A 144,179-nucleotide genomic window follows, 5' to 3' on the forward strand; every position below is an offset into this window, starting at 1 on the left:
GGAGATAGAATTACTGAGGAGCTGGACTGGATGCCAGGAGATAGAGAACCAGGACTTTTTTGAAGGGGTTCTGAGTGACCGGCACCTTTCCATTGTCTGCTAAAATTGCCCATGGACCCCAAGTTTTAATGAAGAGCTCAGGCTCTACATACCAAGTCTGCCTTGTCTATGATTCTGTGACTGGTTGCAAGGGCCTGGCTCATATGGGGTGGGTCCCTCAGTGATCACCCCACCCCTGAGGATGGCCTGCATTTGAGTACCGGCACCTTTTTTGCTAGAATAACACACTGTAGAGAACCCACTCCGTTTTCAGTTCTCTATCTCCACCTGCTGGTTGATGGACATGACTATCCCACAGGTTCTGGAATAGTGGGAAGCTACATAATGAAATGCAAGTTATTTATTGCACATTTTAAGCAGTGGGATTTATTTACTAACAATGCGCATTGACATGGTAGCCGAAGTAAATCTGGACTTATGATTGCTGCATGTTTTACATTGCTGAAGCATGATAGTTGATCATGTTTACCAATTTTATTTCATTCTTCTTTGAATGACTCCTGCTTATGCCCAAAAACATACACTGAAACACACATTGTCTTAGCAGAAGCTAAATTATATCTATTTTTTTTCTTCCAGTGGATGCCACCTTGACAATACAAATCTTTCCTGGTGTGATAAGGTGGCATTAACACCTATTCAGAATCAGTAAGATCAAAATATACAAAAAAAAAAAAAAAAAAAACCCACTACAGAAAAACATTAAAGCACTCCAAATTGCAGACCACTTACACTGTCCTCTTAAGAAAATATGAGAATAGGGATATGGCCTATACACTCATCTGCTGCTTAAATGAACTACACGTACAAAGCCCTGGGGAGTAACTTGTCATAAGGCAGTGTCTGACTACTGCAATACAACATTTGGAAGGGCCATTTTGAAGAGAGTCTCATTGTAAAAGATGCTAACAGCAAAATCAACCAAGAAAAATGACACCATTTTACAAGGATAAAATAAGTTTTTATTTATAGTCTTATAGTAAAGGTAAGCCTTAACTTGCAAGACAATTCTTGGGCAGTATGTACAACATACCTTTTACTTCCATGGAATGGAATCAAACATTAACAGAGACGAATCTATATTGTGTACACTTTTTTCGCAAATGTCAGTAACTGGAAAGGAGAACAAAAAAAAAACCAGAAGTACATACAATCCTCCCCACCCTCCCCTTCAAAAAAAATGGTGGACAATTTCAGGGCCATGTGACTTTATTTCAATTTTGTTTAGCCAAAAATTAGAAATATCAAATACATTGTATATGAGGGGGGGATCAGAGCTACCAGTATCAGGTACAATGTTTGTGGTATATGCACATAAAATAATCAGCCTGCTACATTTGTACACAAACAAAATAAAAAAATAATTTGATCGTTACTTTATGAATCTGTAGAATTCTGCATGCGAACTTCATCAGCTGAGTGAGAATTTGGTTATGTTTCAACATCAGCATTAGGACATAAATATTATCAACACATCATCACACAAGATACAAAATGCACTTCACCCAGTGGGTGCCCCAATTCTCCAGAAATGAAGGAAATAAAGTATCCCTAAAAAAAAATAACACAGCTCCACCTGGTCTGTGATTGGCAATGAAACAAACTTCATTTACTTCCTTAGCTATTTCATTTTTTTTTTTGTTCATTTAAACAATTGGATCTTCCTCATCTTGAAATATGTAGTGTCATATGTAAATGGGAAGGAAAGGATATAAATTGGCTTGAATCAATTGTATCCATCATCTCTAAACCAGCCCTACCCACCACCCTATGTGTATAGCTTAAAAAAAAAAAACCCACAACAGGGAAAGCTTAATTTAATTAAAACTTTGCCTAAAAATCTGTTCACAGATTCACAAAGTCTATCAAATGACTTTAGCGCTGAAGTTATATTTAGTAAAAACTGATGCAGCACCAGAATATTTGTTCTCGATATGGTCTATGAGCCTAGATGGCAACGTGTTTACCTGCTGCACAAGCTCAAATGCAACAAGGTTAGTCTTCAATATGAAAGCTGCCAAAACAGAGACTGTTTTGCTTTAAAAACACGAGTTGGTTCGAGGAAGAGGAGGGAGGGAGGGGATCAAAGAAGAAGTCCAGGAGGCTCTACTGAAAGGAGAAAAAATATTAAGTCTTTAAAACAGCTTTTGTTTTTTTGGGGGGGTGGGGGGGAGAAGAGAGAGCTATTGAACTTAAAAGGTGACAAGAGGTTGGGCCAAACAGCCAGTTTATTGCCACATAATATTTAGCTTGCTTCCATCCGTATTTTCTTTCTGCTTTGGGGTTCATCAGCGTCGGACCCAGAGCTGGAATCTGAGCCACCATCGAAAGCAGAGATAGTGCTGCCCTTGGCGTTGGTATATAGGCTGCTGTCCGAGGATGAAAAGTTGGCCTGCAATTGGGCACTTGATTTTGCTTTCTCCAGTGCACGTACTGTAACTCAAGCAAGAAAAGGGATGTATTAGACATGTTGCAGAACTCAATGTTAACACTGCTTCACTTAAAGTTATGCTCATTCTAATAGCAGAACCACGGACAGTTGCAATTTCTAGTTTTGACAGAAACATTGCTCAAACATTCCTTACTTCTGTTTCTGGCCCTCATAATCCATGTTTACCAGTCGCATAACCCTGTGGTGCCTAGTCATTGTTTGAGGGGTTGAGTCAGTGCTAGGAATTCAAAACTGCCTGCATCAAGCTCATTTGTAATTCTAAACACCAAAAACTAAAGACAATTATAATGCTACTTCTGAAAGCATACAATCAAACATGAAATAAGAAATATTACATACTGGATTGATTTTATTATTCCTTATTTTTTAAATGTGTTTTTCAGGTAAGTAATCCCATGAAACAGGAATCCAGAAAAAACAAGGCCATGCTAAGTTGATTTGCACTATATATTTTTCAGATGTTTTATATTTAAAATATACTTTAATGTAGTCTACTATTTATGTCTAATGACACATTTCATAATTTATGTTGATTTTCAAACTGCCAGTATAATGGCTAAGTCCTTGAGTTTTTTTTTTTTTTTTTTTAATTATTATTTCCTACGATTACTTTGCTACACTATTCCTTACAGTGGTGAAATTCTTTTCCTGTTCGCCCTGAGTCTATGAATTGTCCATGTACACATACATCTGGCTCAGCTGATATAGCTTACTATCATAAGCAAAGTACACCCAAAGAATCTTTTGCAACCAGAACAGTCCCATTTACAACAAAAACCAAAAAGCTAAGGCCTAAATGTTGGCTTGTGATACCTGTCTTTGGGGCCCTTTTACTAAGCTGCAATAAGCACTAATACTTGCTCACCGCTGAGTAAAAAGCACTCAGGCATCCTATGGTAGTTGGGCCTCAGTGCATGCGTCCCACATGCTACAAAATAGAATTTATTTTTTAGTGTTAGAGGTGTGTCTGGGAGCAGAGAGTAGGCATGTTCTGCACTAATCAGAACAGCTTTATTGCCGCACAGTAACCAATTAGTGCGTCAGCTCTTACTGCCTAAAAAGGAGAAGTAGGTCTTACCAGATAATTTTCCTTCCATTAGTCCTTCCCACTAGGCCAGAACCTGTTGGATAGCTGTGTTCATCAACCAACAGGTGGAGATAGACAACTGAAAACTGAGCTGAGGCATCTCTCTTGGCATCCATTTCCAGCTCCTCAGTATTTATGTAAGGATAATACTCAGAATAAGCACAACAACCTTAAACAACTCGCTAATCTAACACTAACCTGATGAGCAAACAGATGTGGACCTCTCATCTCTTGACATGTAGAGAACAAGAGATATGCAGGAAGCACCATGCAAGGTAACAGTTATTTGGCCCATGACTTTGTACTGACTAAACATATCAGAAACATCGGGAGGACATCTCGAACAGTGGGAAGGATTAATGGAAAGAAAATTTATCAGGCAAGACCTAATTTCTCCTTCTATTATGTAAACCTGCGGGATGCATAAAAACAATCCCTAGAGCGGGTGAGATCCTGGTGCCGCCACCCTGAGGACCGAAACCCCAAGACTGGCTTCCATGTGCCACATCATCTACCCTGTAGTGCTTGGCAAAGGTATGCAGCATTGACCACATTGTCACCTTGTATATATCTGCTAGAGACAGTAAGGTAGTCTCCGCCAAGGATGTCGCTGAACGCCTCGTAGAATAAGCCTGCATAGCCTGAGGATCCTGCTTCCCCACAAGCAAATAATGTGATGCAATAAGTTTCTTTCAGCCATCTAGCAATTGTGGGCTTGGAAGCTATGAGGTCAAGCCTCTGTTTACCAAATAGCACAGTCTGTCCGATTTGCAAAACTCATGAGAAGCTTCAAGGAAGACTACTGAGCCTCCTCGTCCTCTTTGCAAAAGGACAGAAGCTCCACAGATTGGTTGAGATGAAATGCCGATACCACTTTCGGAAGAAAAGAAAGAGCCTTGCGCAGAGAGACCCCTGCCTCCAAAAAGCAGAGAAAGGGATTACGACAACAAAACCTGAAGCTCCAAAACCCTAAGTGCTGACGCAAAAGCCACCAAGAATGCTCTCTTGAGCATAAGATCTTTCAATGAGGCCTTCCAGAGTGGCTCAAAGAGAGACTTCTGAAGAGCCCAAAAGACTAAATTAAAAGGTTCCACTCTGGCCAATGCATACGAAAGAGATGCTGCAAGTGGCCTGCTCCCCCCGCAAGAATTAAATATATGGGAGAACTACAAGAGATGTCTTCTGTAGTCAGACTCTGAAACAGGTCAAAGCCACAACCTGATCTTTTAGATAACCCAATGCCAATCCTTCCTGAAGGCCTGCCTGGAGAAACGCTAGGATGTGCACGATCTGTGCACAGAGGAGAGAAAGTTCACGCTCGGAACACCAACTCTTGAATGTTCTCCACACTTTACATACACCATGGATGTTGAACATTTCTGAGCCTGATGCAAGGTAACAATGACCAAATCAGCAGAACCTTTTTGTCTCAACCAAGTCGTTTCAATGGCCTCCATGATCACCGGATCTTGCTTCAGTAGGCTGTGTTCCTGTGGAAGATGGAGAAGATCCCCGTCCAGCAGTTGAATCAGGTCCGCACACCACGGCCTTCACAGCTATAAGCACTGTTCAATCATGGTGCAATGCGATTATTATTAAACTTTTTCAAGACAGTTCTAGCTGCTGTGGCAGAGCAGAGCGGTGTATAATCTAAAATTTGTTTAGAAAAGAAAGGAACTCCAATAATCACACCAGATCATAAGAGAAATAGAACACACAGTAGAGAGAACAAAATAATACAAAATAAATCACCTCAAAATGGAGAGTTCCATCAGGCTGACTCACCATAAGCTTGTTTAAAACCAGGTTTTCAGGTTTGATTTAAAACTCTTTAGGGAGATCTAACTACGAAGGGAAAGAGGTAAACTGTTCCAGGTGTGGGGAGATAGAGAGAAGAAAGCACGAAGCATGGTGTCATGTGGATTCTAGTTCACTGTATTTAGGGCTTGGGAGAACTAGTCGATGATCATTAATTGAACGAAGGACTGGAGGAAGAGTAAGAAATAGTGAGACAAGCAAGGTAGTCTGGGACATCGATTCTAAGGGCTTTAAAAGTCAGTAATGCTATTTTATAACTGATTTAGCACTAGACGGGGAGTCAATGGTGATATTTCAGAAGAGGGGTAGTATGCTCAAAACGACTGGTGTAACAGAGCAGGTGGATGGCTGTATTTTGTAGGGTTTGTAACTTTTTAATTGAGGAGCGATCCTTTTCAACACGCGGCCTACCATGTGCCAAAGAGAGAAGATATACAGTAGAAGTGTCTCTGGCTAGGGCTGCAGTAAGGCATCAATCCCCATCAAGCCTGGCTCTTTCCAGCGCCTGAAGAACTTGGGCACTTTGGCATTCTGTTTCGTTGCCCATCAAGTCCAGAAGCAGAGAACCCCATCGGTCCATCATCAGCTAAAAACCTTGACTGGATAGTTCCAATTCTCCCAGGTCAAAGGAGTGCCTGCTGAGAAAGTCTGCCTCTACATTCAGGGACCCAGCGATATGAGCTGCCAACAAGCACAGATTTTTCTCCGCCCAACTCATGAGGGAGGCTGCCTTTACTGCCACTGGATAGTTGCAGATTCCACCTTGCTTGTTGATACAAACCACCACCATTGCATTGTCAGAGAGAACTCAGGCCGGGGCCCCTGCCAGAAAGGGAGCAAAGTGATTTATCGACCACTGAGACTTCTGTTCTGTCCATGTGTCCTGTGCCAGATGGAAGCTGTAATAAGCTATTCAACTGACTTGCTGGCGTACGTTATCTAAGCTTCCAATTGTGGTATCAGAAAGGAAGCTCCAGCGGTCAAATTCCTAGATGACACCCACCATTGCATACTCCATCTGGCAACCAGTGTCCAAGGAAGATGAAGGTCGTACTTCTGCAACACCGGAGACCAGTGGCTGAGACTCCCCTGCTGTGTGCTATCACACACTGAGAAGTTCTGAGAGAAGAGGACATTTCTCTAGATGAGTGAAGATTATTTGCTCTGTGTTTTGGTAATGTAAAGATTGGGGTTTAAGTAGGACTTGTAGGCTACTGATAAAGACAGAAATTAAAAAAAAAAAAAACTAGTCTCTCTCTATCCCTTTTCCCCATAGCTTTAAAACTTGAACTTTCTGACACAGCATTAACAGATAGCCTGTAGAAGTCACAGCATGGTCTAGTTCAGTCTTCATTCTCACCCCCCCCCCCCTCCCCAGCTCCCACCCACCCCTAGCACAACTCTTCATTTATACTAATTCTAATTAGGACAACAAGTACATAAGTACATAAGCACTGCCACGCTGGGAAAAGACCAAAGGTCCATCAAGCCCAGCACTCTGTCTCCGACAGCGGCCAATCCAGGCCCCAAGAACCCGGCAAAAACCCAAAATTTAATAACGATCAATGGACTTTTCCTTCAGGAATCTGTCCAGACCCCCTTTAAACTCAGCAAGGCCAGCTGCTGTCACTACCTTCTCCGGCAATGAGTTCCAGAGTCTAACCACACGCTGAGTAAAGAAAAACTTTCTCCAATTTGTTTTAAACCTACCACATTCTAATTTCATCTTGTGTCCCCTAGTTCTATTATTGTTAGAAAGCGTAAACAAACGCTTCACATCTGTCCGCTCTACCCCACTCATTATTTTGTAGACCTCTATCATATCACCCCTCAGCCGCCTTTTCTCCAGCTAAAGAGTCCTAGCCGTCTTAACCTCTCCTCATAAGGTAGTCGTCCCATCCCTTTTATCATTTTCGTCGCCCTTCCCTGCACCTTCTCCAATTCCTTTATATCTTTTTTGAGATGAGGCGACCAGAACTGAACACAATACTCCAGGTGCGGTCGCACCATGGAGCGATAGAACGGCATTATAACATCCTCATGCTTGTTTTCCATCCCTTTTCTAATAATACTCAACATTCTGTTCGCCTTCTTAGCCGCCGCAGCACATTGAGCGGAAGATTTCAAAGTTCTATCCACGATGACTCCCAGATCCCTTTCTCGGTCCGTAACTCCTAAAGCTGAACCTTGCGGATTATTTGAGTTTTAATTACATTTAATTAGTTTCCGGGAAGCAAACAAATAAATTACACATTATAGCATATAATTTTAAGGCTCTTTATATTCATCTAATATCCCTTAAACAACTCTATAATACTAAGATGCAGACAGTAGTCCAGCAGCGGGAGGGGTGCTATCCAGTCTTTTGCACCGAGTGTCACATGTATGATTACCTCCCAGTTGGTGAGAGGTTATCTGTGTGCGCTTGATGCAAATAGCTCCTAGCTCTCACAGAATGAGTCCGTTCTCTTCAGGCAAAAGTGTCACACTTGGAGGAGCTGAGGGAGACAGAGAGGTACATAGAGGAGGCCTACAAACACTGTAGAGAAGTCCCACCTCCAGTCTGGCAGCCCCTGTGCTGCCTTGGAGGAGGGAGGTCTCCTAAAAGGAGAGCATCATCCTGGTGAAGTTGGAAGTAATCCTGTCACCAGGACCAGCCTACCAGGGGATGCAATATCCTCTTGCACTGAGGATATGTCTCCAGGAGCTTCTGCCCAGGAGGGTAGGGTTAGGACAGCTGTTGTTGGTGATTCAATTATTAGGCATGTAGATAGCGGGTGGCTGGTGGATGTGTGGATCGCTTGGTCACTTGCCTGCTTGGTGCGAAACTGGTGGACCTGTCACCTAGATAGGATTTTAGATAATGCGGGGGAGGAGCCGACTGTCTTGGTACATGTGGGTACCAATGACATAGGAAAATGTGGGAGGGAGGTTCTGGAAGCCAAATTGAGGCTCCCAGGTAGAAAGCTGAAATCCAGATCCTCCAGGGTAGCATTTTCAGAAATGCTACCCTGTGCACAGGGCCCAAGAGACAGGCAGAGCTCTGGAGTCTCAATGTGCTGATGAAGCAATGGTGCAGGGAGGAGGATTTTAGATCTGTTAGGAACTGGCAACCACCTGGGGAAGGGGGGGCCTATTCCGAAAGGATGGGCAACAACATAACCAGGGTGGGACCAGGCTGCTGGCATCGACATTTAAAAGGTAGATCAAACTAGAAGCTGGAAGAAGGCAGTTGCTCAAAAGCACATGGTTTGGATTAAGGTATCTTTCAAAGACATCACTAAGACAGGGAATCCCAACAGTGAGGTGGCAGTAGAGACCATAGTAGACCAGGTGTCCTTAAATAAAAAGCAGACAGATTTTCAATATTAAACATTATCACTGTCAACCGCTGAAAAAGATGTAAACAGGAACAACAAACAGTTTGAAATGTCTATATGCAAATGCCAGAAGCCTAAGAATATATTGCACTAAATGAAGAAAAAAAAAAAGAAGAAGATATAATAGGCATCTCTGAGACTTGGTGGAAAGAGGATAACTAGTGGGAAACTGTCATACCAGGGTACAAATTATATCGCAGTGATAGGGAGGATTGAATTGATGGAGAGGTAGCATTGTATGTTAAGGAGGGCCTTGAGTAGAACAGACTAAGTATTCTGCAGGACACGAAACACATCTTGGAATCCATGTGTAAAAGGGAAGGATAGTGATAGGAGTGGCCAGGAATAACAGACATATGTAGAAATGTTATCAGAAATTAGGGAGGCTAACAAACTGGGGAACACAATAATAATGGGTGATTTCAATTACCCCAATATTGACTGGGTAAATGTAAAATCAGGGCATGCTAGAGGTAAAATTCTTGATAAAATCAAGGATTGCTTTATGGAGCAGCTGGTTCAGGAGCCAACAAGAGGAGAAACAATTCTACACCTAGTCCTTAGTGGAATGCATGATCTGGTACAGGAGGTAATGGTGCTGAGGCCTCTTGATAACAGTGATAATAACATGATCAGATTTGATATAAGCTCTGGAGTAAATACACACAGGAAATCCATTACATTAGCACTTAACTTCAAAAGGAGGACTATGATAAAATGAGAACAGTGAAAAAAAAAAAAAAGAAAAAAAACAACAACAAAACTTAGAGGAGCAGCTGCAAAGGTCAAAAATATACATCATGCGTGGATGCTGTTCAAAAATACCATCCTGGAAGCCCATGTCAAATATATTCCGTGTTTTAAAAAAGGTGGAAGGAAGACCAAACAACAGCCAGCATAGTTAAAAAGTGAGGTGAAAGAAGCTATTAGATATAAAAGAAAATCCTTCAGAATATGGTAGAAGGATTCGACTGAAAAATATAGGAAACACATAAGAAATGGCAAATCAAATGCAAAGAACTATAAGGACGGCAAAGAGACTTTGAAAACAAGATTGTGTTGGACTCAAACACACATAGTAAAAACTTTTTTAGGTATATTAAAAGCAAGAAGTCAGCAAAAGAATCAATTGGACCACTAGATGACCAAGGGATAAAGGAGCAAGGCCATAGCGGAGAGATTAAATTAATTCTTTGGTCTTCACCAAGGAAGATTTGGGAGAGATACCGGTGCCAGAAATGGTATTCAATGCTGGCAAGTCAGAGAAACTGAATCAAATCTCTGTAAACCTGGAAGATGTAATGGGACAATTTGACAAATTGAAGAGTTGCAAATCACCTGGACCGGATGGCATACATCCCAGAGTACTGATAGAATTGAAAAGTGAACTTGAGAACTACTGTTAGTAATATGTAATTTATCTTTCAATCAAGCATGGTACCAGAAGACTGGAGGGTGGCCAATGTAACACCGATTTTTAAAAAAGGTTCCAGAGGAGATCTGGGACATTATAGAACAGCAAGTCTGATGTCGGTGCCGGGCAAAATGGTAGAGACTATTACAAAGAACAAAACTACACAGCATATACATAAGCATGGATTAATGAGACAAAGCCAACATGGATTTAATGAAGGGAAATCTTGCCTCACCAATCTATTACATTTCTTTGAAGGGGTGAACAAACATGTGGACAAGGTGAGAAAGTCGATATTGTGTATCTGGATTTTCAAATGGCATTTGACAAAGTACCACATGAAAGACTCCACAGGAAATTGGAAAGTCATGGGATAGAAGGTAGTGTTCTACTGTGGATTAAAAACTGGTTAAAAGATAGAAAACAGAAAGTAGGCTTAAATGGTCGGTATTCTCAATGGAGGAGGATAGGTAGTTGGGTTCCGCAGGGGTCTGCGCTGGGACCACTGCTTTCTTACATATTTATAACACCCTTATTCTCCCCGTCTCATCTGCCTGCAACCTTGGACTCATCTTCGACTCCTCCCTCTCCTTCTCTGAGTATATCCAGCAGATAGTCAAGACCTGTCGCTTCTTCCTCTATAACATTAGCAAAATTCGCCCTTTCCTTTCTGAGCACACCACCCAAACTCTCATCCACTCTCTCATTACCTCTCACCTTGACTACTGCAACCTTCTCCTCACTGGCCTCCCACTTAGCCATCTATCCCCCCCTTCAGTCCATTCAGAACTCTGCTGCACGTCTATCTTCCGCCTGGACCGATATACTCATATCACCCCTCTCCTCAAGTCACTTCACTGGCTTCCGATAGGTACCGCATACAGTTCAAGCTTCTCCTACTAACCTACAAATACACTCGATCTGCAACCCCTCCCTACCTCTCTACCTTCCTCTCCCCCTACGTTCCTACCCGTAACCTCCGCTCTCAAGACAAATCCTCCTTTCAGTACCCTTCTCCACCACCGCCAACTCCAGGATACAAAATATCCCTGTGACAGTATGAGACTTTCCCCGTAAAGCACATTAGTTGTACATTCAAGGAGGATCTGTCTACTATTTTGTGTTGAAGTTATTTCTAGGATAAGCAGCATAAAATATATTGTACTCTTTTGGGATCTTGTCGGGTACTCGTGACCTAGATTGGCCACTGGGCTTGATGGACCTTCGGTCTGTCTCAGTATGACAACGCTTATGTTCTTAATGTAACTGAGGTTGCATGACAGCATGTGCTAATTTTGCACGTTAACTGCGTATTGAGCTAGGGGGTGGAAACTGGGTGGGTTATAGGTAAAAAATGGGTCTGGACTGCACATTGCATTTAGCACAGTACTTACCACGCACTGTCACTTGTGCAGTTTGCATGGATGCACTCACCACCCCCTTGAAGTTACACGCTAGCATTTATACATGCTTAACTGCAGGATCCTCCCCAAGTAGAACTTGCATCCCTCCAATTGGTTCTGAATCTAACTTTAGTCGGACTTACTACTGCCGGCTGCTCCCCCCAAGCTTATTATTATTATTACATTTGTACCCCGCGCTTTCCCACATAATGCAGGCTCAATGTGGCTTACATAGTAATTTGAAATACAAAGTTAATAGAATTTTAATAAAACAGTAGAAAACAATGTAAAGTTGGGCTTAGTGTATGATAAGTTGAGCTAGATAATATATGACTAGGATAAAAGAGGGTAGACAGGATAGGATAGTGTAATTAGTCTCCACAAGTACGAAAACATCTCATCGGTGTTATTACAATTTGATGTACCAGGAGCTTTTGATACAGTTGACCATACTCTATTGGTAATAAATTGAATAAGTTTGGGTTTTATGTAGTAGTTTTGAATTGGTTTACACAGTTCTTTAAAAAAAAAAAAAAAAAAAAAAAATAGGCGGGTACTTAAGAAGAATGGAGAATTTTCTAAAAGCTGGAGCCCAGCTTATGGAGCTCCTCAGGGCTCAGCTTTAGCCCCTATTTTGCTTAACATCTTCATGAGTTCTTTGGGGGATTGTCTAATTGATCTTTGTATTATGTTTCCTCATATGCTGATATTTTTATTTTGGTATCGTTATGGCAAAGGACACTGTAGAGAGAATTTAATTATAGACTGTAAAGAAAAAACACATTTATGGGCGTCACAAAATTTGCTAAAACTTAATACTGCTACAACTAAATTATATTTTAACAATTCTTTAGCAAACCATACCTGATACTATTACACTCAGGTCAGAGAATTTTTTGAGATTTAAAACTTCTTTACAGTTCTTGGTTTCATTTTAGATTCACAGTTGATGATGTAATGCCAAGTTAAAGTTTGAGCAGAAGAATCTTTTTCAAATGTGACAGCTTAGGGCATTTTTTTGCCTGACCAGTTTAGGGTACTGTTAGAAGTAAGATGTTCCCCAGAGGTCAGATGTCAGCCTATGCCTGGTCTGAATTCGTTTACTTGGTCCCAGATTCGCTTCTTAGGGACAGGAGGGTTTTGTAGCACAATAATACAAAACACAAAGGTGGGCTGGCAAAAGATATTTTATCTAGAAATAGCTTAGGGCAGAAAGATAATACAGCACTGCTTCAGCACACCTGAGTAAATGAATGTGCTGTGCAGAGCAGGAGTGTGTTGAATGGATGCAGGGAGGAGGGATTGTAGGGATGTGTCTGAACATGTGTGTGTGAGTGTGGGTATGTATGCTTGTGTCCCTTTCTGGGAGCTTAAATACTGAATTCTTTCCCCACACACCGGCCTATGATATAATTTGTTTTGATTGATCCCAGGTCTCCTGATTCGCCATAGAAGTGTGAATTCCTGTGAACTAGCACGTCTATATAGAGACAGTGGTTTTATTTCCATTGTTTTCCTGTGCAGTCTGGTGTTTTATTGCTCAGAAGCACAGGTGTTAGGAGCCATCCTGTCTTTCCCTGACATTCCCAGGGATCAGACTATGAAAAGAAGAAGGAATGTCAGAGCTGCGCTCTCAGAGGTGTTGGACAAAGTAGGCCCTGAAGCCTCTGTTAAGCTAACTCTTAGGGCTTTGCAGTGCCCTATATTGTGGCATTCAATAGACTCTTCAAGCTAGGCTGCAATTTCTGCAGAACTGTGCTGCCAGATTAATTTTTTGCCCTAAGTTTGATCGTGCTATTCCATTATTGAAAGATCTATATATGGGCTACCTATTAGGAATCGAATCGATTTAAGATGGTTTGACATTTAAAAACTTTTATGGTTATTATCCTTTGGACCAAGTTTCATAGTTGTGCGCTTATGTAGGAGAAGTTGGATGCGTAGGTTGTTTTGTATTTTAGTCTTTTACAGTTTGGATAATGTAGGTTTAGGTACGATATTGTTGATGATCTGATTCTGTTTCTGGTTGGTAAATCTATTAGGTCTATCTTATTGTTCTGTTACCTGTCTTATCTAGATTGTAAGCTCTTTGAGCAGGGACTGTCTTTTGTGTATGTTGTACAGCGCTGCGTATGCCTTGTAGCGCTATAGAAATGATAAGTAGTACTAGTAGTAGTATCATGTAACCTGGTGCTAACACCATAGATGATTTTGTGTACCAAGGTGCAGATTTTGAAGATGGTCTGTTCTTTGATTGGGAGCCAGTGCAGCTTTTCTCGTAGGGGTTTGGCACTTTCGAATCGTGTTTTTCCGTATATCAGTCTGGCTGCTGTATTTTGGGTGGTCTGGAGTTTTTTTGTGAGTTGTGCTTTGCATCCCGCATACATTCCATTACAGTAGTCTGCATGGCTCAGGACAATTGATTGTATTAGGTTTCAAAAAGTTTCCCTCGGGAAGAAAGGTTTTATTCGTTTGAGTTTCCACTTTGCATGGAACATATCTATATGGAATATAGATACATATTTGGAATTTAGAAAAGCACTGAAAACATTTTTGTTTGATAAATATTTCTTATTTTATAGCTTCTAGTCTATATTTAATTTCAGTGTTAACTGCTTTGATTCCATTTGGATATAAGCAGGATATAAATACTGGGAATGGAATGGTCTTACCACAGTAGAGAAAGACTCAGGACTGATACTCTGTCCCATGCTCTCTTTGCTGGAAAAGTAGAGCACCACAGGAAACTGGGGAGAGGTGAAGGGAGGGAAGAAGTAAATTTGGGGGGGTACCACAGACAGACAGTGATCTGAAGACCTCCAAATATGACTCTGCAGACTCAAGCCAACTGCAAAGCTCAACTGGGGACCAGTTGACCAACTGGACTAGGAGTAAATCACCAGAACCAGAGGCTGAAAAGCATGTCCATCCACCTGCTGGAGATAGAAAATACTGAGGAGCTGGACTGGATGCCAGGAGAGAGATGTCTTGCTTAGTTTTCAGTTCTCTATCTCCACCTGCTAGGTGGACACAACTATCACAGGTTCTGGAACAGTGGGAAGATATGCAACTGCTCACGTGTCAATGGGCATGAGCTAATGGGGAAATTAGCATATGGCCATTAATAAGAACAAAAGAAAAATGAGACCATTTTAATGCCGTGCTAAAAGTGACCTCAGTGTGCGGGAAAGACCCGCGCTGGGCATAGTGCTGGCCACTTTTAGCATAGCTTAGTAAAAGGGCCCCTTTTTGAGACTTATGTTTAAGACAGCAATATTCTATATCCAACGGTGCTACATGATTCCAGAGGAGAAATGAACAGTGATGGAAAAACCATCAGGTACTTTACTGCCTGGTGATTGAGCATGTCACATACAATACAGAGAAGCTGTTGCCAGGAACAGCTCTCTGTGACCTGACATAGTCCATTGCACTCAGTCATCAAGAAGTATTGATATAACTAGGAGAGAAATAATTACCAAAGCAGGTGTGTGTGTGTGTGGGGGGGGGGGGGGGGGGGGGTTAAGAAACCCCCAGAAAATAAAAAGGTAGCAAAACAAAAAATAACCCAAAATGGTTCTGGCTCCTAATTTTTCCCCCACTATATTTATTAGGATTTATTCACCACCTTTTTGAAGGAATTCACTCAAGGCGGTGTACAGTAAGAATAGATCAAACATGAGCAGTAGGCAATTAAGAGCAGTACAATATTCAAACAACAATACAAAGTATGGCATGGTATACTAGCAATGTCAACACAATACGTAATAGAACATTATAATTGGTAGTGGAGGGGTAAGGCAAAGTAACATATAGATGAGTAAGAAAGTAGGAAGAATTAGAAAGTAAGGTGATTGATTTGAATATAGAATTTGATTTGAATATATAGAGTTATGCTATGAAACAACTCAACCTATTTAATATTCAAATACTGTTATTAGAATCATTTCATGTTTTTAAGTTCGTAGAGCAAAAAATGCTTAACGGAATCCTTGTTAGATAAGACATTTTCAGTAAAATTCACATGTCTCTATCTCTTTCTGCCGTGACCTATGAAATGTGAATGTGATTATTTAGAAAAAGATCCCTTTCTAAAATTAACTAAGAACCTTTCCTAAAGGTGTACGCTCTCAAAAGTTAATATGCTGAGATGTTGGCCAGTGGAACAATTTTCTTCCTTTTTATGTTTTTTTTTTTTTTAATATTGGTAGCAAACGAGTTGTGCGGGGTGGGGGGGGGGGGGCTGCCACCTTCAAAATTCCCTCTGCTCTCACATGTGGACTGTCACACTGATGCTGGACAAGACAGAAAATCAGGAATGCCAAAGTCCACCAAGTCTTACTGTGCAGGACGATCACATTTCCAACCGTAGCTGACCCTGAATCAAACAAATCAAGCCTCAATAGTTTGGCTCACTGCTTGAGGCTTTCCTTCCTTCAAGCATTAAGTGCACATATGACATTCCCTACACCAGTGTTCTAAAATGCAAGACCCTGGGGCCAATAGCGACCTCTGGAGCAGCTCCCATCATTCTGTTTTTGCTTCACTACTCTTTGTCTCAATTCTTGAACTCATGATAGAAAGCAGGAAGTAAATATTGGGGGGTGGGGGGGAGGGGGATGCTGCATGCTTGAAGGACAAGGCATTTCTCAATAGAAGAAGAGAATGCATTTAGAAATGCTCACATACTCGAAGATACCCCAAATGAAAAGTTTAAAAGTGGACTAGGCATGATTTCATTTTCACATGCTGGTAAGTAATTTCAGGCCCATACAGTTCATTTGGATCAAAAGTGGCCCTGACTTAAAAAATTAGTGAAGACTACTGCCCTATACTGTATATTGTGAAGCTAATTTATGCTGTACGTTTCCAATAAAAAAAAAACTGAGGGGCCGATGCAGTAAAATGTACAAGGCTTTAGGCAGGGCTAGCAGAGAACGAGTGTGGCTTTATCGCACAATTTTGTTGGTGTACAGATGCAGAAAAGGGATCTGCGCAGAAGCTAGCACTGCGAAAAACCTTGCATTAGACACCAGCACACAAAATTCATGGTAACGAGGTTATTAGTTATTCTATGCAAATGAGAAGTGGGCAGAAGGCTGAGCACAATGCTGGGGCTTTAACTCCAAGTCTGGGGAGGCTTAAAAGAGTTAGCTTGTTCTGCAGCCACATTAGTACGGATTTCATGCCCGTTTCTTCTTTTTTTACTACCAGCATAGAAAACAAGCAACTTTTTTCAGGGGGTTCCCGAAAGAGCATGGCAAGAAAAGAAAAGAAACTGAAGGGGGAAGTGTGCTCATTCTTCTGTGGTCAGACAGTTCTGCTCTAACAGAGGTTGAGCTGTATATACACACACACACAACACAACTGTACTGCCATTCTGGGTTGCAAATATTGCGCATGTGATGGAATGATAATCTATGCATAAATGTTGATATTGCAATAATTTCATGCACAGGATAGCACTCCACATGCACAGATATATATGTGCTTGTTCCGGCCTGTGCACAAGCTCTAGCTGCTGTTCGTGCAGAGCTGTGTGCATGTGCATCCTGTGTGCCCTTTCGGGTTAAGTTCTTCACGTCATATATGCCCACAATTTTAGGACAAGAAAAAAAAAGTGTATACAATTAAAGCAAGCACCAGATCACGCCACAACTGCCATTTTCGCTGTTTTGCTTCATTGGGTAAAAATTGTAAACAATGAAACACATAGCAAATACAATTATAATCAAGGATAAGGGCAAAATTCACAAACAATTATTTGCTCTTTTCTTGATTTAAAAGTGATTATAATTGTGTGTTATATTTGAGTTTTCAGCGTTGCTTCCGATATTTACCTCTGATGCAGCCTGACAGTGAAGCATCCACTCTATGATCCCTCATACCTCTCCTCTCTCCCTACATTCCTCCCGTGAACTCCACTCTCTGAACAAATCTCTCGTCGTCCCCCTTCTCCACCACCGCTAACTCCAGACTTCGTTCCTTTTATCTTGCGGCACCTTATGCCTGGAACAGTCTTCCCGAACCGATACGTCTAGCTCCATCTCTACCTGTTTTTAAATCTATGCTGAAAGCTCACCTTTTCACTACTGCCTTTGGCTCCTAACCGCTACTCATTTGCCCTCCTCCTCCCCTGTGCCTCTTTACCCTGTAATTCCTTGCCCGTAATGTCTTGTCTGTCTGTTTTATGTAGATGTAAGCTCTTGAGCAGGGACTGTCTCTCTATGTCAGGTGTTCAGAGCTGCGTGCGTCTGGTAGCGCTATATAAATGCTATTAGTAGTAGTAGTAGTAGCAGTGTGACATGAACTTTGGATACAATTAAAATTTTAGCACAGAATTCTTGCGTGTGTTTTATTGTGTGTGCTTTTTTCTTTTGTCTTTTATATAGTGTGTTGCACCAGTCTCTCTCTTTTTGTACAATTTGTTTACTGCAGCAGCGCACACAAATTTGACTAGGAAGCAGTGTGCTAAACCATCAGTAGATGGCTCTAACGCAAAATTACTGCATCAATCACCGAGACATGAGATATCTTTTCCCCAAAATTTGCTTCTCTGAGGCCAGGACCTATAGGAGTCTCACAGAGATTCACTACGTGCTTGAAAAAATATCCTTAACAGGTGAAGACAAGTGAAAAGAGCCCAACTGGGGAAAAATGTATTCAAAGTATTTTATGTATACACAGGGTTAATATACTTAATCCAAAAAAAAGAATGGCTGAAATTGTTCACACACTAATACACAATAGTAAGCACTAGTGAACAAGTCAAACCTCACTCAACTTCGTGATAGGAGGAAAAGACCCCAGATGTCCTGCAGTGACACTTATCTGAACGAGTAGATCCTGACAGGCACCCGTTTCACCTTAGCTTCATCAGGGGATCTTCATGTAGGTCACCTAAAACACAAAGCAATGTGAAAATCACCTGCCAAAATGTAGTGGATTCAACTTGTAGATATTTGTATTCTTGCATCATTAGCCATACCTGCAGTGCTTACTGCCCATACGCTGCTCTGCTGCTGAATGAGAAAACTAATACGGTGGCAGCATTTTTTAAACGATACCTCTGGCTGCAAAGTGTCAATCACAAACAGGACACGTCTGGTTTGTGATTGACAATGCAGGTAGAGGTAGCATTTTAAAAAAACACCACCACCACATTCGTTGTCTCATTCTGCAGCAGAGCAGCGTATGGGCAGTAAGTACTGCAGGTATGGCTAATGATGCAAGAATATAAATATCTACAAGTTGAATCCACTACATTTTGCAGGTGGATTCTCATGTTGCTTTGTGTTTTAGGTGACCTACATGAAGATCCCCTGATGAAGCTAAGGTGAAATGGGTGTCTGTCGGGATCTACTAGTTCAGATAAGTGTCACTGCAGCATGTTTGGATAGAGCTGCTAAAAGTTTCAAGAATTAAATGATGATGATGATTTAAGACAACGTAAAGCATCTGCTTTTAAGTTTTTAAAAGTTAAAAATTTGATTATAGAAAAAACATTTTGAAAAACCATGGTGGAGGAGGAGGTTTTTGACCAATGATTATAATAGTCACTGAAAGATCATTATCCCTGACTCATCGACAGGGCAGCTAAGAATACTTTGCAACATCTGAGGTCTTTTCCTCCTATAACAACGTTGAGTGGGGTTCGACTTGTTGTTCCACTAGTGGTTACTACGGGTTAATATAACCATAGGCATTTAAATAAGGCTCTCTTTTAGAAATCAGAACCACAAGTCCTTACGTACAATCAAACAAAACCAGGCTGTTGATATACCAAATTTGAAAAGTTATCGAGCAAGACAATGTACAGGTATGAAGACTTGCTGGCTTTCCCCATCCCGTATGCAGAAAGTATGGCATTCACCTTGCTGCTCTAGTAAGGTGTTCTGCCGCTTCAGATCATCGATATCTTGCTGGTGTGTGTGGTTTTTCCTTCGCATATACTGGATGTACTCTGTGGCTTTATCTAAGATTTGGGCTCGGGATGCCTATTGGAATGAAAACAAACACACACAACAAACAAGTAGTTTAAAAAAAAATATTCCAAGTAACACAAAGTTTGCATCTACACTAAGTACAAATTGCTCCGCAAAGCAAATAGTATAGGGAGGAAAAGGGAAAAGTAAAAGTTTCTGGGAGTAAACTGTTGTCAGAGTGGCTTTGGCCTTCTTCCATCCCACAAACAGTTCACAACTACCATCAAGCACTGAGCAGTACATAAAAAAATCAAGTGGTCAGCACTTGCATGAACACCCCGCCCCCCCCCCCCCCCCCCCCGAATCTCTACCTCAGTTCATTTCCAGTGACAATGAAAACGCTTTGACGCTAATTCAAGAAGTTAGTGCAGAATTCTGCTGCTTGACTCTTGCCCATCTATAGGATATGGGGACTGATTCACACCAGAGTTGTTTTTGCTGCACTGGTGGCCTGTAAGATTTTGAATACAGTTTAAAGTGTGTTTAGTATTCAAGGTCCTGAATGATGATGGTCCCTGTTATTTAAGGGAGTTATTGAGTCCTTATGGTACCAGCACTCTTTGCTATCAGGAATGGGTTTGAGATATATATTGAGAAAAAAAAAAAGGATTACTAGATTATTGAAAGCCTGGCTTAAAAAGGTTTGGACAAGTTCTGGAGGAAAAGTCCATAAACTGTTATTCCATAAACTGTAAGGTAGACCAAGGGAAAGCCACTGCTTAACCTTGGGGATAAGCAGAATGGGAACTATATACTTTTGGGAACTTTCCTGGTATTTATGCTGTGGATTGGCCACTGTTTGAAACAGCATACTGGGCTTGATGAATTTTTGGTTTGACCCAGTATGGCAAATATGTTCTTACTGTGTAGTGCTTGGGTGAATGTTATAAATAAGGGAGGAGAGTAGAGCTGTGGTCTGGCCACAAACACTGGAGACAACTCTACTCGCCTCCCTTATTCATAACATTCACTCAAGCACTGCACAGTAAAACACTGGAGACACCAGGAATGGGTGTTAGTTCCAGGGATAGTCCGAATGCACCGAGCACAGTGCTTGAAGCCATTGGGAACTTTTGATGACATGGAAAGAAAAACAGCTGTGGCCAAATCAAACGACTCAATGATGACAGAAAAACAAAAAAGGGTCAAAGCACCTAGAAAAAAGGTAGGGGAAACCCCAACCGACGCTCAGGCCTAAGAAGGCCTAGTGAGCCAGAGAAAAAGAAAACTTAAAAGTGGGAAAAAACTGACAAACTTTTAAGGGTAAGGAGGAAAAAAGTTCTGAAAAGGTAAACCCACACAAAATGAGGCAGGAAAAAACCTGCAGGGAAGGCACAAAATGAGCTCAAAAAGTAATCATACACTAGATGCTATGAGGAGCCGCAAGCAGCGCGTTCTCTCCTCACTGCGGATGAAGAGAGACTGATGGTCCTGCGTTCTCTCAGCAGGCGGGAAGGCACTCGCGCATGCGCAGTGGGAACACTGTGACATACTCAAAGTTATAGTATGTTGTAAAAGTGTTCCGCACCGGACGATGTGAATGACGTCACCCACATGTGAGAGCAACATGGCCTGCTTGTCCTTGGAGAACAATAATCACATACAATTTTTCAGTATGGAAAAAAGGGCTAGCATTCAAACTACAGAAAGAGGAAGATGGGTAACAATTCCTGAAAAATCTGGAAAAATAGGACAGCCAAAATGCAAATGGAAGAAAAAAATAGCTAATGTAGTCAATCTAGAGGGAAACCTTTTATTTGGCTGGAGCACATGGTAAAAGCAATTAGGTAGCTGTGTTAAAAAAAAAAAGGTTTGGGTAAAAAAAGGGAGTGGGGTTGGGTAAGCATTTCGCCTATGAAAATTAAAATCTACTCTTATGATATGCTATTTTATTATGTCTGAAAGTACACACTAAGAGGTTGATATTCAAAGTGATTTAACTGGCCAGAAACAGCTCCTTGCTGGTTAAATCACCTGTTCAGTGCTAACCATTAATTTTCAGTGCACCGTAAGTTCCTGTTTTAAGGTGCTGTTGGAGTTCCATCTGAACCAGTTAGTGCCACTTAAAATAGCTGGTTAGAACCAAACTGAAAAGCAGGTATTTTGGAGGTGTTCTCCTGGCATAACTACCTTCCCTTCCTCCCACAGATCCCTGGCACAGCTACATTTTTCTCCTTCCATTACCCCCCCCCCCCCCCCAAACTTTCACCTTTGGCATAATCATCCCTCCCACCAATCCTCCACCCTTGGCATAATCATCCCTCCCTCTCATCAGCATAGCCCCTTCTGCAACCCCTCTTCCCTTAAGATCACCTTGGACCGCCAGAAGGAATAGTCTCTTATTCAGTTGCCAAGTCTCTGCACCCCACTCGTATTCCATCAACTCCCTCCAGTGTGACAAGGCGGTGGCCATAGCTAGAAGGTTGTTAGGCTGTATAGAGAGAGGTGTGACCAGCAGAAGAAAGGGGGTGTTGATGCCCCTGTATAAATCGTTGGTGAGGCCCCACCTAGAGTATTGTGTTCAGTTTTGGAGGCGTATCTTGCTAAGAATGTAAAAGAATTGAAGCGGTGCAAAGAAAAGCTACGAGAATGGTATGGGATTTGCGTTGCAAGACGTATGAGGACAGACTTGCTGACCTGAACATGTATACTCTGGAGGAAAGGAGAGACAGGGGTGATATGATACAGACGTTCAAAGGGGTGATATGATACAGACGTTCAAATATTTGAAAGGTATAATCTGCAAATGAACCTTTTCCGGAGATTGCGGAGGTAGAACGAGAGGACATGAAATGAGATTGAGGGGGGCAGACTCAAGAAAAATGTCAGGAAGTATTTTTTCACAGAGAGAGTAGTGGATGCTTGGAATGCCATCCCACGGGAGGTGGTGGAAATGAAAACGGTAACGGAATTCAAACATGCGTGGGATAAGCAAAGGAATCCTTTCAGAAGGAATGGGTCCTAAGGAGCTTAGCCGAGATTGGGTGGCAGAGCGGTGTGCGGGAGGCGGGGAGGGTGCTGGGCAGACTTATACGGTCTGTGCCAGAACCGGTGGTGGGAGGCGGGGCTGGTGGTTGGGAGGCGGGGATAGTGCTGGGCAGACTTATACGGTCTGTGCCCTGAAAAGGACAGGTACAAATCAAGGTAAGGTATACACAAAAAGTAGCACATATGAGTTTATCTTGTTGGGCAGACTGGATGGACCGTGATGGTCTTTTTCTGCTGTCATCTACTATGTTACTATGTAATCCCCCCCCCCCCCCCCCCCCCCCCCCATTTCAACATACTCTCCTTTCGCTGTCCCATCACCCACAGGCCGTCATCCTTCACCTTGAGCCTCCCCCTTCCATTGCCTCTTCCCCAGTTCCACTACCCTTGGGACTAGCTTGCCTTGTAAGAAGCAAAAACATTAAAGACCGTGTACTTACACTCTGGCAGGAGAAAAAGTGAAGATACTTACCTGTAGCAGGTATTCTCCTAGGACTGCAGGCCATTCATTCTCACATGTGAGTGACATCATCCATGTCACCTGGTGCGGAGCTTAAACAGTTAAAAATAGGTTTTTTGAGCACGTGCAGTGTCCCCCACTGTGCATATGCGAGTGGCTTCCTACCCGTGGAGAGCGCACAAGACCACCAGTACAATATTATAGCATATCAAAAAAGGAGACAACTCCAAGGGGAGGGTATTTGAGAATGAATGGCCTTCTGTCCTCAGAGAATACCTGCTATAGGTTAAGTATCTTTGCTTTCTTCGAGGACAGCAGGCCAAATTCTCACATGTGGGAATCCCCTAGCTACCAGACTCACTGAAAACTACCACCATAGGACAATTGAACATTGCAACAATGAGGGCAAAATAGTAATTAACCCAAAACTATATACAACTGTGGGAGAATGCAGCCTGAACAGAACAGGTCGGGGGGGGGGGGGGGGGGGGGGAAGAGTTGGATTCTACATCCCAAACAACTTCTGCAGAGCTGTCTGCCCAAACCAACTATCGTGTCGGGTATCCTGCTCAAGGCAGATAAGTAGTCCAATGTGAATGTGGGCTGAAGACCATATTGCAGCCTTGCAAATTTCTTCAATGAAGGCTGACCTCAAGTGGGCTATCGACGTACCCATGGCTCTGACATTATAAGCCTTGACATGTCACTCAAGAATCAGCCTAGCCTAAAGCGAAGGAAACAAAAAGCTGAGTGGACCGTTTGTAGGGCCTAGTCTGCTCCAGATAAAAGGCCAATGCTCACTTGCAGTTCAAGGTGTGCAGTGCACTCTCGTCAGATGGGCATGAGGTCGGGAAAAAAATGTTGGAAGGACAATTGATTGGTTCAGGTGCAACTCCGACACCACCTTAAAGCAGAAACTTAGGGTGCATGCACAGAACTACTTTATTATGATTAAACTTTGTGTAAGGTGCATCCGCCACTAGGGCCTGGAGCTCACTAACCGTGTGAGTTGAAGTAACAGCGACCAAAATCAAGACCTTCCAGGTCATTTACTTCAGAGAACAGGAATTGAGTGGCTCAAAAGGAGAATTCATCAGCTGGGTGAGGACAATATTGAGGTCCCATGACACAGGCAGATGCTTGACAGGGGGGTTTGTCAAAAGCAAACCTCTCAAAGCTGTTCAGAAATAGGCTTACCCCTCTATACACTGATAAGCACTAATTGTGCTAAGGTGAACCCTTACAGAGATGGTCTTGACACCAGAGGTGTAGAAGGTATTCAAGCAGGGTCTATGTAGGGCAACAAAGGGGATAGGGCCAGAGGGCAAACCTCCTCCATTTGAAAGAGTAACACCTCTTAGTGGAATCTTCCCTGGAAGCCAGCAAGACTCTTGAGACACCCTCAGAAAGATGCAAGGAAACAAATTCTAAGCTCTCAACATCCAGGTTGTGAGGGAAAGAGACTGGAGGTTGGGATGTAGAAGAAATCCCTCGTTCTGCGTTATGAGGGTCAGAAAACACTCCAATCTCCAAGGTTCTGTTCTTCAGAGGATAACTCCAGAAGAAGAGGGAACCAGATCTGTCTGGGCCAGTATGCTGCAGTGAGGATCATGGTTCCTCAGTTGCTTGAGTTTCAGCAAAGTCTTTCCCACAAGAGAGATGGAAAGATACTCATATGGAAGGCCGGTCCCCAAATGGAGGAAGGCATCAGATGCTTGCAGGGTGTGAAGCCTAAAACAGAACTGAGGAATTTTGTGACTGGATTGAGTGGCAAAGAGATCCACCGAGGGGATGCCCCACACTTGGAAGATATCGCAGGCAACACCCATGCTGAGTGACCATTCGTGCGTTTGCATGACCCTGCTCAGTCAGCCAGGCTGTTGGATTTGCCCACCAGATACATGGCTCTGAGGAGCATCCCATGCCGGGTTGCCCAGTGCCATATCTGGATGGTATCCTGACATAGAGGGCATGATCTGGTGCCTCCCTGCTTGTTGGTGTAGTGCACTGCAGCCTGATTGTCCATTTGAATGAGCACAATTTGGTGGAATAGTTGATCTTTGAAAGCCTTTAGAGCATTCCAGATTGCCCGAAGCTCCAGAAGGTTGATGTGGAGATCTGTCTCCTGGGCTGACCATGCATCTTGGGTATGAAGCCCATCCAAGTGAGCTCCCCAATCCAGGTTGGGACGCATCCGTCATCAGCACCTTTTGGGGCTAAGGAATTTGAAATGGAAATCAATTTGTTCACCAAAGAAGGGACTGAACAAGTTCTGGTGGTACTCAAGAAGACATCCGCTAGGTTCCCCGAGGCTTGGTCCTAGCACACCATAGAGCCAGGGACACTGCTTCAAAACAGGAACAAATCTAAGAAAAAACAAGGACGTCAGGCCACCTTAATCTGGGGCCTGCCCACAGGAGAGACAATACCAGCAGAATATCATTTTACCTTGGAGGCAAACAAAGCAGATCAGTAGTACAGATCAGTCTTTATTATTGGGTAAAAACCCCAATAAAATGCTCGACACAGGCACATATGGTCACAATTTCTGTTGATGAAGACCTTATTTTAGAGCCCCTGACGCTTGGGGGCCGTACAGAATTCAATGGCGGGATGTATGTGGTCCGCATGTTGGCCACCTCTGCTTTAGGCTAAGGCCACATTCCTTTAGCTCAGTTCTTAGTCCATAACATTTTCAAATTTTGGTTCAAGTTATTATACTTCCTAAACTAGATTATTGTAATTCTTTGTATTCAGGAATTACCATTAAATTACAACATAAATTCAAAGTGTTACAGCAAAACTGATGAATGGTTCTTGTAAACTGAGTCACTCCTTTGTTAATGGATCTGCTTTGTTTACCTATAAAGGCACATGTTAATTTTAAAACAGGCTGTTTGATTTATAAAGATACTAAATGGTACAATCTCGTTTCATCTTATCCCAACTATTGTTCATTTGGCTATATGACATCAAACTCGTTCTTCAGCTCTTAACTTTGTGCTACCCAACTAATAAGGATGTTAGTTTTAAGGGTATGTTCTATAATTCTTTTAAGTTTCAAGGGATAAAAGTTCGAAACTCTTCCAGGCCTTTTTATATTCTTTTTCATACGTGTTAAAATCTTATTTTTCCAAGTATTTTAAGGTTTATTTTTAACCACGACACTGGCATCGTACTACTCCTGCAGCTCTCAACTAATGTGTAGACCTCTTAATTGTAATCCGCTCAGCCTCCTAGTGGGAGGGGGAATAGAAACTATATTCTTCCTAGGGGATTGAATGAGAGGCAGAGGATCCACTGTTAAAGTACTTATAAACCACATTCTATCTCCGGGCACGGTTCTGACAATTGATGCCTGCATTCAGGAACACAATCACAAAAGACTTTCAGGAACAAGCCTTTAAATGCAGAAAACAGTTCCCCAAATCAGTTCATGTCCAATAACTACTTTTAGGACACCAGCAATAAACAGAGGTTTGCATGCACACTCATACATATTCATTGTAGATATCACGAAAACCAGAATGGCTTAGGGGTATTCTCAGACCAAGATGAGAATCACTACTGTGAATGCATCGATCACTGTTTGAGACTTGAAGCTGTGTAAAGCAATTGACAGTAGACCACTACGGAGCTTTTTGAGCCCCCCCCCTCCACCATCCCATACAACTCAAAAGGTTCTGTGGTAGTCTAGTGACCCCCCTCTCCCTGCTTCCAGAAAACCTCCCTGGTTGTCCAGTGGACCCCCCCCCCCCCCCCCCCGCTACCAAAAATCTCCATGGTGGTCTAGTGACCCCCTTCCCCTCCCCCCAGTCATCCACATACCTCCTCTACAGCTGGAGGCAGGAGCAACACCTCCTCTCTCCTACCCCGCCTTCTCAAAATGGTGGCGCCCACCCCCTGTATTCTGGGATGCACTGGGAGGGGCTAACCACCATATAAGGAAAATCCTTATATGGTACTTAGCCCCTCCCAGTGCATCCCAGGATGCATCAGGCAGAGGCTGGGCACCACCATTTTGAGAAGGTGGGCCCAGAGGATGAAGGGAGGAGGCATTGCCCCTGCCCTCCAGCTTCCAGCTCTAGAGGTATGTCAAAGACTTGGGCGGGGGTCAACTGACCATTTTGGTAGTGGGGGGACTCGAGGGGGGGGGGGGTCCACTGGACCACCAGGTTTTTTTTTTGTTTGAGTGTGGGGGGGGGGGGGGGGCTAGAAGGTGTGGGATTGGGATCTAGCCCACCAAGAAGGCTTTTATTTATTTGTTACATTTGTACCCCACATTTTCCCACCTCTTTGTAGGTTCAATGTGGCTTACATAGTGCCGGAGAGCAGTTGCAGACTCCGGTGTATAGAAATACAAGGTGAAGTTGTGATAGGGTAAGGTTCATGTGGTAGGATCACATAGTGGAACCGTTCGACGGGAGAGTTTGGTGATGGCCATTACGGCCTTTAGTGTTGTTGTGTTGCAGAGATCAGACATTTACGTTGGATCTGTAGGGTATGCCTTTTTAAACAGGTGGGTCTTGAGTGTCTTTCTGAAGTGTAGATGGCCGTATATGGTTTTCAAGTCTTTTGGTAGTGCGTTCCACAGTTGTGTGCTGATGTAGGAAAAATTGGATGCGCAAGTTGATTTGTATTTGAGTCCTTTGCAGCTTGGGTAGTGTAGATTTAGGTACATTCATGTTGATACGGATGAATTTCTGGCTGGTAGGTCGATTAAGTCTGTCATGTAATCCAGTGCTTCACTGTAATATAATTTTGTGAACCATACTACAGATTTTGAAGGCAATGCGTTCTTTGATTGGGAGCCAGTGTAGTTTTTCGCGCAGGGGTTTTGCACTTTCAAATTGTGTTTTTCCGAAGATGAGTCTTGCAGCCGTGTTTTGTGAAGTCTGAAGTTTCTTTAGGATTTGTTCTTTGCATCCTGCATAGATTCCATTGCAGTAGTCAGCATGGCTCAGTACCATCGATTGTATCAGGTTGCAAAATGTTTCCCTTGGGAAGTATTGTTTCACGCGTTTGAGTTTCCACATTGAGTAGAACATTTTCTTTGTTGTGGATTTTACTTGGCTTTCTAGTGTTATGTTGCGGTCCAGTGTAATGCCAAGGATTTTCAGGCTGTCTGAGACAGGGAGGGTGTGGTCTGGGGTGTTGATAGTTGCGGGATTGTCTGTGGTGTGTTGGGATGAAAGGATAAGACAGTGGGGTTTTTTCTTTATTGAGTTTTAGTTGAAATGCATTTGCCCAAGAGTCCACGGTGTTCAAGCCAGTCTTGATTTCGTTAATGATTTCTGTCATTGTGGATCTGTAAAGGATGTATATAGTGACATCGTCTGCATAGGTCTGAGGGGGGGGGGGGGGGGGGGAGTCAGGTCAGTGGGGTCCATGCTTTGAGCATCTACCATGGGGAGCAGTCTACTTGCAAATATAGTGCAAACAGATTGCTCCCCATAAGGATATGTCCAGAGCTACCATAAAATTCTGCATGTAAAGGTAGGCACTCAGGTCTGTGTGTTGCTCAGAATGGTAATTTTAACACAGAGCTCATTGTAATGCATTTGTATAGGGAAGTCAGTAGCTGCTACGGGGAACAGTAAAAGGGAGCACAGAACCCCTTTGTGCATTACACACTAACATTTGCTTTTGACAGGCTACAACCTGTTTAAAGCAAACGTTCCAAGCACGGTAAGCTTTGTGCATAGGGCCCCAAAATATATCTACTTTTGGGATCCTGCTAAAGACTTGTGACCTGGATTGGCCACTGCTGGAAAACAGGACATTGAGCTTGATAGACCTTTGGTCTGAGCCACTATGGCAATTCTTATATTCTAAATAATCAAACTGTAAGCGTGTTGGCAACCTCCTTGGACAGAGTGAGAGGCAGGGTGGCGACCTTTTTGGTACTACACACAGTACCTGACAGAGTAGACACGTGCTCACAGTACCAGTTAGTCAGTTCAAAACATCTAAAATATTTCATGCATTGAGAAACAGCTGCACAGTATCTCATGTGGAGCTCCAAGCTACAGTAAAAAAATTAAATTCTGAGCAGCTTTATATAGTTTGTGTTTTTTAAAAGTCTCATCCCAATATAGTTACATATACACTGTAAGAAGTAGCTTTGAAGGAAAAGTCTTCAGGGCCCTTCATGTTTTAACCTTTTTTCAGCTGCTTCATATTCTATACCATAGCACCCCAGTTAACTAAAATATCTGTAGAACTAATTAATTCTAACAGGCTTTTTTCCCCTCAATATCACTCAGTGCATTCCTGCAGGGGTAGCTTAGGACAAGACCCAACTAAGCTGTCTCTAATTAGTCAAGGTGTTGTACAGAGAGCAAACGCAGGCACAGAAAACAGGAAGGAACCTCTAGACAAGCAGCACAAACAGAAGAGAGTAGAGGCTGGCCAAAGGATGAATCACCACAGGAGTTGTTGCTAAATCACACTTTTATTGTGTTTTAAGCACAAGGACAGCACAAAAGCCCTAAACAAACACAGAATCCAAAGCAGTAACAGAAGCCTGGGGTTTTGGCATGGCCCTGGTTATGCTGTACCACTGAACAAAATGCTCAATATTTTAAGGCCTGTATCATCCATTTACAGTGATGTGAAAAAGTTTTTTCTCCCTTCTGATTTTCTTGCAGAACTGCTTTAATTCAGACGCACTAATAGTTTCCTGTGCATGAACTGCTAGTTTTAGATCCTGCCACAGCATCTCTATTGGTTTCCTGTCAGAACTTTGACTAGGCCAGTCCAAAACTAATTTTTCTTCTCAGCCATTCAGATGCAGAAGGGTAGGCTAATGGCTAGTGCAGTGGGGTTAGAACCAGGGAACTGGATTCAATTCCCACTGTAGCTCCTTGTGACCTTGGACAAGTCACTTAATCTTCCACTACCCCATGTATAAAAAACAAAACAAAAAAACCTTAGATTGTGAGCCCACTAGGGACAGAGAAAGTACTTGAATATAATAACTGCTTTGGTTGTACCCCACTAGGGACAGAGAAAGTACCTGAATAAGTAACTGCTTTGGTTGTACCACAGAAAGGGAGATATATCAAATGCATGGCCCATGCTTTGTTTTTGAACTCTAGATCATTGTTTTGCTGTATAACCCAATTATGCTTCAGCTTATGTATAGATGACAGGACATTCTCAAGAATGTTCTGGTACAGTTCAGAATTCATGGTTCCTTCAATAACTGCAAATTCTCCAGGTCCTGAGGCAACAAAGCATCCCCACACCACCACACTACCACCATATTTGACTGCTGGTATGATGATTTTACCATGGAAGCTGTATTTGCTCTATGCCAGACAAGATGAGACCTGTGTTGTCCAAAGAGTTCCACTTCTGGAATCCACAGAACAATATCCCAAAAGGTTTGGGTATCATCCAGGTGTGTTTTGGCAAATGTGGGATGAGTATTGATGTTACTCTGCCTTGCCCTTCAATGAATCCCAGTTTTGCCCAGTCTTTCTTTTTTACTGCCTTAGCTGAGGCTAAAGAGGCCTGCAGTTCTCTGGATGTTCTGTGACTTTTTGGATGAGTGGTTGCTGCACCCTTGGAGTAATTATGGTAGGCTGGCCACTCTTTGAAAGATTCCCCACTGTACCAAGTCTCTTTCACGTGGAGATAAAGGCTCGTGCTGTGGTTTGGTGGAGTCTTGGAGCTTTAGAAATAGCTCTGTAATCCTTTCCAGGATTTCAACAGCTTTCTTTCTCATCTCTTCTGCAACTTCCTCTGATTGTGGCATAGCGTTCTTAACTACTTCACTCTCATGGTAAGGTTGAATATGTACATACTGAGGTTTAGATTCAACAGGGCTGGCTGTAATCAAGCCTGGCTATGTTCAATCAGCTGAAGCTAAATATGAATTAAATTTGGTCAATTGGTGAACTGTAACTAAGAGGGCAGTTACTTGGTGATATGGGTGTTTGATAACTTTGTTCCTTAAATAAATGAAGTAATAATTTAAAAGCTGTGTTATGTGTTTATTCAGGTTCCCTTTGTCTAATATTACATTTTGTTTAAAGATCAGAAATCAGTGTGACCTATGCAATAATACGGGAAATCAGGAGAGGGAGGAAAGCTTTTTCGCATCACCTTTATTATAACCATCCAGGATTCAACACGAGTCGTGTTTCGGCCCATAAGGGCCTTCTTCGGGAGTCTTAATTTGGATGTATGTTGCTCGAGTGGAGCAGTTTGCAGAGATTAGAAGAGGTTTTCAAGTGGAGCAGTTTGCAAAGATTAAAAGAGTTTTCGAATGGAGCAGTTTGCAGAGAATAGAAGGGAGTGTATTGTCATTCAGTGATCTATGTGACTCTACGTCTAGAAGCCGTTTTTTTGCTGCTGTAGAAACGAATTGATATTGAACACCACCTGTATCATATTGAACTTAGTTCAACATCAACATACATACAAATTAAGACTCCTGAAGAAGGCCCTTAAGGGCCGAAACATGACTCACGTCGAGTCCTGGATGGTTATAATAAAAGTGTTTGTTTGGCCATCGTCTGCTGCCCCTTTCTTTGTCACCCTTGTTGTGATTGCTTCGTTTGTGTGTCTACAAGGGCCACTGCTCTTCTGTTTTCCTGCCGTATCCTTAGTAAAATGGTCTACATTTTTTTTTTTTTTAGAAGTCAAAGTCATCTGCTTTAGAGATGGGGCTCATTTTCGAAATGAAAAACATCCAAAAAATGGCATAACAGACAGATATTTTTCTAGCATATAATCAAAGAGAAAAAAAACACGCCCCGAGTCGTTTACAAGAAAACATTCCCAGAGGGGGCACTTCCTGGGCTTAACATGGGCGGTGTTACGTGATTAACGTTTCCAACCCATAACGGATAGTAAAATGACTTCCTAGAGGCGAGAAGAAAAATGTCCAGAATTAGATCTGCTTTAAAAGCATTTAGGGTAAGACCAAACCTGTCTTTAGGCTCATTTGTAATTTTGCTTAGTTGGAGAATGAAGAGGTGGAAGTGGCTGTTTGTGAGAAAGAGTGGAGAATTGCTGAGTGCTTTGTTACCTTTGTCTATTTGCCCCAGTCTGAACCTTTACATTTCCTGACTTGCTCCCTCTATGTTTCACCTCAAGTCCTTGCCCACACCTGCCAACCCCCCCACCCCACCCCCAGCCACACCTATCCCTTCCTCCATATCTTGCTCCCTTCCCTCAACAAATTCTCACTGTCCTCAAACCCCCATACCTCCCGTTCTACATCCCTACCTGCTTGTCCTCTGTCTCTCTGTTTCTCAAGGCACCCTGGTGGTCTACTGGCTTCTTCAGGGCAGTAAAGATCTCGTGAGGCCTCTCGTGAGGCAACAATCTTTAAAAAGCAGTGAGGAGAGGATCAGCGCTATGGCAGCGGGCAGGAAAGAGTGGGGATCTTTCCTGACTGAAAAAGCCACTAGACCACCACCTTGATGTATGTGCCAGGAGGGTTCCCTGCACTCGGGGGAGAAAAGGCATTTCCCCAGGGATCCAACAGGATCTGGGTTCACCCCCACAGGATTCATGCGGACCTGGGTCCATCCCCGCTCCCGTGCAGCTCTCTAGTGGAAGGTTGAAAATTCCGAGATGCACGTTTTTATACAGCACTGGAGAAGTTTCAGCTACGGCCACTTTGATGTTTGAGAGATGGACTTCTTTTTTTGATTATGGTCCAAGCATGAAAATGTTCTTTTTGACTATCGAGCACACATGAAAACGTTTTGGTAAGAGTGATGTTTAAATCTTGCGTTATTAACGTTCCTAAAGGGGAGGTGGCTTCTCATCTGCCTAGAATCTTCCACACCTTGGAAACTGACTCGTTTGCTCTCCATTCTGTCTCTGCAGCATCAGGCAGCTGTACCCTGGAAGTCATAAGCCAGCTCCTTTGGCCACTGTCTGCAGGTAAGCATAAACCTCTAATCCTACCCTTCCCTTTCTAGTAGAGAGCTGACCCGAGACCTGATCTGCCCTATATATATCTGCTAACAAAGGACTCCTTCCTTTTTGCAGGACTTGTCTGCAGGACAGAGCACAGGCACTGGTCAGCAGGAACACAAGGGTCAGAAGGACTATGACACAAACTGTTTTCATGCTCTTTAACTATATACTGGTTTAAAACAGACACTATGGGACTGTGGGGGTATGTGCAGCTGTGAATGCCATGGAGTCACCCATTTGTGGCTGCCTAACCTGCGGGGTGGGGTGGGAGTGAGGGTTGAGAATGTGCGTGTGCACCATGCTCTCCACAGACCACATCTGGTGGCTTTTCTCCAGCTTTGTTCTTCATGTCCCTCTTCAGCTGGATCCTATTGTTTAGCAGCAGTCCTCCACATCTCCATTTGTGTGACAAAACCACATTCAACTTTGCCCATGTGCCCACCCATGCCCAAGGTTGAGGGGGGACCATTTTATGTAATGACTGTCATTCCCTAAAAGTAAACTCAGCCCCATAATCCTTCAAATTCCAGCATCTTTTAAACTTATCCCTGTCCTGCCCTTCATGTTCGGTAGGGCCCCTCTGCATATTCGGGAGGGGGGGGGGGTGGCTCCTTCAGTAACAGTTCCAGTTCTTCATCTCCTGCAGGCGGCTTCTGCCTGATGCCTATATTATTCCCTGCCCTCTGGCCTGAGGAATACAGAATAAAGTCTAGTCTAGAGACCTGCACAGAAACAGGGTTTGCAGTCTCCCTCCAGTGCCCCAGGACTGCCCTCTGGGTTTGTAGGACTCCCGCAGGGACAAAAGCAGTTCCTGCAGGGTTCCCGTGGAAGCGTATCTCACCTACCACAAGTTCTTTGAGTGCTGCCACCTCCTCCTCCTCCTTGCTTGTATCAGTGCAGGCTCAATGGGAAAGTCTCCCATTTACCCTCTCTGCTCCTGGCCTGGGCTGATGCAGGCCTCTCTATGCACGAGCCAGCAGCATCATTGGTCAACTGACCTGATCTACTGGCACGTGCATGTGGCAATCTCAGCAATACAGTACCAGCAAATCAGAGAGGCTTCATGTATGCACCTGTGAAACTTCCAGATTCCAGTTTTTCAGCGTGCCAGTGAATCTTCCAGAGTTTTCCATCCATCAGTCACAGTGACTTCATGTCCACGACTTGTGCGTGTGAGCGAGAGTATCTTCCAGAAAGACAGTCTTCCACGTGCAGCAGCACTCCATGAATCAGCGACAGCCAGCTTCAGTCCAAGCCTCCAACTTCCTTGCATGCTAGTGCTAGCCCGCCTCCTCGCACCGTCCCAGGGACAGCTGACCGGAATTTCTCTAGGTACCAACTCTGTATGTGGTTGTGGTATTTGTTGGACTTTCAGTTAACAGTAAGATTAAGTGCATAGTAATTAGGCAGCATATTTTTTTATTGACCTTTTGCATATCATATAGATGTTCCTTCTTGTTTCCAATCCTTATAATAATCATAAGTAGACATGTGGCTAAACCTCATTGTTGTTTAAGTAGAAATGTTATCAGTTTCATTAATTGTGACATGAAACTAATCAGATGATTTCAGTGATTTTGGGGATTAAGTATATATAATGGAAAAGGGTTTTAGGTATAAAGATTAAACATAAAGCTTTAAAAATGAAGTTAGAGCAAGCAATCCCCTCCCCCTCCTCCCCTAGAGAAAGGTTGGGTTTTATTACATACAGTAAAAATAGCTGAAATTTATAGAGAGGAATACATTTCAATGACTAATTAGTTGCCTCTTACTTTCACTAGGAAAGATTATGTAACAATTCCCACATTTTATACTTAGGAGCTGAATGATACTTAATTATGATCCTACATGCAAAAATATTCATTAAGATAACCAATCAGTTTTTCTTGTTTTGTTTTGTATTTTTCCCCATTTAGAAAAACACTAAATTTCAATGACATTTCTCTCTCTTTATTTATTTCTTTGTTAAAAGCTGTTTGATAAAATATGACATTTGCCAGGCACCTGAGATGTATATCTTTTTTCTCAGGATAGACCCTGCAATGTGATTTTTTTTTTCCATTTTGCAAATTCAGATTTCATTGGCAAGAAGGTTCACATTCCTAATATGTTCAGATAGAAAACTTTCAAGTCGGTAAACCAGATTTTTTAAATTCTTTTGGAGTGAAAGAAGAACTGTAATTATAATTTCAAGGACAGCAAAAAAAAAAAAAAAAAAAAAAAAAAAAAAAACAGACAAAAAAAACAACTTGTAAGGAACATGAGGGAGCCTCTTTTTCACTTTGCCACGTGCCTTTCACCATTAGCTTGGCAGAGTTTAAAAGGCGTTAGACGGTTTCCTAAAGGACAAGTCCATAAACCACTACTAAATGGACTTGGGAAAAAATCCACAATTCCAGGAATAACATGTATAGAATGTCTGTACATTTGGGAAGCTTGCCAGGTGCCCTTGGCCTGGATTGGCTGCTGTTGTGGACAGGATGCTGGGCTCGATGGACCCTTGGTCTTTTCCCAGTGTGGCATTACTTATGTACTTATGAATGGGTTGAGTTATGGGGATATATATATATATATATATATATATATATATATATACCTCCCGCCCTCAAAAATCCCTTCCACTACTACTACTACTTATCATTTCTATAGCGCTACTAGACACCCCAGCATTCCAAAAAATATTGAACTAAGGCTGCTCATGTCAGCTCTTATGCTTGGATTTAAAACGGTCGAAACTAAATCTCTTCAGCTTCATCCCACAGAGAGAAATCGGGTACAGCAGGAAAATCTCTGCTTGCAAAAACTTTGAAATGGCGTTGGGGCCCCAACAATAGGAGACCACAGACCACCAAAATCAAAAATCAAAAAATATCCGAAATATATCGTAAGAGCAGCTATGGTCTTGATATCCAGCCAATGGCTGTCAGCATTTGCTGACTACTACCGGTGTTATCCCTGGAAATTCAATGACCAGTGATATCTGGGCTCCAGCATTGAATTTCCAGGTATACTGAGGTGGTGACAACATAGCTAGTTAAGGGGCCCTTTTACTAAGCCACTGTAGGGCTACCGCGTGGGTAGCGCTCACCAAATTGGATCTACTGCCAGGGTAGTGCAGGAACCCGGTGGTAGTTCTGAAGTTGGTGTGCGCAGTTTTCTACGGTAGAAAATAATTTTCTACCGACGGTGTGTGTTTCTCAGTGATAATCAGCAGTGTGCTGCCGTTACCACATGAGTCGCATACGAGTCCTTACCGCCTTCTAAATAGGTAGCGGTAAGGGCTCAGGCAGTAAATAGCCGTATACTAGTTTTAATATTAGTGCACAGTCATTTACTGCCCCACTTTAAAAAGAGACCTTTTTCCCCGTCATGGTAAAGAGTGGTCCAGCCCACGCCAATTTCATGCACCAAAACTAACACAGGCCACTTTTTACAGTGGCTTAGTAAAAGGGTCCCTAAGTGCGATATTCAACCGGCAATGAAGAACTGCATAAAGACAGGATTGCATTTTGAATATAGGATCCTATATTAATAAAGATAGATCAACTTTAAACAAAGAAAATAGGTAAAGAAAAAGATTTCAGTTAAAAAAAAAAATAAAAGGAGCCTTTCATGCACAATCAAAACTGACAAACAGCAGCTCACAATCATGGGTCATAAAAAAACAACATAATCTTCACCAACCCCTTTCTCAACATACTAACCTTTTCTCCCTGGAGTGATGGAACAGAGTCCCGTAAACTGTGAAAACTGTCTTTGATGTGGTCCCTACGTTTGCGCTCCAGTGCATTATGGTGAGCTCGTTTGTCTGCCTACAAAACAGAAAGAAAGGCATTTTAAAATGTGAGTATAACTTACGTAAGGTGCAAAAGTCTCTTGCTCCTGGATTGCCTTCATCAGCACTCTTCAGATCCAGAAACAGGACAATCCTGCATGATCACTTCAATGCAAAACATGATAACTGCAAACGGATATGTAAATTTCTTGGAAATTTGTAACTGAGGGAAATAGGGAAAGAAGTGAAAATACTAGCAAATAAAAATTATAATTCAGTAGAATGATACTGAATTCTGAATACACACAATTACCAAGGGTTGCTTAAAAAAAAATTACAGACAAATATGATTCAGGAGGAAGAAGGGGGAACCACTTCTCCTGCCAGTCCCGACCCAGGTTGCGGAAAGACACCATCACTCCTATTACTGTAAGCGTGGTTCAATCAAAATGTTATTGAAAACCTTATTTTACCCTGTATGTTCTCAGAAAAATTTTCCACCACCCCAAATGTGATTTTGTTTGTACAACTTAACACCAACACCCCTTCCCCATGACATTTCAACAACACATTTGACCTCACTGCTGCCAGGTGAGACACTCTCTCACTGTTCACAAATGTTCCTTCTAAGCTGCATGTGCTGCACGTGGTCGTCCACAACTTAAATTCCTTCCACACATGGCTTCTGATTATCCAGACAGTGCAGGATTTTCAAAACTTACCACCTGGCATTTTCTGGATGCTGATGATTAATGCATGCAAGATCGGCAGCAGAAAAATGCTGGCCTGCGAGCTTTCAAAATGCTCATAAAACCAGCATGACCAACAGATATCCCTCTAAAATCCAAGTCCTGATTTCTTTGATGCTCCACTCCACCCACCTGAACTGCATCCTCATTTCTCCTTTTTCCTTCCTGTCTCCCTATGCTTTAGTCCTGACCTTTGCTTTGTTCTTTCTCCTTCACTTGCTGGCAAGGCAGAAGAGTGGTACTTTGCTGCTTGTAGCCTCTGCAGATTGCCCAATTGGTCTTGTAGTTTTTGAACCACACAAGGCTCCTCAGATTAACATGAAACATTAAAGGTCCCTGTGCCGGTCTAAGCCTGCAAGGCTGCTATAAATGTTGGTCAGTTGGCAGAGGCTACACACAGTAAAGTACCAAGAGAAGATCTGCAACTAGGGCCCAGCAGGACAAGAACCTAGAAATGGGAAGAAGGGCCAAGAGAGGTACAGTAATAGCCATGAGGGAAGGGTTACCTCTTGAGCAGGGGAAAGGAAGGGAAATGTTAAAGGAGGCCCTAGGGATGGGATAAACAGAGAGAAGTGAGGAGGAAGTAAGAGGACTAGAGATAAGGGGAAGTTGGGAGAAAATGGAGGTGGCGGAAAAACTGGGATAAGCGAGGAGGAAGTAAGAGGACCAGAGATAAAGGAAGAAGGGGGAGAAAATGGAGGTGGTGGGAAAGCTGGGATAACCGAGACAGAAGAGGCAAGGTGAGGAGCACTAGAAAGGATAAACAGATGTGGAAACAGAGAAAGATTTGGATAAGGGGCAGAAGATGAATGGATTGAAAAACAATAAAGAAAAAAATTGATGGAACAGTTGAAAAGGGAGAGAGAAATTGGGTTGGAAAGAAGAAGAGAATGAAAAGTTTAAAGATGAATAAGGAAAAAATGAAACATGTGGATAAGGGAGAGGGGGAGTGAAAACATCCTGGAATACAATAAAGAATTAGATAGGAAGATTAAGGACTGGAAGGGGAAATAGCAAATAGAGGGGTAAAATAGAAGGGACAGAGAGGTCGACACAAATAACTGGGAAGGAGGACAAAAAGAGGATAGTAAAGGTTGGAGGGAGGGGAAGAGAAGCTTGAGGTTGAAACCTGAGAGAAGAGAGCTAGATGAGGTAGAGAAAATGGGAAAATAAAATGGGGAGGAAAGATGGATGAAAAATACATACAAAAATGTGATGAGAGAGAGAGAGAAAAAAAATATGAAAAAAAAGAACATTTCAAAAGACAGATAAGAACAAAGGAGAACACACTTTAGGAGAGTCATGGAAATTAGAACTAGGAAAAGAGGTATGAGATTTATTTTTAAATGGCGGTTTTAAATTTGCAATTTTTGGTGTGGCATCGCAATACTGTGTATCAAAAAAACAAAAACAAAAAACACCATACAACCCATCACTAAATTGTAGTGTCCCCTAAACAATACACCCCCCCATAATATGTTTATGGGAATATTAAAGGTGGGTGTATTTTTTGATAAAAATACATGTTCTTGTATAGGTAGCCAAAACAATTTTCAATGAACGAGTGCATCACAATTCTCATCCTCCCCTCCCCAAATTTTGTTTTCCCCTTCTTTATATCTCTAGCTGCAAGGCACAATGAAACTGATTTTATAGAGAAAAGATAATAAGTAAAGGGGTTAGCTAACATAATGCCTACTTCTATGTACAACCTGCATTCAAGTGGATTAAGGCAACTGACTTTTCCTAGCTTTTCTCATTTACACTAGATGAGACACCTGTTCTACAAGCTACAAGCTCTCGCCAGCTGTGAGCATAAAAGACTGAAAAGTAAAATCTGGAAGCAGTTTCATAGATTTTACCATTTTACTACTACTACTTAACATTTCTAAAGCGCTACTAGGGTTACGCAGCGCTGTACAATTTAACATGGAAGGAAAGTCCCTGCTCAAGGAGCTTACAATCTAAAAAGACAGGTGTACAATCTAAAGACAAGTGTAGAGTCCGTCTGGTAGGTAATACTATATTTCATGAGAGGTTAGGTGCCGAACGCGGCATTGAAGAGGTGAGTTTTAAGCAGAGATTTGAAAATGGGTAGGGAGGGAGCTTGGCGTAGGGGTTGAGGAAGATTGTTCCAGGCAAAGGGTGAGGCAAGGCAGAATGAGCGGAGCCTGGAGTTGGCAGTGGTGGAGAAGGGAACTGACAGGAGGGATTTGTCCTGTGAGCGGAGGTTACGGGCGGGGACATAGGGGGAGATGAGGGTAGAGAGGTAGTGAGGAGCCGCAGACCGGGTGCATTTGTAGGTAAGGAGGAGAAGCTTGAATTGTATGCGGTATCTGATCGGAAGCCAGTGAAGTGACTTGAGGAGAGGAGTGATGTGAGTATATCGGTTCTGGCGGAATATAAGACGTGCGGCAGCGTTCTGAACGGATTGAAAGGGGGATAGATGGCTACGTGGGAGGCCGGTGAGGAGTAGGTTGCAGTAGTCAAGGCGAGAGGTAATGAGAGCATGGACGAGAGTTCGTGTGGTTTGCTCAGATAGGAAAGGGCGAATTTTGCTGATGTTGAAGAGGAAGAAGCGACAGGTCTTGGCAGTCTGTTGGATATGCGCAGAGAAGGAGAGGGAGGAGTCGAAGATGACTCCGAGGTTGCGGGCAGATGGGACGGGGAGGATGAGGGTGTTGTCAACTGAGATGGAGAGTGGAGGAAGAGGAGAGGTGGGTTTAGGTGGAAAGACGAGGAGCTCGGTTTTGGACATGTTCAGCTTCAGGTAGACAAACTGCAAAACATCTACTCACTGGATATGAAAAAGGTTTGGAGGTCATTTTAATGCAACAAGGACAAAAATATTTTAATTTCTATTTTGCAAAGCAATTCTTTGAATTAACTTTAGAAATCTCTACAACTGCAATGTCTTCTTATGGAAAAAAACAAGTCAAACTTTGGATGGTTTCTGCCTGGTATTTGGCTAGTTGGCATCCTGCATGATTACTATTTTCTCATTCCATTTCTCAGTTCACTGTTTCCTATGCTTTACAATCTGAAGATAAGTCTTGAGTTAAGGACAGTATTTATGTCAGCACCTGTCCAAATTTTCACCTTCATGCTTACATTTTCAGATGCAAAATTGAAATGACATGAGTGGTTGAAGCACTGAAGAATCTAAAATAATGGTTTTGCAAGAGCAGACTCTCAGTATATAACCTGCTCATTTCTTGTACCAAAGCATTTTTTATATAGTATATGCATGTAGTTTTTATAATGAAAAATTGTCTTACCTGCTAATTTTCTTTCCTTTATACGCAGCAGATGAATCCAGAGACCAGTGGGATGTGACCATCTACCAGCAGGTGGAGATAGAGAGTGCGGAACTGAAGTGCCTCATGGGATGGAATGCTCCCTGGCCAGTCAGTATTTCTTATAACAAAGCAGAAGGAAACAGCACACAGGGAATAGCAGCAGATTGAAACCAAACTGATAACATGATTGCAGAAAGTGCACTAAAAGTAGAAACAGGCAACAACAACAAGGCCCAACAGAGAGAACAACAGATAACACGCTGACAGAATCCTAGTCTCTGGATTCATTTGCTGCATCTAAAGGAAAGAAAATTATCAGGTAAGACACAATTTTTCATTCCTTCACGCCAGCAGCAGATGAATCCAGAAACAAGTGGGATGTAGAGTCCTAAACAGAGTGGGAAACAGAAGCTCCTGCCAACAGAACAGATGCCCAAGTGTTCACATGGGCAGAGAGACATCTAGACAGTAATGCCTGGAGAAGGTATGGACGGACGACCATGTCGCTGCCCTGCAAGTTTCATCCAAAGAAAATAAATGCACGTCCAACTACTAAATGGGGACCACCCAAGTAGAATGCACACACAAATGGCCCGGAAGCAATTTACCCTCTAATAGGCTGAAACAATAGCGTCTGCAACCCAGCGAGCAATAGTTGCTTTAAAAGACACCTCCCCTTTACAAGGTCTGGTGTGAAAAATGAACAAATGATCAGATCGACAAAACTCACTGGTCACCTCCAGGTAACAAAAAACACGATAGATATCAAGAAGGCACAGGGAGCTATAGTTCCAAGGGTACAGGTGTGCCCAAAAGGCGGGGAGAAACAACGACTGATTAAGGTGAAAGGCAGACAACACCTTAAGAAGAAAAGAGGGAACTATGTGAAGTCACCCCTCTGGGTGAGAAACATAGAAAAGGATCCTGACACAACAAAGCTTGAAGCTCCGAGACCCAGCGTGCCGACAACATGGCAACAAGACAAACCGTTTTGAGCATCAGATCTTTCAGAGAAGAGAGAAACAACAGCTCAAAAGGAGCCTTCTGAAGGGCACAAACCACTGGATTAAGGTTCTGCTCCGGACACAGAGGGCGTAAAGGCAGCTTAAAACAATTCACTCCCTTCAAAAAAACGAATACTAACTGGATGCGACACTAAAGACAAATGAAGCAGCCTGCCTCTGTAAAAGGCTAAGGCTGTCACCTGCACCAAAGAGGTGTAAGCCAGACCTTTGCCCAAGCCGTTTTGCAAAAAGGCCAAAATCTGGGGAAGAGAAGACTGGAAGGGAGAAATTGCCCATTCTGTACAACACGTCTCGAAGAGCCATCATGCTCACTCATAAGCTGCAGAGGTAAATCATTTCTTTGCCTGAAGAGGCATAGTAATGACCTCTGGAAAATACTCTTCCTTCCTCAATTTTGCCCGCTCTAGAGCCAAGCCATAAGATAAAAGTGGGAGGGATCCTCTATCTGAATTGGGCCCTGAACCAGAAGATCGGGACAAAGGGACAACTGAAGGGGCATGTCCACTTGCAACCAGACCAGGTCTGCATACCACGGACAACATGGCCAATCTGGTGCGACGAGAATCATGCACCCCCATATAGTGCAGAATCCTCTGGAGCACCCTGCCTAATATGGGTCATGGAGTAAAAACAGAGAAGAACGATGCCCAGTTATGGCTGAAGAAGGGCACTGAGCCCTTCTACACCATATTCTCACCTCCTACTGAAAAAACACGGGGCTTTGGCATTGCGGTGAGTTGCCATGAAATCCATGAGTAGCATATCCCATTTGTCCATGATCAGCTGAAACACCAACTTCGCTAGCTCCCATTCTCCTGGGTCCAAAACATGTCTTCTCAGTATTCCGCATGCAAGTTCTGAACCCCCACAATGTGCACCACCGAGAGCTGCTGTAAAAGAGTTTCTGCCTAACTGATGAGTAGGTGGGCTTTGAGAGCTAGGGCCACACTGCATGTGCCCCCTTGCCAGCTGATATAAGCCACCGCCATCAAGTAGTCGGAGAGGACACGAACCAGCTTACCTTCACCAGGGCTTGAAACTAACAGAGCAAAGCATACCGTCCGAAGAACCAACCAATTGATCAGCCACCGGGTCTCCTCCGCGGACCGTAGACCACTGACCTTGAGCCACATGGCTGAGAATGAGCACCCTACCCTGTCAGGCTCGCATCCATGATTACCACTGTCCACGTTGGAGTCACTACAGGAAGGCCCTCTGCACAAATTAAAATCCAGCAGCCACCAATCCATGCTATGCTGCTCTCGTCCAGCATACTGCCAGATTGTAATTCTGCGATACTGGGGACCAGTGACTGAGGAGAGATTGCTGCAACTGTCACAAGTGTGCTCGGGCCCATGGCACTATGTCCAAGGTCGCCACCATCGACTCAAGAACCTGAACGTAGTCCCAAACATGAGGGACAGGGGAGAAAAGAAGGCAACGAATCTGCCCTTTCAACTTGGTGTACCATTGTTCCAGCAAAAAGACCCTGGCCTGAGCTGTGTCAAGCCGAACCCCCAGTTACTCCAGCATCTGAATGGGAACTAGCTGATTCTTGGGTATATTGATGATTCAACTCAATGACTGCAAGAGAGGACCTGAGCTGTGGCCTGTCTGCTCTCCTGAACTGAAGATGCCCTGATCAGCCAATCATCAAGATAAGGATGGCATCTCAGAAAGGTCATCACCACAACCGTGACCTTGAAGAATGTCTGGGGTGCTGTGGCTAGACAAAAGGCAGCTCCTGAAACTGGAAATGCTGTCCTAGCACAGCGAAACAAAGAAACTTCTGATGAGGCCAAATGGGAATGTGTAAATATGCCCTCCTTGAGATCCAAGGCCGTAAGGAACTTGCCAGGCTGCACAGCAGCCAGCACCAATCACAGGGTCTCTATGCAAAAGTGATGGACTTTCAGAAATCAGTTGACTTTTGAGGTCAAGGACTGGAAGGAAGGCGTTCCCTTCTTGGGAACAACAAAATAAATGGAATAACGACCTGCCCGCCGTTCTCCGGGAAGAACTGGAATTACAGCTCCCGATGCAAGTAATAACCCGAGAGTAGAACAAATTGCTGCCCTCTTGCCCAAATTCCAACACAGGGACTCCAAGAAAAAAAAAATAAAATCTGCGATAGGCGAGCAAATTCTAATTTGTAGCCTTCTGTAACAATGTCGAAGACCCACTGGTTGGAGGTTATGCGGGCACACTCCTTAAAGAACAGCGACAGTCATCCGCCAATCAGAGCCGAGGAGTTACTCAGTGCCCCATCATTGTGCAGGATGAGCCAAGGGAGGGGCACGAGTCGTAGAGAAAGCAGATCGCTTGTCAGAGCAAAATGGCTACTGGTGCTGACAGCGAGAGCACTGGGAATGTCTTGACCGTCCCGGTCGATAGCGGCACGTATCCTTGAAATGAGGATAAGACTGACCAGGCCGCGTAGAAGGTTTAGCTTTATCTTCTGACACATGCAGAGTCTTAGAATCGACCAGGTCTTTGACTAACTTCTCTAAATCCTCCCCAAACAGCAAATGCCCTTTAAAGGGGAATTTCTCCAAACGCTGTTTAGAAGTGGTGTCCACCGCCCAGTGGCACAACCACAATAAACAGTGAGCCTTAAAAACATCTGCTTCACCGATGCGCAAATGAAGTCATATAGGGATCCGCCAAATAGGCCAACCCTGTCGTAATTCTAAGTGTATCTGTCCATCAGATTCCTGGAAGGAATCCACAAATTGCTGTACCCAGCTAAGACAGGCTCTAGCTGCATAAGAACTACAGATAGCTGTCTGCAGCAAGAGAGCCGACACACTGAACGAAAGCTTCAGAGGACTCCAGCTTTCGATCCTGAACATCCTTTAAAGCAATGCCACCCTCTACAGATAAGATGGACTTTTTGGTGACTGCCATCACCAAAGCATCCACTCCAGGCAGACGGAGCTTGTCCAGCTCCAAAAGCGCCAGCAGGAACAGATGGGACATTGTTTTGGCCACCCTCAGCAGAGCATCTGGTGTAAGCCACTGTGCAGAAATGATTTCATGCATGGCCTCACGCACAGGAAAGGATCGAGGGGGCCAATGGGTGCTAGCCATCGTTGGATTTGGAGTAGCTTTATATGGCGCCAAAATATTGAGGGAGAGCCTTAGTAATGAAGGAACCTAATTCCTCTTTATGAAAAACACGGACTAAAGAAAGATCATCATCATCTCCTGAATAATGTCTCCCTCCTCCAATTCAAAGCACTCCTGAATGGAAGGAGAAGGACCTGGGAGAACCCCTTCAGAAACAGAGGGGGAAAGGGGAGCCAGAGAACCCCCTCTGAAATAGAGTCACAGCGGTGCCTCTTGGGTGCAGGATCCACAACCATGAACCCTGTGTGCTCCGAAGATGGGATTACAGCTGTCCCCAAAATTTTTAACAAATAAGCGCAATACAACAGCAGGACAAATTCCATGGAGAAAGGCTCAAACACCTCTCCCCCGGAAAGAACCCCCGAGGTCTCCAAACACGAGAAGAGAAGCACAGCTGGACCCTTCAAAACAAGCAGAGCGGTCCTTGACTAGCACTGCAAAATGCCTGCTATCGGGTAGACAAGCATAGGAGAAACTGCGTGCATGTCAGCCTTGTGGGAAACCACCGCAGCCTCAAAAGTCCAGGCCCCCTCCGACATCAGGGGGCAAAGCCCCTAGACACTGACCCAATGCTGCTGTCCGCTTACCACAGCAGAAGCAGCACTTAACAAGCTCTGCTGCCATCCAATCAAGGAGAAAGAAGAAAACGGAGCCCCAATGTGAAAGCTTTTAAAAACACACTCACCCAAATGGAGTGCTGTGACCCACAGAGATGCTGCAATGGTGCCAACCGAACTCTCCAGTGCCCAATTCCACGAAAAAAAAAAAAAAAAAAAAAGAATTCCTCCACTGACCACCGGGCTACAGTGAGAGAAAAACTCAACACTGCAAGGAATTAGCTTGGTTTGGGTTTTTTTTTTTTTTTTTTTTGTGAGGAAAGAGAAAGTAGGACAGGAGAGTGGCACAGGGAGGGGAGGGAACCTGGGTGACCAGGTGTACCCCTAAAGGCGGTGGTGCTTAGATGCACACCCCCAAAGCTACACTGAACCTAAAGAAGGCCAGGAGCTAGCAGCAAATAAAGCCAGGAGCACATAGAGAAACCATCCATTTACCTGCTGGAGATAGAGAATACCGACTGGCCAGGGAGCATTCCATCCCATAAGGCACTTCAGTTCAGCACTATCTCCACAACCCACTAGTCTCTGGATTCATATGCTGCTGGCGCTAAGGAAGAACACTTTTAGCTGTTCAGATCTCTGGATTGTCTGCATAACAACACTTAAAAAGGCAGTTTCACTATACTCACTGAAGGGCAAGATTGTTTACGAGGAACCCCCCTCCTACCAAACACACACAAATGAATTATAAGATGGTCTGATGAACTCTTTCGGTAAAAGGAATAGGATGGAAAAGTGAAGCTGGGCTCTTTTATTTTAGAAAAGCAAACACCTGAAAGAAACAGAAGTCACCAAGATGATTTCCGAATAAAAAATGTATTATCTATACAGCCAAATAAAAAGCCGTTTTAGAAAGAGCTAGCAGCAGAATTTATCCAAGACCTGAATGTTCATCAAGAGCCCTATAACTTTAAGAGAACCTTACATTCTATAAACATATAAAATTTTCATGACTATTTATCATTTAACTTGAATTTTTTTCTTGAACAATTAGCTTCTCTTACTGGCAGAGAAACTAGAACAATCCCATTAGCAGAGTTATTCTAACACAACAGCACTTCATAAGAAGGAAGCATTCAGCCACCGAACTTCAGAAAAAGTTATTACATTTATAAGGCACAAAAAGTACAATGTGCACATTGAGCAATACAATACGTAATGAAACTAACATCTCTCTCAGTAGGATAGCATAGCTTTATTAATGAGACCAACCAGGAAGATTCCACATCAAACAATTCCATCAAAATAAAATGTTAAACATTAACCAGATATTTCAGAATCATCACCCACTGCAGTCAAGAATGTAAGTATACAACTATCACATTGGTAAACAAAGTGCCTGTAATTATCTGTTAATGTTGGTGGTAACTGCTAATTGTTACTGCTGTCCCCTCAAATTCTAACAACATGGATCAAAAACAAAAGGGGGCAATATTCAGTCAATGGCTATCAATGTTTTTTTTTTTGAAACACTAGTTGTTGCTGGCTAAATTAGACCAGGATATGCTGTGCTGGGCCCTATCCAAGGTACCAAAACTTAATATTCATCCAACAGTAGTATCCACAGAGCAACCTAGTTAACCTAGGATAACCTTTTTTGCCCTAAATTAACTGGATAGTTATGAAAAAAAAAACCAAATACAAATTAAACAGTGAAGAGATGGGGGACCATAGCACAGCATAATTTAAAACATGGCACGACGATGACAGTTCATAACCGGAGAGTGCCACTGAATATTTCAGTGCCTGGCCCAGTCATCAATATTTAAACTGGATAGCAGAGGCTCCTACCCGAGTGCTTCATAGAGAAGCATGCACAACATGACTTGTGGTAATATTTCTAATCTCTCTGCATATGTTTTATCTGTCGGTGGGTATATGTGTATCTGTGCTGGCTGTGTGTCTATGACAGGGAAGATGCAGTGTGTAAAGGAAAGATACTCTAAATATTACGTACCAGGGTATCAAAGCTCCTATGCTGCAAAAGCTGAACTTCCTTTCCCAAAGAAATGCATTGGGTCATTTTTGGAGGGGATATTTTTTTCCCCTCTAGAACCCTCAGTCTAGTCTAGTTTTCACCCATGCCAAATTTGGTTCCATTCCTGTTAAATTTATGGAGCGTTATTTTGTCCCCAGAATTCTTAATTTCCAATCCGTTGAGTTGGAAATAAAAGGCTCACATAGCTAGAACCACTTGCTTAAAAGCCAAAAATTCTCTTATTTTCAACTGGGTTTCCCAAATAATGCTAGGGTATATGCTTTCTAACTGGCCTCAAAATTTAACATGCTTAGGAAGAAAATCCAAAAAAATAATCTGACTGAAAAAGAAATGAAATCCAATAAACTGACTTTTCCCACTGACCTCAACTAAAGCAAGCACTCTGTGAACCTTGTAACTATAGGGTATGATATGTTAGTTTGAACCCAGACTTAGATATGTAGAACACATTAAAGCAGACTGTGTGTGTGAAGAAAAGGACCTAGAATATTGCAGTCACACCGGATAGAAGGTTGTATGATTATAAATAGAGAAGGTTTGCTATTAGATTCCTCAATAGAAGCCACATGTATGTGAAACACTGAATGAGAGAGAATGTAATACCTCCTGAAAAACCAGACCATGAGAGAGTTGACAGGAAGCTATGTTCAACTGTTAAGAGCTGAAAAATCTCAAAGGATCAGAAACCAAACATATTGACCAAGAAGAAACTATGAAAATAAGTGTCCTTGTCTCAATTTTTAACAAGGTTTTGGCCAATAGAGGTAGTGCAAAGTATGTGTACAGACATTTTTCCCGGACAAAGAGAAAGCGAATGCTACATACCTGTAGAAGGTATTCTCCGAGGACAGCAGGCTGATTGTTCTCACTGATGGGTGACGTCCACGGCAGCCCCTCCAATCGGAATCTTCACTAGCAAAAGCCTTTGCTAGCACATGCGCGGCCGTCTTCCCGCCCGAAACCGGCTCGTGCCGGCCAGTCTCATATGTAGCAAGACAAAGAGAAGGGAAGACACAACTCCAAAGGTGAGGCGAGCAGGTTTGTGAGAACAATCAGCCTGCTGTCCTCGGAGAATACCTTCTACAGGTATGTAGCATTCGCTTTCTCCGAGGACAAGCAGGCTGCTTGTTCTCACTGATGGGGTATCCCTAGCCCCCAGGCTCACTCAAAACAACAAACATGGTCAATTGGACCTCGCAACGGCGAGGACATAACTGAGATTGACCTAACAACTTTACCAACTAACTGAGAGTGCAGCCTGGAACAGAATAAACATGGGCCTAGGGGGGTGGAGTTGGATTCTAAACCCCGAACAGATTCTGAAGCACTGACTGCCCGAACCGACTGTCGCGTCGGGTATCCTGCTGCAGGCAGTAATGAGATGTGAATGTGTGGACAGATGACCATGTCGCAGCTTTGCAGATCTCTTCAATAGTGGCTGACCAAGTGGGCCACTGACTCAGCCATGGCTCTAACATTATGAGCCGTGACATGACCCTCAAGAGCCAGCCCAGCCTGGGCGTAAGTGAAGGAAATGCAATCTGCTAGCCAATTGGATATGGTGCGTTTCCCCACAGCCACTCCCCTCCTGTTGGGATCAAAAGAAACAAACAATTGGGCGGACTGTCTGTTGGGCTGTGTCCGCTCCAGATAGAAGGCCAATGCTGTCTTGCAGTCCAATGTGTGCAGCTGACGTTCAGCAGGGCAGGAATGAGGACGGGGAAAGAATGTTGGCAAGACAATTGACTGGTTCAGAAGGAACTCCGACACAACCTTTGGTGAGTGCGGAGGACTACTCTGTTATGATGAAATTTGGTGTAAGGGGCCTGGGCTACCAGGGCCTGAAGCTCACTGACTCTACGAGCTGAAGTAACTGCCACCAAGAAAATGACCTTCCAGGTCAAGTACTTCAGATGGTAGGAGTTCAGTGGCTCAAAAGGAGGTTTCATCAGCTGGGTGAGAACGACATTGAGATCCCATGACACTGTAGGAGGTTTGACAGGGGGCTTTGACAAAAGCAAACCTCTCATGAAGCGAACAACTAAAGGCTATCCTGAGATCGGCTTACCTTCCACACGGTAATGGTATGCACTAATTGCGCTAAGGTGAACCCTTACAGAGTTGGTCTTGAGACCAGACTCAGACAAGTGCAGAAGGTATTCAAGCAGGGTCTGTGTAGGACAAGAGCGAGGATCTAGGGCCTTGCTGTCACACCAGACAGCAAACCTCCTCCATAGAAAGAAGTAACTCCTCTTAGTGGAATCTTTCCTGGAAGCAAGCAAGATGCGGGAGACACCCTCTGACAGACCCAATGAGGCAAAGTCTACGCTCTCAACATCCAGGCCGTGAGAGCCAGAGACTGGAGGTTGGGATGCAGAAGCGCCTCTTCGTCCTGTGTGATGAGGGTCGGAAAACACTCCAATCTCCACGGTTCTTCGGAGAACAACTCCAGAAGAAGAGGGAACCAGATCTGGCGTGGCCAAAAAGGAGCAATCAGAATCATGGTGCCTCAGTCTTGCTTGAGTTTCAACAAAGTCTTCCCCACCAGAGGTATGGGAGGATAAGCATACAGCAGACCCTCCCCCCAGTCCAGGAGGAAGGCATCCGATGCCAGTCTGCCGTGGGCCTGAAGCCTGGAACAGAACTGAGGGACTTTGTGGTTGGCTCGAGATTCAAAGAGATCTACCAAGGGGGTGCCCCACACCTGGAAGATCTGTCGCACTACACGGGAATTGAGCGACCACTCGTGAGGTTGCATAATCCTGCTCAACCTGTCAGCCAGACTGTTGTTTACGCCTGCCAGATAAGTGGCTTGGAGCACCATGCCGTGACGGCGAGCCCAGAGCCACATGCTGACGGCTTCCTGACACAGGGGGCGAGATCCGGTGCCCCCCTGCTTGTTGATGTAATACATGGCAACCTGGTTGTCTGTCTGAATTTGGATAATTTGGTGGGACAGCCGATCTCTGAAAGCCTTCAGAGCGTTCCAGACCGCTCGTAACTCCAGAAGATTGATCTGCAGATCGCGTTCCTGGAGGGACCAGCTTCCCTGGGTGTGAAGCCCATCGACATGAGCTCCCCACCCCAGGAGAGACGCATCCGTGGTCAGCACTTTTTGTGGCTGAGGAATTTGGAAAGGACGTCCCAGAGTCAAATTGGACCAACTCGTCCACCAATACAGGGATTTGAGAAAACTCGTGGACAGGTGGATCACGTCTTCTAGATCCCCAGCAGCCTGAAACCACTGGGAAGCTAGGGTCCATTGAGCAGATCTCATGTGAAGGCGGGCCATGGCAGTCACATGAACTGTGGAGGCCATGTGGCCCAGCAATCTCAACATCTGCTGAGCTGTGATCTGCTGGGACGCTCGCACCCGCGAGACGAGGGACAACAAGTTGTTGGCTCTCGCCTCTGGGAGATAGGCACGAGCCGCCCGAGAATCCATCAGAACTCCTATGAATTCTAGTCTCTGCACTGGGAGAAGATGGGACTTTGGATAATTTATCACAAACCCCAGTAGCTCCAGGAGGCGAATAGTCATCTGCATGGACTGTAGAGCTCCTGCCTCGGATGTGTTCTTCACCAGCCAATCGTCGAGATATGGGAACACGTGCACCCCCAGCCTGCGAAGTGCCGCTGCTACTACAGCCAAGCACTTCGTGAACACTCTGGGCGCAGAGGCGAGCCCAAAGGGTAGCACACAGTACTGGAAGTGACGTGTGCCCAGCTGAAATCGCAGATACTGTCTGTGAGCTGGCAGTATCGGGATGTGCGTGTAGGCGTCCTTCAAGTCCAGAGAGCATAGCCAATCGTTTTCCTGAATCATGGGAAGAAGGGTGCCCAGGGAAAGCATCCTGAACTTTTCCTTGACCAGATATTTGTTCAGGGCCCTTAGGTCTAGGATGGGACGCATCCCCCCTGTTTTCTTTTCCACAAGGAAGTACCTGGAATAGAATCCCAGCCCTTCCTGCCCGGATGGCACGGGCTCGACCGCATTGGCGCTGAGAAGGGCGAAAGAGTTCCTCTGCAAGTACCTGCTTGTGTTGGAAGCTGTAGACTGAGCTCCCGGTGGACAATTTGGAGGTTTGGAGGCCAAATTGAGGGTGTATCCTTGCCGGACTATTTGAAGAACCCACTGATCGGAGGTTATGAGAGGCCACCTTTGGTGAAAAACTTTCAAACCTCCCTCGACTGGCAGGTCGCCCGGCACTGACACTTGGATGTCGGCTATGCTCTGCTGGAGCCAGTCAAAAGCTCGTCCCTTGCTTTTGCTGGGGAGCCGAGGAGCCTTGCTGAGGCGCACGCTGCTGACGAAAGCGAGCGCGCTGGGGCTTAGCTTGGGCCGCAGGCTGTAGAGAAGGAGGATTGTACCTACGCTTACCAGAAGAGTAGGGGAACAGTCTTCTTCCCCCATAAAAACGTTCTACCTGTAGAGGTAGAAGCTGAAGGCTGCCGGCGGAGAACTTGTCGAAAGCGGTATCCCGCTGGTGGAGCTGGCTCTACCACCTGCTCGACTTTCTCTCCAAAAATGTTATCCGCACGGCAAGGCGAGTCCGCAATCCGCTGCTGGATCCTATTCTCCAAGTCGGAGGCACGCAGCCATGAGAGTATGCGCATCACCACACCTTGAGCAGCGGCCCTGGACACAACATCAAAGGTGTTGTACACCCCTCTGGCCAGGAATTTTCTGCACGCCTTCAGCTGCCTGACCACCTCCTGAAATGGCTTGGCTTGCTCAGGGGGGAGCTTGTCCACCAAGCCCGCCAACTGCCGCACATTGTTCCGCATGTGTATGCTCATGTAGAGCTGGTAAGACTGGATTTTGGCCACGAGCATAGAAGAATGGTAGGCCTTCCTCCCAAAGGAGTCCAAGGTTCTAGAGTCCTTGCCCGGGGGCGCCAAAGCATGCTCCCTAGAACTCTTAGCCTTCTTTAGGGCCAAATCCACAACTCCAGAGTCGTGAGGCAACTGAGTGCGCATCAGCTCTGGGTCCCCATGGATCCGGTACTGGGACTCGATCTTCTTGGGAATGTGGGGATTACTTAATGGCTTGGTCTAGTTCGCCAGCAATGTCTTTTTTAGGACATGATGAATGGGTACTGTGGACGCTTCCTTAGGTGGAGAAGGATAGTCCAGGAGCTCAAACATTTCAGCCCTGGGCTCGTCCTCCACAACCACCGGGAAGGGGATGGCCGTAGACATCTCCCGGACAAAGGCCGCAAAAGACAGACTCTCGGGAGGAGAAAGCTACCTTTCACGAGAGGGAGTGGGATCAGAAGGCAGGCCATCAGACTCCTCGTCAAGAGAAATATCTGATGTCCTCCTCTTCCTCCCACGAGGCCTCACCATCGGTATCAGACACAAGTTCACGGACCTGTGTCTGAAGCCGTGCCCGGCTCGACAGTGGGAGCGTCGAGAGGTAGACTCCCTCGCCTGCACCGGCGAAGCTCCCTCCGCCGACATCGTCGGGGAGCCTTCCTGGGAGGCGACCGCAATCGGTACCGCAAGCGGCACCGATGTCGGAGACCTCACCCCGGGCAAGGGGCCAGCCGGCGCCTCACTCGATGGTACCGGTGGCGCAAGCACCCCCGGTACCGGAGGGGAAGGGCGCAACAGCTCTCCCAGGATCTCTGGGAGGACGGCCCGGAGGCTCTCGTGCAGAGCGGCTGTGGAGAAAGACATGGAAGCCGATGCAGGAGTCAATGTCAGAGTCTGTTCCGGGCGTGGAGGCTGTTCCGGGCTGTTCATAGTGGAGCGCATCGACACCTCCTCAACAGAGGGTGAGCGGTCCTCTCGGTGCCGATGCCTACTGGGTGCCGACTCCCTCGGCGACCCAGAGCTCTCGGTGCCGATACGGGAAGGAGACCGGTCTCAATGCTTCTTCGACTTTTTGAAACGAAGCATGTCACCGGAGCTTCCCGGCACTGACGAGGAGGACGTAGAATCCAACCGTCGCTTCCTCGGGGCCGAGGCAGGTCGGTCTCGGGGGGGCTGTACCGCAGGAGCCCTCAGGGTAGGGGGAGACCCACCCGAAGGCTCACCGCCACCAGCAGGGGAATGGACAGCCCTCACCTGCACTCCAGACAAAGCACCACCGTCCGACGACATCAGCAGACGTGGAGGTCCCGGTACCACCGACGCCGACGCAGCCTTCCGATGTCTCAGCCCCGATGCAGAGGGTCGATGCCTCGATGCACTCGATGCAGTCGCGGCCGAGGACGAAGGTCTGGACGCTGGCAACGTCGATGCACTCGATACTCCCGGTGCCGATGCCGACGAAGAGCCCGAGATCAAAACGTTCCACTGGGCCAATCTCGCTACCTGAGTCGGCTTTGTAAAAGAACGCACAGACTACAGGCCTGCGGGTGGTGCCCAGCCCCCAGACACTGAAGACACGACGCGTGTCTATCAGTGAGCGAGATTACCCCGGGCGCACTGGGTGCACTTCTTGAAGCCGCTGGGAGACTTCGATGTCATGGGCGGAAAAATCGCGCCGGCGAGATCAAAACTCGTAATGGCGAAGGTGGCACCAAAAAAGAGGGGAAGAAAAAACTTCGACCCGAGGCCTCAAAAGGGCCTACCCCGACAACGAAAGAAAACTTGACGGGGCAAAAACTAGAAATATAGGAAGGGAAAAAAAACCGAAAAGGTCTCCTTCCGAAATGCTTTTTTTTTTTTTTTTTTAGTAGCGAAAGTCAAAAAAGACGCGCGAGGTCGACTTAAGGGGCGCGAACGGCGTAAACACGACCGTACCGAGCGCGGAGAAAAGAAGACTGGCCGACACGAGCCGGTTTCAGGCGGGAAGACGGCCGCCCATGCGCGGTGCGCATCGGCGCGCGAGGGCTAGCAAAGGCTTTTGCTAGTGAAGATTCCGATTGGAGGGGCTGCCGTGGACGTCACCTATCAGTGAGAACAAGCAGCCTGCTTGTCCTCGGAGAAGATGTCCAACATGCAAGCATTCAGTCTTCAAGTTCACACAAGTTTGGGGAATGATATCTGCTTCGTCTCTTGGGCCTTTTCTTTGACTTTAGCAAGGACCGAGACAATACTTTAAACACTCACTAGCTTCCAGAGGTCTCTGCGGATTCATTGTCTACCTACTTCAATGCTGGTTCACTAGACCTGGACATTTTTTTCCGTTTCACATGATGGCGTCAATCTTGATGACCCTCTGACATTCTGGAGTAATGGGGCCAAATAAGATACTTCAGAGGAAACTGTAGAAACTTAGGGAAGTTCTTGAGGAAGTGCAAAAAAAAAAAAAAAAAAAAAAAAAAAAGAGGCACTGAGACTCAAAGGTGAAGGGGAGGAATATGTAGCAGATGATACAGGTAAGGTGGAATTGCTTAACAAATATTTATGCTCTGTGTTCACATCTGAAGGGCTGGGAGCAGGACCACAGAAGAAATCACAAATAGGAATGGAGGGAGTGATTGTCCCTGAATGATTCTCAGATGACTGTGTTCAAGAGGAATGGAGGGAGTGGTAGTCCCTGAACAATTTTCAGATGACTGTGTTCAAGAGGAACTTTTACTAATTTGTGTTGAATAAATTTTGTTTTATTTCTTCACCTGGATTAGCGCTTCTTTTTGCTGTTCTGGATCTTGCAGACCATCTGCCTATGTGTTTTTTGGGAACTGCTCACATTTACCCACATGTTTATTTACCCCTTGAAAGAAATGTAGTAGACTGGTGAGGCAAAAGCAAAAGAAGAGGTTGGGAACTACAGGCCAGTTAAGTCCGACTTCTGTGGTAAGTAAGCCTTGGACATTGTTCCGCACAGACGACTAACAAATAAACTGAGTGCCCTTGGTATGGGCCCTAAAGTGACTGACTGGGTTAGGAACTTGTTGAGCGGAAGGCGACAGAGGGTAGTGGTAAATGGAGCTCATTCTGAGGAAAAGGATGTTATCAGTGATATGCTGTAAGGTTTGGTTCTTGGACGGTTCTTTAACATTTTTGTAAACGATACTGCTGAAGGGCTGTCTTAACGTTTGCCTCTTTGAGGACTTAGCAAAGCTAGAAGAATGGTCTGGAATTTGGCAGCTTAGGTTTAATGCTTAAAAAAATGCAGGATCATGCATTTGGGATGCAAAGCACCAAAGGAACGGTACAGTTTAGGAGGGAGGGGGAGTGAAGAACTTTTGTGCACAAAAGAGGAGCGGGACTTGGGGTGATCGTATGTGATGATCTTAGGGTGGTCAAACAGGCAGAAAAGGTGACGACGAAAGCTAGAAGGATGCTGGGTGCACAGGGAGAAGAATGGCCAGTAGGAAGAGGGTCATGATGCCCTTATACAAGAATCTGGTGAGACCTCATTTAAATATTGTTTACAATTCTGGAGACCACACCTTCAAAAAGATATAAACAGGATGGAGTCATCTAAAGGGTGACTACTAAAATGGTCTTTGTCATAAAGCGAATGGGGATAAAGATCTCAATATGTATACTTTGGACGAAAGGCAGGAGAGGGGAGGTAAGATAGAGACATTTAAATAGGTACATGGCATAAATGCACAGGACACAAGTCTCTTTCAAATGAAAGGAGGTTCTAGAACAAGGGGGCATAGGACAAAGGTGAAAGGGGATAGACTCGAAAGTAACCTGAGGAAATACTTCTTCACAGAAAGGGTGATGAATTTGTGGAACGGCCTCCCGGTGGAAGTGGTGGAGATAAAACAGTATCTGAATTCAAGACAACTTAGGATAAGTACATAGAATCTCTAGGGGAACGATAGGGAGAATAGATGGCATGGATGGGTAGACTGGATAGGCCATATGGTCTTTATCTGCCTACATTTTTCTATGTTTCACTGTCTGATTTTCGGTGCTTCTTAACAGTAAAGAATGGACCCAGAGGATTGGAGCCAGGCAGATTTAATTTACTATTTATAACCTACACCATAGCATACAAAGATCTAGGCAGGTATGGTTCCGTCTCTACAAAAGTGTAAGTAAGGAAGAGGTTGGGAACCACAGGCAGGTTAGTTTGACCTCAGTGGTGAGTAAATGAATGGAAACACAGTTAAAAGAGGATTGTGCAGCTTCTGGAATCCAGTGGCTTAGTACAACCATACTGCCTTGGACCTTGTAGAAGTAGGCCTTGTAAGATAAATCTGATCAATTTCTTTAAGTGGGGGATCAGAAGAGAGTGCTAGCTGTGATGTGCTTACATTTTAGCAGTTTCCAAGCTCAAGGCAAATTACATGTTCAGGAACATGAGTTATTTCCCTACCCAAATGGCTTACCATCTAATTGTACTTGAAGAACTGAAGAGTGAAGTGAATTGTCCAAGGTCACAAAGCAACAGTGGGATAATCAGGATTTAAGATCTGTCTACCATGGTTCGCAACCTTCTTCTCTAATCACAAAGTGCTCCTTTTACTAAATTGTGCTAGCGATTCCTGCATGGCAAACGCAACAAAGCCCATTCAAATTGAATGGGACGAGTTGCATTTGCCGCACCAGGAAACACTAGCACAGTTTAGTAAAGAGGGCCCTAAGCTACTCCTCCACTTCAGTAATTGATTTTTACAATTTCTACAGTTTTGCACAGAAGGGAAAATTAGGTTCTTACCTTGGTAATTTTCTTTCCTTTAGTCACAGCAGATGAATCCATTAACTGATGGGTTATGTCTGCCTACCAGCATGTGGAGGTAGAGAACACTGAAAAACCAAAGTGCTCTATGGACGGCTAGCTCCATCTGCCTTCAGTATTTGAAACTTCCAAAGCAGAGTGTATCCTCAAAGTATAACAACATGATCTTTCCTCAAAGCGAACGAATGCCCCAGAACAGGAGCCATAATCACACAAAGGAGGGACGATCTCAACCTCCTGTAACAGAACAGAAATCCTGAAGACTGTTTTCCAACTTCTCCCAATGAGAAGGAAACAACTGAACAAATAAACAGAGTCAGACAGGGAGGGATCATGGATTCATCTGCTGTGACTAAAGGAAAGAAAATTACCAAGGTAAGAACCTAATTTTCCCTTCCTTGTCATCAGCAGCAGATGAATCCATTAACTGATGGGATGTACAAAAGCACTCCCTAGTTAGGGCGGGAATATGTCACTCCCCGAGCAAGCACTTGCACTCCAAACTGCGCGCCCCACTTCGCTGCAACATCCAGCCTGTAATGCCGGACAAAGGAGAGCTTAGAAGCCCAAGTAGCCGCACTACAGATCTCCTGAAAAGACAGTGCTCTTGTTTTGGCCCACGAAGAGGAAATCGCTCTCGTGGAATGCGCTTTAAATGCGTCAGGCGGAGACCACCCTGACAGCAGATACACAGAAAAAAATGACTTCCTTGAGCCAACGGGCTATAGTGGCCTTAGACGCCGGAGACCCTCTTCGAGGACCTAACAAGACAAAAAGGTGATCAGAGGTCCTGAAGTCATTTGATATTTGCAAATACTGCAAGAGAGCCCTGCGAACATCCAGAAGATGTAACTGCACAAAAGATTCCGGAAACTCCTCCCTAGTAAAGGAGGGCAGATAAATGGGCTGGTTTAGGTGAAACGCTGAAACCACCTTAGGTAGGAAGGAAGGCACAGTACGTATCGTAACTCCGGACTCTGAGAATTGCAGAAAGGGGTCTCGACAGGACAGAGCCTGGAGCTCAGACACACGTCTCGCTGAGGTTATGGCCACCAAAAAGACTGTCTTTAGAGTCACATCCTTCTCTGACGCTCGCCTCAGCAGCTCGAAGGGCGAACACTGGAGAGCCTTCAAAACCAGCCCCAAGGTCCAAGCCGGACACGGCAGCCGCACTGGCGGGCGGAGCCGGAGCGCCCCTCTTAGAAACCGGGCAACGTCCGGATGAGCGGCCAGGGAAAGGCCAGAGACCTTCCCTCGAAAGCATGCCAATGCTGTCACTTGCACTCGCAGGGAATTGTAGGCCAAGCCTTTTTGTAAACCATCCTGCAAAAACTCCAGAATCGGCGAGACTGTAGCCCTCGTGGGTGTGATCGCCTTTGAAACACACCACACCTCAAACTGGCACCAGATCCAAGCACAAGCAATGGAAGTGGACCGCTTGCGGGCCTGCAAGAGAGTGGAGATCACTTTGTTAGAATAGCCTTTATCTCTCAATTGCGCCCTCTCAATAGCCATGCCGTAAGACCAAAGCGGCAGGGATCCTCCATGGTCACCGGACCCTGCATCAACAGGTTTGGTACCACAGGCAAAGGAAGAGGGACCTCCACCAGCATCCGCTGGAGGTCCGCATACCACGGCCGCTTGGGCCAATCCGGGGCAATGAGAATCACCACTCCTTGATGTAGCCAAATTCGCAGGACGACTTGCCCTATCAAGGGCCAAGGAGGGAACACATACAGGAGGCCCGGAGGCCAGGGTTGAGGAAAAAAATCCAACCCCGCCGAGCAAGGATCTCGCCGTCTGCTGAAAAAGCACTGGACTTTGGTATTTGCACTTGACCCCATTAGATCCCTATTTGGCACAGATCTGAAGAAACACTTCGTCTGCCAGTTCCCACTCTGCTGGGTCAATTTGATGCCTGCTTAGAAAATCGGCTTGCACGTTGCTCTGACCTGCTATGTGAGCTGCTGACAGAATCTGCAGGTGTAGCTCGGCCCAGTGGCAAATCTGAACAGCCTCCACGGTCAGTGCTCTGCACTGAGTGCCGCCCTGTCGATTCATGTAGGCCACAGCTGTCGTATTGCCCGACATAACTCTGACAGCCAGCCCCTCCAGAGTCTTGTGAAAGGCTAGAAGAGCCTGGAAAATCGCTCTCAGTTCCAAGCGATTGATGGACCACCCCAATTCCACGGGTGACCACAGACCCTGGGCATAGCTTCCCTTGCAATGTGCTCCCCAGCCGACCAGACTGCCATCGGTTTATCACCAGGCACCAAGAGGGAAGCGCCAGCGGCATTCCTCACCGCAGCATGCTGTCGGAGAGCCACCACTCCATACTGAGCCGGGCCACAGGGAGCCATGTTAGTCTGCATTGATAAACCTGGGACATTAGAGACCATCATTGAAGCAGGGCAATCTGCAGAGGTCTCAAGTGCGCTCTTGCCCATGGCACTACCTCCAAAGTGGCCGTCATCGATCCCAGCAGCTGAACAAAGTCCCAAGCTCACGGGTGAAGCATCCGCAGGAGCAGACAGACCTGATTCTGAAGCTTGCACCGCCTTTCGTCGGGTAGAAAGACAAACCCCGAGGCCGTGTCGAACCGGACCTCCAAATATTCGAGAGACTGAGAGGGGGTCAGGAGACTTTTGGGTATATTGATGACCCAGACCAGAGATTGCAGTACTGAGACCACTCTGGCTGTGGCCAGACGACTTTCATCTGCCAAATCCGCTCTGATGAGCCAGTCGTCGAGGTACGGGTGAACCCGGATACCCTATCGCCTGAGAAAGGAAACTACTACCACCATAACCTTGGAAAAGGTGCGGGGAGCTGTGGCGAGGCCAAAAGGCAAGGCCTGAAACTGGAAATGTTTTCCCAACACCGCAAACCGGAAAAACCGTTGATGTGGGGGCCAAATAGGAATGTGCAAGTAAGCTTCTTTTAGGTCCAGAGACGTGAGATTTTCTCCTGGCTGTACCGCCGCAATGATGGAGAGCAGGGTTTCCATGCGAAAATGTCGCACTCTTAGTGCCTCGTTGACTGACCTTAAGTCGAGGATCGGTCGGAAAGACCCGCCTTTTCGAGGCACCACAAAGTAAATGGAGTAGCGACCGCAGACACGTTCAGCGCGAGGCACAGGGATCACCGCTCCAAGGTGCAACAAGACTTGTAAGGTCTCCTCTACCGCCGCCCACTTGACAGCAGTACCACATCGGGACTCCACAAACACGTCTCTCACCGGGGCGCTGAATTCCAATCTGTATCCTTCAGAGAAAGGTCCAGGACCCACTGATCGGAGGAAATCTTGGTCCATTCCTCGAGAAAGAGAGAAAGGCGTCCTCCTACTGCAGGAATCAAGAAATGGACCGGTGCCCCGTCATTGAGGGGGCTGCCCCTGAACGCCTGGTCTTGAACCGGCCGCTGCGGAACGCTTGTCCGAGCAAAAGGAGTTCCTCTGCTGAAAACGGACACGTTGAGAAACCCCAGCAGAGCGCCCGGGGCGAAACCTCTGAGCTGCACGGAAGCGAGGTCTGGAAGAGGAGGGCCACACAGAACCCTTGGAAGAAGGCCTCGGCCTATCCTCGGGTAAGCGCTGGGGCTTAGTGTCCCCCAGGTCTTTCACAATCTTCTCCAGCTCCTCTCCAAATAACAGGTGGCCCCGAAAGGGAAGCTTCACCAGCCTGTGCTTAGAGGCCATGTCAGCCGCCCAATGTCGTAGCCATAGAAGACGGCGGGCCGCAACCGCCACAGACATCTGTTTAGCCGAAGCTCTGACCAGATCATAGAGGGCATCAGCCAAAAATGACAGGGCTGACTCCATCCGCGGTGCAACCTCAACGAAGGACTCCACACCATTCGCTGGCTGTTCCACTGCCTGTTGTAACCAAGAAAGGCAGGCCCAGGCAGCACAGGAACTGCATATAGACGCCCTTAAGGTGAGGCCCGAGATTTCAAAAGACCGTTTCAACACGGATTGCGTCCGAAATGAGCGCTGGCAGCTCATCGCGGTGGAAAATCCTCACCGCATTGGGATCATCCAGATCCAGTGGCAAACCGGCACTTTCCTCTGGCTCTTCAGACCATAAGGCCCTGCCAGAACCCTCAGAATCCACACCGCCCGACCACCGGGGGGGGGGGGGGAGAGGAGGGAAGTGCGCCACTCTCCGACGGGGAATTTACCCGTCTGTGTTTTGCGTCCTTCCAACGCTCAGGGGAATCAGCCAGCCCCGGGCCATCAAAACTCGGGGGGGAAACCAGGTAGCAGCACAGTGTCAGACACGTGCAGCAGAGCTCTTTTCAGCATGAAAGCTTTATGCATTAAAAGCACAAACTCCGGGGAGAAAAACTCACCCTGACCCTCCATCTCCGAATCAGGAGAAACAGAAACAGGAGCTCCTCTGGTAGCCTCTAACCGAAGCGTCCCCCTGCAGTCAGACTCCTCTGCAACAGCGAGGGTCGAGGCGTGCGGCGCTTCCAAAATGGCACCCGCTGCCAGCTCCATTGAGCGGGAAAAATCATCGCTCGCCATGCTCGTACCAGCTCTAGCGTCTAAAGAGCACGTCTTACAGAGCCCCGCTGCTGATCTACGTTTACCACAATGGGAGCAGCGTTAACTGCTTCAGCAGCCATCGTCTGACCGGACGGAATTATACAAGTGAGGAAAGTTGGAGGCAGGCAACAGAGTAGGCAGGGGGGGTGGGTAAGGCAGGGAAAGGTCAAACCTATATGCCTTCAAAGTGGGCAACACCAGCCACAACACCCCCAGCTTCAACTGGCAAAAGCACAGGAGCCACCCCAGGCAGAATTTTTCCAGGAGCTGATCAAGCTACGTCCACACCTTCTGGGAGATAGAGAAATACTGAAGGCAGATGGAGCTAGCCGTCCGTAGAGCACTATGGTTTTTCAGTGTTCTCCTCTATCTCCACCTGCTGGTAGGCGGACATAACCCATCAGTTAATGGATTCATCTGCTGCTGATGACAAGGAATAGATGTCGGGCCCACCAGTCTATAGTTTCACGAATCCCATCTGGAGTAATTTTTAAAAATTATTGTTACACCTTGGCTACCCTCCAAGTTACAGATTACTACTAGGTTATCATTTTCATGTTCAAGTCCTGGTGATATGCTACTCTTTAGTCTGTCAATTTACTGAATTACACCTTCTAGATTTATAGTGACTTGAAATGGTTCTCCATAAGTGATTCAAACAATATGAGTGCCTTTGTACGGCCCTAAGTAACTGACTGGGTCAGAAACTATTTGTGTGGGAGATGACGAAGTGTAGCAGTAAATGGAGTTCACTGTGAGAACAGGGGTGTTACCAGTAGTGTGCTGCAAGCATTGGTACTCCGTTTCTTTTCAGCATTTTTGTATGCAATAATGCATAAGAGTACTAGGAAAGATAATCTGCCACAGGGTAGATATACTGAATAATATGAGGAAGGACCTACAAAGTGAGAAACAGTGTAGCAGCTAAGATTTAATGCTAAAACAACGGTGGGCTATCTGGCCTGTAAAAGCCCCAAGACAAAGAGTTCAGTATTGGGGGTGAAGTACTTCTATGCACAAAGGAGAAGCAGGACCTAGGGGTGATCAGATCTGATGATCTTAAAGATGGCCAAACAGGCAGAAAAGGCAATGGCAAAATCCAGAAGGATGCTTGAATACACAATGAAGAACAGCCAGCTGGAAAAAGGAGGTGACTGAACTACAGAAATTGCCATGCATGCCTACAGGAACAATAGGGCTTTCCTAAAACTTTTTTGGAACTCGGTTAATGTCATACAATTGTATAATGCCAGCATTAGTGTGACTGATGGGCCGATGCTCAAAACTCTCACGCTATAGGGAACGGCGCCAAAACTTAGCTCCCCAATGCTCAACACTAAATGGTATGCAAATGGCATGCACGCTGTGAGACCGAAAGTAAGGGGGAGGAACATGCCTGGCACATGCGAAGAGGAGTTTTGTGGTAAGCATAGCTCATGTGCACATGCCCAGGCAAACTAGGAAGTGAAGCACACAAACAGGCGCCGATGTGTGCTTTAACTTTCGGGGTTTGCTCAGACACACACACATATTTGTTTTTCATTCCCAGTACTAGAGGCTTGCATGGGCTTCCTTCCACTTCTGAAATAAATCAAAACCCGCAGAAACAAATTCGAAATCCTCTCTTCAGACACCCCAATACCAGCTCTAAACAGGACTTAGTGGTAAACACCATGAGAACAACATATGACCACCTGAACTTCCGGAAACTACTAAAAACTACCTTGTTCAAAAAGGCGTACCCCAACGATCCAACGTAAATGCCTTAACCCAGCAGCACAACAAAACCAAAGCTCATACTGGACATAACTTGATTCTCACTCCTTATGACTCACATAAGAACTAACTTTACCAAAACCTCACTTTGTATTTGTTCAAACCGATATTGGCGATCGCCTCTACGGTAGTATGTAAGCCACATTGAGCCTGCAAATAGGTGGGAAAATGTGGGATACAAATGTAACAAATAAAAAATAAATAAATTTGTTTATGCTCCGAGCATTGGGAGTGAATAGTAAATGACTTCATTTACATCCGCTTGGCTACATTTAAATACAATTTGCGCTAATCTTTGACTTGCATGTTATTTCCTGCACTGCAGTCTTCTTCACATTCTGCGCGGATTAACGCCGGCGCTAGTCCATTGCAATCAGCTCTAGCGCTGGCATTAGGCTCTGAGCATCAGCTCACGAGTGATTCACCTTTGTTTTCACAGAATCAATTAACCAAGTACTTCAGGGCCCACCAAGATCTCTGCATTGCTATTGTAAACCTCTATCAGGCAAAAATGTGTGTACAGCACAGAAAGAGTCCTTAAATGACCTATGTATCAATACGCTAGTTGAAAAGCGTGTTTACATCATGGCCCATATTCCCATCTGTTTGTTGCAAAACTTGTCCCACAGCAAGCTGAGCACACCATTAATCCGCCTCTAGCTGTAATGATATGGCTTTCTGCCAACATACTCCTTTGCCACCTCAATGATGCTTTTTTGTTTTTTTTGCAATAGTCAAAGTGTTTAAGCCATGGTTTTGAAACCTTATTACCCTACAACCAACCAGGTTTTCAAGACAGCTATAAAGAATGTCTGAGAAATCTGCATACATCCAAGATCCAGTATATGCAGTTTTATCTCATGCGTATTTATTCTTCTAATCCTGAAAACTTGACTGATGTGTGGTCACTAGGGCAGTTTTGGAAAACCCTGGTATAAGTAACACTGTCAAACAATACACTTTTACATCTAAGTTGACAATTCTCTACATAGCATACATGGAAGCCTAACATATTTTTAAATTATATTTCTTTTTATTTGCTATTCTCTGTACAAAATCTTAGAATAATTTCTGAAAACTAAATATATATAAAGCTGTCAATTATGAGTCTAATATCTGATAACATAAAACGACATTCAGTCTTCTGCTTAAGTGCCATATTTCATATGACTTTAGCTATATAAAAAGAGAAGTTCATTTTCAAAATTGTGGGATGCTTGGGTTAGCTGGCCTGAACCATTATGCAGAACTCTCTTAAACCTCATTTGAGAAATGTAAAAAGAAAAAAAAAAAATCATTTTTCAGGCTTAGTCTTCTGTGCAGATTCTGTCCCCTTTCTTCCACATAACTACTTTCACACTGTACTGCAGCAATTAGTTCTTTCAACAAATGACTACTATTGTACTGCTTGCCTCTATTTTGAGTCTACAAAAGTTTTGACGAAAATTTCAGTTGGTGATTACACCAGTGTTAAAATTACTTTGGGGCCCTTTTACAAAGGCGAACTGAAAAATGACCTGCGGTAGTGTAGACATGTGTTTTGGGCGTGCGCAAAATAATTTTTCAGCGCAACTGTAAAAAAAATGCCTTTTAAAAATTTTTGCCGAAAATGGATGTGCGGCAAAATGAAAATCGCCGCGCGTCCATTATGGGTCTCAGACCTTACCGCCAGCCATTGACCTAGCGGTAATGGTCTACGTGCGTAGAATGTCAATAACCGCCCGTGCACCAGTAAAGCGAAGATACATACCTGTAGCAGGTATTCTCCGAGGAAAGCAGGCTGACTGTTCTCACATGTGGGTTGACGTCCGCGTCGGCCCAGAAACCGGTATTTTGCAAGCAAAATATAAAAAAATCTTGCCAGCATCTTCTGGCGTGCGTGCTGCGCACATGCGCGGACCGATTTCCCGCCTGTCATGTGAACGCGTTCCTCAGTTAAATCAAAAGCATTAAAAGAAACAATAACAACTCCAAAGGGGAGGTGGGCAAGTTTGTGAGAACAATCAGCCTGCTGTCCTCGGAGAATACCTGCTACAGGTATGTATCTTTGCTTTCTCCGAGGACAAGCAGGTTGCTTGTTCTCACATGTGGGGTATCCCTAGCAACTAGGCTCACTCAAAACAATGAACATTGGTCAATTAGGCCTCGCAACCGCGAGGACATAACAGAGACTGACCTGAAACCATAAACAACTGAGAGTGCAGCCTGGAACAGAACAAAATGGTTCTAGGGGGGTGGAGTTGGACTCTAAACCCCGAACAGATTCTGCAGCACTAACTGCCCAAACTGACTGTCGCATTGGGTATCCTGCTGAAGGCAGTAGTGAGATGTGAATGTGTAGACTGATGACCATGTTGCAGCCTTGCAAATCTCCTCAATGGAGGCTGACTTTAAGTGAGCCCACTGACGCAGCCATGGCTCTAACATTATGAGCCGTGACATGGCCCTCTAAAGACAGCCCAGCTTGGGCATAAGTGAAGGAAATGTAATCTGCTAGCCAACTGGAGATGGTGCGTTTTCCGATGGCGACTCCCCTCTTGTTGGGATCGAAAGAAACAAACAACTGGGCAGACTGTCTAAAGGGCTTTGTCCGCTCCACATAAAAGGACAATGATCTCGTGAAGTCCAAGGTGTGCAAACTGCTTTCGCTAGGGTGGGTATGAGGACGGGGAAAGAAAGTTGCCAAGACAATTGACTGGTTCAGATGGAACTCCGACACCACCTTTGGCAGGAACTTAGGGTGCGTGTGGAGGACTACTCTCTTGTGATGGAACTGGATATAAGGTGCATGCACTACCAAGGCCTGAAGCTCACTGACACTACGAGCTGAAGTAGCCACCAAAAAAACAGCCTTCCAGGTCAAGTACTTCAGATGGCAGTAATTCAGCGGCTCAAAAGGAGCTTTCATCAGCTGGGTGAGAACGAGTTGAGATCCCATGACACTGGTGAAGGTTTGACAGGGGCTTTGACAAAAGCAAACCTCTAATGAAGGGAACAACGAAAGGCTGTCCAGAGATAGACTTACCCTCTACACGGCGATAAGCACTAATCGCACTAAGGTGAACTCTTATGGAGTTGGTCTTGAGACCAGACTCTGACAAGTGTAGAAGGTATTCAAGCAGGGTCTGTGTAGGACAAGAAAGAGGATCTAGGGCCTTGCTGTCACACCAGATTGCAAACCTCCTCCATTTGAAAGAGTAACACCTCTTTGTGGAATCTTTCCTGGAAGCAAGTCTTGGGAGACACCCTCTGAAAGACCCAAGGAGGTGAATTCTAAGCTCTCAACATCCAGGCCGTGAGAGCCAGAGACTGGAGGCTGGGATGTAGAAGTGACCCCTCGTTCTGAGTGTTGAAAAACAGTCCAATCTCCACGGTTCCTCGGAGGACAACTCCAGAAGAAGAGGGAACCAAATCTGACATGGCCAGAAGGGTGCAATCAGGATCATGGTTCCGCAGTCTTGCTTGAGTTTCAGTAAAGTCTTCCTTACTAGAGGTATGGGAGGATACGCATACAGAAGGCCTGTCCCCCAATGTAGGAGAAAGGCATCTGACGCTAGACTGTCGTGGGCCTGAAGTCTGGAACAGAACTGAGGAACCTTGTGACTGATCTGAGTGGCAAAAAGATCCACCGAGGGGGTGCCCCACGCTCGGAAGATTTTGCGGACTACGCCCATGTTCAGTGACCACTCGTGAGGTTGCATTATCCTGCTCAACCTATCGGCCACACTGTTGTTTACGCCTGCCAGATAAGCGGCTTAGAGAAACCTGCCGCAACGGTGAGCTCAAAGCCACATCTGGACAGCTTCCTTACACAGAGGGCAAGATCCGGTGCCTCCCTGCTTGCTGGTGTAATACATGGCAAACTGATTGTCTGTATGAATTAAAATGATTTGATTGGATAGCGAATGTCTGAAAGACTTTAAAGATTTCCAGGTCGCTCTTAATTCCAGGAGGTTGATCTGCAGACCTCTTTCCTGAAAGGACCAGGCTCCCTGAGTGTGGAGCCCATCTACATGAGCTCCCCAACCCAGGAGAGATGCATCCGTCGTCAGCACTTTTCGTGGCTGAGGAACTTGGGGAATGGTCGTCCCATGGTCAAATTGGATCGAATTGTCCACCAGTGGAGAGAATTCCGAAAGCCGGTGGACAGTTGGATGACATCCTCTACATCCCCCGCAGCTTGAAACCACTGGGAAGCTAAAGTCCATTGAGCTGATTTCATATGTAGACGTGCCATGGGTGTGACATGAACCGTGGAGGCCATGTGCCCCAGAAGTCTCAACATCTGCTGAGCCGTGACCTGGTGAGACGCTCGAACCATGGACACCAGGGACAGAAGATTGTCCGCCCTTGCCTCGGGAAGATAAGCTCAAGCTGTCTGAGTGTTCAACAGGGCTCCAATGAATTCCAATGCTTGGACTGGGGTGAGATTGGACTTGGGATAATTTTTGACGAATCCCAGTAGCTCTAGCACCCGAATAGTCATTTGCAAGGACTCCAGAGCACCCTCCTTCGAGGTGCTCTTCACCAGCCAATCATCGAGATAAGGAAACACATGCACTCCCAGTCTGCGCAGCAACGCTGCGACTACAGCTAGGCATTTGGTAAACACTCTGGGCGCAGACACCAGGCCAAAAGGCAGTACACGGTACTGGAAGTGCTGTGTTCCCAGCCGAAATCGAAAATACTTCCTGTGAGCTGGAAGTATCGAGATGTGTGTGTAAGCATCCTTTAAGTCCAGAGAGCATAGCCAATTGTTTTCTTGAATCATGAGAAGAAGGGTGCCTAGGGAAACCATTCTGAACTTTTCTCGGACAAGAAACTTGTTCAGGGTCTTTAGGTCTATGATGGGACGCATCCCCCCTGTTTTCTTTTGCACAAGCAAGTACCTGGAATAGAATCCCAGCCCTTCTTCCCCTGGTGGAATGGGTTTGACCGCTTGGGCCTTCAGAAGGGCGGAGAGTTCCTCTGCAAGTACCTGTTTGTGCTGGGAACTGTAAGAATGAGCTCCCGGTGGACAATTTGGAGGCTTCGATTCCAGATTGAGGGTGTATCCTGACCAGACTATTTGAAGAACCCACTGGTTGGAGGTTATGAGAGGCCACCTTTGGTGAAAAAATATCAACCTCCCCCCAACCGGCAAGTCGTCTGGCACGGACACTTTTACTGAGGCTAAGCTGAACTGGAGCCAGTCAAAAACCCGTCCCTTGCTTTTGCTGGGGAGTTGCAAAGGCCTTAGGCGCACGCTGTTGACGAGGACGAGCACGCTGGGACTGAGCCTGGACAGGCTGCCAAGAAGCAGGAGTGTACCTACACCTAGCATAGGAATAGGGAGCACTCCTCTTCCCTCCAAAAAACCTCCTAGATGAGGAGGTAGTAGCAGAAGACGCCCAGCGGGAGAGAGAATCCATAGCATCATTGTACTTCTTGAGCTGGTCAACCAGATCCTCTACTTTCTCACCAAAAAGGTTATCCCCCTGGCAAGGAACATCCGCCATCCGCTGCTGGAATGATCCTGGTCAGAGAGAGACGCAGCCATGAAAGTCTGCGCATCACTATACCTTGAGCAGCGATCCTGGATGCTATATCAAACGTGTCGAATGTACCCCTGGCCAGGAATTTTCGACACGCCTTCTGCTGCCTGACCACCTGGCGAAAAGGCTCGACTTGCTCCGGAGGGAGTGCAGCAACCAAGCTAGACAATTGCCTCACCGAGTTCCGCAAGTGGACGCTCATGAAGAGCTGGTATGTTTGGATCTTGGCAGCGAGCATAGCGGCCTGATACGCCTTCCTCCCAAAAGAGTCCAAGGTTCTAGATTCTCTGCCTGGGGGTGCAGAGGCATAGTCCCTAGTACTCTTGGCTCTTTTGAGAGCGGAGTCCACCACCATGGAATTGTGAGGTAGCTGAGACCAACAATCCAGGCTGCCCGTGGATCAGATATTGGGATTCAGTCCTTTTCGGGATCACATGATTAGACAGAGGGAATGACCAGGGGCGGACTGACCATTCAGGCAACCGGGCAGTACCCGAGGGCCCAGAGGCTCTAGGGGGCCCAGGGGCTCTGCCTGGTTGCTTCCTGCCACACACTGCAACCCCCATGGGGCCATGGTAGTCTAGTGGCTGCTGCTGCTATTCTCCTTGGTTGCACTGCTATGTTTACAAAATGGCTGCAGAGACTACCTCAGCAGCCATTTTGTAAACACAGCACCCCACACCGAGCAGTAGTAGAGGCAGCTGGTGGGCAGGAAAGAGGGGATTTATTTCCTGCCTCTGACAAAGCCATAGCCATTGAAATCACCAGGGCCCTTCAAGGTAAAGGGGGGGGGGGGGGGACAGCAACAACATGGTGGGAGGGCCTAGAGTAGTCTCAGTGCCCAGGGGCCCAGAGTACTCTGTCCGCCCCTGAATAATATGTAAAAAGATGTTGGGCCTCCCTTAACTGAAGAGAAGACAAACCTGTTGAACCAGCTTTGACCCCTTTCGCTCCATGAGGAAGATCCTCTCCTGTGCTGTGTTGAATAGAATGCCCAGATACTCCAGTGCCTGCGATTGAGTTAGTCTGCTCTTCTTGAAATCTGGTACCTAATCCAAAGACTGTACAAGATGGACAACTGTCTGTCACCACCACACTGTCCGAATAGGACGACACATGAACAAGCCAGTCGATGAGATACAGGTGAACTTCTATTCCCTGGCACCAAAGGAAGGCTGCCACAACCATAACCTTGGTGGATGTTCTTGGTGCCCTGGTGAGACCGAAGGGCAAAGTGCAGAACTGGAAATGACAGTCCAGCACTGCAAAAACATAGAAACCTTTGATGCAGCAGCCACATGGGTTTATGCAAGTACACTTTCTTGAGAAGGGTGGAGGAAAATTCTCCCACCTAAAACAAGGCTATGACTGCTCTTGGTGTCTCCACGTGAAAGCAGGATGCTCAGAGGCCGCAGTTTAGACCTTTGAGATCTAAGACTGGAAGAAAGGTGCCTTCCTTCTTTGGGGCAGTGAAGTAGATAGAATATCTGCTTTGTCCTTGTTTGGCTTGGGGAACTGGAACAATGGCTTAAATGGCTTAGAGAATGTATAGTGACCTGAACTTCGACTGTCTTAGCTTTAGTTCACTTTCAACAAGGAGACTACAAGAAGAGAGGAACGACAGAGCAGAAGGACTCCACCTTGTAACCTTCTGTAAGAATATCCAGAACCCACTGGTCTTATGTGATTTTGGCTCACTTCTTCCAAAACTCCTGAAGACATCCTCCCACCACCGGCACAGAACAGTGGACCAGCCTCTCATCATTGCAAAGCTTTGGAGGCATTGGGTGCTCTAGCTGAAAAACTTCCTGTCTGCACAAAAGGAAGACTGGCATGCCTGAAAGCAGGACTTCTGACCATATTGCTGACCAACAGGCTGGTACCGTCTGCCATCTCAAAAATTGAGATTGGGAGCCCCTAAAGACTGACAACCAGGGGCTTTCGGCTTATCCCCCAGCAACCTCTGCGGCTTAGTTTCCCCCAGTTCTTTCACCAAGATACTGAGATCTTGTCCAAATAGCTACTTGCCCCAAAAGGCCAGTTTAACTAGATGTGACTAATGCTGCATCCACTGTCCAATCCAGAGATGTGCTGTGACGGCCAAAAACACACTACGGGCTGTAACCCCTAACATGTCATAAATAGCTTCCGCCAAATAGGCGGACCCCGCTTCCAGCTGGGCGTTATGGTGCCCATCTTGTGTTACCATCTGCTGAAGCCACTTCAGGCATGCTCATGTCATGAACAAGCTGCACACTGTCGCTTGAAGGCCCAAAGAGGCCACTTCAAAGGTTTGTTTCAGCAAGCCTTCTAGCTTCCTACCCTGTAGTTTACAGCAATGCCCCCTTCCACCAGCAAGGTGGTCTTCTTAATTACTGCTGTAACCAAGGAGCCCAACCTGGGAAGCTGCAATTTCTTTCTCCTCCAGAACCAACTGGTAGAGGCGAGTTATGGCTCTTCACACTCTCAGCCCCGCGTCCAGCGAGACCCATTCTGCTGTAATCAAGGCCTCTAAGCCCCCTCATGATCAACGAAATGGAACTCCACACGCCAAAGAAGTAGACTCCTCAATAGAAAGAGCTGTCAGTGACTCAAAAATGAGCTCCTCTTTATGCAACAATCTCAGTACTTTCAGATCATCTCCCTCCTCTAACGGCTCCTTCAATGATGGCTCCTCTGAATAGGCCAAGGCCACAATCAGATAAGGAGGGAGAAGAAGATAACTGCTCATCTCACCACTCCAGGAGGTCTAAACAAAATCTCTTTGGAGCCGGAGGGGCAGAGGGCGAGAAACTGAAGTACTCTGCAGCAACTTCAACTGTCCCTGCTTCAGTAAATAGGCCCAATATAAACTCCTGAGAAAAAGATCACATAAGTACATAAGTAATGCCACACTGGGAAAAGACCAAGGGTCCATCGAGCCCAGCATCCTGTCAATGACAGCGGCCAATCCAGGCCAAGGCCCCTGGCGAGCTTTCCAAACGTACAAACATTCTATACATGTTATTCCTGGAATTGTGGATTTTTCCCAAGTCCATTTAAGTAGTGGTTTATGGACGTCCTTTAGGAAACTGTCTAACCCCTTTTTAAACTCTGCTAAGCTAACCGCCTTCACCACGTTCTCCGGCAATGAATTCCAGAGTTTAATTACGCGTTGGGTGAAGAAACATTTTCTCCGATTTGTTTTAAATTTACTACACTGTAGTTTCATCGCATGCCCCCTAGTCCTAAGCGTGAACAGACGCTTCACATCCACCTGTTCCACTCCACTCATTATTTTATATACCTCTATCATGTCTCCCCTCAGCCGTCTCTTCTCCAAGCTGAAAAGCTGGATACTCTGTCCGGCCCTGTGGTTGTAAAATGGCATCCATGCTCCGCCCATGATTAGCCAGAGGCTGTTCCTCACTGCCAGTCGGCCCAAACAAATGGCGCCTGTTCCCATGCTCTCCTGCAAACTGCACACCAGCCCAGCTGGAGAGCCTGAAAATGCCAGCATATTCAGATGCTATTCTGACTCCGAAATTGTGCTGCAGCTGACAGTTTCCTTCATGTCCCCCAGAATTCCTGGCTTGCATGCACTGAAACACCCCAAAACTGGGAACATTGCTTAACTGCCTCCACAGGAATCACCTTCACCCCAACAGTCACCAGTGCAGCAAGCAACGAGTCAGGATCTCTTTACTACACCAAGTAGAACTTTCAGCTCTCCAAGCAGTTCTGAGTCAAACTTAGTTGGACTTACCATTGCCAGCAGCTCCCCTCAAGATCACAGTCTCAACAAATGAGAAAGGCTCAGGACTGATACTCTGTCCTACACTCTCCAGCAAACTTTTTTTTTTTTAAGTTTGTGCTAGAAAAGGGGAGCTCCACAGGAAACAGGAGAGGTGAAGGGAAGGAAGAAGTAAATTCATGGGACACCACAGACATGGATCTGAAGATCTACAAATGATTCTGCAGACTCAAAGTCACCCACAAAGCTCAACTGGTTGACCAACTGGACCATGAGCAAATCACTCAGAACCAGAGGTTGAAAAGTACGTCCATCTATCTGCTGGAGATAGAAAATACTAAGCAGTAGGACTGAATGCCAAGAGAGATGTCTGAGATCAGTTTTCAGTTCTCCATCTCCACCTGCTGGTTGATGGACACAACTATCTCACAGGATCTGGAATAGTAGGAAGCTACATAATGGAAGCAAGTATTATTTCCCTTTAGTGAAATTATTGAGGAACTGAAAGATATTGAAATTAACTGGCACTAGTACTTTAGTACTGGAGATACCCTGTTGGTCACTTCACCCTCAGAGTGAACTCCATTGAGCATTACCACTCTGTGTCCAGCAATTTAACCAATTCCATACTGAATTCCTAGTACTACTGTCCAGCTTGCTTACCAGGCTTCAAAACAGATGGGAAAATTAGGTTCTTACCTTGGTAATTTTCTTTCCTTTAATCACAGCAGATGAATCCATTAACTGATGGGTTGTATCCGCCTACCAGCAGGTGGAGATAGAGAACACTGAAAAACCACAGTGACCTTGGACGGCTAGCACCTTCTGCCTTCAGTATATGAAATTTGCAAAGCAGAGTGAATAAGAAAGGTAAAATAACGTAAACTTTCCTCACAGTGAACAAACACCCCAGAACCGGAGCAATAACCAAACAAACGAGGGACGATCTCAACCTCCTGCAATAGAACAGCATGTAGAAACTCTGAGAGCTGGTCTTCAACTCCTCCCGATGAGATACAATATCTGCATGAAAGATCTGACCAAAAAACAAAACCAGACAGGGAGGGATCATGGATTCATCTGCTGTGATTAAAGAAAGAAAATTACCAAGGTAAGAACCTAATTTTCCCTTCCTTATCAGCAGCAGATGAATCCATTAACTGATGGGATGTACAAAAGCACTCCCTAGGTGGGAACAGGCAACTCCGCGAGCAAGCACCTGTGCTCCAAAATGCGCGTCCTGCCTCGCTGCAACATCAAGTCTGTAATGCCGTACAAACGAGAGCTGAGAAGCCCAAGTAGCCGCATGACAGATCTCTTGAAGAGAAAGGACACCCGTTTCAGCCCACGAGGAGGAAACAGCTCTCGTGGAATGCGCTTTAAACGCTTCAGGTGGAGACCGTCCTGAAAGCAGATACGCAGTAAAAATGACTTCCCTGAGCCAACGGGCTTTAGTGGCCTTAGATGCCTTACACCCGCGTCGAGGACCTGTCAACAATACAAAAAGGTGATCAGAAGCCTTGAAGTCATTTGACATCTGTAGGTACTGCAACAGAGCCCTGCAGACATCCAAAAGACGCAATTGCCCAAAGGAATCCGGAAAGTCCTCCCTAGAAAAGGAAGGTAGAAAAATGGGCTGGTTCAGGTGAAACGCTGAAACCACCTTAGGCAGGAAGGTAGGCACTGTACGTACCGATACCCTAGGCTGAGAACTGTAGAAAAGGGTCCCGACAGGAAAGCGCCTGAAGCTCAGATACACGTCTAGCCGATGTCATGGCCACCAAAGACTGTCTTGAGAGTCACATCTTCTCAGAAGCACGCCTAAGCGGCTCGAAAGGCGAACACTGAAGAGCCTTCAAAACCAGCCCCAGGTTCCAGGCCGGACACGGTGACCGCACGGGAGGATGGAGCTGAAGCGCCCCTCTAAGAAATCGGACAATGTCCGGATGAGCAGCAAGGGACAAGCCAGAGACATTCCCTCAGAAGCATGCCAACGCTGCCACTTGAACCCGAAGGGAATTGTAAGCCAGGCCTTTTTGTAATCCGTCTTACACAAAGTCCAGTATCAGCGCGACTGTAGCCCGCGTGGGTGTGACTGCAGTTGAAACACATCACGCCTCAAACTTGCGCCAGATTCGAGCATAAGCTGCGGAGGTAGACCGCTTGCAGGCCTGCAAGAGAGTGGAGATGACCTTGTTAGAGTAGCCCTTGTCTCTCAATTCGGCAGGGATCCTCCATAGTCACCGGACCCTGAACCAACAGGTTCGGCACCAGAGACAAAGAAGTGGAGCCTCCACCAGCATCCGACGGAGATCTGCGTACCACGGACGCCTTGGCCAATCCGGCGCGATGAGAATCACCAATCCTTGGTGCAGTCGAATCCGCAGGACTCACCCTATCAACGGCCAAGGAGGAAACACATACAGGAGGCCCGGGCTGAGCCAGTGCATCCAACCACGCCGAGCGAGGATCTCTCCTTCTGCTGAAAAAGCGAGGGACTTTGGTGTTTGCACTTTACGCCATTAGATCCAATCTGGGAGTCCTCCATTTGGCACAAATCTGAAGAAAAACTTCTTCTGCCAGTTCCCATTCCACTGGGTCAATTTGATGTCTGCTGAGGAAATCAGCCTGCATGTTGCTCTGACCTGCTATGTGAGCTGCAGACAGCAGATGCAAGTGGAGCTCGGCCCAGTGGAAAATCTGAGCAGCCTCCGCGGCCAGTGCCCCCTGACGATTGATGTAGGCCACCGCTGTCGTGTTGTCTGACAGAACTCAGACAGGAAGCCCCTTCAGAGTCTTGTGCAAGGCCAGAAGAGCCTGGAATATCGCTCTCAGTTCCAAGCGATTGATGGACCACCTCGCTTCTACGGGTGTCCACTGACCCTGAGCATAGCTTCCCTGGCAATGAGCTCTCCAGCCCGAAAGGGTGGCATCCGTTATCACCAGGCACCAAGAAGGAAGCACGAGCGGCATTCCTTGTCGCAGCACCCTGTCGGAGAGCCACCAATCCATACTGTGCCGGGCCGCAGGTAGCCACATTAGTCTGCGTTGGTATTCCTGGGACAGTGGAAACCACTGCTGAAGCAGAGCAATCTGCAGCGGCCTCATGTGAGCTCTCGCCCAGGGAGCCACCTCCATGGTGGCTGTCATCGACCCCAGCAGCTGAACAAAGTCCCAAGCTTGAAGGCGAGGCATCCGCAGGAGCAGACGGACCTGATTCTGAAGCTTGCATCGCCTATGGTCGGGGAGAAAGACGAACCCTAAGGCCGTGCCGAACCGGACCCCCAAATACTCGAGAGACTGAGAGGGGGTCAGGTGACTTTTGGGCAAATTGATCACCCAGTCCAGAGTCTGAAGAACCGTTATAACTCTGGCCGTGGCGAGTCGGCTCTCGTCTGCCGAATCCGCCCTGATGAGCCAGTTGTCGAGATACAGGTGAACTCTGATACCCTCTCACCTGAGAAAGGCAGCTACCACCACCATCACCTTGGAAAAGGTACGGGGAGCTGTGGCTAGGCCAAAAGGCAAGGCCCGAAACGGAAAATGTTGGCCCAAAACCACAAACCGGAGAAACCGCTGATGCGGAGGCCAAATAGGAATGTGCAAATACGCTTCCTTGAGGGCCAGAGACATGATAAACTCTCCTGGCTGTACCGCCGCAATGACGGAGTGCAGGGTTTCCATGCGGAAGTGTAACACTCTTAGGGCCTCGTTGACTCTTCGTAAGTCGAGGATCGGTCTGAAAGACCCGCCTTTTTGAGGGACCACAAAATAGAGTAGCGACCGCAGTGGCATTCGGCGGGAGGCACCGGAATCACCGCTCCAAGCTGCAGCAACACTTGCAAGGTCTCCTCTACCTCCGCCCGTTTGACGGCAGTGCTGCATCAGGACTCCATAAAAGCGTCGCTCACCGGGGCACTGAATTCCAATCGGTAGCCTTCTCTGATCAGGTCCAGGACCCACTGATCCAAAGAAATCTTGGTCTACTCCTCGAGGAAGAGGGAAAGACGACCCCCCTACTGCAGGAATCGACGAGTGGACCAGCATCCCATCATTGTGGAGGACGCCCCTGAATTCCTAGCCATTGGCCGGCCGCTGCGGAACGTTTGTCCGAGCAAAATGAGTTCCTCTGCTGAAAACGGGCACATTGAGAAAACCCAGCAGAGTGCCCCGGGCGATACCTGCGAGCTTCGCGGAAACGTGGCCTGGAAGAGGAAGGCAAAACAGACCTATCCTCAGGTAACCGTTGGGACTTAAGAGTCCCCTAGGTCTTTAACAATCTTCTCCAATTCCTCTCCAAATAATAGAAGGCCCCGAAAGGGTAACCTCAGCAGCCTTTGCTTAGAGGCCATGTCAGCTGCCCAATGCCGCAGCCAAAGAAGGCGGCAGGCAGAAACCACCACAGACATCTGCTTAGATGAAACTCTGACCAGATCATAAAGGGCATCAGCCAAAAAAGACAGGGCAGACTCCAGACGCGGGCCAATCTCAGAGAGGGAACCCTTACCGTCCTTGGGCTGATCAACCGCCTGCTGAAACCAGGACAGGCCCAGGCTGCATAGGAACTGCAAACAGCCGCCCTTAAGAAAAGGCCCAAGATTTCAAAGGACCGCTTCAGCGCGGATTCTAGACGCCGGTCCTGCATATCCTTTTAGCGACCCCTCCCTCCATCGGGAGAGTGGTCTTTTTAGTCACGGCCATGACCAACGCATCCACTTTAGGCATCCCAAAAAGAGCCAAGTGATCCTCACTCAGAGGGTAAAGCTGACCCATAGCCCTGGCTACCTTTAAAGGCCCATCGCCCTCGGCAGGATCTTCAATACAAAGGGCCTGCAAGGCATCAGAAATGAGAGCTGGCAGCTCGTCGCGGTGGAAAATCCACACCACTTTAGGGTCATCCAAGTCCTGTGGCAAACAACCAACTTCATCTGGATCATCCGTCCATGAGGGCCTGCCAGATCCCTCAGACTCCCCGCAGCTAGACCATGGGAGAGAAAAAGGAGAAGCGCCACTCAGACAGAGAATTTACCCGTCTACGTTTAGCGTCAGTCAAAAGCTTGGGGGAAGAATTAAAGTCTCCAGCCAACACTGGGCTATCAAAACCTGAAGGGAAAGTCCGCAACATAGTGTCAAACGCCTCCGGAAACTCTTTTTAACATAAAGGCCTTATGCATCAGCAGCACAAATTCAGGGGAGAAAAACTCACCCTGGCCCTCTGCTCCCGAATTAGGAGAAGCAGAGGAAGGAGCTCCTCTAGCAGCCTCAGAACGAGGCGTCCCCCTACAATCAGACTCCTCTGCAACAGCGAGGGTCGAGTCACACGGCGCTTCCAAAATGGCGCCCGCTGCCAGCTCCATCGAGCGGGAAGAATCACCGCTTGCCATGCCCGTACTAGCATGAGCGTCTAAAGAGCACGTACTGCAAAGCCCCGCTGCTGAACTGCATTTACCATAGCGGGAGCAGCGCTTAACACCTTCAGCAGCCATCGCCCGACTGGACGGAAATATAGAAATAAAATGGCGGCTTCGCACCAAAACTTACCCCGCACAGAACGCTGTCTGCGGGAACCTCCCCGGAGGAGTTGGGCACCACTCTCACCTTAGGAGATCGAGTCAATGAGCTCCGGTCAAGCTGCACTGAACCAGAATCTCTGGAGAAAGCCTCAGAAACAGCAATGCTGTATAAGCGCACCCTTTTTTTTTTTTTTAACACTGTGAGGAAAGTTGGAGGCAGGCAGCTACAGAGGGACAGGGAACAAAACCAAGTATGCCTTCAAAGTGGGCACCACCAGCCACAACATCCCCGCTCTACTGGCAAAGCACAGGAGCCACCCCAGGCAGAAATCCAGGAGCTGATCACGCGACATCCACACCTGCTGGGAGATAGAGATATACTGAAGGCAGAAGGGGCTATCCGTCCAAGGTCACTGTGGTTGTTCAGTATTCTCTATCTCCACCTGCTGGTAGGCGGATACAACCCATCAGTTAATGGATTCATCTGCTGCTGATGACAAGGAAGTACCAATTTTATTGCCACACTTAAAGGCTGAATTTTTCAGTCAGGATTTCATTGAGCCTACAAATAAGTGGGAAAATGTGGGATACAAATGTAACAAATAAATAAAATAAATAAATTTCATGTTCCCTATGAAATCGTGCTGTCTTGTAACACACAAATATATAAATATAAATTGTATCATCTTTTAAAACAAGGATTGCTTTTTGCCCAGTACTGAAATTAGACTAACAGGTTCAACTACTTAACCAGGAAAACGAGAGCAAACGAATGAAACAAAAATTACTGCAAGCATAGGGAATGTTGAATTGCACAATCTATGGTTTCACCTTATTTGCTCTTGTACATTGGTATGCTGTAAAAGGTAAGTATTCTGAGAAGCATTCTTCGTAACTAGGAACAGAGAAAACCACAGATGTGACAAATGCTAGACAGGCTTCTGAGGAAGATGGAGGGGGTTTGTTTTGATCATGGTGGACCTTATATTATTAGAGTTTAAGCAAGGAGTCTTAAAGGAAACCAAAAAACCTGAATTACCTGTACATCACTCTCAACCTACGCATAGCAAGATAGTAACATAATAAAACGATAGCAGATTAAGGATAGTATGGTCCATCTAGCCTGCCCAATAGGTTGACTAAAGTTATCTGCTGCTCCAGGCAGGTTACACCCCTTCATGACTTTGTTTAGGATTGTACTTGTTGCTCCATGCAAGTTATACCCCTTTATGGCATTTTGGAAGTGTGAAAGTCATTTAAGTTTTGCTTTGATTTAATCTTTTTAATGTACAGGGATCCTCTGCGCCTTTCCCATGCCTTTTTGAATTCCATCATTGTTTTTATCCCCACCACCTCCACCAGGATATTCCATGCATCCACCACCCTTTCTATGAAAAAATATTTCCTAATGTTGCTTGTTTACCTCCTTGCAGCGTCATTTCGAGTCCACTAGTTCAACAACTTCCACATCTTTGAAAAGTAATATTAGTTTGTTCATTAATACCTTTTGTGTAAACATCTACCGATATATCATAGCTCCCACGTCCCTTTTTCCTCAGTTCTTCAAGTATCTTCTCGTACATTTTTAGATGGAGACCCCCACACCATTTTTGACACTTTCCTCTGAACCACTTCAAGTCCTTTTATATCCTTAGCGAGATAACAGAGTTACTCACCTGTAGCAGGTATTCTCAGAGGACAGCAGGATGCATATTCTGACCAATGGGGACTCTATTGGATAACATCACCCAACATAAGAATCGCTCCTCAGTGCCCATTTCAGAAGCATTTCCACTGTGAACGCATGTGCCTTCCAGGACACCATCGCCACATGGGACCAAATCTGTTAAATACTATAGCTCATAGAATGCAACTCCAAATAGAATATGCACCCTACTGTCCTCAGAGAACACCCGCTGCAGGTGAGTAACTTTGCTTTCTCAGAGAACAGGCAGCATCCAGATATTATTTGATAAAGTCTCTCATGTGAGACTCCTGAGAAAATTAAAGAGTCATGGGATAGAAAGCAAGGTTCTTGTGTGGATTAGGAATTGGTTATTAGACAGAAAACAGAGGGTAGGGTTAAATGGTCATTTCTCTCAATGGAGGAGGGTGAACAGCGAAGTGCCGCAGGGATCGGTACTGGGACCAGTGCTATTTAACATATTTATAAATGATATGGAAATTGGTACAACGAGTGAGGTGATTAAATTTGCAGATAATAGAAAACTATTCAAGGTTGTTAAAACACATGCGGACTATGAAATATTGCAGGAAGACCTTAAGAAACTGGAAGACTGGGCAACCAAATGGCAGATGAAATTTAATGTGGACAAATGCAAGGTGATGCACATTGGAAAGAATCATCCAAATCATAGTTACCTAATGCTAGGGTCCACCTTGGGGGTCAGGACTCAAGAAAAAGATCAAAGTGTCATTATAGATAAGATGCTGAAATCATCTGCTCAGTATGTGGCGGCAGCCAGGAAAGCAAACAGGATGCTAGGAAAGAGATGGTGAATAAGACCAAAAATACTATAACGACACTATCGCTCCATGTTGCGACTTCACCTTAAGAATTGCATTCAATTCTGGTCGCCGTATCTCAAAAGAAATATAGCAGAATTAGAAAAGGTTCAAAGAAGAGCGACCAAAATGATAAAGGGGATGGAACTCCTCTTCTATGAGGAAAGGATAAAGAGTTTAGGGCTCTTCAGCTTGGAAAAGAGACAGATAAGGGGATATATGATTGAGGTTTACAAAATCCCGAGTAGTGTGGAACGGGTAGAAGTAAATTGATTTTTTACTTAGTACAAAGACTAGGGGACACTCAAGTAAGTTACACGGAAATACAAATAGGAGGAAATATTTGTTCACTCAATGGATAGTTAAGCTCTGGAACTCTTTGCCGGAGAATGTGGTAACAGCGGTTAGCTGAGTTTAAAAAAGGGTGTGGACAAGGTCCTGGAGGAAAAGTCCATTGTTTGCTATTGAGACAAACATGGGGAGGCAGCTGCTTACCCCGGGATTGGTAGCATGGAACGTTGCTAATTGGGTTTTTCCAGGTACTTCTGACCTGGCTTGGCCACTGTTTGAAAACGGGATACTGGTCTAGATAGACCATTGGTCTGACCTAGTATGGCTACTCATGTTTTTATATCTGATGGAAATCCCCAGCTACCAGGCTGTCTGAAACAAAACAAAAAAGGGCGTGAGGGGAAGAGGCCTGCAACAGTCTGTGCCTGGAACTGTACTCAAGTAAAATGCACACAATTTTTGGATAGCCTGGAAGTGAAAACAAAATGGGCCTGTGGGAGGTTTGGTTTCTAGACCCCACAAAGGACTGTCTGACCGACTGTTGCGTCGGGAGTCCTGTTAAAGACAGTGAGAGGTCAATATATGGGCCGCGGTTCATGTTGCAGACCTGTATATTTCTTCAATGGAGGCTGATCTCAGACCTACTGATGCAGCCATGGCTTTGATATTGTGAGCTGCGACATAACCCTCAAAGGTCAGCCCAACCAGGGCATAAGTAAAAGTACATACAGTCTGTAAGCCAACTGGAAAGAGTGCATTTACCAATGGCAGCCCCCATCTGAGCATGGACTTTTTATAAGCTTTAGTCTGCTCCAGGTAGAAGGCCAAACGGAGTGCAGTGCACATTCACCTTGATGGGCATGTGATTTCAGGAAAAATACTGACAGAACTGACTGGTTAAGATGCAATTACACCACCACCTTAGGAAGGACTTGGGATGAATGCTGAAAAACAAAACTTAGTGTAAGGTGGATCACTACTAGGGCTTGGAGTTCACTGATCCTCTGAGCTGAAGTGGCTGCCACTGAAAACAAGACCTTCCAAGGTCAGGTAAAAAGGAACTTTCATCATCAGCTGGGTAAGTACAACATTGAGATCCCATGATACTGCTGAGGGCTTGATGAAAGGCTTGCTTCTATTAAAGCCACCCATGAAGTGAACAACTAAAGGCTGAGCAGAGATGGGCTTACCCTGTACAAAATGATAAGCTCCAACTGCACTGAGGTGAACCCTTACTGAGCTGGTCTTGACTCTAATAAAAGTGTAGAAGGTACTTTAGAAGTTTTTGTGTAGGATAGGAAAAGGGATCTAGAGCCTTGCCCTCACACCAAACCTCTTCCACTTGAAACCATATGACCTCCTAGTGGAATCTCTCCTAGAAGCAAACAGGACCTAAGACACCCCCCCTGATGAATCCAAGGAGTCAACTTCTAATCTCTCAACATTCAAGCTGAAGGTGCCAGGGACTGGAGGTCAGCTTGTAGGACGAACCACTCATTCTGAGTGACAAGGATCAGAATACATTCCAATCTCCATGGACATCTGGCCATCCAAATGGCAGGTGAAATTTAATGTGGACAAATGCAAGGTGATGCACATTGGAAAGAATAATCCAAATCATAGCTACCTGATGCTAGGGTCTACCCTTGGTGGTCAACACTCAAGAAAAAGATCTAGATGTTATTGTAGATTATATGCTGAAATCTTCTGCTTACTGTGCGGCGGCGGCCAAAAACGCAAACAGGATGCTAGGATTATAAGGAAAGGGATGGTGAATACTATAATGCCTCTGTATCATTCCATGGTGCAACTGCACCTTGAGTATTGCGTTCAGTTCTGATCAGGGCAAATATGAGTCACAGTCGCTCTTGCTCCAGTTAGGCTACTAAATCACTATGCTGAAGGTAGGTTGGGGGTGGGGGGGGAAGGAAGGAAGGCTGGCTGTGTGCAGTAGCAATGGCAGTTGCTATAGTGGTAGGGTACAGGGACAGGACAGTTTTGTTTTCCGATGAAACCAAGAGGTCAATTTCAGTTGCGAATTTGGTTTTGGAAGAAACCTAAGATCCTGGGTTCAGTCAGGCTCTAATCCTCTTGCCTTGCAAATTCTCTCTCTCTCCCTTTCTCCCCCCCTCCTGGCACACTCACTTCCTCTCCCATTCAATTTCTCACTACTTCTCTCCAGACTCTCTCCTCCAAGCCCTCCTGTTCTTTTACTCCCACCTCCACAGCAGATGAAAGGGTCAGGCCCCTCTCTCATCCCCACTACGGGCATCTGTCCCCTTAGCCCCAGTATCTTCCAACATCTGTCCCCTTATCTACGTTCAGCTGATTACTATTTCAGCAGTGGGAGCTTCCTCCGATTCCCCACCACTGTCAATCTTAACCAGGCTACCTCACACACAAGCCCATCTCCACACACAAGGGCAGGAACATCCTTCCGTGACCTTCTGCTGCTCGTAATTTACCACGATGCTAAATGCAGAACCAATGAGGGTATGGCCCTGCCCTTCTGTATTCACTAGCAGCTCTGTGCCTACCACAGTCGTCGCCCCCCCCCCCCCCCCAATTCTCTTTTCCTACTTCTCAGCAAGGCCTCCAGGTTGTCTATCCCCAAGGTTTCCCTCCTGGCAAATGCCCCAGCTCTCCTTTCTCTTCCCACCTACCCCATGACACACATCTAATTTGATCTCCTTTCAACCCCTGTGCCACAGGCCCTCAGTTTGCCGTAATTTCCCTCCAGCTTTCTCTGCTCCTGTCTCCCCCAGTACGCTATCCTCTCTAGCTTTCTCCAGCCCCATCCTCAATCAAACAGAAGAGGTGGTGGCGGCACATGAAACCCAACGGTTCCTTTGAACCATATGGCTGTATGGAGGTCTGCATGGTTAAAATGAAGCGTTGGGCCCAAGATGACAGAGGAAGACACAGTTCAATGTACAGCTAGGTGCATCCTCCTCTTGCTCAACTGCTTCAGGGAGGGCACGAGCGAGCTGTTGCTGCTTCTAACTCCTGGGGCTGCTGCCACTGCCTGTACAGAATTCTGCATGGGAAGGGCAAAACTGTATACCACTGGTAGGAAATTCTGAACAAATGTGCATTGCACACAGAATTACCAGGAGTAATCATAAGGTCTGCTCCCCTATGCCACCTTCTCTCTTCTCTGTCCCTAAACTTGACCCACTTCCCCAGGTTCACCATCACCCAAACTCACTCTCCCCACCTTCCTCCCTCCTAGGCTTGATATCCCTGGATCTCTTTCTCTCCCCATTCTCCCAAGCTCATCCTCTCCCAGTCTCCTTCACCTCCACGCCGACATCATCTCCCCTGCCCCAATATGCGCTTAACACTACAGCCTCTTCCATTTCAGCCTACACAGTAACATACATCAGCCCACACCAACCAAGACTTTCTCTCTTCTAGCCGCCTGTTTTGTTTTTGTTTTTTTTAAAGTCCATGCACATCAGTAAGCCTTCCTGGCTGTGCAGCTTGCTGTTTGATTTCAATGCCTAGACCCCATGTCAAATTCTGCAGGCTAAGTAGGGAAATTCTGTGCTGCGCTGCACCATTTGCAGAATTCTCTCAGGTGTATCTTTTATACTCTACCAAAGTAAACGAGAAAGCATGATCCTTCATTTACTTTATGCCCAGCAACCTTCTCATGCCTAAAACTGAGCTATGTAACTGCATATCTACTAAGTAAGACAGTGATCTTCACTATTTCTGAGGTGAAGGCAACTGTAGCAAATAAACTTCAATGCTTTGCAAAGTGGCTGGCACATTAGGTAACAGGTGCCCCCCCCCCCCCCCCAAATGACGAGATCAGCCCAGCACATTGAGAGCAACTTGAAATCTGCTCCTTCACACTATATCTTTGCCCATCTGGCCATTTGTGCCCTTCATACATACTCCAAATTCTCTCCAGCACCCCCCCCCCCCCTCCTCACCGGCACCCTATAAATTCTCATCCTTCAATGGACGCTCTCCCCTAATCTCACCCAGCATTCTGTCACCTTCACCATCCTGTCTTGGTTCCCACCCTCTCCAAATCAACTCTCCCCCAGTTTGTTAATCTTTCCTTTCCCCTTCACCAGAGGATTGCATCTATTCTGTTTTCTGCAGGAGTGAGTTGCATGCTTCCTAAAAATCCATGTTGTTCTTGTAGTCTCATGGGACTAGCACAGGAATTTAGCAACCACATGGCTCAAACAAAGAACTAGGTAATGCAGGTGGAAAACAAAATAGCTATTACAGAGGCAGCACCAGAAGAAAGCTCCTAGAAGACGTAAATAGTGGAGAGAAGAAAGTCAGGAAGCCACACCGAGGCCGGGTGGCAGTGCTTATCACACTGTCTATGGCTGTAACAGCTGAGTAACTTGACCAAAATCTCAAGGAGCTGCACTGAATTTGAACCAGGCTTCCCCTGGCTCTCAGCCTGCTGCTCTAACTATTACATATTCCATGTTTGGTAACTCACCAGTAAACTAAAGGTCAACAGATCTGCAGCCATACCAAAAAATATTCATAGGGAATTCATTTTATGGTTACCGGTAATCAAAGGATTTCTGTTACAGTGCTACTGAACACCGCTACTCACACAGTCAACAGGAAGATGATGAACAGGGGAGCTAATGCTAATTGGGACATTACCGCGGACACAGAAAGCACATGACCCCTCCAGTGGCCTACCTTTCATGCCTGTTGCTGCTCCCAACCCTCCTACTGCATTGCAACCAACATTCCCTGCCTTCTATGAAGGCCCTTATTACTCATTAAAAACCTTCCCTGCCCTTCATTATGTGTCTGAACACCATCTTTCATTTCCTTCAGTTCACTGTTATAGAGTGATGATTAGACTCGAGATGCATTCTCTCTCTTTGCCCCTCTCCTGTGGGACTCCCTTCCCCTGGGTCTGGTTACTGAGCAATCTTACCTAAGATTCAGATCTGCCTTGAAAACACATTTTTACTCCTTGGCCTTCCTGAGATATGAGGGACTGGGCTGACCAGCAGCCAGCCTATACTTCTCTCTCTTACTCCCCCTTTCATACTTCTCTGTCCTGTCGTTATTTAGTTCCTTTTCCAGACCGTTTCCTATTTTGAGTTGTAAACCGCTTTGATTCTCATCTGAAAGGCAGTATATCAAGTCTTTAATAACATGAGCTTGTCAGGAGGTGTTGATTTTTTTTTTCTGGTCCTCCCAGATTGCAATGCCAAATGCACATTTTTCAACCCCATTTGGGGTCACGACATCACCATAATTTCCCAAATTGTTGGTGAACTGCCACTGGCTCCTGGACATTACAGTGAAGAACATTGCTAGGATTTTTAAATATTATTGTACTTGCAGCTTGCCAGACACACCCAGCTATGTGGTCTGCTGGTATTTCTACAAGGACTTCTAACATTTCATGTTACCTGCTTTGCTATTCATGTTAGTAATCATGCTAGTAAGGCACTTGAAATCTAATTACAGGTTAATGTTAAATTGCGGGGAATTAATATACATACATATATCCAGACCCAGCAAATTGTCCTCTTAAATCAACATAATCTTCTTAAACAATCTCAATTACGCACGATTTCATCCAGAAAAATCAGACCTCAGTGGCGATTCTTTTCATATGAGCATGTAAGCTCATAGGTCACCTGCCTCTTCATTGGTCATCATTTTGCTCATTTACGTTTATCATGTGTTTCAACCAATTTTCCATCGCTTTACTTTAATATAAAAAGACCAAAAGCAGCACTTATCTTATATTGTCAACAAAGCACAGGACCCGGACACTAAATCACCAAATATATGGCATGTTTCGCTATTGCTACTTCAGGGTGTGATCCGGTATACTCAAACTATTCTCCAACACAGCGCTGAACACTAAGTCCTGCTCCTTCCACTTTAAGCACTCAGGCTGTGCCATACTCAAACTGCTAGGTCCTATTTCCATTGTTGCAGCATTTAAGAAAAAATACTGCAAGAACATCTTATAAAGGAGATTGCGTGTCCATCCATCTATCTCTGTCATAGGCAAAATGACAAGTGGTCAGCATTTGTGCTTTCATGTAAGACAGCAATGTGCTAGTTCACCACTGCTCAGTTTTACACTAGTTGCCTCAGTCACTCTGGAGTTGTAAGACTGCTAATGTAAATTACAAAGTAAAACACAAAATATATGCCCACTAAAAATCCTCTGTGCTGACCCAAGATAGGCAGCTGTTGGAGAGAAGCCAGTTTTGGGTACTCCGGTGTTTTTTCATCTATATCAATTTTTCCTGCTGTTTGCATGGGGAAGCACAAGGGTTCAGTTCAGCCATGAACTTCCACAATCCTGGTAGGGCTCAAATCACACCAGACTTTAGTTTCAGAGTTGCTCGCAGCTGCCTGTGTTGTGTTGGGTGAAATTCATGCCGCCAACTGGGGACCGTTACCGCACTGAGCTCCAACAGCCTAGTTCCCCCAATGCTTCCAAACTGTGGTTTGCCTCTAAATTGGTAGACAACTCTGAAGAGTGGAGATTCTCCATTGGATAGAGTTGCAGTGGAATGTGCCAGTGAGGTTAGTGCTAAGGAGACTGTTAAGGCAGTTAACAGGAAGATCTAGCTCTGGACAACTCACTCCTCAGTGAATTTCACAGGGCACTATGAGTCAGACAGGAGGGGTAGTGGGAGATCTTTCAAATCATGCTTTGGGGGCAACAACGTTTCTAAGGAATTGCTCTACCATGATAAGACCTTCCGGTATTTCTTTGGAACACTATAACTGGAATTCGTAGTATGGTTTTCCTCATTTGCCACAGTGATGGTGGATAGTCATTGTAAGTGGAGGAGTGGCCTAGTGGTTAGGGTGGTGGACTTTGGTCCTGAGGAACTGAGTTCAATTTCCACTTCAGGCACAGGCAACTCCTTGTGACTCTGGGAAAGTCACTTAACCCTCCATTGCCCCATGTAAGCCGCATTGAGCCTGCCATGAGTGGGAAAGCGCGGGGTACAAATGTAACAAAAAAAAAAAAAAACTACATTCTCAGACTCTTGACTACTAGGTCTTTGTCTCAAAGATGCAATAAATTGAAGCAATTTAACCTGGTTTAATATAGGATTAAACTGACGGTTCACCATCTGCTGAAAAATATAGAGAACTCTTATCAAGTCTTTGAATTTGAGGGTTTTGAATTTCTCTAAAATCTGTTTTCTCTTCCCCCTTGGAAGTACCTCAAGGAGATCCTAAAAATTACTGAAGAAGCAACATCTCTTATTGAGAAATTATTTTAGGTACCTCTGAGGGGGAATAGGACTGTAGGTGTGTATGGAGATGCGCGGACTGTTGTGATGATCAAGAAGCCAATGGCTTAGTTCTTTCCGTTATTTTGAATACCTCAGAGAAGGAATGTGCTAGCAGAAAGCCCTTATTCGTTATATCTGTTTTTCCCCAGGATAGAGAATCTATTAAGAGACTGTATTTTAGGGATCATTTGGAATTATTTACTGGTCAGCGAGTTCAAATTCTCAGATCTGTCTCAGGAGAGACAGGTCCATAGAAGAAAATGTCTAGAGATATGACCTGAGGTGTTAGCATTAGGGACCTTTTGGTATGTTTTCCTGCAAATAAGATATCAAGGTCTTAAATATATTTTTGTTGACTCCACCTAATTACATGTCTTTCTAGATAGTAAAAAGTCAAAATATTTTGATACCAGGTGAAGAGATTTCTGAAGTTATCTATATACTCCATCTTTGCTTACAACCTACAATGTCTAAAGTGTTTTACTGTTTATAGTGTTGGCATTGTAATGTAGCATACTATGCCATACTTTGTAGTGTTTGAATAATTTTACTGCTATAATTGTCTATTGCTTATGTTTGACTTATTCTTGCTGTACACCGCCTTGAGTGAATGCCTTCAAAAAGGCGGTAAATAATGGACACGAATATGAAGTGGGTTGGTATTTGTCCAAGGTGTGCATGCCATATCAAACTGGATTACTGTAATGCACTCTACATTGGTCCGATTACACCAGCTCACCTGATTCAGAATGCTACATCATTTTTGCAAAAACTTCACCGGCTACCAGCACAATACAGGGCTAAATTTAAAACTATGTTTGATTTTCAAAGCCCTCAAAGGAAAATGGCCAGAGTACTTGAAGAACAGGATCCCCCTCTACACACCTCCAAGATCACTATAGTCCTCCCAAAGAGTATTCTTAACCATACTCTCTTCAACGGACATCACACAATGTAGTAGTAATGTGATACCCACCAGTGAGCCTTCTCTGGAATAGCCCCCACAATCTGGAATGCACTCCCTGAAAGGCTCCACTTTAACACAAGACTATCTCTACTTCAGGAATAAGGTGAAAGCTTGGCTCTTCAACCAGGCCTTTAATAGAAGAAGTAATTAACTTGCTAGTCACACACATACAAGGAGCGACACCGGCTATATATACTATAGCAGGACAAGTTTATCAACTCCTATCCTAATGTTCTATCACCTTTCTGACCTCATGTGCAACTTTCTTTAAATAAGCCCCCTTCTTTTCTTACTCCTGTTACTCTGTCTTCTATATCTATATGTTCCATCTTTGTTTACACCCTATGCTGTCTATTAAAATGTTTTATTGTAATGTAGCATACTGTGCCATACTTTGTATTTGAATATTTTTACAAAACAAAAAGGCACACAACTGCTTGCAGAATAATAAGAACAAACCAAAAATCAGAATTAGGTCAAGAGGTTTATTGGAACAATAACCGACGTGGCCATGTTTCGCCCTCAGGCTGCATCAGGGGTAAAACTCATCACTGTCTTCTACTTCAATCCCACCATCCTTGTCATCATCCATTTGTTTGTGGATCATGTGGAGAGCTTCCAGACTAAACCGGTCATCCTCAGTAAGACAAGGTGGGATTAGTGAAACACACTGCTATTTCCTTGCAAAACTACAACTGTGTTGAAATAGGGTCGCACACGCCTTTAAGTTCGGGGGTGGGGACACACTAGATCGTTGCCAACAATTGTATAATAAACATAAATACTCTACACAAAGACGACATATTTATGTTTATTATACAACTAGTAAAAAAGGCCCATTTCTTAACGCAATGAAACGGGTGCCAGCAATGTAATGAGTTCCTGCCTAGTGGTTAGGGTGGTGGACTCTGGTCCTGGGGAACTGAGGAACTGAGTTTGATTTCCACTTCAGGCACAGGCAGCTCCTTGTGACTCTGGGCAAGTCACTTAACCTCCATTGCCCCAGGTACAAATAAGTACCTGTATATGTAAGCCGCATTGAGCCTGCCATGAGTGGGAAAGCGCGGGGTACAAATGTAACTAAAATTAAAAAAAAAAAAATTAATGTTTCCACGGTTGTATTCTGAATATAATTGTTGTTTACATGTGTAAGATTTCTTTATATACAATATTTTTTGTGTAAACTGGGTTACAATGTGGTAAAAGTTTTCCTTGTTCAGGCCCTTCAATCAGTTTAACAATCACAGCGGAAGAGCTCCTTACTCGTGAGAATGCAACATACAGTTGCCCATGTGAGAGACTGAGAGTGACACTGTGTTTTACAGACAGTGTAAGAGACAGATACACAGAGTGACTGTGTGTGTGAGTGACAAAGTGATTAAATGTTTGTCTTCCCTTCCGTTCTGTGCACTTGTCTCCACTGATGTTCGTACCTCCCTGTATACGATTGATTGTTAGAGATCCAATCCACTCCACTTCCCTCCTCTAAGTTCCGTTCTGTCTGATTGGTTCTTCATTCCTGTGACGTCAGGTTTGTTTGCTTGGCAACTATGCAGCATTCCGTTTCCTCGACGTGAGGGTGGGGACAGTGAGAGCCAATGAAACGCTGAACTACAGACTAACGAACCCTACACTGCCACAGAGTCAGCTTCAGAATGTTGGAGGTGCTTTTTATTATATAGGATTGTTTTTTGACCACAGGTTAAAAACTTTTTTCTAGATCTGTGGCATTTGGGGTTTTTTGGACTATGATGAAGAGAAGACCATGGTGTCTGTTTAAGCTCCGTGAGATTAATTTCTGATCTCAGAGCTCTTCGAGGCCTTTTCCCCATTAATTGAGTCATTTTTCAGCAAGTGGATTTTTCTATTTTGGATATTGTTGTGCTTCCACACCACACGCTTAGTTCTTTGATTAATAAAGAAAGTCAGGCTCCGCTTTAAAAATAAATCTCTTTCCTTAAAAATTCTCTTTTATGGACCTTGTTTCAGGGCTTATTTTCTTGGGTCTCTCTCATTTGTGCACTTTAGACAACATGGATTAAGGTTTTATTGTATGTTATTTGCCTAATTGGATTCTTTTTCTGTTTTTTCTCTCTTCTATGCATATGTTAAGTGAATGTTTGACACTAATTAACACTATAAAAACAAATTTTAAAAAAGAATCCTCTGTGCTTTATGCGTTCTTGAAATCTCTTCCAGTCCTAACCTCTACCATCTGCTCTCGGAGGGCATACCAGAAATGAAAAAATACCAAGATTCTTGTTCTAAAATGTCCTTTCCACCGATTTTGTGTGTGTCATTCAGATCTTAAAGTCTCTTCTCATAAAGCATTTGATGCAGAACTCATGCTATTCTGTCAGCTTTTTCTGGACCCCAAACCCCCGCCAGCCGACCCGAGGTGTTTAAAAGTTCATCTTCAGCCTCTGTGGCCGTGTTGTTGTTGTTAATAGGAGCTGTTGAATCCAGTTCGGAGTCTGACGTCCCAGCACACTCCGAACTGGATTCAACAGCTCCATCCTATCAACAACAGCACGGCCACGGAGGCCGAAGATGAACTTTAAACACCTCGGGTCGGCTGGTGGGGGTTTGGGGTCCCCCACCAGCTGAAGAAATAATTTTTAAGGCAGCGGCAGGTGGAAGCGGACCTCGGTTGGCGGGGGTTGGGGTCCCCCGCCAACAAAAGTAAGCAACGGCAGCGGGGGACGGTTGACGGCGGTAGGGGGGTCCAGGGCAAAATCTGGGGGGGCCCAGGCCCCATGCACATACGCCCCTGGCCTCTAGGACCAGACACTATATTCCAAGTGAGGTCTCATCGATGACACTGATGACTAGTACAACAGGAGTTCAGAGGCCACATTAATCCACTTGAGAAGTAATAAAAACAAGCATCTTATTTTCTTATTATTGTTTTGTTTTATTTCTATTAATTATAGTACAACAGTGTCATCACTGTCTCTTTTTTCCTAATTATGCCTCTTCCTTTGACTCCAGGCATCCCACCAGCTATAACTAGTTTTGTTGCACCATTTTGCTACTTCAAAAATTTGTAATACTGAAACCCATCCACCAGTCGACCATTCCTCAAGATTCCTTTAATTACTATAATGTCAGGGCTCCCCAAGCTATGGCCTGCAGACTTGAAACAACTGCGAAACTCATTTTTCTGACCAATTATACTTTTTTTTTTGTCCACAAGTGAATCCAGTGCACAGAGAAAATGTGACTGTTTTCATGGGAAGCCAGAAGGCTGGCAAGGTTTCCAGGCTCCACCAGTTGAAGATAGTAGTATGGCATGGCTAGCTCCAAGGGGAATACCAGCCCACATCCTGCTCAGCAAACTCCAAGAACAGTCCCTACCCTTTCAGTGATTTCAAACATCCTATATGGTCCTTCTCTTGAAAGGTTTGGAAACCCCCATTCTATGAAATGAGGCATATTTACTCTACTGCAGGTCTTGGTTTCTTCTGTAACAAGGCAAAACGTTTCCTAACCCCTCTGCAATATTATTATCAAAGAAACAGACAGGACCATCCCCTGAAAATAAATTCCATTAGCACTCTTTCTTCAGGGGGATCTCACATTACTACACTGTTGTCTATCCCTAACCCTGTTTCTAATTCAGTCCATCTTATTTATTTAAACTTAGCTCACCTTTTCAGTAGTACTTCTACTACATCTCTCAACTGCTCAGTTTATTAATGAGCTTCCTATGCAGAACAGTACCTACAGTCCTCCTGAAATCCTTGCACACCACATTCCACATCACTCACAATCTAATTCACCTGTTATCCACCCAAACTGATTTGTTTCACATAATCTTCCCCTGATAAAACCATCCATTCTCAATTCCTACAATCCACTGGATTCAAGATAGATCATTAGCATTTCCTTCAGAAGACTACACAGTAACTGGTTTGTACCAAATACACCTTTTAGAAAAGGGGATATCATCCATCTCCCTCCAGTCTCAGAGAAGCCCTTTCTTCATAAAAGATCTACAGGTGCTTCAGCCTAATGTTTCCCAAGTCTGGTCTGGATGTACCCCCTTGCCAGTCAGGTTTTCAGGATATCCACAATAAATATGAAAGATTTTTGGGTATAATGGTGGCAGTGTATGCAAATCAAGTTCATGCACATTCATTGTGGATATACTGAAAACCCAACTGGCAAGGGGTACTGCAGGCTTGGACATGGGGGAAACTGCTTCAGAACCCACCAGAACCCCAACTCCCCTTAATATTCCAATATATCCTGTCCAGCTCCATGGCTTGGTTTGCTTTAAGCTCTTCTAGCAACACACAAACACACACAGACCATAACTGTACGGTAATCACTCTTATCACTACAATCCTAACCCAACAATGGGTGGGTGGCCTTCTCCCATCCCTTCTCAGTGAATACCAAACAGAACAGCAACCCTGTTGTCCTTTAAAGGTGTGCAGGGCAGAAAGACTGATTTTGCTTCGTTTCCTCTGTTTATGGGATTTTTCTTTTCATTTTGATCCATAGTGAGCATATTTGCAAAATAATGCTACTTACTGCAAAATAACACACCCTGTTTTGAAACAGTGTGCACCATTGACAAGAGAAGAAAAACAAATTAAGGGGTTTTCCAGTTTCAGGCTAAAAAAGACATGAAACCTGGGTGTAAATCTTACAAATACCATCTAATTGTATGTTTTTGAATTTTGTAAGCACGTATAGTTATTCCTAATATTTCATGTCATGAAGTGTTGCTTGTCATTATGTATGATGGAACTAAGAGAGGTTTTAAAAAAATGACATGCAACATGGGAAATGTTTCAAATGAATGTACATCCCAATTACTTTGCCGCTTCCACATATTTCTTTGTCTTTCCTCAATTTTACAATCCTACCTCTGCCCTTCCTCATTTTTGCTGACATTAAATGAAATGCTTTACCACCTCCATGAGAGTGAGATGTTTGTGTATGCTTCTGGAATGCTGGAACCTTTTAAAAGCTGCAGCATTCCTTCTCCCCACCCCAAGGGAGAGTAAAGAAGACCACAGCAGAAAAAAAAAGTGGGACCACCAGAGTGAACCTGAATGGAGATCAGAAGTGAACTGAAGAATACTAGAAGCGCGAGTGCTAAGGTGTGTAGCCATGGGTTGCAAGATGGGCAGCAAAGGTTACTGTTTTGAGAAACAGGAAAGGGATGGGGAAGTGCTTCTTTCTGGTCCTGGATAATGCAGTTGCCTCATCCCATTCGTGGAATACTGCTTCAGTTCACTATAAAAAACCCTGTCTCCCAGAATGATACTCATTTCCAAAAACTTGATGCTTTAGGGCATGCTGGGACCTGAAAGAACAAATTTTACTGTTAATGACTTTGTACATAACAAAACCATGGTCCTACAGATGTAACTATTTCTTTAATATATCAGGTGTTGTAGGAATTTAGGTTCCACTTCAAGGATAATGGAAGTGGCATATACCCGATACTATACTCTCTCCATCAAATAAAGGAAGACTGGAGGCTCCCAGCAGCTTCTCAGACACCCCTAACCTGCAACAAGATGTAAAACAAAAGTATATTGTTCAAGATGTAGAAAGCTGAACTTTACTAATCTTCAAGCAGTTGACATTCTAAGATGGCTTCTGAAGATTCTGTGATAGAACTTCTCGTCTCATCTTAGGCATCTTAGGCTTTTGTAGCTCGCTTTATCCCCATAACAGGTCCAGAGAGGGATAACAAAAACTAAAAAACCAATCAACATAACCAAACAGAGATAATACAATAAAAAACACAATACACGACAGAAAAAATATTATTATGAAAGATACTTACAAAATACCACTACTTATGAAACCTAAAATAAGAGGAACTTAATCGTATTTCCTCTGGTAAGGAATTCCAGATCTTTACCGATTTTCATGAAAACTCTTTCTGGCAACTTTTAACTGAGATAAAACCAAACTTTAAGCAATTTGACAGATTCTTTCAACAATAGCTTTTCTATTTTCATTCCTATGTAGATTGTGATAAGTGAAAACCATGATTCTATCTGTGCAGATGTAGGCAGAGCCAAAATTTAAATGAGCCCTTTTTCTTACCTATTTTATAAATAAAACAAACCTCAATTTGTTCCTGTTGACAATGCAGTTTGTAATGGGCTTTGTATGTTTTTTGTCTTTGAAGCCACAGTACTGTTTTGGGTTTTTGGTTTTTTTTTTTTGCCATCTTAGCTGGACCGAAAAACTTTTTTCGTTGTTTAGAGCTAGAAATACATTTCTGGGTACCCATATCAGTAGACCTATGCCCTTACCTCATCGCCTATAAACAACTTATATAGCAAACTACACAAATAACTCACAACTTAAATGAGCTGGCTACAGAAAATCAAATAGAGACAGAGCCTTTGTTTTTAATATATCTACTTATAATATATTAATGCTCTCACTTAGTAGTATTTCACTAAAATATAGGAATATCAGAAACATTATGGTTTAATAACTTTAAAATGCTCTAAAATGTATCATTTTCAGTGCTAATGCTATTTATCAAAATTCCATATAATAACATGACCTAAGAATAATCATAAAAAACCAAGAAGAAAAAAGTTGTAGTGCACAACCCATCTAAAGAACAGGTCCCTTCAATGCAGGTATTAAAAGTTATACATACAAGACTTTTGATGTTGTAAACTATAGTTTTGATCTCAGGGGTTTTTTTTTGTGTGTGTTTTTTTTTTTTGCTATGGAACAACATGATCACATGGTTTCAAAAACATATGCAGAATCATGTCATATTTCCTATGCTACACAGTGCACCAAGATACACATATAAAGATTTGGAATTGCACACCTTACCCTGATATATGTTGATTTTGCACAAAAAGCCCACGATAGATTACTGGTTTAGTATCTCTGACCAATTCGTTTGTCTCCTTCATTCAATCACTCCATACAAATAACCAACAATGTAACATATATACATAAACGTTTAAAATCCTCTCTCTCTTTCTATTCTTGCCCACCCAACCACAATTTTAAACACAGGAAAAAAAATGTCCCCTCCCTTTACCTGGGCAAACTGAAAATAAAAAGAATAAAAGTATAAGTGCAAATACATTGTATAAAATAAAATGTAAAGTCAAATCGAAAGAGACATACCGAAAAGTGAAACCTCTATTGCTCTTCCTGAAAGAGGAAAGAGAACAAAATAGGAAAAAAATAGCCAAATGGGGATTATTTTTAGTTTATGTATGTGCGAAATGAGGAAAGATTACGATCGACAGAAATTCGAAGTCAGTATGAAAAAAAGAGAGAAAAGCCTCCCCTCCCTCCTTCGTAAGCTGGGGAACAAGGATGGGGGAAGAAGCTTGCAAGATCCGTGCTGAAAAAGTCAATAATAATAATCATGCTCATAATTAAAGATTTGTTGGTGGCGATCACCAACAGTTTGGGAAACCAAGGGCCTAGCCTTAACCCAGTTCATTCTCATTTTTCCATTCCCATCCCCTCAAACAAATTAAATGTCATTGAAAAGGCTGAACCAGAATCAAAAATGGATAAACACTCACGTCGCTCTCGACTTCGATGTCATCGTTATCGCTCATGCTTTCATAAAAACAGGAGGGGGCCGCGGAAGGCAGGTTGCAATCCACAGCTTGGGAATGAAAGGGGACCAGCGTCTTCCACCACAAGACAAAAAAAGAAACAAAAAGGGGGAAAAGAAACTAAAAGAGGGGGTTAGGAAATGAAAGGAACAAACAGGAGGTTCACACAGCAAGCACAGACGAAAGCAACGGATACCACACGTGACTTGCAGCCACTCGGGGACATTTACACGGCCCAGTGCCCAACTTCGGAGGTTGCCTATCTGCGGAGTTACCGGGAGATGTAGTCTACTGACCCTGGTTCCGCTTAGACATGAAGGCCTACCTGGGGCAAATGGACTACGAATCCCATAAAGGAGCTGCGCACCTCGTTTGACGTCGAAAGGGTTTGCGCCAGCGCATTACATCTCCTCGCTGCCGGTAAGTGTAGTCTGTCACAGAAAGTTTAGAACTACATTTCCCAGAAATCCTTGCCCCGGAAGGCCGATTGCCGAGGATGTTGGAGACACGTGGATGCGTGCGAATGTGTATAGATCAAGGAGGTTTAATAGACAGGAGATGAAGTGACGTCAGAACGCTGAACCTAATTAGGTCAATCTAAGTTTCTCCTTCCCAGCGCTGCCGTCATCCCCATTCACTCAAAGCAAAGCAAGCTGCTGCATTCACCTTATCGTTCTTTATTGTTGGTGGCATTTTTATGTATTCTCACTTATATTTTCAAATATGTCAGTTTGTGCAGCATATGGATGTACACAGAGGAAGTATAATAAAGGAATAACTTTTCATAGGTAGTGTAGTAATTTGTTATAAATCTAAATCAGTGGTCATTTGGAGGGGCTGGTTACAGGAACACCCTAGCACCTGTTATATTTGTGCAGAAATTTTTTTCTCTTGGTAATAGGACACTAAAACAGGCATCATGTTATGAGAATCAGGTGCTCAACATTCAGAGTTTCTATCTATTTATTTATTTATGACATAGCCCACGTTTAACATGTATTAGGTTGAAACCAGGGAGCATCTGAAAGCTTTTTTTTTCTTCCTGTGCCTAGATCAAAAGAGAACCTGCTTATCCGACATTGCTGCCTGGATGTCCAACCGCCACCTGAAACTGAACATGGCCAAGACCGAACTCATTGTCTTTCCACCCAAACCCACTTCTCCGCTCCCTCCACTCTCTATTTCAGTCGATAACACCCTCATCCTCCCCGTCTCATCTGCCTGCAGCCTCGGAGTCATCTTCGACTCCTCCCTCTCCTTCTCTGCGCATATCCAGCAGATAGTCAAGACCTGTCGCTTCTTTCTCTATAACATCAGCAAAATTCGACCTTTCCTCTCTGAGCACACCACCCATACTCTCATCCACTCTCTCATTACCTCTTGCCTTGACTACTGCAACCTACTCCTCACCGGCCTCCCACTTAACCATCTATCCCCCCTTCAATCCATTCAGAACTCTGCTGCGCGTCTTATCTTCTGCCTAGACCGATATGCTCATATCACCCCTCTCCTCAACTCACTTCACTGGCTTCCGATCAGGTACCGCATACAATTCAAACTTCTCTTATTAACCTACAAATGCACTCAATCTGCAGCCCCTCATTACCTCTCTACCCTCATCTCCCCTTACGCTCCTACCCATAACCTCCGTTCACAGGACAAATCCCTCCTCTCAGTACCCTTCTCCACCACCGCCAACTCCAGGCTCCGCCCTTTCTGCCTCAACTCACCCTATGCTTGGAATAAACTCCCTGAGCCCATACGCCAAGCCCCCCTCCCTGCCCATCTTCAAATCCTTGCTCAAAGCCAACCTCTTCAATGTCGCTTTTTGCACCTAACCATTATTCATCTATTCAGGAAATCTAGACTGCCCCAATTTGATTGACTGCACTTTTTTGTCCTTTAGATTGTAAGCTCCTTCGAGCAGGGACTGTCCTCTGTGTTAAATTGTACAGCGCTGCGTAACCCTGGTAGTGCTTTATAAATGTTAAGTAGTAGTAGTAGTAGAAAGATGGTTTGTGGGAACTTGCTTCTTCTGTTTTGAAGAATGCAGAGGTATATTATAAAAATGCACGAGGTGGGGAGGCGCTAGAGAGCGGTTAAAGAATAGCAGCATGATTAAGGAGCTCCTCACCTCCCTGGCTTGATGACATGATTTAGTGGAGGAATAGCCTAGTGGTTAGGGTGGTAGACTTTGGTCCTGAGGAACTAAGTTCGATTCCCGGCACAGGCAGCTCCTTGTGACTCTGGGCAAGTCACTTAATCTTCCATTGCCTGCCACATTGAGCCTGCTATGAGTGGGAAAGCGCGGGGTACAAATGTCATAAAATTTAACCTTCTTTTTCTACAAGTAAGAAGTATATATTTGCTTAATAACACTTCATTAATGGCTACTAGCAAACAATTGAAGAGTGAGTCGACTCTTACAATGGGTTCCAGCTCTAAACAATCAAAACCGGATCTATCATCACCGGAGAAAGTTACAAGAGTCAAGCCTGATGTCGTTGCTACTTTTGCTTTAATAACAGAGCAACTTACATTGATAGCCGGAATGCTCTCTGAGAATTCTTCAGATGTAAAATTTATCAAGGCAGAGGTGGCTCGCATCAATGCATGTCTTGATTTGTTTGAAGGAAGAATGGATCAATTAGAACAACGTCTTAGCTGCATGGAAGATCAGGCCCTAGTATTTCAACATACTACTAAAATGGTGCAGGATATGCAACTAGCCATGGACGACGCAGGGAATCGACAGTGTCGGAACAATATCCGCCTGCTAGGTCTTCCGGAGCATTCAGAGGGGGAAAAATCCCATTAAATTTCTTGAGGAATTTATCCCAAAGCTATTGAAGATCTCTTTTCAGCATTCTTTTGAAATAGAAAGAGCACACAGAATTCCATCTGGTAATTTTTCTGGCGAGAAAACGCCATGCCCTATTATAATGAAAATCCTTCGTTTTCGTCAAGACTCCGAAATTCTGCAACTTGCTAAAAAGCAACAGAACATTAAGTAGAATGGTAATCACCTTCAATTTTTACCGGACTTCACTAAAAATACAGTGGATCTTCGAAGGAAATTTCTAAATCTTCGTCCTCGTCTGAGGGCTTTGAATGCCCGATTTGGTCTTTTAAGCCCTGCTCGCATGAAGGTGACGCATCTTGAAATCACAAACATTTTTTACTGATCCTGTTATTTTGGAAAAATATATTACTGAACACGAAGGGGCCCGTATGGAAACAACTACGTGACTCATGTAAAGACGTTTTGTAATCTTTTTCATGAGATGGACGGTATATGCGTGTATATTATATATACCATGAGCTGTAAGTAGTTGTACACTTATATTTGAAGGTTAATAGTTGCTAATATTTCTCTTTTAGGGAAGGGGATGAGTTTTTCTTTTTCATCTCCATTCACACTCTCACCTCCGGGAGACTCCTAAGGGAGATTCAGACTGTTATGGTATACTCTTTTATTGTTATTTTTACAGTTTTATGCCATGACTGTTCTGTTTTTATTTTTTTTTGTGTGTGTTAACGTTAATGTAATATCCTATACAATGCAACAGTGTTCAACGTCATTTGGGTGCCTTAGTGCAAACATATATCCGAAACCTAAATGGTTTACTTCCTGTTTTTTCTCGCCTAGTCTTAAAAGGAAGAATGGTGTTGCTATTTTATTGGCTAGAGATTTGCACTTTTCTCTTACTAACCATCACACAGACTCAGAAGGCAGATGGGTTATTTTGGTGTTGAATATTCAAAATGTTACTTATGCATTTATTAATGTGTATGGTCCTGATCTTGATTGTCCACAATTTTTCAAGGACTTATCTCACCAGATCTCACTTCTTACTGTTGATGACATCATTATAGGAGGAGATATGAATATTCCTATAGACTATGTTCTTGATAGAAAATCAACAGTTAAATATAAAGTTACCAATTCTTACAAAGCTCTTCATGATCTAATAGCCCTATGTGGCCAGATTGATGCTTGGAGATTGCTTCATCCGGACATATTGGATTATACATTTTTCTCCAATCATAAATCTTACTCAAGGTTGGACTATTGGTTTCTCTCTAAATCACTTATTGACACTTGTCTACCTCATCTATTGAACCAATACATATTTCTGATCATGCTGCTATTACGTGTTCTCTGAATATTAATTCTGTGATGCAGAAATCCACAATGTGGCGCTTTAATTCCTCTCTATTACAGGAAGAAGCCTTTCTTCAGAAAATCACAGATCATACACCAGCGTTCTTTGAATTGAATAATACCACAGATGTTTCTCCCTTAACAATATGGGACTCATATAAGGCACATATCAGGGGAGTTATTATTGCTCATTCCACATTTATTCACGAGCAACGTAAGAATGAGATACTCCAACTTGAAAAAGAACTATCTTTGTCTGAACATCAGTATATGTTATCTGGTCTGGCGGAGGATCTTATTAAACTTCAGAAACTCAAACTTAACTTTAATAAAATACTAAGCTTAAAGGCGGGCATTCAACTCTCTGCTCAAGCTGCTGTTTACTTTGCTGGAATGAATAGAATTGGTAGAATCTTGGTCAACTATCTGAAAGGAGCAAAGAAGAAAACTATGATCCATGCTATTAAACAGCAAGGTACTGTATTGACTAAGCAACAGCGGCGTACCAAGGGTGGGGCGGTCCGCCTCGGGTGCACACTACTGAGGGGGGGGGGGTGCCACGCATCTGTCAGCTCCGCTGGTTCCCTTCTCCCTCTGCCCCGGAACAGGTTACTTCCTTGCATACAATGGATTAGATAGGCTCACTTCCACTCCTGTTTATTAAACCTTGGTATTGATAGACTGTATTTATTGGAGAGGCCGTGTGGTTATGTGTTCCTGACATGCTTCTGCATAACCCTTTTGGACCAGTAACAGCTGTTCTTTTTAATAAAGCGTTTAAAAAAAGGAGCAGTGATATGGGGGTTATAAGGCTTGTTAAAGCTAGTGAATTCCTATCATTGGTGCTGTGTTCAAACCAAATAAGTTTCATTTGGTCTACCATGGGAGGAGAAGGGGAGAGAAAACCTGATGCTTTTTTTTTTTGTAGTTCTAATGAACTAACTTTAAGGCTGGTTGTTAAACAATTTGGAGATGGTTGTAGCCCAGTGAAAGTTAGTAAGAGCTGTGCGCTTTACATTACTCTAAGATATGAGAAATAACCTTCAGTGACGTTATGTGCCACACGTTTAAAACCAGTTCAGAGGAAATTTTCATATAGTGTCAGATTCCTAGTCATACCTTGTTAAATATAACTCCTGCAGGTTTCAAATTGGATTTATTCTTAAATAAAAAGGAAATAGTTGGTTAATGTCCCCTTCAACAATGTATAAACTCCTTCTGTTTTTGGAATGCAGCAGTTTCATAGTTCTTGGCAGTTCAAACTTTAAGTAGGAAAGGCCAGTTCAGGTCAGAATGTACTCACTAGAGCTGTACGGAATAGCATATTTTACTATTTGGCCAAATATACGAATAAATATACAAATAATATATATCAGGATATCGACAGTGAATATGCATGATCTTGATTTGCATACACTGCCTCTATTATATGCAGCTCTATTTCATGCATACTCCATTTTGAATATCCTGAAATCCTGACTGGCAAGGGATACCAGCGACATAATGTAACTAAAGACCGTAACTGGACATATCTTAATCCTTCTTCTCCCTCTCTAAGTTCCCCACAATGGTCTTTACCATACTTATCACCTTGTTCATACTGGAATCGGCTAACGCCATTTACGGTACTATGTAAGCCACATTGAGCCTGCAAAAAGGTGGGAAAATGTGGGATACAAATGTAACAAATAAAAAAAATAAATAATGAAAAATATTATTTGGCCGAATACGAATAATGGACATTGAGCTTTAACATAACAAATAATAAAAGAAGCAATGTGAAATCAGAGATCAAGTGTTAAGTTCAGTAGGATTTAGCAAAGTAGAGCCCCAGGTTATTCATAGTCAAATTTAAATCACTATTCGGCCGAGTACGAATAATCTAAATGGGACCGAATCGAATCGAATACAAATATTTGGTACAGCCCTAGTGCTCACTCATGTCCAATGATACAGGTTCATACAGGAGGGATAGCTCTCAACTTTTCTTACTAGTAGAATTCCTGAGAACCAGTCTGGAATCTGGATCCCCAGGGGTGTGACTGTGCATTTGTGCTTCAAGCAAAGAGGCAGCCTCCAAGCAACTAAAGCAGCATTCTGCAAGTTAAAGGTCCAGCTGGTATTCCTTTTGCTTTAATGTAGAACAGAGGTGGGCAACCTTGGTCCTCAAGGGCCTCAACCCAGTCGGATTTTCCCTATGAATATGTGTGAGATCTTTTTTAATGCACTGTCTCCACTGTATGCAAATAGATCTCATGCCTATCCTAGTCCTTAGTGGAATGCAGGGCATGGTACAAAAGATAACAGTGTTGGATCCACTGGGAAATAGTGATTATAACATGATCACATTTGAGCTGATATTTGGAGTGAAGTTACTAAGGAAATCTACTGTGGCAGTATTTAATTTTTGAAAGGCGACTACATCAAAATGAAGGAAGTGGTTAAAAAGAAGCTAAAAGGATCAGCCACAAAGGTTAGGACTTTAAATCAGGCATGGAGTTGTTTAAAAATACCATTGTGGAAGCCCAGACTAGATGTATTTCACATATTAACAAAGGTGGAAAGAAGAGTAAACAACAGCCATCATGGTTAAAATTTGAAGTGAAAGTGGCTATTAGAGCCAAAGGAACATCCTTCAAAGAATGGAAAAGGGCCTCAAGAAAATAAGAAGCATCATAAGCACTGTCAAGCTATATGCAAAGCATTGATAAAGAAGGCTAAACGAATATGAACAAAAACTTGCCACAGAGACAAAAACTCATAGTAACACCTTTTTCAGATACATCAGAAGCAGAAATCCTGTGAGGGAATCTGTGGGACCATTAAATCATGAAGGAGCAAAATGGGCACTCAGGGAAGACAAGGCCGTTACGGAGGAATTGAATTAATTCTTTGCCTCGGTCTTTACAGAAGAAGATGTAAGAGATCTTTCTGTACCAGAAATGTTTTTCAAGGGTGACAATGCGAAGGAACAGAAAAAAAATCTCAGTAAACCTAGAAGATGTACTGAGCCAAACCAACAAATCGAGTGGTAGAATAACCTGGACTTCATGGTATACACCCCAGGGTACTGAAAGAACTCAGATATGAAATCGCTGATCTGTTGTTAGTGATCTGTAACCTGTCATTAGAATTGTCCATAGTACCTGAAGTTTGGAGAGTGGCCAATGTAATGCCGATTTTTAAAAAAGATTCCGGGGTGATCTGGGAAATTACAGACTGATAAGCCTGACTTCAGTGCTGGACAAAATAGTGGAAACTATTATAAAGAATAAAATTATGGAACACATAGACAAACATGGTATAATGGGACAGAATCAGCAAGAGTTTAGCCAAAGGAAGTCTTGTCTCACCAATTTGCTTCATTTCTTTGGAGGGTGTGAATAAACATGTAGATAAAGGTAAGCCAGTAGATGCAGTGCACCTAGATTTTCAGAAAGCTTTTGACAAAGTTTCTCATGAAAGACTCCTGAGAAAATGAAAAAAGTTATGGGATAGGCAATGTCCTTCTGTAGATTATCATCTGACGACCAGACATGATGTCCAGGGAGGTGTGCTCTCTGTGTGGTGCCAAGATTTCAGATGTAGCAAAAAGATTACCTAGACTCATTAAGCCTACTGACCACTATCCTATGCTGCTTATACATGTTGTCACAAATGATACTGCTAGGTATCCTACTGAACATATGAAATGTGACTTCATGGCTCTGGGTAGCATTTTCTGAAATGCTACCCGTTCCACGCGCAGGGCCCAAGAGACAGGCAGAGCTCTGGAGTCTCAATGTATGGATGAGACGATGGTGCAGGTAGGAGGATTTTAGATTTGTTAGGAACTGGGCAACATTCTGGGGAAGGGAGAGCCTATTCCGAAAGGATGGGCTCCACCTTAACCAGTGTGGGACCAGGCTGCCGGCATTGGCGTTTAAAAAGGAGATAGAACAGCTTTTAAACTAGAAACTGGGGGAAAGCGAATAGAATGTTAGGTATTATTAGGAAAGGTGGAAAACAAAAATGAGGCTAAACGCTAAAGAAACCCGTAGGAATGCATTGGTGTCTTTAATGTTTAGCATGCCTATTTTTAATGCGCACTAAAAATGCCAGCGCGCATTAACTAGTTAGTGCCACTGAAAATGACTGGTTAACGCATAAAGCAAAACTAGCTATTTTGGGGGTGTTCCGTGGGTGAAGTCGGTACTTGAGATTCATCACTTAACCAGCCAAGGTAACCACATAAATAAGATTGCATAAAAGTCAGTTCTATCACTTTGCAGTGCCCCATAGCAGGTTAAATGCTGAATATCGCACTTAGGGGCCCTTTTACTAAGTCGCGTAAGCGTCTATGCGTCCAGTGTGTTACAAAATGGAGTTACCACCTGGCTACCACACAGCTCTTGTGGTAATTTCATTTTTGGTGTGCATCCGATACGCGCGTCTGAAAATAAGGTTTTTTCGGACGCATGTATTGGACATGCGCCAAGTGTCATTTCACACGCGCAGGTGATTACCGCCTGGTTACCGTGTGAGACTTTACTGCTAGGTCAATGGCTGGCAGTAAGGTCTCAGACCCAAATTGGATGCGCGGCAATTTTCATTTTACCGCACATCCATTTTCTGCAAAAATTAAAAAGGCATTTTTTACAAGTGCGCTGAAAAATGATTCTGCGCGTGCCCAAAACACACATCTAAACTATCGCAGGCCATTTTTCAGCATGCCTTTGTAAAAGGGCCCCTTAACTGGTTATGGCTCCAGAAACCTGGAAATTCAATGCCAAAGCCCAGAGATGGACCAGCATTGAATTTCCGAGCATAATACTGGCAGTGGCCAGCAAGCACCACCAGCTGAATATCGACCCCTTAATTTTCTGGGAATTTAAAAGTAATCCATGAGGAGGTGCTTCTTTCTGCCACTAAAGGGTTGATATTCTGGTCATTTATCATTTATTAAAATTTACTATACTGCCTTATTTGAGAACAAATCAAAGCAGTTTACAGATATAATATAATAATATTATAAAAGAAAAAAAAGACCATAAAATTGAAAAAGAATGCAAATTAAGATAGGAAAGATCTAACCACCTAAATCAATCAGACAGAACACAATCATACAGTATAACAAAATTAGACACAAACAAGCAAACGCTGCACTTCAAAGAGTGAACCTTATACATCCTTACTAAAAGATTTCTGACTCTTGTCACAGAAACCACCCGGATCTATGCCAGGAAAGCCTGTTGGAAAAAATGCGTCCAGTAAAGCCTGAAAGAAGATATATGAAGGCTCCAACCAGAGAAATTGTGGCAACAAATTCCTTAAGGCAGGTGAAAGAAAATAGAAAGCACTGCTTCAAGTAGATTCCCATCTAGGTGTAGATGGGTGGTAGAGAATGAGTTTGTTGTCATTTAAAGAACACGTAGTACAGGATGGTGTATATGGGGTCACCATACAGGAAATGTAAGCAGGGATACCACTGTAAAAAAAAAAATACAGTTAACATCTGAATATCTAAATTGCTTGTCTTGGGCAAACTGGGCATATTCAGTGACACTTAACTGGATAGTATCACTGAATATGCCCGGTTAGTTCCTACGTCAAAACCAGCTACTTTATGGGTGGTTCAGGGGCAGAGTTGGAATTTATGTGGTTAAATCCCAATGTTCAGTGCTTAACGGCATAATTAGGACTGCATGAAACACAGTCCTATCTTTATGCATTAAGGGGTCCTTTTACCAAGCTGCATGAAAAAGGGCCCTGGGCTAGCGGTGAGGACCATTTTTCCTGCTTGCCAGGGTCCTTTTTACCACAGTGGGTAAAAAGCCCCCAGACAAACCTGGCCATGCAGTAACAGAACTCTTACCAGGTGGCCATGCGGCAGGGAGCCCTTACCGCCACCCATTGAGGTGGCGATAAGGGCTCCTGCGGTAACCAGAAAGCACGCGACAATGCCCAATTATTGCCAGGTTACCACCATGCAAGCTATATCTGGGGATTTTCTTTTCCCCCCGGTTATCAATAGAAATCAAACAAAATAAAACATGGAAAAGAAAATAAGATGATACCTTTTTTATTGGACATAACTTAATACATTTCTTGATTAGTTTTCGAAGGTTGCCCTTCTTCCTCAGATCGGAAATAAGCAAATGTGGTAGCAGATACTATCTGCTACCACATTTGCTTATTTCCGATCTGAGGAAGAAGGGCAACCTTCGAAAACTAATCAAGAAATGTATTAAGTTATGTCCAATAAAAAAGGTATCATCTTATTTTCTTTTCCATGTTTTATTTTGTTTGATTTCTATTGATAACCTTTAAGAGTGGACTAACACGGCTACCACACCTCTCTACTTTTCCCCCTGGAAATGGCGCACGCTCAGGGCGGAACTATCGCCGGTGGCCTCGTTGGACTGGTGGTAGTCCCAATTTAGAGTTCGGTTGCGCTTACCTATGCTTTGTAAAAGACCCCCTAAGTGCTGAATATTGCACTTAGCCATATACATTTTAACTGGATGCACATGCCTGGTTATTTGATGACAGTGCCTGGACATGACCTGGCAATGAATATCCAGGGATAAAGCCGGAATGTAGACTGCCGCTGGCCGACTACCTATCCCAGATGGGTTTTTTTTGCACTGAAATGTAGTGATGTTAGCCTGTCCTATACAGTTGTGGGGTGTTGGGAGGCATGGTGACATCAAAGACAGCTCTGCTAACATTGAAGACAACAGCAGCTGGAAGTCCCCGTCACATGAAGGTAGCTCAGAGCCTATTTGGATGTAAAATAATTCATAGTATTTGTAGTCTTCCTCTTTAATAGGTGAAATGACTTCCCTGTATTGTAGTTATTAGTGCAGCAGTTAAGGTATGTTATCCCCTAATAGGTTTTAGTATATTTTATTGAAAATTCTCAAAATGAAAAGTACTGGAGAAAAATATTAGTCTTAAATCATTTCTTTCCTGGTACCTGACTCCTCCTAGAGGAGACAAAGGAGTATTCAGGCAGCACAGAGACAGGGGTTTTATTATTTTATATTTCAGGGTAATAAGAAAGGAGGATGAAAAATACAGTGTTATTAAAACCCCAGCAGAGCAGAAGCTGAGCACTATTTTTCCACAACCATGTGCTTGCTCCTAATGTTTAGAAGTCATCATTGTTAACAAAACATGCATTGCAGGGGCCCCTGCTCTCTCTATATCCATTAAAAAAAAACAATTCAATATTGTACCATTTTAAGAGAAGATTCTAGGATTTTTTTTTTTAATAGAATGATGTATGTACCTGGGGTAATGGAGGGTTAAGTGACTTGCCTAGAATAGCAAGGAGCTGCAGTGGGAGTTGAACCCAGTTCCCCAGCATCAAAGTCTGCTGCACTAACCACTAGGCTGTTCTTCCACTTCAAAGTTATGGGTGCAAATCCAGCCGTATTCTGGATTTGCGCATGCCACTTAATTAGTTAACAAGCCAATCAGCACTGATAATTTCCACTTAACATTTATTTACACTAATTGGCATTAATTAGAATTTACGTGCAGAACTGTCTAAGCGTATTCTATAACGTGACGCATGTAAATTCTAAGTTGAATAGTTGAAAAGGGGGCATGGAATGGGTGGGTCGTGGGTGTTTCTAAAATCTATTGGCATAGTTATAGAATACACCTGGTCTGCACCTAATTTAGGTGTCGGCACTTTTATAATCCACTGGAGTTCAAGGCAGAGAACAAAAGAAGAGAAGTCACATCAGTACAAAGTCACAACACAATACAAGAACAATAAAAACCTGCATAAAATAACCCAGGGTAATAATAACCACCATTCCTCACCAATCCAATACATATAATTGTTAAATATTAATCAATCGTTCTTCCCTCAAGCACCATAAAATGTTCTGTTACAAAAGATAATCCTTAAATGATGCCCCTATGGGGAAAAGCTAAAGAGGTTAGGGCTCTTCAAGTTAGAGAAGAGACAGCTGAGGGGAGAGATATGACTGAGGTCTACAAAATCCTCAGTAGAGTGGAAGAAGTAGATGTGAATTGCTTGTTTACTTTTTCCAAAAGTACAAGGCGTAGGGGGCACACAATAAAGCTACTAAGTAGTACATTTAGAACAAATCTGAGAAAAATATTGCTTCACTCAATGCATAATTAAGCTCAGGAATCTGTTGCCAGGGAATGTGGTGAAAGCGATTAGGGTAGCAAGGTTTAAAAAGGTTTGGACAAGTTCCTAAAAGACAAGTCTATAAACCATTATTGGGGAAAATCCACTGCTTATTCCTGGGATAAACTGCTATTGTACTTTTTTGGGATCCAGCCAGGTTACTTGTGATCTGAACTGGCCACTGTCCCAGTATGGAGATGCTTATGTACTTATGGCATCTAAACCTAAAGTATTTATTAGATACCCTGAGCTCCAGCAAGAAAGAATTCCAAACCAAATCAGCGTTACAACAGAAATCTACATCAAAAGACTGTAACAGAGTCCTCTTGGTGAGGGGAATAATAATCTATTTGCTTCCACTGTATGTATGATGGAGCCATATCATAAAAGGCAGGTATAATACCAGTATGGCTACTGTTTTCTGTACATACGAATTGCAATTGAGATAACAAGCTAGAGGAAAATCCCAGGTAGACTATATTACAGTAACTAAGCAAGAGCCTGTACCACTTCAGTCACATAATTTTCCATCAGACAGGCCCTAATAGGATGAAGATAATGCAAAACCACAAGGACTTTTTTTTAACCACCTTCCTTATATGATTTTCCTTGGCTAATAAGGGGGAAGAGTAGAGAAAGGACCAATGGTCGACTAATTCACCAAAAGAGTCCAAAGTTGAAATATCCAAGTTTATTGCTGTTTATAAAAAATAAAATACAAATAAAAATTAGACTCAACACGGACCCATGTTTCACCAAAATAATGCCTGCTTCAGGAGTCTGTGTCTATAAATATACAAAAAGAAACATAATATTAGAGGCAAGTAAAATGACGATCATTATACACAAACTTAAAATTATCTGTACCTTGTGAAGTTAAAAAAGAGAAAGCACATAACAATGGCCAATAGGAACAAAAATACACATATATATTTTAAAAAGTTACCATAGTATATTTTAACATATAAATTAACTAAAACATAATGATATTAGAAAATATATACATTTATAAAGATGTATAAAATATGTTAAGTTTAAATATGCATATCTCCAAATATATTTAAAATGAAATCACATGAAATAAATAGAAATGCAACTTGTTTAAAACTAATGTTATCAACAAAGCACCATCTAGCGAATATCTAAATTCTTCACCTAAAAGAATATAATATTGCTATGATGGTAATAATAAAATTAACAATTAACAAAATTAGCATTTCTTTATAACATAATTAGTAAATGCCAAAAAGTCATATTAAAGGCCAAGAACATAACTATGGGTGGATAATCGGCATGCATGAATGTTTGCAATAATAAGAAAAGAAACCAGGCATTTTTTAATTACAAACTATCCTGATGAAGGGCATTTGAATAAAGCCTATATAACCCTTATAGTTCTAAAAAAGCTGCATATTCTAGAGGGACATGAATGCTTTATAGATAAAAGTTTATTTGTTGCATATTCTAGAGGAAGAAATCAAAAAGAAAAACTGGTACCCTTGGCTTTACCTGACCTCTGTTCACCAAGAGATAATGGAGGAGTGGCCTAGTGATTAGAGCTCTGGTCTTGAAATCTAGAGATGGCCAGTTCAAATCCTCCTGCTGCTCCTTGTGATCTTGGGCAAATCACTTCACCCTCCATTGCCTCAGGTACAAACTTAGATTGTGAGCCCTCCTGGGACAGAGAAGTATCCAGAGTACCTGAATGTAACTCACCTTAAGCTACTACTGAAAAAGGTGTGAGCAAAAATCTAAATAAATGACTTGTTTTCTGGACAGAAAAAATGTGGCACTTGCAGTGTTTGCACATACTCTGTTGTTACTTCAATCTTTACACATCCACAGACCCAAAAAGTTTATGAATTGAAGCATAATTCTGATTATAGTACTGCTTAAATTGTTTATATCATACATTGTCCTTGCCAATTGATCTATGTAGGCAAAAGGAAGAGGAAAATAAAAACATGTATAATTGAACATTGGAATTGTCTTAACTGGAATATTTCCACAGCAATCACTGGAATGAGGCAGGACTTTCCATTAGTTGTTGTCAAAGATTTTAAAAGCCGGATGGAAGGGTGGTGACATTGATTTACTTTTACAATGTGAAGAAAAAAAGCTCATTTTTCAAATGAACTCTGTGACCCCAACATGGATTGAATTTGGATATAAATTTCAGACATTTCTTATAATTTATTTTTGTTCTTTCTCCCTATGTTTGCACTCTGTCCTGTCCATCACTTCATCCCGTCTTTTTCAGCATTTCCTTCCTTCCCTATCCCTGTCTCCTCTTCTGCCTTCCCTTCCCCTCTTTTCCCTTTTCCTCTTTTTTCTTTTCTCTTATCTCTTCCCTTCTCCTTTTCCCTTCCCCCACTTCCCTTTCCTTTTCTCCCCTCTGTTCCCTCTTTTCCCTCCTCCCCTTTTCCCATCCTCTCCCTCTTTCCCCTTCCCCCTTGGATCCCTTTTCCCTTTCCTCTACCCCCCTTCCTCTCTTCCTTTTCTCATCCATCTTTTTTCTCCTCCCTTGTCTTTCCTTCCCTTCCCCTTTTTTATCTCCCCTGTTTATCCTTTCCTTCCTTCCCTTCTCCCCCTTTCCTCCTTCCTTCCCTTTCCCCTTCCTTCCCCCTTCCCTCTTTCCTTTTCCCTTCTCCCTCTCTATTCTCCATTCCCTGGTCTACTTTCAGATGGTTCCACTTATGAGATCCTTGCCAGGTTTCCTTCCCATACATAAGTCCATATTAAAGCCACTGCTTATCCAGTCTATCAGCGTGACAAGGGAGAATAGGGAAGTGCCTAAGACACCTCACTTGTCACATCTCTTACCACCTACAAAATAGGTTTATAGTTTATAATGGCTTGCTAGACCACTCTAGCTGGCAAGACAGTACAGAGTGGTGTACAGACTAAAGAAAAGGAAAAAGAACTCCATTTGAAATAGGAAAGTTTAACAGTCACACCAAGATAGATAAGGATAAATAAAAGAAAGGAGAAGGCCTCCTACTGAGGAATCCAAAACAGCTGATCAGTCTGGTCTCACAAATGCCTGTTTAAAAAGCCAAGTCTTTAAAGAAGACTTAAAATGTTTTTATAGGAGGATTCAGAGAGGAGAGAGAGGGGGAGGTTATTCCAAATGTGAGGGGCTAGAAAGAAAAATGCACTGGCATGTCTAGTAGATTCATAATGTGCTGCTTTGGGACTAGGAAGGACCAAGAGATGGTCATTTAAGGAACAAAAAAGTCCACAGGGAGAGTAAGGGATAGTGAGGCAGGTAAATAATTGGGAAGCCCAAGTCGGAAAGCATTAAATGCTAGAATAGCTATTTTATAGATAATACGATGCTTGACAGGTGTTGGTAAGTGCTCACATGCCAATTTTTTCTTTTTTTAAATGGCAGCACATTAATGGCTCAAAAATAATAATAGGGTTTTTTAGCCGATGATGAGGAAGTCCAACTCCGATTAAAGCATTAGTTTGCATATAAGAGGAGTTTTCTCGAGGCTTTTTCCTCCATACACACACACTTGTGCCACATTAATTGCTAACCCTGTTATTATTTTTGAATCATTTGAATTTGTACAGTGGTTGAACCCCGATGATAATTTTGAATCTAGCACATTAATGGCAATATTAGATCATGAATCATCTAAATGAAGACTCCTATATAATATATCTCGCGTCAAATGTATGTTTAAATTTATAGGGGAAAAGCCTCAATCCCGGCGTGCGCTCCTTGTGTAGGGGATTGAGGCTTTTCCCCTATAAATTTAAACATACATTTGACGCGAGATATATTATATAGGAGTCTTCATTTAGATGATTGTTGATTGTTTTGACTGCCTATAGCTCCAATATTGATTAATATTAGATCATGGCCATTAACTCAAAAAAAAAAATGGAAAATTAGCCACTTTACTGTTGTGATAAAAAATAGCCTTAGCACATGGGAAAAACCAGTGTAAAGGTAAACTAAGGCCACTTTTTACCACAGCTTAGTAAAGGGACCCCATAGTTATCAACATGAGCTAATGTTAAGACGTGTTATATTACCACAAACTCATGCTGTTTTATGCAATCAGACGTAGTTACTAATAACTGGGATTAACAGTAAAATAACATGTCTCAACATTAGCCCATGTTGATGACTTCCCTCCTTCAGTATGTTAAGCCCAAAGATGGAAGCTTAATTATGTTTTCTTTTCCCCATTCTGTGTTAGTATGCAGTTCTTATCATGAATGCTCATGAATGGGAGTTTGTGAAATCAGATGATCACCAGAAGTACTAAGAAGGTCCAGGGCTGGTGTTAGAAAATCAAGGGCCCTGGGAAGAAACTGGGTAAGGTGCCCCAAAGCTGGTTTGCAGCCTGTACCTTCTACAGATTCAGCAATTTACAGATGACATTCAACTGTATGCTGGCAGTATTGGAAGTTTCTAGGGATCACACAACTACGACTTGCAGATGGTATCACATCTTACTTAGCCTTGGATTTATATTCTGTACCTGAATGATTTTTTGGAAAGCAGCAGAGGGCAGCAAAGGACTGTTAATGTCTACCTTCCTGATCTGTGGTGACTTCTTTCCACAGTTACCAAATATGCATTTAAAACAGCAACACAGGTTGCAGCCTCAAAGTGATTGTAAACAGTCTCTGAGAATGTAGCTAAGTGAAAACACAGGAGAATTCTGGAGACTGGTAAGTAATCAGTGACAGATCAAGTGTCTGCTAAACAAATCCCAGTTTTGTTCTACAGTAACAGAAGGTGACATGTTAAATTGATGTATTTCAGCTCTGGTTAGGTATTCAGGTTTTCAAACATTCTGGAAGGCCTGCATTTCATGTAGCACAAATGCTTTCTTTGTGAGCATAGTATTTTCTCAAATAGGAAGTATAGAAATAAAGATTACTAAGTAATAGGTTTTTTCTATTTTTTTTTTAACTAGTAACCTATATTTCTGTACTTTCAAGTGGACTAATGCAGCAGCCATACAAATTTACCCAAATAGAAAATCACCACCCTTTGTTTAGGAGAGGTCCATGGCTGGAATAACAGTAAAAAAGCAGCCCAGGATTACTAGCAGATAATAGGGATATGCATGGGAAAGTTTTTCAATTCAATTCGTTTTTGGATCAGTCCAGAGTTGCTAAATTACCCAGTTCTAGGAGTCAGACTTTAGGTCATAGTAACATAGTTGCAAAGTAGATGACGGCAGAAAAAGACCTGCACGGTCCATCCAGTCTGCCCAACAAGATGAACTCATGTGTATACCTTACCTTGATTTGTACCTGTCTTTTTCAGGGCACAGACCGTATAAGTCTGCTCAGCACTATCCCCTCCTCCCAGCCACCAGCCCCGCCTCCCACCACCGGCTCTGGCACAGACCGTGTAAGTCTGCCCACCACTATCTTCGCCTTCCAACCACCAACCCCTCTTCCCCCCACTGGCTCCGCCACCCAATTTCGGCTAAGCTTCTGAGGATCCATTCCTTCTGCACAGGATTCCTTTATGTATATCCCACGCATGTTTGAATTCCGTCGGTCTTAGATGTTTGGCAGCTTCATCCTGATGCATTATGGGATCCGCAGCACTGCTGTCAATGGATAGAATCAGGGACGCTAAATGCAACACTTCTTTTGAGAAGTAAGTTTAAAACCAGGACTGACTCAAAAGTGTTTCTCCTGAAACTGTGGAAGCATTTTCAGTCACATTTGCATTCTTTTTCAGATCCCAAAAATCTTTGTTTCATTTGGTTCCATTAAAACCAATGGGGGAAACAATTTTTACAATGTAGCAGTGGGTTTTTGTACCTGAGGCAATGAAAGGTTAAGTGACTTGCCCAGGATCACAAGGGGCAGCAGTGGGATTTGAACCTGGTTCCCCTGAGTCTCAGTCCATTGTACAAACCATTAGGCTACAACTCCCATATCCATTTTTAATAAACTTGCTTCAAACTTGCTGGCATTCTCCAGCAACACACGCAACAAAACTCCAGGAAATCACGACTGGAATGAAATCCCACAGCACCAAAAGAAAGGCAAAGAACATAACAGTGGCATGAAGGCCCCCAACCACTGTAAAGGGTAAAATAGCACCACCATTAGCAAGAAGAACCCAGGGTAACAGGTAATGGATCCCCATTTCCTCTGGGTATAGGGCAAAGAAACACCAAAGGGTTAGGTTAGGGTCAAGAGTAATGCAAAATGAGCTTGTTTGATGGATGCATGGAAGAGCATCTGTGTATCCTCATAGATAGGTTTACCAAAGAGAATTTAATGGCAAAAGCCTATTTTCTGTTATATTGCTAGAAAGATCACAAGAAAGGACCCTACTTTGAAAGGAAGATTGGAATGCAGCTTAAAGATTCATCTGTATTCTTCCCTGTCACACAAAGAAGCTACTATTGACAAATCCAAAGCTTCTCGAAAGGTAGAGTTATATGTGAAATTAGTAATTAAACAGTAGCATGAAGGTTCCAAGGCACTAGGAAAGAGGTAGAACATCACCAACACCCCAATGTGAAGAGAACTAAAAGGGTTGGTTATTCCCAAAGATTTGCCCATTGGGGATCTGTGGGCAGATTAGCATTCAAAGTGACATCTGTACTCCAAGGCCTCTTGAAATATGAGTACACAAAATTTCTTAGTCTTAGAAAGGCTATCCTGAAGGGCACTTGATAACTGAGGGCTAGGAGATACAGCAACCATTTCCCCTATGTATCATGGAAGGAATACCCCTAAGGCAGTACAGAAGGGGTAAAGCAGCACCTGCTACAGTAGAATGAAGATCCAAGCATCAAGAAAGATGCAAAGCAGGCAGCAAAGGAAGGCTGGCATCTATGCACAAAGACACTGATTTAAACCATTTGCATGGTTGGTCAGATCAGGATAGAAAATTACTTCAGTCATGTGTAAGCAGTGGTAGGAAGAGGCAGTGATGGCAGAGACAAAGGAGTGCAGCAGAAACGTTATGCCAGTAAACTCCCCTCAATCGAAAGATTAGCATGCATGTTTTTGAGGTTGTACAATTAATCCATTATATGCATTGATGTCTTCATTTCTAATCCATCCTTTGTATTTTCAGACCTCTGATGCAGGCACTTTAGCCAAAGTTTGGCCCGTGTTGAGTCATACAAAATTGTGTTCTCTATTGTTTTGGTTTGCTTTGTGCTGTCTGTGGAAATCTGTTCTTCTGTGTCTTAATTGAATATAAGCATCAAATTTTGTGTGTGTGTGTGTTTGTTTTCTTTTAGAGGACAATCACCCCAGTGGAAGCCATAGGCATTACTATAGGGTGGCAAGCAGTGACATGTACAATCTCCTCCCCACCCACATGGCATGCAACCCCTTTGCCACCCTAGTTTCAGCCATCAGATTAGGCCCAGTATAAACCAAACCAATGGCCAACCTAATGACTTGATGCCCTGGATATTTTCTTCCATCTCTCCCCACCACAAAGCCTTTCTATTACCCTAGTCCAATCATGCATTGTAGGCAAACAGGTTTCAGGGCTATTCATAGGACTGAAACTACAGTAACTTCTTTAAACAGTGAATTTCACTCATTTCTTAATTCTGGTTTGGCAGTTCTATTGGTTTCTCTTGATCAGTCCTTGGCCTATGACTTAGTGAATCATTCTCTTCTCCTTTCTCATTTGAAATTGATAGGGACTTTCTGGTACAATATTCCAATGGTTTTCTTCTTTCCTTGTTGATAGAAAGTACGCTGTGGTCACGGATTCTTTAATTTTACCTCCTAAATATATGCATTGTGGTGTTTCTCGAGGTTCTGTTTTATCCCCTCTTCTGCTTAACATTTTCCTCAGCCCACTGGCTACTTTAATCCAAGATCACAACATTAAATTCTACATGTATGCTGATGACATCTTACTGATTTTTCCTGTTTCCCCTTTTCCCCCTGATATGTCTCGTCTTCAAACATGTTTGTTAGCAATTGCAACATGGCTATCGAAGATGGTACTTAATCCATCAAAAACCCTAGCATGCTGAATTTCTGGCACTTTACTGATGCCTTCCATACCGCTCATCTTGTTTAATTCTGTCGTTACTCCAGTGAGTTCCTTCCATTATTTAGGAGATCTGTTCGATTCTAAATTATCCTTTCAAAATCACGTGTCTTCAGTGGTTAAAAAAAGGTGGGGTTTTTTTGGCTTTGCCATATTCATTCTATTATTCATTTCCTAGACTTTCAATCACTACATACATTAATACATGTCTTTGTTATCACATGTATTGATTATTGTGACACAGTATTATGTGGGATTCCTGCCTTCCTTCATTGTTGGATCCAAACTTTACAAAATTCAGCTGCTCATTTTTATGTCATGCTAAACGTTTTGATCATGTCACTCCTCTGCTTATCCAACTACATTGGCTTTTGGTTCACTACAGATATTCATTTAAAATTCTCTGCATGGCATATGAAGCCCTTCATCTTGCATGTCCATCTTTCCTGTCAGCGGTTACAATTCCGTACACTCCAACTCGATCACTTCGTTCTCTTGATTCTCACAGACTGGCTCTTCCACCATGAAAAAAAGTTCACTATGAATCTACACGGTATTCAGCATATTTCTTTTAGGCACCCTCTTTGTGGAATAATTTACTGCCTATTTATGTAACAAACTTTCGTTTATAAACTTTAAATCTTTACTTAAAGCTTACTTTTTTGTGGCCTTCGGTACTACTCAGGGGTGTAGCTAGGCCGCACAGTGGGAGGAGGCCAGAGCCTGAGGTGGGGGGGGGGGCAATTTTGGTCTGCCACCCTGCTGCCATCCCCCAACTGCCTCGCCACCCCCCACACTGTCCTGCCGCTCCCCACCCACTGCTGCAGCAAGTACCACTAAAAGGAGTGTGCAGGACATGAGTGGGAAGAAAAAGCAGGGCAAGCAACGCAGCGGTGCTGGAGACCAACGCTGGACAAGGCTTCAGTTGACGGGGGTTGGGGACCCCTGCCAGCAAAACCAGGAACCCAGAGGAAATTCGAAGGGGCCCAGGGCCCCGTGGCCCCACATAGCTACACCACTGGTACTACTTAATCAGTTGTGGGGCCATGGCGACCTGCTCTTCACCAAGCATATTGGTCTTAGTAATTCTTTTAAGTTCTTGTTTTATTTCGTTTGGAAGAATGGTTATATATGTGCTATATGCTCTGTACTATTACTAAACGGAATTCCTTATAAATTTTGTTTTAAACTGTTTTATCTATTGTAAACCGCTGTGACCCAGTTTTGGAATATGGTGGGCTATAAACATAAACATGATATCTAAACAACAGGAAATCTTCGTTATTAAACAGGTTCAGACTAGATGAAGAGAAGGAGACATAGATGATATTTTGCTGCATGAGGAACAACACTATATATTCAGTCTCAATACAATAGCTCTGAATAGCTTAACCTCTGGATTTACATAATGTGCCTAGAGTTCCGAAATCCAAGTGAATTCTGTAACAATGCGCGTAAATTAATTGGCTTAACAAACCAATTAGCATTGTTAACAGCACAAATCCCTAAGTGTATTCTGTAATGCACTGCACCTAAATTTTAATGTGTGCAGGCAAAAATGGGCGTGGTTATAGGCAGGGAAATGGGCCTTTTGTGGGCGTTCTAAAATTTATGCACAGTGTTATAGAATATGGCCCACTGGGGTAATTTGGGAGCGGGAGACTCACCCAGAGGAGGTTGTGACCCAATTGGTGGGAGGAGGCTGCTAGTGTAGAGCACAAGCGGCAGGTACAGGCGGACCTAAGCTGTGCTGGGGATAGACCCTCTAAGTGGCCGCGGGTTAACCCCAGACGGGTGGCTAGGTGTTTCATGACAAGTATATGTTAACTTTCTTTTTATGAATTAATTGATTGCTGTCAATTCGCAGGGTTTGCCCGTTTGCTTCTTCTTGTGATCCACACAGAACTCTATAGGTAGATACGGAATATAATAAGTAAAGTAAAGTAATGTAATGTTCTAGCAGAAATTAAAACCCAGCTGGAAACCTTTCTGAGTTCCACCTTGAGATGAACTGAGCCCTTTGTCTTCAGGTTGCAAGACCTCCTTACTAATACGCAAGCACAGCTAGTTTTGATTTGTGCAGAGGCCTGGGCTTGTTTTGTTTGTTTGTTTTGCTTTGGTAAATCATGCAGACAGGAAAGGGACCAGAATGAACTCTTTTTTTCATTGGCTTCTTTCAATAAGGAAAAATTAGCATCACTCCTCCTATGGAAGTTTAATGATTCCTGTGGTAATTATATTTTCTCCAGATCATTAAGTGAAGCAACTATTACTTTGATTCATTACAAAGAGAAGGCCCAATGCACTTTATCTCTTACAAACCAATACATTTTGCATTAATATTAACTGAAAAACTACACTGAAAACATTGAAGTGCCTCTTCCTATCATTATCTGTGAACAATCAAATATGTCATTAATAGAAGGGCTTTGAACAACCTCTGCAGGATATTAAGTTAGATCCATTATTGGCAGAAACAGGAATCTGAATGTGGATATGAAATGTTTTCAGCTATTTCAAGTAACAATTTGTGTCCAAAGTACTGCACTGCTTTGGTTTTAGGAAGCCATTTTGATTTCTGCATTTTAACACGAACAGATCACTCAGGGGTCGTGCAGAAAGTCGTGCATTATGAGCCGTGTGCTGCATGGTTTTTAATGTGAATTGTGATGGGTACAGGAGAAAGAGTAAGGAGGGGGGGGGGGGGGGGGGGAGAGGAAAAGAGGACCAGTTTTTACCCTGAAACTTCACAGGAGTACAGTACTAGAAGGCCATGGTACAGAAACTGTGCTCCTTTCAAAAAGAGTAGTTTTTCCCCCTCTCCAGAAAGGCCAAAAGACTACAATTCCCAGCAGCCCTTAGATAGGTCACCTGGTAGGGCTAAGATGAATCCCCTGCACTACAATTCCTAGAAACCTAAGGGTGAAGAGGAGGCTAGGCTGGGGAAGTCCAATCATGAGGATATGAGGCAGCTGGAGGGCCCTAAGGAGGAGTCCATGGACTGGCAAACGGAGGAAGAAAGAGAGGAGTTGGGGGGGGGGGGGGGGAGAAGAAGGTGAGGAGGAAGAACCTATGGACATTTCTGCCTTGGCTAGAAAGAAAGGTGAACAATTGAAAGGGTTCCTTGCATCCTGGTTCTCTGCCTGGGTTCAAAAGGGAAGAAGGGGTTTCTACAGCAGTAGGATAGACAACAGATAATTATCTCAGCCCTGACCCATGTGGGAGGTTACCAGGTGTTGGTGGTGGTAAAGAATGGGTGGGAGTCGCCTTCAGTCTCTGTGAAGATATTGGGAAGAGGGTGAAAGGAAAAAAGTTGAGACCGAGTACATTATAATTGCTTTGTGTGTTCATGACTGTGTTTGAAAGGGAAGGAAGAGAACTGTGCTACCCAGGGCTTTTTTTGAGGGGGTACTTGGGGATACTGAGTTCCGGCACCTTTTCCTTTGTCTGTTAAAATTGACCCATGGACCCAAAGTTTTAATGAAAGAGCTCAGGCTCTACACACCAATTCTGCCTTGTCATAGATTTTGTGACTGGTTGCAGGGGACCTGGCTATTGTGGGGTGGGTCCCTCAGTGATCACCCCACTCCTGAAGCGTGGCCTAGCATTTGAGTACCGGCACCTTTTTTGGTAGAATAAACACACTGGTGCTACCTATAATTCATGAATAACAGTGAACCTGGATAGCAAGAAGAAGAGGAGGGCCAGTCTGTGTGCATACAAGTGCACCTTCCCCACTGGGTGGGGAGGGGGCCGTGGCCCAGCTCTATCTGTGAGTTGTTACAATTCTGAGCTCACTGTGGACCTTGGGGGAGGATAAGAGGTGGCCTAAGTTGCTGGAGAGCCATTCCAAGTCAGACACCTTACTCGGTTTGGTTGATGACGGATGAGGAAAAACCCTCTGAAAGGACATCGTATTTGAATGTGAGGTCGGGACTGCTATAGGCAAAGGCCTGGAGAGCAGAACAAGATTACAGAATTTAATGAAAAAATATCCCATACCAATGCAGTAAACTAAGATATGTAAATCTGAAGCACAAACAACTCACACAGTAACTGGAAAGTGGAGACCTGATACATGTATGTAACACCATTATGAGTGTCCCTGGGTCCGAGGCTGACCTGGCTATAGTCTTCCTTGGGCAGGCTCTATTGTGACCTGCAATGATTGGTATCTGGTGCCTCCATCTGGGGAAGAAAGGTGTTAGCAGGGGATTTCCCTCCTTTCCTCCCATGAAATTCAAAAATTCCTCACTGTGAACAAGGCTGGCTGAAATGTTAAACAGTTTATTAAACTATTTACAACTTGTACTATATAAGAACATTAAGACATTTGTGTCTCTTCCAGGCTCTAAGTGCTGATTACGCTCCCAGGAGCCTCCTCCAGGGCTCAGAGTACCAACGATGCTACTACTATTACTATTTATCATTTCTATAGCGCTACAAGGCATACGCAGCGCTGTACACCATACACAAAAAGGAGCCTCTCTGCCACTGGGCCTTCGGCACTGACTGTGCCCTCAAAGGTCTTGCCCTGAACTGGCTCTGCTCTGAGCCTGCTCTCAACGGTTGCTCTGTCATTGTCCCTTGGGCACCGACTGTGCCCCAGAGGCCTTCTGCCTCAATGAGTGTGCTACCAAGGTCATCCCTGCCCTGAGCTTGCTCCTAAGGGCTGCTTTGCTGCTCAGCTTCAGGCACCAATTTTTCCTTTGCCCTGAGCTTGCTCACAAGGGCCTCCCTGCCTCGAGCCTTTCCCCAAGGACTGCTCCGCTGCTGTTTTCAGAAGGTGACCCCAGGTGTCCCTTCTCTGCCAAGTATATTGCTCCTAGATCTTTAGAGCCTGTGATCTACAGTTCCAGGCTTGCCTAACAGAGGGAAGCCTCCCCTCTCAGAATCTCTGTATACAGAGCTGCCAAGGGGGCCGATTCACTCAGCAGGAGATTTAGGGTCCGCCCCAGCACAGCTGATTCAGGACCAGCGGCTACAGGAGTGGTCTCCTTGTCCAGTGTCAGTAGGAAACACCTTCATACAATGTAATCTCCTGCTGCTATAGGGCGTGGGATCAGCGGTAGCAGGAGATGGTGCTTTATGAAGGTGCTTCCTGCTGTCGCTAGACTGGAGGCCACTCAGCTGGAGATCCCGATTTCTCGGTAGGAAGTGACCTGCGAAAGCGTGAGTCTCCCACTGAAAGCAGAAGACTTGGCAGGTCTGTGTATATCAGTTTTCTCTGACCCCCTAACCAGCTTCAGTTAACTTTACTTAGTTTGTGTGCGCATTATTAACCCTAATTTTATTTATCAACCTTAATGATAATCTTCCCCAAAGTGTGTAAATGTGGATCATTAGTCTGTCTTTTCTCCCAGTGAGCAATTTACATATCTCACCCATTGTGCTGCTCAAATCCCTCCTTAACTCAGTGATGTAAAATTTCTTCTCAGAGGCTACTGTCAGAGCAGAATATGTGTCAGCTAGAATGCTTTCCATCTCTCTCAGACAATTTACCTCAGTCAGGGCTGCCAAGAGACACAACTGGGCCCGGAGCAGACCCGGACTGCAGCGTGCTGCCCCCCCCCCCACTAGTGCCGCCTCCCACTTGCACCGCTGCTTCCTCCCGCCCACCCACTTCCTTACCTCTCTGTCTCTGCCTCCACGGAGGGGGTGGGGGCCCAGGCCCAGCAGCAGCAAGCCTCTTCCTTCCTGCCTGCTCCTACAGTCTGTCCTCTCCTGCTCCTGTCTATGCTGGGAGTCGGGACCCAGATAATTGCATTAATGCAATATTGCCCCTCCCCCCCCCCCCCCCCCCCCCCCCCCGCCTCAGCAGCCCTGACCTCAGTCAGACAGTTATTCTGCTTTTCAAACTCCTCTTTGACACAGGCTGCTGCTATGGCAATGAAAAAAGATTAGAATTAAGAAAAGGGTCTGGAAGATTAAGTCTGATAGTGGAGTAGAGTTAAGAGATTAACAATTATCTGGGGGAAGGGAAGGAGAAGGAGAGATGCTGGGTGGGGTTCTTGTGCCTACTCATTTTGGGCTCAGGCCCACCCAAAATTGGGTGTCTGGCTATGCCCCTGCTTTGGAGAGCTCATGTGCAGCTTATTATATGAGATTGACTATACGTTTTTTTTTTGTGTTTGAATATTTTTATTTAATGTCAAAGGTAAATTAGAAAAACAACTAAATAATATTTACAATACAATATCAATAACAATTCACAATAAGGAAATCCATAAAACCTCTCAAGCTTGAATCAATATATAATGATTCAACAACTCTCACTTGCTTTTTTTATGAGCATGAGAATAAGTCACACAGGCTGCTGCTATGGCAATTAAACAAGATGAGAATTAAGAAAAGGGTTTGCAAGATTAAGCCTGATACTGGAGTTGAATTCACCACCTCTAATAACATGGCAGATTCCTTTGCAGCTTTTCATAAGGATCGTAGGCGTAGTTTGGAGTATGCATGGAGGACACTGCCCTTCAAATATTATGGGTACTAATGCTGAATTGGTCCCCCTGTCCCCGCAACCAATGTTCAGGGCTGGTCTTAGGCAGGGGCGACAGGGGTGGCCACACAGGGCCTCGCGCTCCCAGGGGCCCCGTGGCAGCCTTAGCATCTCCCGCCTGCTCCCTGTTTCAACCATCATTGCCGTCGCCTGCTCTCAATCTAACCGCCTTTGTCAGCTCTCTCCTACTCCCTTTCGGCTCCCTGCAGCTCTGCCCTCTTCAATCCGGGCCGCCAGCAGCATCAGTGAGGTTAGCACACTGCCTTCGGCAGCCCAGAAGCTTTCTCTCTGCTGTAATTCCTGTCCTGCATAGGTGGGATGCTGCAACAGAGGGAGAGTTTCCAGGGCCACTGAAGACAGTGTGCTTACCTCATTGACGCTGCTGGTGGCCCAGAAAATTGAAGAAGGTAGCGGTGCTGCAAGCCGGAGCTAAAGGAGCGGGTAGGAGAGAACTGAAGGAGGATAGATGGAGACAATGGCTGAAGCCATTGAGGTTGGTCTCCCTTTCCTTCTTCTCCATGCACCCCTCATCCCCTTACCCAAACAAAGCAAGCAAATCTATGAGCTACTCTATCCACGTTGGCGTACTTTATTGTTAGTAGCATTTTTATTGTACCTAACTTACACTTTCAAAGATGCCCACTTGGGTAGCATACGGATGTACACAGAGGAAGTATTGGTTTCATCTAATTAGTTCTAAATCATAATCATTGTCATAGCTTCCTTTCTCCCGCATCCAGGTCCAACTCTCTCTCCTTTCCTCCCCTCTATCCCCAGGTCCATTATCTCTCTCTCTTCCCTTCCCCCCCCCCCCCCCATCCAATGCCTCTCTCTTTTTCTTCCTTCCTTCCCTCCCTCTCCATCCCTCTCTCTGAGCCCTCTCTTTTCTACCTCCACTTCCCTCGCTCCATCCTTCTATCCCTATTTCCCCCTTCCCCCCTGTGCACAGCATCTCTCCCTCCTCTTTTGGCCTTGCTCACAGTTCTCTCTCAATTCCTGCCTGCCCGTCCGCACGAGGTTCTCTCTCAATTGCCTCACTCCTCATCCGCCCATGGTTCCCTCCCTTCCTCCCCCCCACTCACTCACCTCCCCCCCCTATACACACGGTCCAGCATCTCTCCCGGACCCGCATGTGGCTCTCTCTCAGGTCCCCCTCCAACTCCAACCCAGTGCACCATGAAACGCCAGCAAGTCTTCAGCCCTGCAGCTCCAGCAGCAGCCATACTCAAAGGCTGCCTGCAGCCTGCACTGGGCCTTTCCCTCTGATCTGTCCTGCCCCCTTCTGATGCAACTTCCTGTTTTCAGAAGGGCTGGGCAGCCAGAGGGAAAGGCCCAGGGTAGGTTGCAGACAGTCTTTGAGTATGGCTGCCGCTGGTGTCCCTGAGAGAGAACCACAGGTGGTCCGGAAGGGGAGGAAGGAAGAAGGTGGGTAGCACGCAGTTATTAATCACAATTAATAATTAATGTGTTAATTGTGGTATTAATTGCAATTAATGTGCAGCCCTAATTTAAAGTATTTATATTTCACTTACCCATATCTCTAAGTAGTTTGCAAACCAAATGCATATTCTTCAATAAAGCACAAAAAGTCGAAAAACGTACATATAAGCCTGTGATAGGGGTTTTTGCTCTGCTTCTCTTAGAAGTGTTCAGTGAGATATTGCTGGCTGGCAGGCTGCCAAGCTCTTTTTATGAGGTGGTGATTTCTCTAATCCTGAAGGATAGTTGTTTGCCAGCTATAAACCAAATTCTGTGCTAAATGATGGATATAGAATATTTGCTAAGGTGTTATGTTTTATTTTTTTCACTTGATTTTTTAAAATTTCTTTACATTAAACATATAGCCAAAGTAATGATTTTATACAGCAAAGGATCTAAGCTAGTGGTTCCCCAGCCAGTCAGATTTTCAGGATATCCACAATGAATATTCATGAGAGAGATTAGCATGCAGAGGGGGTAGTGCATGCAGATCTCTCTCATGAGTATTCATTGTGGATATCCCGAAAACCTGACTGGCTGGGGTGCCTCCAGGACCAGGTTTGGGAACCGCTGATCTATGCAATAAGAAACTCAGGGGTCCTTTTATTTATTTATTTATTTATTATCTCATTTGTACCCCACAGTTTCCCAACAGTGACAGGCTCAATGTGGCTTATAGGGCTCCACAGAGGCAGACGCCAATGTAGTAAAATGAAGCTAATACAGCAGAAAAACCTACACAAGAGATAATGGGGAAGAAGAGGAAGGGACGGAAGGAGTAGGGAAACCAGGAGAGAGGAGGGAAGGGGAATGTGTCCAAAATTGTCTCTAGATTGATGCGCATCCAACAGTGGAGACACATGCAGAGACCGTGGGATAAGCGTTTCCAAATAACATGGTCTTTAGTGATTTCCTGAAGGCTAGATGGTTGGTGATGGCTTTTATGGTTTTCGGCAAAGAGTTCCAAAGCTGAGTGCTGATGAAGGAGAAGGATGTAGCATACGTGGATTTGTACTTTATGCCATTGCAGTTTGGATAATGAAGGTTTAGATATGAACGAGAGAGTCTAAATGTATTCCTTGGAGGTAGGATGTCGAGATCAATCATGTAGCCAGGAACCTCGCCTTTTACAAAGGCGCGCTAGCGTTTTTAGTGTGCACTAACGATTAGCCCAGGCTAAATGCTAGAGATGCGCATAGAAATATATGGGCGTCTCTTAGCACATGCTTATTTTTAGCATGAGCTAAAAACAGCAGGGCACCTTTTTAAAAGGACCTCTCAGTTTACAAGTATCTCAGTGTAAGAACCCTCACTATCATGTACTTTACAACTGAATAAATACTTATGCAAATATATTTATAATACAACTTCCCCATTGTCATTGTATCCACAGCAGGGGCGTAGCCAGACCTTGAGGTGGGAGAGGGCCAGAGCCCAAGGTGGGGGGCACATTTTGGTCATCGGCCCGCTGCCCCTCCCTCCGCTGCCCACTGCCGCCGCTGTAAATACCTTGGCTGGCAGGAGTCTCCAACCCCCGCCAGCTGAAGACTTCGACCAGCGCTGGTCTTCAGCGCTGCCGCATTGCCTACCCTGCTGTCTCTTCCCCTCACGTCCGGCACGCTTCTTTTAGTGAAATTGGACATGCTCAGTTTCACTAAAAGGAGTGTGCCGGATGTGAGGGGAAGAGAGAGCAGGGCAGGTAATGCGGCAATGCCACCGCAGACCAGTGCTGGACGAAGTCTTCAGTTGGCGGGGATTGGGGACCCCTGTCAGCCAACCAGGATCCCAGAGCAAAGTTTGGGGGGGGGGGGGCCCAAGCCCCTGTGACCCCACCTAGCTACACCACTGATCCACAGTATAATGCAAAGTGCCCATACCTTCAAAGAAGAACTCATTACTCAAAAGAGAAAAGAAAAAAAGTGGAAGTTTATCCTCACATAGTGTGTGAACAGTCTATTTCTGGCAATATCCATGTTGTGTGATCCATTATCAGGCGTGATACCTCTTTTCAGGGCTGTTTCTCAAAGGTATGAGGAAAAAGTCACCTTAGCACACCCTTACCCTTACCCTTACGCGGGTTTTTCCCATGTACCAAGGCCATTTGTTCCTGCTGCTGGAAAATGGCTGATTTCCAATTTCTGGGGTCCTTTTACAAAGGTGCAGAAAAAAGTGGCTCTTGTCCTGGGCGCTAAGGCCAATTTCTATCACACCAGTAAAATGGACAATTTGCTATTTTTTAAAATGAATAGCCATGCACTAGTGTTGCCATTAGCGAGCAGCCGTTAAAACAAATTAGCGTGTGAGCACTTACCGATACCTAGTTTGTAGGTGTTAAGGGGCTCATGCACTAATCATGCCCTAATCAGTTAGTGCAGGATGCGCTGACTAGTCAATACTGGCATTCCTACTCCCCACCCACCGACACCCCCCCCCCCCCCCCTGTCATGAAGTGGAAATAGTTTTTAACATGTGATTTGCACATGCTAATCATAGACATAGACTCCCATGGTAAGCCCTGTAAGCTGGGATAAGTGCATGCTAGCACTTACAGCAGCTTAGTAAAATGACCCCTCTGGCATTAATGGCAAATGCACTAATGTCATTAACGCGTGTCCATTAAAAAAGATTAGCATGTGAGCTCTTACCGCCACCTATTTTGTAGATGGGAAGGGCTCACGAGGTAATTAGCACATAAGCATTGCCAATATGGTAGAAATACCCACTCTTCACCCCCAGACATACCCCTCCAGAAGAAAAAGAAAATTTACCCCCCCACCCGAAATTCTCTGCTATTTAACTGGTCAGAAATGGCCACTGACTACTTAAATAGCGTTTTAGCAGCTAACCACAAATATTCAGTGGGAGATATCTCCTGCTGAATATTTGTGGTTAGCATCTCCTGCTAAACCAGCTATGTTGCTCGATTTAGCAGATATTTAGCACCAGACCAGATAAAATTAGCAGTTAAATCAGATCACATAAATAGCAGTCCTATCTTTAATCGCTATAACTTAACCAGTCAGCAGCTGAATATTCACTTAGGGCTTCTTTACAAAGCCACGCTAGCTATTCCTGTGCGGCAAATGAGAGAAAGGCCATAGGATTTGATTTGGCTTCCTCTCATTTGCTGCACCGAGAATGAGTAGCGCGGCTTTGTAAAAGAGGCCTTTAACCGGTTAAGAGTTTAGTGGCCAAAACAATCCTGACAGGAAATGATGAAAGCGAAGGCGGGACCCGGTCGATGGAAGCCTGCGGAGCCAGCGCAGGCAGCAATAATTAAATCACTGCAGGTGCCAGGGACACCTGTAAGGTACACCAGGGAGGGACGGGGTTCAGCGATAGGTGGGCAGATACTGGGACACTGCGGAGGAGGAGAGTTGTTGATGTGACGTGCCACCACAGGGTGGGCCTGAACCAAGAATGGGTGGGTCTGTCCCATATTTTTCTATGTCATTGTTACCAACATGTACAAAGACAGCCGGCTACTCCCCAGCACTATCTAAAATGCTATCTAGGCCTTTGAAACAGACAGGCAAATGACCAGGAGATCCTCATGTCCACCAGCCACTCAGCTATCTACATGCCTAATGATCGAATCATCAACTACAACAGATGTCCTAACCCTTCCTTCCTGGGCAGAAGCTCCTGGAGACACATCCTAAGTGTGAGAGAATATTGCATCCCCTGGTGGGCAGGTCCTGGCTACAAGATTACTTCCTACTTCACCATGGTGATGCTCTCCTTTTAGGAAACATCCAAGGCAGCACAAGGTCTGCCAGACTGGAGGTGGGACTTCTCTACAGTATTCCTATAGGCTTCCTCTATGTATCTCTCTGTTTCCCTCAGCTCCTCCAAGTCTGCTGCTCTAGCTTTAAGAGAATGGACTCGTTCTCTGAGAGCAAGCTCTTTGCATAGAGAACACACATATAACCTCTCGCCAACAAGGTGATAATCATACATGTGACACTCAATGCAAAAGATTGAATAACACCCCTCTCGCTGCTGGACTGCTGTCGACATCTTAGTTTTATTGAGTTGTTTAATAAAAACTTCTTAAGGTACTAGGGATATTAGATTAATATAAAAAGCATGTGGTATATTATATGGTATATTTTGTGACTAGTGTTTGCTTCTCAGAAAGTAATTAAATGTAATTAAACTCTGTAATGAAAACTCCTCTCTTGTTATCCTAATTAGAATAATTGACTTTCAATTAAAAGACTATAAATAAAGAGTCAAGTGGCAGCCCTTAACCGTGTCAACAACCTAGGAACCCACTTGGGAGGAATCCCAAGTTTGTGCTTACATAGAGAAAAAGAGCAGCTTGGGCCTAACCACTGTTTAATAAGGAATATAAAGAGAAGTCAAAAATACATACAACAGCTCAGAGTAACAAGATTCATCAATATGTATTTTGCAAAGCTTCCTTCTACACCTCCTTCCGCTTTCAAGGAAACATTTGTAAAACACACACACACACACACACATTCATTTCAAAGGTTTCCATCTAACATTTTTTTTTTGCTCTATGTGAACTAACTGAACTTTTTAATAGACTTAATTTGTGGGTGTAGTTCGCGGTGTGTTTCTCTCTCTTGACGTTTTTGTGCTGCTGGCTCCCGAGGGCATTCATTTTTTGTTTATTCATTGTCTCTGTGCTGTCTAAGTTGATTTTAATGGAATTTGATCCATTTATCCACATGGCCTGTGTAAAAGGAAAGATCATAGTTAGTCCTTTTTAATATCATCTTCTGACAGTAATGATGGTAGAACTTCTCATTTGATAAAATGTATTCAGTAGCTGGATCACTGTCCCCCTGTAAACCTGCAAAAATAGACAGATATTAATTTCTTTAAAAAGGCAGAAGGCTTAGGTGCCCTTTTACTAAGCTCCGGGAAAAAGGCCCCTGCTATAGCAGCGGGGGCCATTTTTCCCGTGCGCCAGGGCCATTTTTACCGCAGCGGGTAAAAAGCCCCGTAAAAAAAACTGTCCACGAGGTAAGGTTACTCTTACCGTGTGACCATGCGGGGGGTGGGGGTGAGCACTTACTGCCACCCATTGAGGTGGCAGTAAGGGCTCCCGCAGTAACCGGGCAGCGTGCGGCAATGCCCAGGTTAGTGCCGTGCTATAAAATATTTTTTTTAATGGCGTGCCGGAAATGGTGCACACTTCAGATGGAACTACTACCGGTTGCCACATTGGGCCGCCGGTAGTTCTGATTAACATAAGCCTGTGTTGGGCTTATTGACGCTATGTTAAAGGTCCCCTTAGTTAATTGTATTCTGTTTTTATAGAACAGCAAGAAACACACCCTGCCATATGGCTCATAGTTTATTGGTGTTAACAATCCTTTTTCTGTGGCTTGCACTATTCTAAAGACAAAGTTCTGTGGACTGTATGGTTAAATATTGAACATGTAATAAATAAATTGAATGTAAAAAAAATTACAGTTGTCTACTGTTTTATCTAATTTTTCTGTTTCACAGTAATGTCTCCAAATAGGTTAAGTGTGTGCATACCACAACAGGAAGACAGCTGATACCTGTGGCAGGGTATGATGGAAATGATCTCATTGTTTAGATTCATTGCTAATGCTTGCAAAATTATCTTCCTCCTGTGGTTTAAAAAGATGTAATTTGTTTAGGCACACAGAACATCCTTGCATGGAATCAGCAAAGAAGTCAAGGATATATCCACAACGCTAATACTTGCTGGAATCACATTACAAATCCCTCAAATATATATTACTAGGAAAAAAGGCCAGTTTCTGAAACCAATGAAATGGGCGCTAGCAAGGTATTGGCTTCCTGCAATTAATGTTTTGAAAGGGATTGTTAGGAGAAATGTGTTGTCATGCTAATGAATAATTTACATTGTTGTATTATGTGTAATATCTTTTTTGTTGTTTTTCTTTTTTTTTTCTTTGTGTTGGTTGTATGTATGTGTGGGTGTGATTGAGAAATGCTGATTCTGCATGTTAGAGGTTGTGTATTTATTGGGGGGGGGGGGGGGGAGTGTGTGGGTGTGAGTGAGAGACAGAGATCTTGATTCACCATGGCAGAGTTTGTGTATGTGTCTGTGTGTGAGTCAGAGAGAGATATGTTGAATTTTCTTGGTAGAGTTTGTGTATGTGAGTGTGATAGAGAGATGCTATCTGTCCATGGCAGAGTGTGTGTATGTTCTTGGGGGGGGGGGGGGGGTTGTGTGAGTGAGAGATGTTGATTCTCCATGGTACAGCTTGTGTATTTATTGTGTGTGTGGGGGGGGGGGGAGTGTGTGGGTGTGAGTGAGAGACAGAGTTCTTGATTCACATGGCAGAGTTTGTGTATGATGTTGTGGAGGTGTTTGGGGGGAGTGTGTGTGTGTGTGTGTCTGAATGAGAGATAGAGATGTTGATTTTGCATTTTACATTTTGTGTATTAAGGGGGGTGGGAGGGGAGTGTGTGGGTGTGAGTGACAGTGATGCTGTTTTTGCATGCAAACAGAACGTGGATTCCGTTGCAAGCAGCCTGTGCAGTATGTTAGTGCCGGTTCCTGCAGCGCTATCGCCAGGTGTCTGCCAGTGCCAGCAGATAGCCCTGCGAAATCGCAGCATGCGGCCGAGATCCAGAGAGAGACAGAGAAGAAAACGGTGAAGTGAGGGCCGTACTTGGCGCTTTAAATGTTTGGAGGGGTGGTTGGGGAGTGAGCCGCTGTGTGTTTACGATGAATCATTGTTCCTGCTGCCTCCTGTGGCGAGGGGGTTGATGTGCCCGGGGTGTGGGGGGTGTGATGCACCGAGGGGGTCGACGTCGGGTTGGCGGCGGGATGGTCATCTGTGTGTGTGTGTGTGTGTGTGGGGGGGGGGGGGGGGTGATGCGCTAAAATGCACCTGCAATGACATTTGATATGTGTAGGTCATTACCGCCCAGATTCTTTACCACTAGGTCTATGGCTGATGGTAAGGTCTCAGACCCAAAATGGACGCGTGGCAATTTTGATTTTGCCGTACATCCACTTTTGGCAAAAAAAAGAGAACTTTTTTACAGGCGTGCTAAAAAATGGATCGGCGTGCGCCCAAAACCCGCGCCTACACTACCACAAGCCGTTTTTCAGCTTGCCTTTGTAAAAGGACCCCTCAGACTTTTACTATATGGATAATATTTGCTTATGGGGGCAATTCTATAAGGGTCACCCACATATGGGTGCTAAAATGCAGGGTACTGAGTTTAAATTCTGAGTGCCGGTGGTAGTGCCGCCCTCATCTCGCACCATTTCCATTTCCTAAATAGGAGGTGGTAAGGGCTCCCCCAGGAAATGGCCACAAAGCAAATGTGTATTTACTGCACAGCCATTTCCTTAATAAAAAAACCCCCAAAAAACGCTGCAGTAAGGGGGGTTTTGACACGTAGCAAATCCACACACCGATGCCACTGCAGAGCCCCTATTACTGCAACTTGGTAAAAGGGCCCCTAAGCTTGTAGAATATTGCTTAGCACCCAACTAGCACTTACACGCATGAACATTCACATGTGCAAATGCTAGTATTGTATAATCATAGCAAACAAATGGTGCTTACATTTAGGCACTAAGATAGATTGCATCTGTCCATACCAGCTCCAATCTCAAAATGGTTGCCGTGACTTCTGGTGGCACTCTCGTGGTAGCCATTTTGAAAGCGGAGCCAGCAGGAGTGACTGGGCATTGCTCCTGCCCTCACTTTACCACTGTGCCACCAGGGACTATAAGATAGGCCTAGGGGGGCCTACAGGTTGGTGGGGGGCACTTGGGAGGGGGTTTGGGAGGTACGGCTGCTACTGTTCAGGGGTAGGGAGGGACGCAGTAAGTGTGGTGCCGGGAGGGGGCCTAGGGGTGGGTGGAGGAGGCACTAGGGGGATATAGGAGGAGGGTTTAATGCTGTTCAGGAGGGAAGGATGGAGGGGGTGGAACCCCGATTAACAACTATCAGATAATCTGGAGTGTTGGATAACCAAAGGTCAGATAATCATACTGTATAAGTATTCATATCTTTAACTTATTTTTACTCTAAATTTCTGATATCCTGCTGAATCTCCCTCTGCATTAATTTCCAGATGAAATTCACAGAGGCGTGAAATACAGTCATTTGGTTTATGTTTCTAGTGAACAGAAGTGCCTTGTAAGATATTAGATACTGGACTTTTAAAAACTATTCTACTTTGTTTCAAGATTTAAGAGCAAAAAATATAGAATAAGCAGCTCTAGAGGGCTGACTGATTACATATCTCCTAGAGAATCTCAATTTCTAGGAAGCAGACACTTCAAAAGGACTCAGACTCACATGTAGTTGCAAAAAAAGAAAAAAAAACAACAACCAGTGGCGTTCCTAGCGTCGACGACACCCGGGGCGGATCGCCGATGCGCCCCCCCCCCCCCGGCGAAATGACACCCCCCCCCGGGTGCACGCCGCTGGGGGGGTGCCGCGGCGCGCGCCTGTCGGCTGTGACTTTGGATCGCTACGCTAAATTCTCTCGTTCGCTGCAGCTCCCTCCCTCTGCCTCGGAACAGGAACCTGTTCCGGGGCAGAGGGAGGGAGCTGCAGCGAATGAGAGAATTTAGCGTAGCGATTCGAAGTCGCAGCCGACAGGCGCACGCCGCGGCACCCCCCAGCGGCGTGCACCCGGGGCAGACCGCCCCCCCCCTTGGTACGCCACTGACAACAACAAAGAAAGGTGGTTTATCAAGTCCCATTCCCTTTCCCCATCAAGCAATGTCTGCATAATTAAAACTCCACTGTTAATTGCTACCAAAGACAAACTAGCTTTTTGTTATATTGAATAGCTAGAAAGCTCTGACATCTTATCTACTTTAAACAAGAATGTGCTTTGGCCTAGTAAACCAAAGATCTTCATACATCCCTATGCTCTACAGTTCTCCTCAGAACTACGGGTCCTTAAGCGTCAAGGACACCAACTTGAAACAAAATGGTGAAAATCTCACCTAGACGAAGACAGGCTTAATTGTAAGAAACACATGACAATGTATCACCAGGCCTTAACAACAGCCAGAAAACAATATTTCTCTCAACACATTGAATGAGATGCAAATTCAACCTAGCAACTATTTAAAATAGTAAACAGCCTACTGCAAACCCCTCAACAGAACAAGCCTTCCCAGTCACAATTAACCAGCAATGATTTTGCAACATACTTTGCTAACAAAGTTAAAGGTCCCCATCAGGACCTACAGACAGTCCCATCAAAATTCTCACCAGATAACGAGAACACTCCCTCTCCCCCCTCTATGTACCACCATCTAGGACTCATTCAACCAGGTCAAAGAGGAAGCTCTTGAAAAAATTCTGAAAGGTCTATGGCTGACAAACTGCCCTCTTGACCCCTGCCCTGCAAACATAGTATAGCGAGCAAGCACAGGCCTCATTGAAGGGGCCACAAAAATTGTTAACTCCTCTGTTGTGAAAGGGCAGCTGCCAACAACACTAAAAAGAGCTGTGGTGTGCCTCCTACTGTAAAAGAGCTCCCTTGACCAGGACAAGCTTGAAAACTACCAGTCTCTAACATTCCTTTCATGGCAAAACTTATAGAACAGACAGTCTACATCCAACTCAATGACTGGCTAAATGAAAGTAATTGGCTAGACCCATGTCAATCTGGCTTCAGACCTGGGTATGGAACATAGACAGTTCTTATGTCCCTTCTCGATGATCTGCACAGAAACTATGACAGAGTAATTTGACACTGTGGGTCATAATATCATATTTACAAGGCTGGCAGAAACAGGTATCAGTGGCACAGTATTTACATGGTTCAAATCCTATTTGTCAGACAGACAACAATCAGTTCTCTTGAACAACAGCACATCATTACCTTGGGCACTAAATTGTGGGGTGCCACTGGGATCCATACTATCTTCCATTTTATTTAATATCTACCTCAAGCCTCTGGCTGAGCTGCTTCGGTTGATTGGCACAAAATTCTATATCTATCTTGATGATGTGCAACTATTCATACCTATTGAACCAGATCTACCCACAGCTTTGAATAAACTGACTACCTGTCTAACTGTAACTCAGGAATGGGCAAAAAGCATTGCCTGAACCCAAGCAAAAGAGAGATTCTTTGGGTACCTAATACAAGTGGACAAATACCTGACTTCGAAATACATTATGGGAAGTATGAACTCCCCCTAAAATCACAGGTCAGGAACCTTGGGGCACTGCTGGACTCATTCTGATCACACAAATTCAAACAAAGTACAAAATCTCTCTCCATATATTAAAAAGAAGAGTCTGACCACAGTGGTCCATGCCATGATAACTTCATGACTAGACTACTGTAATGTCCTACACACTGGTCAAATCAAAAAGAGCTTGCTGCACACTCTATAACTTAGACCAGTTTTTCATATCTTGTTTAACTGTAGAAAGATTTTGCCTTGAGTTTAGTCACCTACCTATTTATCCCAATTGACACTGTACTACTCATCTTGTTCCCATCTATTTATTTGCACGGCCCCTCAGCTAGCTAGAAAAGCATTAGAGTCATATTTATGCTATTTGAATATTCTATTGTGTTGCTTATTAGATGTTTCATTGGTATTATTCTGACATTGTATTATATCTATGTTATTTGAATATTCTTCCATAGTATTATGGTATTGTTTGTATTTTACTGACATATTTCCAACTTTACCTCATTTATTGTATTTATGTTTACATTTGGTCATTTTACTATTGTTATATTAACAAAATTGTAAGTTTTATGTTAAACTGGACCTGCTGCACACTGCCTTGGGTGAATCTCTATATATAAAAGGCACCTCCAACGTTCTAATTGAAGCCACCAACCGGAAACTTGAGGTGGCATAGATATCCGGTTTAGCAAGTACACAAAGGAAAAGAGAGTTGCAAGTAAAGCAATTAACTCCTGCCACAGTTGTTTTCTCAGGCACCTGGACTGGTTGCCCTGGGTGATTAACAAGGTCAGCTGGAGTAAAACGAGTTAATTGCCCTGGGAGAGTCTTGCCCTGGGTGATTAACAAGGTCAGCTGCAGTGCACAGGGAGGGGAGAGGGAAACCCTGGAACTGGGAGGGAGGAGGGAGTGATGGGCCGGGCTCCTGGCACACACTCTGATTCTCATACATACACTATCACTGTCAGACACACTCGCACCCAGTCACACTCTCTCTGTCATACACACACACACACTCTCGCGCATTCCCTCTCTCTCACACAGTCAATCTCACACACACTCTCTCAAACATACACACTCTGAGGAAAACCTTGCTAGCGCCCGTTTCATTTCTCAGAAACGGGCCTTTTTTACTAGTCTGTTCATAAATTTGGTTAATAAATCCCCCAAAATAAATAAGGTACATGTTCACTTCCTTTGAAAATCAGGACTCTCCCTCCCCTAAAAAAAAAAATTTAGAAATAAGAAAAGGAGAAGAGAAGGAGAGCATTCATAAATGCAGCTGTCTTTCCATTGAGCATTTGTTTTCAAGCATTTGTGTTTTATTTCCCTAGAAGCCCATATGCCACTGTATGCTGCTAATAGATCAGCTGCTCATATGATGCAATCCATGCCATTTCTTGGAACAACTCTCAATTTTTATTTATTTTGGAAATATATGAATCACTTTCACTGACAATACAACCTGAAGCTATTTGCAAAGGAAGCAGTTATAAAGCCACACAATAAAACAAAACATCCCCACGAGGCTTTTGGGGTCTTACCAGATGCTTGTGACCTGGATTGGCCACTGTTGGAAACAGGATACTGGGCTTGTGGATCTTCAGTCTGTCCCAGGATGGTAACGCTTATGTTCTTAAATGCATGACCCATGAACCATCCCCTTCTCATACAACAATCCATTGCCCTTCTTTCACTAAGTCCTCATTCTCCTCCAGACCCTCTCCACCCTCCAACCTATAATTCTAGTTTTTATCTGGCTAGACTTGACTAAAACAGTCATGTCTTGACATGTGTTTGGGGCAGAAGTTAGACTTTCACACCACAGTTTCAATATCAGTCATTTTTCATCTATTAGTGCAATTGCTAGCCATAGTAACAGTAAATGCCGGCAGATAAAGACCTGCATGGTCCATCCAGTTTGCCCAACATAGGTGGCCAAAGTTGTATCTAATATTCTGTGCAGGTTCCACTTCTTCATGATTAAACACTGCATACTTAATCTCTATTTCTCCCTACCAGTTTTGGGGCACAGATCATAGAAGTCTACCTGGCAGCAGTCCTACTTCCCAACTACTGGAGCAGCCATCAAAGCCCACTTCAGCCTTGATCCTGATGTGTCTGTGCCATTTATGGAAGCCAGACAGTAGAAGTCTGCCTGGCATTGATCTTACTTTCCAACCTCTGAGGCTGGCGTCAAAGCTCACACAGTTATGGGGTCATCTAAGTTTTGCTGTATTTGGATTCCATCCTTTTTCTGTATAGGGATCCTCTGTGTTTATCTTACGTATTCTTGAATTCTGTCACCATTTTAATGCTTATCCAGTTTACATGGAGCTGGAAAATCATGCAGTGTGCCGGCTTCAATCTATGGGTCAGAAAACATGAATTTGAGGTTGCAATCTAGGTGGACTTTCCCGAGGTGCATTATTATGCTGCACCTCTGGGGAGTCACACAATTTTATTTGGCCACAATCATGGGGTCGCAGCCACAAAAAGATTGAGAAATACTTTGATAGTGTTTTTTGGAGAGGGTCTGTCCATGCATCTGTCTGTTTATCCATCAGTATCTGTTTATTTGTGAATGCACCAAGAAACAGATGTATAGGACTTCACAAAGAGCAAGGCAGAGCCGCAGCAAACACTGAGGAGCTGGCAGGAGTCCCTAGGTCCTGTATCATAGAGTGGGGAGCATTGAAGAACCAACAGGAGTCACCGGGTCTCAAGAAGGCACAGGAATAGAAAAGAACGGTCAGAGTCCCTAGGTCAAACTGGCAAAGATTTAGCAGAGCTTCATAGGAGTTGAGCGAGGAAGTGGGATTTAAGGGAAAGATGGGGCTAAAGAAGTGGAAAATAGAAGAGAGGGGCAGGTGAAGGATGGAGCATAAAAGGGGCAGGGTTAGAGAGAAAGGAAGGAATAAGAGAGTGGAGGGGAGGGGTAAAAGAGATAAGCATAAGGGAAAAGGTGGGATTAGAGAAAATGAAAGGACAAGAAGGGCAGAGTAAGGGGTAGAACATATGGGAAGGGGTGGGGGTTTATTTAAACTTTTTCTAATTCATCTAATCACTACAGTTAGGCTTGATAAAGAGGAAGGAACCTGGAGAAGTGTAGGGAGAGGGAAGAATGGAGAGGGAGGAGGGGGATTGGGAGAGTGCAAGGGAGCAGGGAAGACAGAGAGAGAGTGCAAGAAGGAAGAGGGATGAGAGGAAGGGAGTGAAAGGAAGTGTCAGGAAAGGAGATAAGAGTGCAAGGTTGCATGACAGGGGAAGGAAGAGAGGGAGAGTGCATAGTTGGATGGCAGGGAAAGAATGAGAGTGGCGAAGGGTAGGGAGGAAGAATAGTGCAATAGGATGGGATGGACAAGGAGTTTGTGCAGGAAGACAGGGCAAAATGCATGGGAAATAGAAGCCAACATAACCTCTGCCACTCCAACACACCCACACACTGCCCTCAACACCTACCCTCTCCCCAACACACATACACACCTAACACACACATTCTCATCACACCCCAAAATGCACTCCCTAAAACACACACCAACACACCTATGCCTCACCACCCATCAAAGACCCCCAACACACCACCCACTACACACCCCTAACCTACTTCAACACACACTCCCAACACCTCCTAAAACAAAAACATACAAAAATAGCTCCCTTCACGTACACCTGGCATACACACATTGCCTCTGAGACACATTGCTACAATGCACATACCCTTAACATACACACTCACACACATACATACAAATATAAACACACCCTCTGACAGATACTGTCATCATGCACACCTCCCTCCCCACAAACATATGCAAATGCAGGCATATATTATCCACCCTCCCACACATCACCACTGATAAAACAGCAAAATCCAGCCTATGGAGATAAACAATATACATATCATACCTTTGGCTCACACATGTACACTCATCTCACATCATGAGTCATTACTCATAATATACTCACCCACCCACCCACCCGAGACCCACATTACTATAGCTGTTTTAACTGTTTACACAAATGGAGTCCACAAATGGAGGATAGAAGCAATATGTCATTATCGTCACACTAACTGCTGGATTATGTATAGGTCACCCAAAGTTGGGCATGCAATTTTGGGTGTGTAAAGTAATTAGCTAATTAGGTGATAGCAATCAATTATTGGCATTTACAAGTACTTAATTGGCAGTAATTAGTAGTTACACACAGATCTACCCTATAACCTATTCAAAAACATGTAAACCTAAATTTCATAGCTTACAACTCCAAAGGTGCCTAGCTAAGAGAGGGGCATGGGTGGGTCAGGGGCATTCCTGGAAATTAGGTGTGTTATAGAATACCTGTATTTGTGCGCCTAACTGCTATCAGCTGAGCACAAGCATTACACCAGCCTTTGGCAGGTGTAAATACTCGCACCCTAAGTTAGATGTGAAATGCACTCTGTCTAACTTTCATTAACCATCTACTAGACTCTATTCCAAAATATATGTATTACAATGGGCGACCCCACAACATACCTGCATTCATTTTGTACCTTCAGCATTCGTTGTCCTGGTTCATCCCTACTCTTTGCATCTTGACAGGAGTCCAACACCATCTGTTCAGTATTTGTGTTAGCTGTGTACTTGTCATTTGTCTGCCTGCCCATTGGTCTGGATGTTAGCCCATGTTTCCATACAGATATTTTCCAGCAGATTTGCTTCCCACCAAAGTCTCAAATTGCCTTTGGTTGGGTCTGTGACATACAGAAGCAAGTTTTTAAATCTAGATGTAATACTGAGTGCTTGAATGTCTCTTAATACACTTACCGGTAGCAATGAAGGACTTTGTTAGTGGTATGCTTCCTTATACAAGGTCATTCTGCAAAGTGTCCTTTAAGTTGCCAGTATTTAAAGAATTGCTGTTTTGTAACCCTTGATTTTGTTGCATTCCGACACAGCTGAATTTGTGAAGTCGCATGACTGTTTGTCTATAACAGTAGGTTTCAACCATGTTTTTTTTGGTTAAGGAATCCATTTATTATACTGTGAAATCCCATGAAACCCAAAGCCTCTTTGCTTACTCCCCTCCCCCCATATATAAAACGTGCCGCACCCTTCAGAAATGTTATGACCTATATAATTTTCATCTTTTCCTTCTAATTCTTTACTGTCATGTATCCTTATGTCCTGGTTTTTCACAGAATGGTATAATCATCAGGCATCTTATAGCTCATTTTGGATAAGCTGTGCACTTTGTTTCTAAATTTTATTTGAGGGCAGGCTACATTGATGCATTAATTGCATCTATCAGTTGGCTGTTTATTTGGAGGTTAATGGCAGAAGTTAAGGGTATTACGTATGTGCTTCACTGTTTGTGCACACAACTGGCACATCAGTATAGCTCCAAAAACAGCTCTACTGCATTTCTATTAGCAGAGAAGTACATGACAGTTATGTCTTTAACCTGTGGGCAATTTGCATTAGTCTACGAAAGGCAATGTACATTCATGGTTTTTTAGCATATGTACTTTGTAGTTGATTGTCAAATAGGTACCACCCACAGCTGGAGTGAGAAGGGCAAATTACAGCCAGCCAATTTACTTGGCTAAATACTTAGGGGGTATTTTACAAAGCGGAAGTAAACCCAACACCAGCAGCAGTAAAAAAGGCTCTGGCGCACGGGAAAAATGACCCCCGCTGTTACTGCAGGGCCCTTTGTCCCGCAGCTTAGTAAAAGGACCCCTTATTTTCTAAGGAAAATAGCTTTAAAAATTGTCATTGTGGGAACTAATTTTATAAGTGACTTGAGCATGTAGAACAGCGTTTGACACACTCAAGTAGGTGTTCATAAAATTACTCTAGGGTATATGCACATGACAGTAAGTGTTCAGAAAGTAAAGAGGGTCAATATTTAGCCTACGTGGCCATTTTATAAAGTGAATACTTGTATTCAGCGGCATTATCCTTTTAAGTATTGCCAATGGATATTCATGTAAGTGGTGACCATGCTGACACTATTGGTTTAAATTTGGCCTAAATTAAGGAGGTACAGTAGAGTCCCAGTTACCCACCTTTCATGTCCACGTTGGCACTTTTCTGGAGTAGGGGCCCAGAATATTTTTCCTGCAACTGCAGAGGAAAGCACATTTTGGCAGCTTGCTGCATACCCCCAAATTCTATAAAAATTGTGTGTGCAAATTTGGGTTTGCACCCAATTTGTGTGCACAATTTAATTGAATAATTAGCCAATTAGCACTGATAATTGGCAATTATTGGTGCTAATTTAATTAAAATTTGCGCTTATAAATTTAGGCATGGGATCTGCACATATGCACACACATCTCACATACATCATGAGATGCGCGGGTCCAAAAACAGAGAAGCAGCCATGGGAGGCTCATGGGCGGGTCAGGGGCATTTTCACAATTTATGCATGTTATAGAATAACGGGGATCTGCGCCTAATTTAGGCATGGAAGATTTCATTGGTGCAAATGGTTGCACCTAAATGTAGTCGCAGTTCCCGGCACTAAGTGCTATTCTAAAAACAGCACCTCATTTTAAGTGGGGATTGCTCCTGTGCTGACTATACTACTGAGCCAAATTTCAAGTTTATTTGTATGCTTAGGGCCTCGTTTACTAAGCCGCACTGTAGGCGCTGAAACGTTTTAGCGCACGCTAATGCTAGAGATACCCATAGGAATATAATGGGTGTCTCTTTCATTAGAGCATGTTAATTTTTAACGCATGCTAAAAAGTTTGTGTCTACAATGCAGCTTAGTTTACAGGGCCCTTAATTTTCTCTTGAGCGGTATACTATCAGAGCAGTTTACATTGCATAATATCAAAAAAGAGCTACAATAATTTTAAAAAAAGGAAACAGAAGAAAGAGACCAATACTGCTGCACACCAGACCACCATCTCCCCTATCAGATAACAACTAGGCATCTAAGTCCCAAATGCCTGGTGAAACAGAAATTTTTAGTTTAGTTTTAAAGTTGCCTAGAGATTCTGTCAAACGGAATTCCAAAGGGAGAGAGTTCCATAAGGTAGGACCCTGCACACTAAATTTCTTTCTTAGAATAGCGGAGCGAGTAACAGTTAAGTGAGGGAACTTGAAGCAACTGGCCCGGCAAGGAATGAAGTGTCCGTGAAGGAGCGTAAGGCAACAGAAAACAAGACAAGTACAGTGGGCAGCTAGTGGATAGGACCTTAAAAATTAATGTCAGTACTGTGTATGTCACTCGATATGAGACTGGGAGCCAATGTTCATCTTGTACCACCACCATTTTTGGTTCCAGGGGAGGGAGGGGGCTATGGCTGGGTTTTAAGGTTTTGAGGCCCATGGGGGGTAGGAAGGCTGTTCTTCGTGGGGGGGGAGGGGGGGGGAGGAGGGATGTGCTGATTGTGGTGGAAAGGGAATGGGAATGCATTGAATGTAGAGTCTCCATATTATCCAACATTTCAGTTATCCGACAACCTGTTGGTCCCATTTATGTCGGTAATCAAGACTCTACTGTAATTCTATAAAGTAGGCGCCAACATTTACATGCTGATTACATATGTAGATGTTTAGTACATCAGGTATATATACACTATTCTGTAAATAAGTGCTTATCTTACATAGGGCCCTATTTACTAAGCCACGTTATAGGTGCGTTAACATTTTTAATGCGCGTTAACCATGTACGCGCGTTAACTGTGTACGTGCCTGCAATATCCCTATAGGCGCCTACACAGTTAGTGCGTGCGCTAATTGTAGGTGCATTAAAAATGCTAACGCACCTTAGTAAACAGGGCCCATAGTGTGTTTTGACAGGTAAGCATATACATTAGAATACTATAAGTTATGCGCCTATCTCTGGCAGTTAGGCACAAACACTTACACTCATTCTATGGCAGGGATAAGTGCTCACATCTAACTGCATATGCACATATATACCTGGCCATGCTAGTATTCTATAAAGGAAAGTAGCTGCCTACTTTCCTGTATAGAATATGTTCATATCAGGTGCTTTATAGGCACCAATATATAGGTGTGCACCTATATATTTGTCAAATATCTAAATTTAAATTAATTCTATTAATAAAGTGTGTGGCTATAATTTACAAATGACTATCATACATGAAGTTCTTATTAGAAACAAACAAACATGAATGCGTTTTGTATTTTATGATTCTTTTTAATATCTTATTGATTTCAGCTTGAGAAATAGTTGATTTGGTGAGCCACTCAGGTTTTTATCATTTTATAGAATATCATATGGTTTTATAGTAACACATTTTATAGTCTTGTTTTTATGTGATAGATTGTGGCAGTCTGCTGAATGATAAAGTGTATGCTATTCACTGCATTATTTATTTATTAAAAAAAACCTATATGTTCATGGTGAATTACAATAAACCATATGTGTTATGATACATTTTTGTATTTTTTTCTATATGTACAGTATATGGTCTTAATGTGTTAAATAGAAATCAAATATATGTTTTTATTTATCGATTACAGTTCACACCCCTGGTATCCTGCTCTTAGTGGAGGAGCAGCAGCCCGGCGGTACTTCCCATCCCTAACACGCCGTCATTTCCAGAGCTGCTCGATTACCACGAGAAACCTTACCATCACCTCAGTGCATGGCGGTATGGGCTCCTCCCCCCACCCCCTCAAAATGGCCATGTGGCAAGTGCTTTACTTGCCGCACGGCCATTTCCTGCAGGAAAGCAAGACTTCTCTTTTACCCGCTGCGGTAAAAGGGGGCTTTGGTGCACATGGAAAATATG

The 144,179-nt window shown here is 44.2% G+C and overlaps 1 protein-coding gene across 1 annotated transcript; it reads right to left on the reverse strand.

The window, feature by feature from the left end:
* Positions 1 to 1,689: 1,689 nt before the first annotated feature.
* Positions 1,690 to 97,162, reverse strand: MAX (MYC associated factor X). Its single transcript, XM_030214216.1, has 4 exons — positions 96,888 to 97,162; positions 36,694 to 36,801; positions 19,488 to 19,611; positions 1,690 to 2,493 (listed from the first exon to the last, which is right to left on the reverse strand). Exons 1-4 carry the CDS (start codon positions 96,921 to 96,923, stop codon positions 2,306 to 2,308), a joined length of 456 nt encoding a protein of 151 aa, XP_030070076.1. The 5' UTR covers positions 96,924 to 97,162; the 3' UTR covers positions 1,690 to 2,305.
* Between the last annotated feature and the right edge of the window lie 47,017 nt (positions 97,163 to 144,179).

The sequence above is a fragment of the Microcaecilia unicolor genome, chromosome 9 (assembly GCF_901765095.1).
Source record: "Microcaecilia unicolor chromosome 9, aMicUni1.1, whole genome shotgun sequence".
Lineage (NCBI taxonomy): Eukaryota > Metazoa > Chordata > Amphibia > Gymnophiona > Siphonopidae > Microcaecilia > Microcaecilia unicolor.

Coding starts and splice junctions, on each gene's coding strand:
- MAX (XM_030214216.1), bottom strand. CDS start 96,923: ATGAGCGATAACGATGACATCGAAGTCGAGAGCGAC. Junction 36,802..96,887: donor ACATCGAAGTCGAGAGCGAC/GTGAGTGTTTAT, acceptor TCTGTTTTGTAG/GCAGACAAACGAGCTCACCA. Junction 19,612..36,693: donor CATCACTCCAGGGAGAAAAG/GTTAGTATGTTG, acceptor TCATTCCAATAG/GCATCCCGAGCCCAAATCTT.